At 33.7% G+C, this 144,179-nt stretch overlaps 9 protein-coding genes, 3 long non-coding RNA genes and 2 pseudogenes across 30 annotated transcripts in view; 6 read left to right on the top strand and 8 right to left on the bottom strand.

The window, feature by feature from the left end:
* Positions 1–5,263: 5,263 nt before the first annotated feature.
* LOC107946169 (transcription factor bHLH162) lies at positions 5,264–6,235 on the top strand. The gene is made up of 3 exons (XM_016880388.2): positions 5,264–5,456; positions 5,541–5,870; positions 5,956–6,235. Exons 1-3 carry the CDS (start codon positions 5,295–5,297, stop codon positions 6,100–6,102), a joined length of 639 nt encoding a protein of 212 aa, XP_016735877.1. The 5' UTR covers positions 5,264–5,294; the 3' UTR covers positions 6,103–6,235.
* Positions 6,236–8,675: 2,440 nt separating this feature from the next.
* Positions 8,676–10,231, bottom strand: LOC121224150 (uncharacterized). Its single transcript, XR_005921697.1, has 2 exons — positions 9,221–10,231; positions 8,676–9,095 (listed from the first exon to the last, which is right to left on the bottom strand). It is a non-coding gene; the product is annotated as an uncharacterized lncRNA (long non-coding RNA).
* A 1,643-nt stretch (positions 10,232–11,874) lies between these two features.
* LOC107946170 (switch 2) lies at positions 11,875–17,608 on the top strand. The gene is made up of 8 exons (XM_016880390.2): positions 11,875–12,467; positions 12,598–12,704; positions 13,278–14,205; positions 14,715–14,962; positions 15,670–15,796; positions 15,875–16,150; positions 16,383–16,653; positions 16,948–17,608. Exons 1-8 carry the CDS (start codon positions 12,069–12,071, stop codon positions 17,247–17,249), a joined length of 2,658 nt encoding a protein of 885 aa, XP_016735879.2. The 5' UTR covers positions 11,875–12,068; the 3' UTR covers positions 17,250–17,608.
* A 1,224-nt stretch (positions 17,609–18,832) lies between these two features.
* On the bottom strand, positions 18,833–21,280 carry LOC107946172 (polyadenylate-binding protein-interacting protein 5). 5 transcript variants are annotated; one of them, XM_041106888.1, is made up of 4 exons: positions 21,108–21,261; positions 20,907–20,988; positions 19,928–20,322; positions 18,833–19,163 (listed from the first exon to the last, which is right to left on the bottom strand). In XM_041106888.1, the coding sequence occupies exons 3-4, from the start codon at positions 20,312–20,314 to the stop codon at positions 18,999–19,001; spliced, it is 552 nt and encodes a 183-aa protein (XP_040962822.1). In that variant the 5' UTR covers positions 20,315–20,322; positions 20,907–20,988; positions 21,108–21,261; the 3' UTR covers positions 18,833–18,998. The 5 variants fall into 5 exon arrangements, with proteins under 5 accessions (XP_040962822.1, XP_040962821.1, XP_040962823.1 ...); XM_041106887.1 differs by having other exon boundaries at positions 19,928–20,335; XM_041106889.1 differs by having other exon boundaries at positions 19,928–20,335; positions 20,907–21,011.
* A 1,203-nt stretch (positions 21,281–22,483) lies between these two features.
* LOC107946173 (GDP-Man:Man(3)GlcNAc(2)-PP-Dol alpha-1,2-mannosyltransferase-like) lies at positions 22,484–25,092 on the bottom strand (annotated as a pseudogene).
* A 463-nt stretch (positions 25,093–25,555) lies between these two features.
* On the bottom strand, positions 25,556–28,587 carry LOC107946174 (ADP,ATP carrier protein 3, mitochondrial). Its single transcript, XM_016880399.2, has 4 exons — positions 28,408–28,587; positions 27,344–27,836; positions 26,212–26,583; positions 25,556–26,119 (listed from the first exon to the last, which is right to left on the bottom strand). Exons 2-4 carry the CDS (start codon positions 27,812–27,814, stop codon positions 25,823–25,825), a joined length of 1,140 nt encoding a protein of 379 aa, XP_016735888.1. The 5' UTR covers positions 27,815–27,836; positions 28,408–28,587; the 3' UTR covers positions 25,556–25,822.
* A 9,779-nt stretch (positions 28,588–38,366) lies between these two features.
* On the top strand, positions 38,367–45,618 carry LOC107946176 (putative E3 ubiquitin-protein ligase RING1a). 2 transcript variants are annotated; one of them, XM_016880402.2, is made up of 10 exons: positions 38,367–38,774; positions 38,892–38,934; positions 40,282–40,340; positions 41,910–41,991; positions 42,079–42,199; positions 42,308–42,349; positions 43,615–44,145; positions 44,405–44,512; positions 44,935–45,111; positions 45,239–45,618. In XM_016880402.2, the coding sequence occupies exons 1-10, from the start codon at positions 38,510–38,512 to the stop codon at positions 45,269–45,271; spliced, it is 1,461 nt and encodes a 486-aa protein (XP_016735891.2). In that variant the 5' UTR covers positions 38,367–38,509; the 3' UTR covers positions 45,272–45,618. The 2 variants fall into 2 exon arrangements, with proteins under 2 accessions (XP_016735891.2, XP_016735892.1); XM_016880403.2 differs by lacking the exon at positions 40,282–40,340 and having other exon boundaries at positions 38,377–38,774.
* A 958-nt stretch (positions 45,619–46,576) lies between these two features.
* Positions 46,577–61,296, bottom strand: LOC107946175 (phospholipid-transporting ATPase 2). Its single transcript, XM_016880400.2, is given in 26 exon segments — positions 46,577–47,146; positions 47,325–47,475; positions 47,837–47,964; positions 48,175–48,226; positions 48,379–48,552; positions 48,658–48,775; positions 49,229–49,382; positions 50,645–50,776; positions 51,577–51,683; positions 52,345–52,465; positions 52,600–52,680; positions 52,804–52,958; positions 53,785–53,949; positions 54,033–54,142; positions 54,274–54,370; positions 55,294–55,436; positions 55,813–55,910; positions 56,639–56,743; positions 57,628–57,794; positions 58,683–58,857; positions 59,007–59,099; positions 59,506–59,622; positions 59,819–59,946; positions 59,949–60,031; positions 60,462–60,676; positions 61,106–61,296. Coding segments are annotated over 25 exon segments (3,318 nt in total). The 5' UTR covers positions 60,587–60,676; positions 61,106–61,296; the 3' UTR covers positions 46,577–46,807.
* A 2,663-nt stretch (positions 61,297–63,959) lies between these two features.
* LOC121224151 (uncharacterized) lies at positions 63,960–64,804 on the bottom strand. The gene is made up of 2 exons (XR_005921698.1): positions 64,549–64,804; positions 63,960–64,269 (listed from the first exon to the last, which is right to left on the bottom strand). It is a non-coding gene; the product is annotated as an uncharacterized lncRNA (long non-coding RNA).
* A 12,471-nt stretch (positions 64,805–77,275) lies between these two features.
* LOC107946178 (uncharacterized) lies at positions 77,276–81,223 on the top strand. Of its 13 annotated transcripts, XR_005921705.1 has the most exons (8): positions 77,357–78,123; positions 78,683–78,866; positions 79,075–79,114; positions 79,395–79,445; positions 79,661–79,770; positions 80,163–80,247; positions 80,789–80,912; positions 81,004–81,223. It is a non-coding gene; the product is annotated as an uncharacterized lncRNA (long non-coding RNA). The 13 variants fall into 13 exon arrangements; XR_005921703.1 differs by having other exon boundaries at positions 79,395–80,021; XR_001696861.2 differs by lacking the exon at positions 79,661–79,770.
* A 2,896-nt stretch (positions 81,224–84,119) lies between these two features.
* Positions 84,120–86,869, top strand: LOC107946177 (cytochrome P450 CYP72A219). The gene is made up of 5 exons (XM_016880404.2): positions 84,120–84,497; positions 85,087–85,307; positions 85,422–85,666; positions 85,762–86,143; positions 86,241–86,869. The coding sequence occupies exons 1-5, from the start codon at positions 84,236–84,238 to the stop codon at positions 86,673–86,675; spliced, it is 1,545 nt and encodes a 514-aa protein (XP_016735893.2). The 5' UTR covers positions 84,120–84,235; the 3' UTR covers positions 86,676–86,869.
* Positions 86,870–87,113: 244 nt separating this feature from the next.
* Positions 87,114–114,916, bottom strand: LOC107943511 (26S proteasome non-ATPase regulatory subunit 2 homolog A-like; annotated as a pseudogene).
* Positions 114,917–138,282: 23,366 nt separating this feature from the next.
* On the top strand, positions 138,283–142,962 carry LOC107946180 (transcription activator GLK1). Its single transcript, XM_016880405.2, has 6 exons — positions 138,283–139,045; positions 139,316–139,456; positions 139,640–139,981; positions 140,360–140,422; positions 140,578–140,691; positions 142,731–142,962. Exons 1-6 carry the CDS (start codon positions 138,572–138,574, stop codon positions 142,848–142,850), a joined length of 1,254 nt encoding a protein of 417 aa, XP_016735894.2. The 5' UTR covers positions 138,283–138,571; the 3' UTR covers positions 142,851–142,962.
* Positions 142,963–144,061: 1,099 nt separating this feature from the next.
* LOC107946181 (homeobox-DDT domain protein RLT2) overlaps positions 144,062–144,179 on the bottom strand; it is a 9,966-nt gene continuing 9,848 nt past the window's right edge. For both annotated transcript variants that reach the window (XM_016880406.2, XM_016880408.2), the window contains exon 14: positions 144,062–144,179. This exon is cut by the window's right edge and continues 876 nt beyond it. The gene's annotated coding sequence lies outside the window, so the exon portion shown is untranslated.

The raw sequence follows: 144,179 nt of genomic DNA on the forward strand, positions 1-144,179 counted from the left end.
TTTAATAATAATTTATTCACGTAGATTAGTTACCAAAAAAATATTTTATTCTTCATAGGTTTCAACAAGTAAGAAGTACGGACACCTAAATGGAATAGATAGATTTTGTCGGCAGACGTAAAGAGTGATAGGATTAGAATCGAATCTAACAAATCAAAAAAGCTGTTTTGTGGAAACATAAGTTAAAAGGAGAAAAAAAAAATGTATTATTTATACATATATTTAAATCTTTAATTGCCTTGGTGTTAATTTAATTAGAGTTTCTTCTTTAAATTTCAATAAATAATGTAGATTTTAATCCATTAAATTTGAGTTGATAAAATTTTAATTTTATCACTTATGTCACAGTCAAAGTCTTATTTTAAAATATTTGTACATTTTAATTTTATTATGTATATTTTATTTTTTTCTATCAATTAATATAATGGTAATGTTACTCATTGAGTCAGTGTCATAAGTTAACTTGATATCAACTCAAGATTAACGACAACACAATAATAAACAATTGTAGTGCATTTAATATTCCTAGTATGATGTATATATGTGTTTAAATTTAGTTTTACTCACAATTTTAATCTAATTTTTTAATCTCATACATAGTGCATGTGTTATTATTACTTAGTTCCAAACTATCTATTACTTGTGTTCTAAAAATGTTATTTTTGCATACATACGCGTGTGATATAATTTATTGTATTTATTTATTTTGTTTATTATAATATATCTATTTATTACTTACATTTAAACATTTTGCCGAATTAGTGTCACTCTTAATTATAATTAATATTATTATGATAACATTTTTATCTTTTCAAACATTTTATTATCTTCAAATAAAGTAATTACAAATTCAAGTATCGAACACATGTTCAATAAAATAATTACAAATCCAAGTCCACTATCACTTCACATATATTTATTATTAAATAGTTTTTGAACATCAAACTTTTTTCATTCACAATTTGTATGTAACAAAATCTAACAATTATTTATATGTTGTCACGAGCCTAGATCTTTCTTCTCGTGATCCGTACGGCCTTAGGCGATCCATTCATCCAAACTTGCCTAAGTCAACCTTTACTTAAGTGAGGATTCCTTAAGAACTTCTCCAAAGCACCAATTTGTATAGCAGAAGCAAACAATGCCAAAAGAAGCTACAAAGAACAACAGAAAGAATGCACACAAGGTGTTTGAGCAAATGCTCTCAGAATTTTATTACTTTTAAGAATTCAAATACAATAGAATGATTTACAAGTGAGGGGGAGGCTCTCTATTTATAGTTGAGCTCCCCCAAAACTGGCGGTCAAGGTTAAATTACATCGACGGACAAGATTAGTCTATCCCTTAATTTTGGAGATTAACAAGATTACATCATATCATATCAAATCTACAAGGTATGATTCCCCTACTTACTAAAAATAGCCTAAGTTGCCATATCTTCATTATCGGGCCAACCAGGCTTCAATCTGACAGGTTTCTCTAACAGTTCTTTGAATCGGGCCAGTTCTCATGGGTTAAATGTTCTCCATCTAATTGATAGACCTCCATGGGGCGCATCTTACGCCATGGTCACTGGCTTTGCGTTTTGACCCATGACATTCTCTTCCACCCATTCTCGTAAGGCCCTCATTGCGACTTCCAAATGGCACTGTCTTGATTCATCTTGGAACTCTCTCGTTGCCTTGGTTTTTTTCCGACTTGTCCTGTAATCCGGTTATCCCCTCTTCTGGAACCTTTGTCTTGGCTTCTGTCGCCTCTTAACTTGAACTGTTACATTCGTTGGTACATCTCGTTGGCAAGAAGTCCCAACTTTAACTTGCCCTAATTTTGACTTGTTCCCTTTTAAATCGCCTTGATTCTCACGCATTAGCTTCGTATTGCCCACAGGCCCTCAAGCTCATTGCTTATGAACTTTGAAAGGACCCCTATGACATTGCTAAGCCAACAAGTCAGAATTCAAAGCACTATCAAAGTGTTCGCAATGTACCTTACTCGCAGCATTTACTCGTTTCGACTGTTTCTGCATCACTCCTTTTTCCTCGAAGCCCGATGCAAAACCCATCTTTCCCAAAGGTGTCAGCTCCACAGTCGAATCTACAGGCTTCATATCGATCTCTTGCGCCACTAACACTTCCGAAAGGGCTTTCGTAGCTTTTCATTCTATCGAGTCAATGCTCCTCCCATATGAAACATCGTCGACTAGTTGGATTGACAATAACACCTTTGTCCCAACCTTCATATCTCAATGCACCGGTACAACAATTTTTTATAACAGACCGATGACAATATGAATTCGACCGGCCCATGGATACAGAGATGCCTAAATCTTGTCAAGGAAGTTTAAGCCAATCACATAATCATAATCATCTAATTGGATTACCTCGAATTCTTACTTGCCCTTCCATTCGCCAATTTGTAGCTCCACATTACGAATTACTCCCACAGTTGGAGCCTCCTCGAAATTTACTGTCTTGATCTTCCTATTCGATTTCTTAATCGAGAGACCAAGTTTCCCCACAGCCTTTTCCGATATGAAAAAGTCTGATGCTCTCGTATCGACAAGAGCATCCTCTTTTGACTTGCAATGTTGATGTCTACAAATATCAACCCTTCTCCACCATTTCTTTTCTTAGGAATGAGCACCATCGGATTCACCCTCGATGTCTTTTTCTCAATAGGCCTCGTCTCTTCCGGCTCATCATTCCCCTTGATAGCTGAAACTGAAGATACCTTTCGGCAGTCCCTCTTCATATGCGATCCATTACAAATGTAGCATCTCAACTTTCTCCTATTCTCTTTTGGGCTGTTAGGTCTCCACTTCCTACTTTCGTGGTTTTCCATTACCACCGTCGCTACTACTACAGTTGTCATAATCGCTATGTCCCTCTTCATCTTCCTCATAGTACCCACTATTGCCCCTCCCGTTGGGCTTGAAAGATTCAAACCTGTCTCTTTTTGAAACAAGTTCCATTAAGGACTCTACCCATGGTTTCAACCCATCCGTAAAGGAGAAAAATATTTCCTTCTCGCTTAAATCAGAAATTTGGAGCATGATTTTACTGAATTCCCGCACATACTTTCTAACTGTGCCTCGTTGCGTAAGTCGTCGCAACTTTTCTTGAGCTTCATCCTCGGCATACTCGGGGTAAAATTGTGCTTTGAACTCCTTTTAGAACTCCTCCCAAGTCCCAATCTTGATCCCACCACATCTCACATCAGTGGACCTACGTTGCCACCATAACAAAGCAACGTCAGTAAAATACATAGTAATAGTATTTACCTTTGTGGCATCATCCTCGATGTTCATCGCACGGAAGTATTGCTCTATAGCCTAAAGAAAGTTGTTCACTTCACTTGCGGACCTTACCCCTTTAAACGCTTTCGATTTGGGCACATCCATTGCCTGATGCTTTAGCTTCGAAGCCAACATTTCATTACCCACGGCAGCCTTAAAAATCTTAAGCTCCCCGTTAAGCTCATTGATCTCTTCCTTTGAAGCTATCACCATAGCCTCGAGAGCATCATCCTTCCCAACCAACTTATTTTCCAAGGAATCGATAGTATCCCACACATATTCCCTAAGTTGCTCCTTCATGGACTGCAACCCATCAGTAATTCTATCATCAACTTCGTTGATCCTTTCCTTGACATCCTTCATAGACTCCTCAAGAATGACAACTCGACCTTCCAAAGCTGATAATAAATTCCTTGACCGACTCGCTTTTCTGGCCCTTCCATGGGTCTCCATTAGCTTACTCTGATTGACAACTTCTTTCGACATCCCAATAGAGCCTTCAAACCAATAGCTCTAATACCACTTGTCACGGGGCTAGATCTTTTGTCTCGCGATCCGTGCGGTCTTAGGCGATCCGTTCGTCCAAACTCGCCTAAGTCAGCCTTTACTCAAGTGAGGATTCCTTAAAAACTCCTCCAAGGCACCAATTTGTATTGCAGAAGAAAACAATGCCAAAAGAAGCTATAAATAACATCAGAAAGAACGCACACAAGGTGTTTGAGCAAATGCTCTCAGAATTCTATTACTTTTAAGAATTCAAGTACAATGGAATGATTTACAAGTGGGGGGGAGGCTTTCTATTTATAGTTGAGCTCCCCCAAAACTGACGGTCAAGATTAAATTACATCGATGGACGAGATTAGTTTATCCCTTAATTTTAGAGATTTACAAGATTACATCATATCATATCAAATCTACAAGATATGATTCCCCTACTTACTAAAAATAGTCTAAGTTGTCATATCTTCATTATCGGGCCAACCAGACTTCAATCTAAAAAGTTTCTCCAACAGTTTTTTGAATCAGGTCAGTTCTCTTGGGCTAAATGTTCCCTATCTAATTGATAGACCTCCATGGGGCGCATCTTGTGTCATAGTCACAGGCTTTGCACTTCGACCCGTGACATATGCAACTAAGTTTAATATCAAGCGACACCAATTCAATTAATGAAATAACAATGAAGCTGTAAAGTTTTAAAATTAAAATAGGTAATTAGAGTTAATTATGTATTTCAATTTTTTTTTAATTTTTAAAACATTCAATTACTTTGGTAACTATACATCTAAAGTTCTGCTATCCACCCAAAAGTTCAATATTTTAATTAAAGTAATAAAATAAGCTAACATTTTTCAATTCTTATAAATAATATTTAATTATTTTAAATAAAATTAATTTTCAACTAAAATAGATAAAATATTTATTTTTTCACTAATATTGTTAGTGTAAAAAATTATATTTATATTTATGAAGTTATATATTTGTGTCATATTAAAATTAATTTTTATTTTTGATATAAAGTTTAATAATTACTCATAATTTTTTCTCTAACTTTTAAATAGAAAGATAAATGAACTTTAATGCGCTCAAAATCACGTCCTCACACACTAATAACAATGCAGATATCAATTATGGTAAGACTCAATCGACTATTTATGAAATTACATATTTATGTAAATTTTATTAGTATATTTGAGTCAAATTAAAATCATTATTTTTATATTAAACTTTTAAAATGTAATCATATCTTTAACTAGAGTTAAAAAAGGCACCATGTTAGATAACAATAAACCCGACAAGAAGGCTGTGACGTAACACAAGTGACAGCACCGGCGTGTTCTCATATTTCTTACTCTTTGCTTCCGTCATCTGTCGTAATCGAAGTTTCGGCGCTTTCCACTTCTTGTTCACCCCATTCGGTAATCGCTAGCCACGACTGTTGTGTGTGTATGTATATAAAACAGCATAACACAGCTTAGTGCGTATACCAAGGGAACTTGAAATGGAATACTTGACTCATAATTTGGGTGGGAATAAGGGAATGAAAAGGTCTCGTTGTTCTTCAGCTAAGGTTGAGAGGAAGATCATTGAGAAAAACAGGAGAAATCATATGAAGAATTTGTACTCCATGCTCAATTCTCTACTCCCCCATCAAAATTCCAAGGTATGTTTTTCTTTTTTGGGGCTTAATATGCTAATTGCAGGAGTACTTTCAGTTTTCATTTCAATGGGGATATGCTAATTGCAGGAGCCATTGTCACTACCTGATCAAGTAGATGAAGCTGTGAAATACATAAAGAGGCTGCAAACAAAGTTGAAGGAATCTAGGGAGAGAAAGGAAAGCCTAATGGGAAGAACGAGATCCTACAGATGCACCCACAGTAATGATAGTACTAAACCTGCTGAAATTAGGATTAACGAAAAGGGTTCAGCTATGGAGGTGGCTTTGATGACAGGGCCCAGCAGTCAGTACATGTTTTATGAGATGATCCGCATATTTCATGAAGATGGAGCTCATGTACTGAGCGCCAATTTCTGGGTTGTTGGGAATACAATTTTCCACATTGTTCATGCTGAGGTAATTAACCCACCTCTGCTCTTCAATTCCAATTTCAATTTTTTTTTTTAAATCTTGGAATTAAAATTTTCATTGTTGGACGCAGATTGGAGAATTTGGTGTAGCGAAAATAATAAAGGAGAAATTGAACAAGTTTGTGAATGAAGACAGGTGCAGGGAAGAGGAACTTGAACAAGAGCTATATTGGGACTACGAAATCCCTCCCGAAACGTGGAATCTCCATGTCATGTGATTCACGTTTCTCAATCTAGCTGCTTCTATGCCCCGCTAGGCTGCTTGCTGGTGTAATATTGCCTTTATTTGTTTCCATTATCTGGTGTCAGCCATTCCTTCAGTAATGGAACAATCATAAGTGGACTTCGAAACTTTCCAATTGTTTATTGAGAGTAAGGGACTAAGAGTAAAGCTGGATGAAATTTATTTAATGCTTTTCTTTAATTTCATCTTTTTGGTATATTGACAATTAACGTTAGTCTAATTTCCCTAAGTTTCAAACTTAAAAAGAAAATTAAGTTTTTGCCAACAACATAAACCAATAATTAAGGGGTTTTTTTTAGCATTCCTAAGGTTTAAGTCTCTTCCCAGCTTGACTTTATAAAAAAAATTTATGATCAAATGAGTTGAGATTATAGATGTCCATGGCCAAGTGAGGTTCAGGCTACGCCCTAACAAAATTTTAAGTTTGGGTTCATTCCAGTCCGAAAAATGGGTCTAAATTTTGTCCAAGCTCGGCTCGGATAAATATGTTAGTACCTGAACTGTAACATCCTCAAACCCCTTTGTAGTAAATAATATGAGATAAAATCTTAGCAAAAAAATATAAGATAAAAAAAACGAAAGTTGCAAGATATCAAAAGAAAGTTAAATTAAGAAGCAAGAAATAAGTATAAATATGGAAAAGTTTTGTGGCATAAATTGTAAACATGCGAAAAGTTGTGGCATAAGTAAATATGCAAAAAGTTTTGTGGCATAAGTATAAATATGGAAAAGTTGAAGTGAAAGGTTAATAGTGCAAATATCTTAAAGGTAGAAGGATCTAGAAATTAAGGGAAATGGATGAATAAGGACCAAATTGAATAAGCGAAAAAAGTATAAGGGACTAAATTATAATTTTACCAAATTAAGTGATGATTCAATGATGAAATTTTAAAAGATCATAAAGGGCAAAATAATCAATTAGAAATAGAGAGAAATCTATAAGGCAATGATGATATTGGAGATATTTTGATGACATTTTATAATTATTTAATTAGATAAATATTACTTTATTAATATTTTAATGAGATATTTTATTAATATTTTATTATAAATAGCTAGTATAAAAGGAGAGAAAGATGAAGAAAAAAAAAGTAGGATCCTCCCATCTTTCCAACGCGAGTGAGGGGGAGAGAAGAAGAAAATTTTGCTTTCTCTACAATTTGGTCCTTCCACAAAAAATCCACCATTTTTACCTAGAATTTAAAGGAATTTTCATAACCACCAAGAGAGAAAAGTGATAAGAAGACTATGGAGAACAAGAAAATCACATTGGATTCAATAAAATGGAAGCTGGAGGAGAGAGAAAATCAAGTTAAAGTTTGAAATCAATAGGACAAGGTAAGAACATCAAGATTTCAATACATTTTTAAGCTTGATATTATTGAAAAAGTATGAAAATGATGTTAAAGTAGAGTTTTCTTATATAGGATTTTATGTTCTTAATATGGTAGTGAAAGAAAATAAGAAGAAGTGATGGGAAATATTGTAGAGAAAGGAAAGGAGGGTGTTATAAACTTGGTTATCAACATTTTGCACTAAAACAGTTTTGGACAGTAGCAGTAGTCTGACTTTGAAGAATAGGAAAAAATTTAAAGAATTTATTGTATTAATTGGAATAAGTAAAAATTTTGAAATTTTTACCGTAAAAATTTCATCGAGTCTAGTTTCAAGAATAAAAAGCGGGTCCTAATTTTGAATCCTATAAGCCTAGATATGAATAATTTAGTGACTAACACTCAAATGGACAACCTTGATAAGAGTATTGTGTAATTAGAAGAAAAAAAACCCTTAATTAATGTCACACATAGGCATATAATATGTTAAGAGGAAAAGATTTATGTATATAAAAAAACATATATTAAGGATGTGGAATGGAGAGGAGGAGGAGGCAAAATAATAGAAGAGTGATAATACTAAGGAATTGTTGCAAATAATAGACTTGAAAATACATAAAATAAATTCAAATGCTTTGTTGAGGTACTAAGTGATTTTCATAAAATGATTTAATGAAGTCCTAATTAATATATTGACATTAGTAATGGTATGTAAAAAAATATAAATTGTATTTGTAAGTATGAATCCTCTAATGGACTTATTTGTAAAACTTTAATAATTGTGTCAATTTTATAAGCCTTGCTATTTCTGATTGAATATCATGTTATATCATGTGGATTTGAAACCACAAATACTTAAATCTAAATGATTTGCTATGTGAAATGAGTTGAATTGATTGAATTTTGAGCTTTAAAAAGGGACTTGGATGTTGAAAACTTAAAATACAGTAAAACATGGGAAATAGAATTCTTGACACGATGACGGAGGAACCACACCGTGAAGTCAATTTGTGAAGTCTTAACAAGGAACCCCCGACGTCGCGATGTCACCCCTAAATTTTGAAAGCCTTTCACTCTAGTCCCTATTCCTCTTTAGACTATTTTAAAGGTTGCAATAAACTCATATAAAACTCGAAAATGATACTAAGGCATATCAAAAGCTTAAATTGATCAAGGTGATTAATATAAGTATTCAAAATGAAACAAATTTGACTGTCCTTGCTTTGGCAACAAATGTAGCATTCCGATATATTGACCTAGTGATCAGGTAAGGTATAGGAGTGTTACACGAACCCAGCTTAACACGTCCATATTAAAAAATTGTGCATTATTTTTGTATATATAAAAATTAAAAACATAATACATCAAAAACACTAAAAATATTAAAATAAATGTATCCCAACAAATAGAAAATAAATTTAAAAAGTTTCTATACTTATAACACTAAGATAGGACTTAAAAATATATATGTCAACTTCCGATAACAATGAGGACCGCGATGCTTGTCCGGTCGATGGTCGTAATTCCAAAAAAGTTCGGTTTAAGGGAAAAGAAGGGAATAACGTCGAAATGCTAGTTGGCCCGATGTCGTCACCATCTGTCTCCCGGAAAGATTTGTTATTGAGGAATTTTGCTAAATCAACGGAAAGAGCAGGGGAAAAAAATAAGGAACATTTTAACCTCGAAGAAAAAGATTTCTCTATGACCATAGTTAATGGAATACTCGCGATTGATTTTTCTGACCTGGTTAAGAATTACCTGTTGAAAGACATAGAAACCACCGTTGTGGTTAAACTTCTGGGGCGGAGCATTGGATACATTACTCTTCAGAATAGGGTTTCAAGTTTGTGGCAACCTTCTAAGTCTTTTCCAATTATGGATTGGAAAATGGCTATTTTTACGTAAAATTTCAAAGTAAAGAGGATTATAAGAAAATGCTTATTCAGGGTCCTTGGACCGTCTTCAATCAATATCTCATGTGACCTAGATCTGACTACCAAGACTTCTCGGATATTTGTACAATAAGAAGATTCTTAAGGAGATTGGCGGAATGATAGGGAGGGTAGCGAAGCTTGATTTTAACATCAACAAGGGGTTGAGGGGACAATTTTCGTCAATCTGGATAAGCCTCTAATTTCTCAAATTTTGGTTAACGGAAAAACACAGAGAGTAGAGTATGAGTCTTTACCGATCGTTTTCTTTTCATGCGGGAGACATGGCCATGTTAAGGATTTGTGCTCCTTCTCTGCCGGTACTAAGGGTAACGCCGGAGAAAAAGAGGGATCAATGGAGACCAAGCCTATAACTGAAGATTCGATGAAGGAGGCGACAGAGTTTGGGCCTTGGATGATCGTTGACAGGTGGTCTCACCGTAATCTCAAATATTCGAGCAAATCAGTGGCTAAAATTCCTGGAAGTGAAGCAAATGGTTCAAGATTCAGGTCATTAGTTTTGATGGAAAAAGGAAATGGGGAATAAGAAGATTGTACGGCTGATTTAACGAGGATCAATTTTAAGAAAGGAGATTTTTTCAAGATACTTAAATGTGTTAATAAAAGGAAAGGGGCCAAAGATTTAGATCCGGTTATTGAAGTAGAAGAGTTGGACAATGCGGGTCATGGTTGTAGGTCTGGGCCTGGGGATTAATCTAAGAAGTTGGGTTCAGATTTTATGGGAATTGGGTCGATTGTGGGGACTGAAGTGGACCAAAACTTAGCTGCAGAAGGAGGCGTTAATGCTGGTAAAGGGGCTATTAATACCAGGTCAGTTTCAAGGGGTTTAGGCCAACTCGATGGCAGCCATAAAATAAATAATGCCTCTTCAGGCCCAGTTGAAAAGTCTCTCTTGCCCATTCATAATTTCAATTATTATTTGTCGAGTAATAATTTAAGCCTTTAATAAAATACTTTTTGTAGAATATTAATAGATATTTCAACTCATTGTTTTTTATTACGAAAAAAATGAAACATTACATTAGCTCATAAATCATGAAACGAATTAGATCTCTCTATATTTATGAAAGAAAGAATAAATTTTTTTTTATTCTTTATTGTTTCTTTTGGTTCCTATTCTGCTTTCGAATATGATAAAACCACGAATGGGGGCTTAAACTATAAAATGGTAAAGGATTATTTTGTTCCTGGTAGTCATTACTTTAATTGGTAGATAGGAGGATACTCTAGACCGAAATCATAGGGAGTACTGCCTAGTCATTTCTACGAATTTAAAGCCCCAATTAGTATTATTTTTATGTTATCCAGAAGTCTCTTTTTATATAATTTACATAATCTCCATTACCAATCCTTTATGTATTTTGGTGTTCCTAACCATCCACTTGTTTTTTGTTCAATCCCTCATTTGTTTAGCAATACATGTATGGGAATCCATATAAAGGCCAGTGAAAACTCTATTCGATTTTTTATGTATGATTTGATTTCTTGTGCACTGCCCCTTATAATTAATTGGTTTTCGAATATAAAAAAATATTGTCTTGTATTGGTCCATAACCTGACTTAGGTAAATCCATGAACTCAATTCGTTTATTCTTTTCTATACGTTTTCTTTCACTTAACTCTTGTACATAGGAAATGAAATTCTATTTTTTTATCCAATTTATTGAGAATTTATAAATTACTTTCTTTCACTCATATATAACTATCTAATTTAATTTATCAACCGGTGATTATCTTACAATAAATGATATTTACTACTTTCTTTCACTCATATATAATTATCTAATTTAGTTTTTCAACCAATGGTATTTCCTAGAATTACAGTTGACAAAAAAAACTTTAATAACAAAAAACGCTTATCTACATTTGCCGTCTGCATGAGATATTTCTTTTTTAATGTTGCATAAGACTTTTCTTTAAAATTCTCATAAAACAAAATTCATCAACTTAAACTTCCTCTTCAATTTCTTTTTATGAATTTTAAATTTTATTATTATTTTCACTCAAATAAATAATTTTATTTTAAAAAATTTAAAAGACTTCTTCAAATCATTTATCCAAATTATATTCTGATTTCTTTTTCTTTTTTGATAATAAAAAAGTTATGTCAAGAAACATAAAAAGTAAAAAAAAAAAATAGAGAATCAATATTTGTTTAATGTTTTTTTAAAGAATAAGTACGGGATATTTCTATACATATAATACATAGAGAAATCTTGAAGGGTTTAAAAACAATTTTTTTCTCATTTTCTCTCACTTTATCTATTTTTATTTAATTTTTAAAAAAGAGTTTCAATTTTTATCATTTTATATATAATTAAGAGTAAATTGGTAAAGTATAAAAATTGAGAACTAAAATTATTATCCTAAATAATTTTGAAAACATTAAGGATTAAATTATAATATTATTTTAGTTGAATGAAGAAAATGAAACTTAATGGTTTAGTTTACACCGGTTATTAATCATCGTCATGCATGTTAGCCGGTAGGGAAGTTAGGAAATCCCAATCTGGAGAGGCGGTCGCCGTTAGGGGCGGTTGCCTATATTTCATAAATTTAAATTATTGCCTGTTTCTCCAATTCAATTAAACGTAGTTAAATGTGAGATCTGGGGAAAAAACAACGGTTTTCCCCAAACGCCCGCAAGAGCCCCCATGTCACTACTCCGCTCTTTTAAAGAAACACTAAAACCCTGTTGCAATTCATCCTCATTTTCACAACCTTCCTTATCCCAACAACCACCTCTACCATCTGTAATAAACCAGAGGAAACCCCCCAAATCTTCGCTTTCGCGCCAGCTTCAACGCCTTGAACACGACTATCTCCCTTCTACACATGAGTCCCATTTCGGAAACCCTAAATTCTCCTTGCCCCAACTCAAAAAAAATGCTCATATGCATGGACAACAGGACGACGATGACCACCAAGAAGAGGCTGAGGAGGAAGAAGTAAAAGAATTTGGGAGAGCCGAATTGAGTCGGGTTCAGTTTGAGGATACGGGTCCTTACGAGCCGTTGGTATTGTCTTCCGATGGAGAATTTCCAATTATACAGGTCATTATTTTTATAATTTAATTGCTTTTGTGGGAACGTTTTATTTTCCTTCGAGAGTTGTTGCAGTAAGTTAAAGTTGCTATTTTGTTTTGGTTAATTGGTTGGTTTTTATACTCTTTGGTTGTGACAGGTGCCTGCATATATTAACTGTCGGTTGCTTGCCCATCAAAGAGAGGGAGTCAAGTTTTTATACATGTTATACAAGAGCAACCATGGGGGCATTCTTGGTGATGATATGTGAATACTTTAATCCAATATTTTCACTCTTTATGTTATTACTAAATTGTATATCAATTTGTTTTCAAAGAATACTTGTTGGTTTGTTCATGGTCGGAATGCTTCTCTTTTTTAAGGATTGTAGTGATTTTTATATATTAATATTTATTAGTCGCTTATAGCCTCTGTAATGGAACCCACGTTTTCACCTCATCTTGTTGTTTTTCAGTTTTAAATTCTTACCTGCGCAGTCTTCTAACAAGTATGGCATTCTATGTTAAAAGGACCTGCTTATGCTTATGTCATGAATGTGAGTGGTATCATGAACCAAGAAATAGTCCTTTGCAGAGGAATGTACTAAGTGACAACTTAGAACACTTGTTTGACCACCTTAGGTCCTTCATTTCCATGTCATAGCATCTTTTTTACTTACCCATGCAAGTGTTTTTTGGTGGTTCCTCTTCTTTTCTTTATTTATTCTTTCTGATTTTTTACTGTTTCTGCGGGCCTTATATTGTGTGTATTTGTTTAGGTGCACCATCTTTCAATAGGAACAATGGTTCCCTTTTCACCTTTTTAAAATAATTAATGCAGGGGACTTGGCAAGACAATCCAGACAATCGCATTTCTCGCTGCTGTATATGGAAAAGACGAGGAATATGGTGACTCCAGAGTACTGAAGGAAAACCAGATTGGACAGAAAGGACCTGTATTAATAATCTGTCCCACTTCTGTCATCTGCAATTGGAAGTGTGAATTCTCCAGATGGGCACCCTTTAATGTCTCTCTTTACCATGGGTCAAGCTGTGAACTCATTCTTGAGAAGCTACAAGCTAATGGAGTTGAAGTTCTGGTTACCAGTTTTGACACATTCAGAATTCATGGAAATCTTTTGTCAGAGATCAAGTGGGAGATTGTGGTCGTTGATGAAGCCCACCGCCTGAAAAATGAAAAATCAAAATTCTATTCAGCATGTTTAGAAATTAAGACTCGCAGACGTATTGGTCTTACAGGAACCATCATGCAGAACAAAATTATGGAACTCTTTAATCTCTTTGACTGGGCTGCTCCTGGATCCTTGGGAACAAGGGAACATTTTCGGGAGTTTTATGATGAACCCCTCAAACATGGCCAGAGGGCAACTGCTCCTGAAAGATTTGTTCGGGTTGCTGGTGAGCGTAAACAGCACCTGGTTGCAGTCCTTCATAAATATATGTTAAGAAGGACGAAAGAGGAGACTATTGGACAACTTATGTTGGGAAAGGAAGATAATGTTGTCTTTTGCGCCATGAGTGAATTGCAAAAACGGGTATATCAGAGAATGTTGCAGCTGCCAGACGTTCAATGTCTTATTAACAAGGACCTGCCTTGTAGCTGTGGAAGCCCTCTTGCTCAAGTAGAATGTTGCAAGAGGATTGTGCCTAAAGGAATTATATGGCCTTACCTTCACAGGGGCAGCCCAGAGGGTTGTGATTCATGCCCTTTCTGCCTTGTCCTTCCTTGCCTTGTCAAGCTGCAACAGGTCATTGACTTCCTACTCTTCTTCATCTCTTTATTTTTTTACCCTCATAATTTTTAATGTTGATCCTTAAATAAAAATTCTTAGGTTCATTTAGGCACTCTAGAAACATCTCCAACTCATTGTTTGAGACAAGAACACCTGCCACATCAGTGCAATTCTGGATCCCTTTGACTAAAAAAGCATACCAGTTCTATTTAACTGATGCATTTTCCTGCAAATTCCATTTAGTGTGGTAAAAGACTAGGAAATTTTTGTTTTACGGGTATCTCACAGATTTATTCTCATATAAGCTATCCCTATTATTGCATTGATTTCAGATTAAACACTATGAGCATTGCATTACTCAAAAAATAGTCATTATTAAAGAAAATATTGTGTGACACGTTATATTATCTATATTGAGCATTTGATATTTAATAGTGTGTATTTTTTTGCATAAGCTTTTGAGCAGAAGTCTTGTTGTGTGGTTGGGGATCTGTCTTGTGCTTACTTTTGTACCTTCACTGCAGATTAGCAATCACTTGGAGCTTATTAAGCCTAATCCTAGGGATGAACCAGATAAACAAAGAAAAGATGCAGAATTTGCCTCTGCTGTCTTTGGTTCAGATATTGATATAGTGGGAGGGAATGCCCCAAGTAAAAGCTTTATGGATTTAAGTGACACTAGATATTGTGGAAAGATGAGGGCCTTGGAAAAGTTAATGTCCTCATGGGCGTTGATGGGTGACAAAATCCTTCTTTTTAGCTACTCTGTCAGGTAATATTCTTATTTCATACTTCGGTGCTTTGGTATTTTACATATTTTGAATTATCAGATTACTAGGCCATGAAACCTGGACCTCTATGGCCATATCTTGTGCTTACTTGCTATGCTAGCCAGATTTAAAACGTTGTGAAATACTTTCAGATTGGCCAAATTCCTCGCATCTATGCATGCATTTCCTGAATATGTTTTTTCACTTTTATTTAATAGAAAGTATATAAGAAAACATTTTCCAACATCAATACCAGGAAAAGGATTTATTAATATTTGTTCTGTACTCCCTGCTTCTTCTTTCTCTTTTTTTCAATTGAATTGAGTCCAGATCACCTGTCAAAACTGTTCCATCTACGATGTTGTAAAAAGTTGCAGAGACCGGAAACTCTCATCGGATTTTAGTATTTCATCTCCAAAATTGGGACTGAATCTAAACTTTAGTTAAAAGTAATTTAATAATTCAATGAGGAGGTCAAAGAATAGCTTGTATAATAAGCTAAGCTTGTTATCATTTTAATCAAGTATATGAAATGGACTTTTTTCTTTCAATTTTTGGTGTTACAAGTTTGCTACTTCATAGCAAAACTGTTCTCATATAGGGCAGAGTTAGGTTCTTGAAGATTGAAGTGTGAATGATGTATTGTGTAGCTATTTTGTCACTTGCACCAATCTTCTCCTTTTTGTTTATTGCATTGAACAATTTTCAGGATGCTTGATATATTGGAGAAGTTTCTTATACGGAAAGGCTTTTGCTTTTCGAGACTTGATGGATCTACTCCTACTAATATGCGCCAATCTCTTGTTGACGAGTTTAACTCAAGTCCAAGCAAACAAGTATTTTTCGAATTAATTTGAACCATAGTGGCTTCTAATTTGAATTTCCATATCATTTTGATTCTTGTTTGGTTTCAGGTGTTCCTTATATCAACTCGAGCTGGTGGACTTGGATTGAATCTTGTAAGTGCTAATCGTGTTGTTATATTTGATCCAAATTGGAACCCTGCCCAAGATTTACAGGCCCAGGACAGATCATTTCGTTTTGGACAGAGGCGGCATGTTGTGGTTTTCCGCCTTCTTGCAGCTGGTTCCCTTGAAGAACTTGTATATTCACGTCAGGTGTATAAACAGCAGCTGTCGAACATTGCTGTATCTGGGAAAATGGAAAAAAGATACTTTGAAGGCGTTCAGGTATAGATGTGGGAATTTTTTAGTCATGGCTAAACTACTCTCTTAGTTATCTGAGTATGTTTTAGGTCTACCTGTATGCTGTTGCAAGTTACCTCATCAACAAAATCCATTTGATAGACTAAGTGAAGCATATATTGAACTTGTGGCTGGATTTCAGATGTGAAATGGTCTCAGTCATCCTTTCTGAGTTCGGAGCTCTCTACATTCCATGTAACATCCATCTTGTTTTCAGGACTGCAAGGAATTTCAAGGCGAGCTTTTTGGAATCTGCAATCTGTTTCGCGATCTTTCAGATAAGCTTTTCACAAGTGAAATTCTTGAATTACATGAAAAGCAAGGGCAACAGCACACAGAACACCATAGTGATAAGCAGGAGCTAACCAGTCTAGGCTCCCTTCCAACTCCGGCAGAAGGAAGTGAAACATTTTCTTCAGTGTCCAAGAATTTGCATCCTAGTGATATAGAGATTGCTGCTACTGATAAACCAGTTCTTGAGGACTTAGGTATGTTCATTTTGCTATGAATGTTTTCCTCTCCTTTGTTTGTGTTTACATTTAGTCAATGGCCTAGTGTTCCATTTGTATTTTTTTTATATCATTCTTTTCACGTGGCAAAGAGACAAAAGCTGAACTGGTTATATATATTTTTGAGTTGACATGCAATTTGACTTTCTGTTCTGTATTGTTTTAACAAGCCAACTGAAAAAATGTGCTGTAGCATATGTTTGTTCAAATTGATGGGGAGAGAGAGCTCTTAAATCAACTGACTCTAGAAGATCTCATTCTCTTTATCTTCAGGTATCTTGTATGCCCATCGTAATGAAGATATTGTCAACAGTAGACCTGGGATACAACAGAAAATAATAGTCCTTACTGGCGATAATAACCCGAGAATAGACACAAATGCTTCATGGAAGAGGAAAACAGATGGGGAGGAAAATGTTGTCTCAACCAGAGACAGGAAAAAGATTCAGTATGGTCGGCTGGCGCAGTTCAAGGGCATGGGAGTGGTTGAGTTTAGTAAGTGGGTACTCTCTGCAACTCCTTCAGATAGGGAGAGTTTGCTTCGGAACTACAAAAGAAGAAAAAAGGAGGCATGAAATGATTGAACTGAGTGTTGGTAAGCCCAATCACGAACTTGTAAAGAAACAGATTGTCCAAACTCTGGATTTCTTTTAACCCTTTTTTAAGTGATAGGTCTAACCCGATCTGTGTATAGTACATCCGAAGTTTTTAGAATATGAACCCAGGTTTAATCTAATTAGTTGATATAGCCACCCTTTAAGTGGTGATATCTACTAAGTTTGGGACTCAAATCCCAGTATCTGTTGTCTTCGTTGTGCATTAAAGAATAGGTTTAGAAACGGCAGGGCTAGTTGTACAACTGGCGTGGCCAACAAGAATGTAGATGTATATTATGTTGAATAATGTATTTACTTCACCTGTAATTTTTCCATCACATGCTGCTTTTATTATTATTGTGATAGTTTTTTATTAAATGACTAATATACTTTTTATTAAATGGTTATTATTATTTTAATTATCTTTTTATCTTTTCATATTTTTATATAGTTTTTAAATAAAAAAATTAAAAAATAACATGTCTAAAGATTGAACCCATGTTTAATTACATCAATAGTCATTCTAAGTAAACAAAGAAATATTTTTAACATAAAATGTTTTTTTTTACTAAATTTGTGTTTCTATATTGTTTATTAAGGGTGCGTTTGGTTCGCTGTATTGGATTAGAGGTGTATTGGATTAGAGCTGTATTGGATTAGAGGTGTAATAGCAAATCAACTGTTTGGTTGAATGTAATGGAATAGAGGCGTAATAGTAATCTTGTGTTTGGTTGAATGGAATAGAGATGTAATAACATAATGGAAAAAACTAAAATGACTAGAATACCCTTAGCATAAATTTGTTTTGGTAAATGATTATTGTTATTATTATTTAAATTTTAATAAGATTATTATTATCAATAATAAATAATTTAATCATATTTAAAAATAATTATTTTTAAATATATTTTAATTAAAATATATAATTTAATAAAATTCTTAATAATTAGCAGAAATTTGTTTTGGTAAATTATTATTGTTATTGTTATTTAAATTTTAATAAGATTATTAATATCAATAATAAATATTTTAATCATATTTAAACATAATTATTATTAAATATATTATAATTAATATTCTTATATTAAGAGATCTCCAAACACTATGAAAATATCTCAATCTAAGAATGTTTGATCCTATCCAAAAAGTCGTTGCAAGTCGACTGATTTTCCAAATTTGAAAATTGATAGATTCGGTGAATAAAATTTAATAAATTTCACCTAATTTGTGCATATATCACAAACTATGTAAAAAGATCAATTGTTAACAATAAAAATAATCAGACAATTACATGTAATGTACCACGTGTACCTCATGCCGACATATAAAGACCGGTTTTAATTATAAAAATGGATGAAATTTTTAACAAAAAGATTAGTTTGCTCTTTAATCTTACGTACACGAACTAATTTGCCCATTCTTTTAGTAGAAAGCAAAATACAATTTTACTTCTAATATAAGTTATTATATTATATAGAGAAAATGAACCCCTAGCAAAGGCATAAACAAAACAAATACTCTTCCATCGCCAAACAAATGTAGAAAAAGTTGAGCGACTAAACAAATGTTACAGCATACAACTACACATCCAATGTTAAACCCTTCAAGTGTTAAAAGCAAAGTACTACATTTCTCAACCTTGAAGAAGAACCCTACTTGTGTACACTTCTTATCCACTGAGAGATACAACTAAAACTAGAAACACTGAAACCCCTTTGATTATGTCAGTCAGGAGGTAACAGCTGATTCTGTAGAGCCTGATGAAGACGCGCCGGTTTCACCTGCCACATTCTTCAGTTTAAGAGTACCACAGTTTGCTGAAGAGATAAATTCAGAGATATCACCGATATCCAATGTGTCGGGAAGAGTGTCAGAGGACTCAACAGTGTACATCTAACAAAGAGAACTATCCAATGTACATGAATACTGAAATAAGGGCAAAAAGGTGCATTTTTTAATCCCAACCATAAACTAATTCAAGAATCAAAATCACAAATACTCCAGAAATCACTTCCAATGAAACCAAAGAAAGAACTTGCCGTACAATGAGTAAACAAGAAGCAAGCAGCATGAGGAAAACATCCTATCCCCAATATTCAAATTAGCATACATTATTAATGGCATTATAGAATAGGTAAATTTCCAAACAAATTATATGAACAAGATAACACAAAAAATATATAAATGATAATAAAACATCTAGAAGGTATAATACGATCCATAAGAACAAAATATGTGGGGAAATCATTGACATAAATCAATGTATAAAATCATATGAAAGTTCAAAAGGTGGGAGACAAAAACAGGTGGAAAAATCTCTATCATTTGCACAGGGAGGATTAAAACAAATGAAGAAAAACCATGGTTATGCTGAAATAGGCCTGAATGCAGACTAACATCCTTAACTCTTTGATGTCATACAGTTAAAAACAAGTGAAATATGTTACCCACAACATCAGAAAATTATTCATAAATTCAATTACTTCACTACTAGCACTTTCATAGAGGGACACTTGGAAATCTGCAGGATGGAACAGCAAGAGGAGCTAATAATATAGGAAACATTCGAGATGAAAATAATATAGAAAACGAATCCAGCAAGACCACTCAGACAATCAAGTTATATAAATTATAAAATAAAGATAGGCAAAATTTACCTCAAGTTGGTTCAGCATGTCAATAGTGGCTTCTAAGTCTCCATTATTAGCCATGTAGACATCCAGAACAGAGTCATTGGACAAACCGGGGAACATCATGCGAAGATACTCCAAATCCATGTCGAATTCCTCATCCATAATCTGCTCGCCACTCATTTCACCCTGATTTTGCATCAAAGAACCATGACCAGGGTCGCTTTTCAGTGCAACCAGGTGGTTTCCAATGCCAGGGATTGCAGATTCAAGTGAAGCATTGCTACGTGAGGAAGGATCAAACCAAGCAGACTCATTTCTAGCCTTAATATCTTTAGCTATGGAACCCTCCCTTTTGGCAAGTGGTATGTATGATGCTGCACAGGGAATCAACGAAGAAACCTCTGGCTTCATTCTCTTTGCTGGAGAAGAATACTAATCATTTTAGCCCCCCATAACATAAAACACAAATTAAATTAGATTACTAGGCAAAATCATTCATTTTTTAAAAGAACAATCCAGAAAAATGAAAATCTAATAGCAAAAACAACATACTGAACGAAAATGAATATGAGCAAGTCTAATCCTAACAAGATAAAAACACACATAGAAAAAGAAAAAAATGATTGTAAATTGGAATAAACTGTGACTTTTCTTGCATTGATAGGATCATTCTGGATTTCTGTTTAACATGCAACTAAGCATTGAAAACCTGTAACGCAATTAGAACAAAATAAACTCCATGTACACAAGTTGCTGTTCTTCAAATAATCATAACAATAATCATCTAATAACGAAGTAGATAACTCAATTATTCAAAAAGAATGAAGAAGTGGAAAATTACCAATCACAAGGTGGAAAAAATTATTGGAATGTTCTAAATTGAATTTTATCAAGAAAGTAAGGAAAATTCCCTTTAAACTTTCAGGTCTTTGATTCCATGAGGGCCGTAAAGATCAACCAATGAGAAAACAACCAAAATCAAAGATTAGTAAGAAATTTTTACCGAAAATTAAAGCAAAAACTCCAGCAAAAGAGAAGAAGAAACAAAAGATTCCGTGTTTCGATGAAGTTTATATGATCAGGCCCTGAAAGTGCAATGAAGAAGACACTAACAAGACAGCCATTAAAACTCAGTACAGAGAGAAGAAGAGAGTTAGAACAATTACAGGATAATTGAGAGCAAAAGAGAGTTAGAAACCTTTACCTTTCAGTAGCAGTAACCTGGAAACCCATCAATTGAGAGCAATCGAAGGAGTGACACAGAGAAAAAGAAAAGAAAAAGGTCGACTGGTTGAGAAGGCAAAACGAAAGAGTGACTGGTTGTAAAGAAAAAAAAAAGAAGAGGTTGAGAGACAGAGGAAGAGGCGAAGGAATGGGAAAGCCAATCGGGAGGCAAAGGTAGAACGAAGGTAGAACGAAGGAAGATGCGACGGAATGGGGAAGCCAATTGGGAGGGTAAAACAGGGAGGGATTTGGATGCAGCACCTAATCTGAGCAAAAGGGCTGTATTACAAATCGGTGGTTTTCACCGATTAGATCTGTATTGTATTACACGGGTATTAGAAGCACATTCAACCAAACGAAGGACTAAAGATGTATTAGGTGGGGCCACCGATTAGGGGTGTATGCCAATACACCTAACTAAACATAGTGTAAGGGCACGTTTGGTTCGCTGTATTAGATTAGAGGTGTATTAGATTAGAGGTGTAATAGAATAGATGTGTAATAGCAAATCAACTGTTTGGTTGAATGTAATGGAATAGAGGCGTAATAGTAAAACTGTGTTTAGTTGAATGTAATAGAGGTGTAATAGCATAATGGAGAAAACTAAAATGACCAGAATACCCTTAGCATAAATTTGTTTTGGTAAATGATTATTGTTATTATTATTTAAATTTTAATAAGATTATTTATTATCAAAAATAAATAATTTAATCATATTTAAACATAATTATTATTTAATATATTTTAATTAAAATATATAATTTAATAAAATTCTTAATAATTAGCAGAAATTTGTTTTGGTAAATTATTTTATTTAAATTTTAATAAGATTATTAATATCAATAATAAATAATTTAATCATATTTAAACATAATTATTATTAAATATATTTTAATTAAAATATATAATTTAATAAAATTCTTAATAATTAATATTCTTATATGAATTTACTCAAATCATAATATATGATACTGTAAAATATAAATTAAAATAATAATTATTAAATATATTATAATTAAAATATATAATTTAATAAAATTCTTAATAATTAATAGTCTTATATGAATTTACTCAAATCATAATATATGATACTATAAAAGAAAATTTGAAATAATTAATATTAAATATATTTTAATTAAAATATATGATTTAATAAAATTTAAAATAATTATAACTAATAAATTATATTTTATGAATTTGTATAATTTAAAATAATAATTATTACATATAATTTAATTATTACATATAAAATTAGTTTAATTAAGGTAACCTAAGTTTAAAACAAATAAAATAAAGAATGAGGATTTGGTTTAGTGTATTAAGTATATCTATTTTGTTGACAAATCTAAACTAAGCTTTTTCTAAGAACTAGATCGAAAGGGTGAAGAACCCCAATAAACAAGAACAAGTATAACTATTGTTTTCTATGTCACTGTGATCTTCTAATGCAATCCTATAACTAGGAAGAACCGCATATAATTGGTCGGATTGCGGCTTTGAGATCATCGTAAAATCTTTGCTCCGAAAATCTGCTAGCTCTTCTCCTTGCTGCTGTAGCTATCTTGAGTCTTTCAGACTCGGGCATCTTCACGATTTTCAGGACTGCATCTGCATATTCTTCTACATTTTGAGCAAGAAATCCTGTTTGTGTCCATCTTCATCTAAAACAATGTCCATTTTCGGGCCAGCAGAATTATGAGCTGAGGGGAGTCGAGCAAAATGAATATCATTTTAAAAACATTTTTAAAATGGAAAACAAAAGTAGCTCGAATCAAAAATTATAATATCAGTTGCCATGCTAGCTCACCTATAGGTATGGCTCCTGCAGCCATGTACTCTACAACACTAATGCAAACTGTAAACTGGTAAGAAATCACAGCCATGTACTCCTGCAGCCATGTACTCCTGCAGCTCCTGAGTTAAAAAAAATCAAACTGTAAAGAGTTTCTAGAACTAATCAAGGTTCCAAAACTGAAACACCGGAACCATTAAAAATTTAGCTTGAAGGTCTATGTAAGTATGTGCACCTTCTCGGGACGAAATTGTGCAACAGATATGATTTTTGGAGTTTCCACCGACCTTTCCAAAGGAAGTGCCTGTTTCAGATGTAAACTGGTAAGAAATCACAGATGAATGACACTAAAAAATATAAAATGCACTATGATTGGTGATGAATAACAAGAAACAGAACCTAAAGTCCTGAAGTATCACAAGGTGGATAAACTCGCTTAATGCAGTTAGGAATACCCCAAAGCTTCTCGATGTGAGACTGAGTCCATGAAGAGTTGACCATTACAAGATGTGCACAAGATCCCACCATTACAAAATGTGTTTGGAATGACTTGTTAAATAGACTTGTTGTATATACTTGTTGGCATAAATTGTGAGACAAAAATGTATGAACAAATCCAAGAACAATACTCAGTCTTAATGTTCCCCAAACCCCTAATTCATATATAGATCTAAGCTATTAGGGGGAAATCCTAGTCTTACAATGTTTGTGGCATTTGTTTCAGATACATAACCATCCTTGTCGAGCATGATTGCATCATTGGCATTCGCATTATTCCCTTCTATCTGCATTGGACCACACAAATCATTTTTTTCCCAAGAGATAGTTTAACAAAAATGCATATCTGGCATTAGTCTGAGAAACATAATCTCCACCATAACACAGGAAAATATGCAGGTCATATCATCCATCATGGTTTACACCCTTAACCCAAACAAAACAAAAATATCCAAGCCTAGAGAGAAAGGTCTACTGAAGTTTTCAGGTAAGAAAATCAGAAACTAAATACAGTTGTTATCTTGCGAAATTTGATTAATCAGTTGATGATACTGTCAGAAGCATTTAAAGATAGTAAGCCGTCAAATTGAGAACAATACTTGCTCGAATAGCATGAAAGAATGAAAACAGCATTCAAATCATAGATCAGATATTAGAACATCATCTACTCTCAGCTTTATCGTAAAATCAAATGAAAGTCCTGCATTGGACAACCTTTGCGAGTATGTTATTAGAACATATTTTTTATGCTTCATGATTAAAGATTTTGCGTGATCATTCATACACAACAATCAGTGTTCATTTATCAGTGGGTTTGTAATTTGTTTACTACTCTTTGTTTAACACAACTTGCATGGCAGATAGGTAAGACCAAAGTTTTCCTTAGAGCTGGGGTTTATTGAGAAGGAAAAAGACTGGGGATGGAGAAATGCATTTTTATTGTATTTAACAGTAGAGAAGCACCGCACTGCACAATTTCTTAAGGGTGGGGGTGTCGGATTTTCTTTTAAACAGAAATTATTTCGATAGAACAGATTTCATAACTCACATCCTATTATCAGCCCAATATATACATATTACTGCTCATAATATCTCCAACTTTATCATGATTATTCAATTAAATTTTTTTTTAAAATAAACAATCGATTCAACTATCAGAAATAAACAACCGATGCTTCTCATGCAATGAAGATGATGATTTATAACCCTCTCTAATCATGCTTCAGAAAAGACAAGCAAATCAGCATGCAAAGCACCCACAATCCAAGGCAAAGACAGAAAACTAAAATGAAAAGTTCATCCATACCTCACGCCAAGATCGAGAGAACCTAATGAAGCAGTGGCTTTCAAACGTGCTGCAACAAATGAAAGGGAAAAAACGATCGACAGAGAAAATCGATAAAGGCAGACGAGGAGAAATTATGAGGACAGAAGAGGAGAGGGTCGGGTAGGGAGGGAGGGTAAAACAGAGAGTTGGGAAGGGAAGCCGGACGTAATGTGTAATACGCGATTTGAGAAGGGATTAGAAAAGCAGAGAATTTGGGGATTAGGTCGGGATTGTATTACGCGCGTAATACCTATTACAGTGAACCAAACGCCGGAATAGGAGCGTAATGTAATAGGCGCGTAATCAGGGCGTAATGGATTAGCTAATACACTGAACCAAACACACTGTAGGTGTTTTACTGAGTTGGCATTATGGTTACTAACTCAATTAGAAAAATTACAAAAATACTTTCTATAATTAAGATAAATTATATTATTTGAGAATAATTTAGTCTTTTTATTTAAAAAAACCAATAAAAATATTTATATGATGTAATTTAAACTTAAACCAACTGAAAAGTAAAACTTTTAATTTATGACTCAATTAAAATTTTATTTTAATTTTTATTATGCATACTTTATTATCCGCGTCAATTGTATATTTATCTATACTATTTATTAATTTACTACTCAAACTAAAGCTTTATTTCAATACTTTAATATGCACAATTAAACTTCAAATTTTCTAAGAGAATAGGGACTTCTGAGCATATTCTAACCTTTAATTCATTAGGTCAGAACTTGCGCCTGCAGCAGGTAAAAGTAAAACCATGAAAACAGAGCCGATACCCAACAGTTGAAAGCAAAACAAATCAAAAGAAAACCGATTCATATACTACAGATGAAATCAGTGTTGTAATTATTGTCAACCAAAAACCAAAAGAAAAACCACATGGTCTTGTAACTAAACACATGTAATGTAACACTCAAAAGCTCAAGTAAATTTTTCGTCACCAACTTTTTCATATTAAATTCCTAATTACTGGGAACGGGGACCATCATAAGCACTTTGTCCTTCCAAAATTATTCAAACTTGGGACGCTAGATCATTCTTTAAGGCAGCAGAATCACCTTCCACATTAGCCGCCACCAGATCCATATTTCTTCCCAAGGAAAAGGACTTGCAGCTTGTCATAGCCAGCAAGCACACCAGCCCCTGCAACTGCACGAAGAATGTTTGCACCAGCACCCTTGAACAGCGATTTGGCACCTTCATTCTTGATGATTTGAGAAAATGCTGCCATCGAGCTCTTGTATTTCACTGCTTCTCCAGAAGTCATCATCATTCTTCTACGTACCGTATCAATTGGATAAGATGCCAGTCCAGCACCTATTGTGATACCCCAACCCAGCAAGAAACTTGCCAAGAAACTATCCTGTAAATGCCAAATACACGCACAGATTCAGGTTCTATGTTTCAACAATTAAAACTCCACATGGTTGTGAGGGCAAGTAAACAGATGCTTACCTGCAATCCACCAACCAAAACAACAGGCTTCAAAGAATCATACATTCCAAAGTAAAGTCCACGGTAAACAATAATTCCAACACATGAGATATTGAACCCTCGGTAAAGACCAGCAATGCCATCAGATTGGATGGTCTTCCTGTAGACATCAACTAAACCATTAAACTGCCTCTGACCACCCTTTTTAGCAGCCTTGTTATCATTAGCCAAACGTGTACGAGCATAATCCAGAGAGTAAACAAAAAGAAGTGATGAAGCACCAGCAGCACCACCAGATGCCAAGTTCCCTGCAAACCATTTCCAGTAGCCATCTCTGTCCTTCTTGAAGTTGAACATCCTCTTGAAATAATCCTTGAAGGCAAAGTTCAAAGCCTGGCACAAATACAAGTTAAGCTTTAAGAGGAAAAAATAAAACAAGGGGAAAGAGAACAAAAAGATAAGTCCTTTGACCAAACTGACATAGTAAATACTAAATCACACATATAGCAATGTTGTCAAGAGCACAAAGTGCATCCATGCATTAGAACCCCTAAATTACTTGAACGCATGACATAAGATCAATAACCTGAGTGATATAAGACACGACAGGTATATGTGCGTGTATTTTTATGTATCTAAAAAGTGGTCCAAATTATCTTACAAAACATTGCAAAATTTTTGCTTCCTTTGTTGATCAATATGCATGTTTTCCTTATAACCCCATGCTTGTTGAATCCTCAAAAATTCAAAAGCAGAAAGTTCAATATCATCCCTTTTCTCACTAGTAAAAATACAGCTAAGGATAAACAAAAACTTAAAAGGAAACTTAATTATGCATATGGCCTTAGAAAAAAAGGCATGACCAAGTGCACCTTGCTTAAAAATTATCTAGAACACTTTGTTGTCTGGTGCTAAGATCCAATGCTTAGGCACTAGGTGCACACCTCAACAACAATATAGTTACATGTGCCTCAAAAGCCTCAATTTTTTGGGTTCGTTTCCTGCTCTCCCAACAAGAGGTGCACTGAGATAGCAGATAGCCAAGGGATATAACAGAAAACTCAGTAAAAGCAAAACTAATAAAACACTTTAAAAGGGATTCCAGAAAAGTAAAAGAAAATACTAAACGAAATAAAAACAAGACAAAATCAACCTGTGTGGGGAAGTATCTGAGAACATTGGCAGTGTTGCCTCTCCAAAGAGCAATGACACCTTCATCCTTAATAGTCCTGGCAAAGCAGTCAGTAATTCCCTTGTATGGTTCAGACAACCGCCCAGCTTTGATCATTTCATCCTGATTTTGGATCAAAAGTTTTACCCGCTCAATCGGAGCAGCAGCTGTCTTGGAAACAGCTGCAGACACTCCTCCCATGAGGAAATCCACCATAAAACCAGTAAAACCTTTCTCTGATGGAGCTTGTACAAATATGGGAGAAACAGTGGGCATATATGCCAACCCAGTGGAATGACGTGATGGCTGTAAAGCAACATGAATTCCTCCATTGGTATAGGCACCAGTCATGTTATAATTCTGAGCAGGCAAGCTAGGCGTAAGCCTGGAAATGAAATAGGACTGCCCATGCATTTTATGGAACACTGATGGACGCTTTGATCCATCTGCCATGCTTACAACTTAAAACAGTGACCTGTAAGTTAACAGAATTAGAGAAAAAGAGTTTTAAAACATTGACAAAAATTAAAAATGAGGCCAATATAGGCATTTGTTTTAATATAGACACACACACTGAAGTCTTAAAAGGAATTGCAGGCAAGCAAATTTTGAAACTAATGGACTGAAAAGAAGGGAAAAGCCTAAACTATATCAATAATGAAACATCCTAATTTAGCTTTGGTGAAATAGATAAAGCAGTTCTAAGCAAAAATTTAAAAGAAATCCACATAATTCAAAATCATCCACCATATTTCCACATAGCAAACAGAACTTGGTAAAAGATAACAGATCTACGTGTTACAACAACTATAAAACTAACAATCTAATCACGATTAATTAAAACTATTATCGATTCATAGTAACATTCAGCTGTATGTCAGCTACTGATAAAAAGAATAAGACAACAAGAAGTAATAAACAAACTGATCAAAAACAACAAACAAATCAGATAATAAATCAAGCTCAAGAGTGAATTTGGATTGAGATTTTCAGTGAATTTCTAAGCAACCAAACAACAGAGAAGAAAATTGAGGAGACAGAATAACCTGAGAGGTCGCCTAGGAAGCTGTTTGACTACAACTACTCCTTCCAAACTGCAAGGAGAAATGTAAGAGATGAGCGTATTTATATGTCCGCATTTAGGTTTAGGGTTTTTCTTCTCTATAATGACGGATTTGTCCTCGCTTTGTGCAACTGCTAAGGGTAAAGTTGTTCATGAATTAGGTTATCCACTCATGTCTAAAAATTCATCGAAATTTGAGACGGTTTGAAATGTTAGGTTCGAAAAATAAATTTGGGTAAAACATATTAGGCCCATTTAAAATGTGGGTCGACTCAGGGATAAATATTCAAGGCTCAAATCTATCTCGGCCCCATACGTTTTTCAAGTTTGTAATGCTCTATACTATATTATTTTCATATATTATGTAATTTAACACGCATAAAAATTAAATATTTAATAATATATAATACTACTATAATATAAACATTAACAAAATTTAATATGGTTATATATAAAATTATAAATAAATAATTATTAAATATAAATATATATTTAAAAAATTTAAAATTAATATCAATGGGCCTAAAATGGGCTTAAGTTAGCAATTTGTAAATATGGGCAGGCTTGGGCAAAATTTTAGAATCATATTTCGAGCAAGGCCGAACTTGAGTAAGCATAAAGTGTGTCAATATCATGCTTAAGCCTGACTCGGCCCATGAACACTTCTAAAATCTGACTAAGGCTCCCTTGAGACGTGTACTGAGCTTCGGTTCAAGATAGTCGTTACCATATTGATGGATGTATCATTTTTTTATTAGTACTAGTGCATAATAATATTAATCTATTTCATGTTAATATTTTTAATTTATCGTTATTTTAAAGAAATATTTAATATATGTGCATAAAATATATTTACAAATGAATTAAATAAGCTTTAAATATAAAATATGCTATAAGATTAAATATTTTTTTTGTTATATGGTATTTATTATATTGTCGGATATACTGTTTTTCAATTCAACCAATTATTCTAAAATCTATGGTAACAATTAAAGTGGTATAAGAACTTATATAGAGTGGTATAACAAGTTAAAAGTGAAGGATTCTGTGTCAATTTTGATTTTCATAATTTTATTTTTTATTGGATAAACTATACTAATGTGAATAAATTATTAGTAAATTTATACTTTGATCATTTAATTTAAAAAAAAAGGTTATAAATTAGTTATTGAATTATTCGAAAACTTTTATTTAAGTCACTTGATTATTAATTTTCTTTTAAAAGTCCAGCTAGAGAGTTCTAAGTGGTGATGCGATAATCACCACGGTGGATCAATACCAATTGACGGATAGAAGAGCATACCTTAGGTGCAAGCCGATTTGACTGTCAGTGTCAAAAATCAGAAAAGAAAACTGTTAGAATTATGATTCGTAAATTCATTACGTTCAAATTTGTTTCATGAAAAAATTGAATTGTAAAAGAGAAGAGAAATGAGAGCTTTTGATTGATGCAGACAGTGCGACTGCGAATAGAGAAAATCATACGACAACGATTTTAACAGTTCAATAACTTAAATGAAAAGTTTCGAATAATTCAATACCTATTTAAAATTTAATAATTTTAGTTTTATTCTTAGTGGCTTTTAAAATTTTCTTTCGGAACTTTGATCATTCGTTAATCGAGTTTTTTAATGGTATGCATATGAAGTCAAATACAAAAGCAATGAAGTTACATATACGGGGAGGGATAATTTAGTAGGATATATATACACACAAAAGCAGTGAAGTTATATATATATAGGTTAAGCTTCTACTCTAATATTCAATTCTTGTGCTTAGACTCATTTTCTACTTAATAATTATATTATATTATATCACATAAAAATTAAATTTATATAATATATAATAACATAGTGTAAACATTTTTAAATTGTTTATGTTTGAAATTTTATTTGTGCGTCTAAACATAGTAATTACACCTTCTTGTAATTAAACATATTTGACTAACGGAGTGTAATTGCATTGGAATTCTCTATATTATGTTTAGCAATATGAATTGTAACTACATAACTACATGATTTTAAATTCTAAAAAATATTAATTATTATAAAAATTATTCATAATACTTGAGATAAAAAATCTCTAAACAGGTAACAAAACTTAAAATCAAATTACCGTGTATAATATGGTAGTCCAAAAGGGTATTTGACAATACAATTACTAATAAAACTAACAAGACAAATGATTTTTGAGCTATTCTCACTCTAGCACTAAATATATAATCTTTGTCGCATTGTTTGACCATTTACCAAGTATAAATAATTAATAAGATATCATATAATTTAATTAAAATTAATGTACAATTTATAATAAATACTATATAAATCAATTAAATATCTAATAGGCCAAAATGTATGAAAAATTATTCCTCATTAATAAAATTTTAAAATGGTTTAAGTTAGATTAGTAAAATAATGTAGAATTATATTTTGAAAAATAAAACATGTTTAAAAATTAAAATATTTTTATTATACAAAAATAACTTCTTAAACTTCAATTATTTACAGATGTTTGAAAAGTTATAAGATAATTGGATTTGAACGTGATCACCTGTAATTATTTGCATAATTACTCTAATTCTTACACCCATTAAGAATTGGAGAGGATAATCGAGGCGTTCCAATTACACTCTATTCAAACATATCACATATGTGTAAATTATAAGCAATTATATCTAAATCCAATTATTAAGGGTGTGTTTATCATTGAGGTTAAAAAGCACTTTTCAACCCAAACCATGATTTCAAATAAAAAAATTAATAAATAAACAGTTTTTCAAACTAAATCTTGATATCAAACTAGAATTTAAATCAAGTTAAAAAGCTAAAATTTTTAGCTTTTGGCGGTTGAAAGGTGTTTTCAAAAAAAAAAGTACCTTTTTACCCCTCATTAAATCTTCTACTTTACAAAATTATGTCTAAAATAGATATATCTTTCCAAAAGCGTTTATGACCAGTAATGGTAAATACTATCAAATTTATCAAAAGCGCTTTATCACATCAATTTTCATAAACACTTTTCAACATCAATGATAAACTAACCCTCATAGTCTTTCCAAATATTTTCTAAAAGAACAAAAAATATATATTAAGATGTAAATAGCATATTTTTATAAGAAAAATTTAAAAATATATATGGGTGAACTTAAATTAATTAACTAAAATATGTGTAGATTGAAATAAAACTTGAAGATTATATTTTGAGTAAAATATGAAATATGCTAATATTAGAACTTCTAATGATAAGAACAATCCCTTTCTCTCTCTTTATATATATATAAAAGATATAAATGGTACCTAAGATTAAAGTTGATGTTTGAGGTCCAAAATGTAATGATAGTGTTTTCTTGTTCTAACAGATTAAAAGGATATTCAGAAAAAAGAAAGATTAATAGATTAGATTAATTATATTGAAAATTGATAATCTAATTGTTTCGATACATTCTGAATTACGTGAGGTGAAAGAAAATGAAAATGAAAAATAATATTTATAATTTTATTTTTATAACTATAACATCCTTCCCAATAGTGGTTAATATTTTCTTTTTTTACCTTAAGGTGTAAAGTTAAATTATTAGTATTGTGTTTTTAACTTGTGTTTTTAGGTGTAATGATAAATTTAGTTCATAATATTGATTTATTTTTATTATTTTGATCTCATTTTGTTATCAATTTGACTTTCAAATTTTAAAATTTTGCCAAATTATTTTTTGAGATGAAAAAATTAATTGAACTATTAAAATTTTGTGGTATTAATATGACAGTTTATGTGATACCACATGTACTTTAAATGTTAGGGAAAACTATACCATTAAACACCCAATTATGCTCTTTTTTTTTTAATTTCATGAAGTACACACAAACTATAGTATGGGCTACCATATTTTAGGGTAAACTATATCAATAGTCACTCAATTATTAGCGTGTCACTAACATTTTTAATCATTTATGTTTTAGTCACCCTTTGTTAAATTGTTAACCAAAATAATGGCATGACCTTTTTTAATTGGTATAAATATAATAGAATCACTTGTACATTTTATCAATTTGGTCCTAATTCTAAACAGTCCAATAAATTTAACCTTCCATATTTATAAATTCTATCAATTTGGTCCTCAAATACATCTTCCTCACAAATCAATCAAATTAATTTAATAAATACTAAAAATACATTTTAACTATAAATAAGTAATTTAGTTTAATTCTAAAAATAAATATTAAAATGAGATTATCTCAAATAAATACACACATAAAAAAGTGTATGGCTAGGAAGGAACAAAATAAAAATGAAAAGGAAAGCTTTTGATGATCCCAGAACGGTCAGGTTATACAAAGAAATTAAAATAAAGTTGGGTCAACAGAAAAATTGCTCAACTAAACAGAACATGAATAAATAAAGTTGCTTTTTTGTTCTACAGCAATCCCAAAGGAAGAAAGAAAAAATTGTGTCTGTATTTCTAAATTTTAAATAAGCAATGACAACACCAGGAATGTGAAGAACCTGAGGCTTAGCTTAGTTTAGTTCATGAAGTCACCCGTGAAAGCTAGCATCCAACATATCTAAGTTCAACCTTCAGCACCCGCAATCCCTTCTTTTAACCAAATAAAAACATTGAAAATGTAGTAAAATCAATTCTCGTTTTCCTTCAAAATCCAATCATTGAAACAAGTGTAGAATACACTCAAAATAAATTTTGATTGCATTCGTGGTTTGTTCGGGGCTCTTTCAAATAAAAAATAACAAGGTAGAGGAAAATAGGGCTAATGTCACGACCTTGAGTCCTCTTTTGCAAAATAAGTCAAAACTTATTTATTTTCGTGTTAAGATCAATACCACATATAATAAATGCTTCAATTTCATCATATAATAAATGCTCACTTAATGTCCCAACAATTTCATTTAAACTTCACTTACATATTAGCAATTCCATCACTTATATCAACTTCTTAACATTACAACTCTTCCATTATTTCCCCCTCCTCTTACTCTCCATTCCACATCCTATATATACATGTATGTATATAAGAATATTTGGCTTTTAATATAGCATGCCTATATGTAATATTAATTATTCCTTCACTAATTACACATATACTCTCAACAAGGTTGTCTACTTGAGTAGCAATCACTAAATTATTTATATATTGGCCTATAGAATTCGAAATTAAGATCTGCTTATTGTTTTTGAAATTAGGCTCAATAAATTTTTTACCAAAAAAATTTCAGAATTTTCACATAAACTAATTAATACAGTTTTGTTTCTTCATTTCTTCCCATGTTTTGCTACTAGGCAGCTCTAACCCTTCTCTACTAAAATTTAGTTATCTTTCAGTATAGGATTCATATAATGTTGTTGTTTGTTTATCTTGAAAATAGACTCATTAATAAGCTTTTAGATATATAAATTTTATTTCCTAAATATTGTTTGTACAATTGTTAATGACTTTTCAAAGTCAAAACAGGGAACCCAAAATCAATTTGACACTATCTCACTTAAATTTATTTATCTCATGATATATAATTCCATATCTTAAACCGTTTATTCTATACAAAACTAGATTTAATAGGGTTTAATTTCATATTTGGTTCAACCTCTAACTCAATTTCTACAATTTTTGGTTAATTTTTAAATTTGAGCTACTATTGCTATCCAAAAACTGTTTAGTAAAAATATTTACTTTTCCATGATTCTTTGCATTAACTTTCAATTGGATGTATATAACCATTATACTTTTGATTATTATTCAATTTAGTCATATAAATTCATATGTTAGTAACATTTTCATTTCTTTACCTTAACATTTCTCATGATACAAATGACATCTCTCTTTTTCTCATAAAAACCTAATGTCTTATATATCATTCATTCTAAACATACTTTCTATCTCTGCTATTTTGATTAAATTATCATATCATACATTCCAATTATGATATATCTAACTTAATTATTTGAAATACAAATAAATTTAATATGAAAACTTACCTCTTTTATCAAGAATTTTTTCTCCTTTGCTTCTCTTCCTTTTTCTTCCTCAACCTCATTATTATCCTTCTCTTTTCTTCTAATTTTCTTCACTTCCATCTACTAATTTATTGCTTTTAAATTGATGAGCATACTCTCTAAAGTCTCTACTTCATTTTTACTCATTGACGCCTATGAAACTTAGGGAGAAATAATAAGATTACATGACAAAGGACCAAATTGCAAGAATATGAGAACTTCTTTCTTTTTATAATGGTGGCAACATTATAGCACGGAGAGAATGAAGAAATTTCTTCATACTCCTCTGCAAATATCTCCTTTAATTTAATTAATTAAAATATCTTATAATAAAATAATAAGATAATAAAATATTCCACCAATTATATTTCAACATCTAATATTTATCAATTATTATCATGATAATTCATGATAATTATCTTGATTGAGAAATGACCATTTTTCAAAATCTCTTAATATTCTCTTTTGTGACATTACTCACTTTAGATAAAATTGCAATTTAGTCTCTCTTATTTTCCACTTTTTCAATATGGTCCCCATTTATCAATTTATTTTACCCTTTAGCCCTTTCCTTTCTTGGGATATTTTCACTTTTGGTATTTCAAATTTTCTATATTTATAATTTGACCCCATAAAAATTGAATATTTACACTAAGGCCACAATACTTTTAGATTTTTACAATTTAGTCCATATATATTAAATTAATACGTCATGTCTTACTTATTGATTCAACTTCCTTTGGTATACCATGAAACTTACACCTTATCTCACTATGAATCTATCACATACTTTTTACGACTATGGAGGTTTTTGGGACATTACATTAAATTTGTTGAATTATTTAGAATTAGGACCAAACTGATAGAATGTAGTGTATTGAGGACTAAATATGTTATTATACTAATTTAAAAATACCACATCATCCTTTCTATTATCAATTTAAGAAAAGGTGACCAAACTAGAAACAAATGATAACATTAGTGATGAAATTGAAATTTTTTGTAGTTTGGTGACCAAACCAAAAACACACTAATAGTTGAGTGACTAATTGTATAGTTTACTCTACATGTTAATATTTTGGTCAATTTTTTCGCCCAAAAAAAAACAATTTGGCTAAAATTTGAAGGTTAAGGGTTAAAGTGATAAAAAAGAGAGAACCAAAGTGACAAAAGAGGAAATATTGGGGGGCAAAATTTTTTATTGTGCGTTTTTTAAAGATCTAATATAAATATTAAAAGACATAAATACCATTGCAATAATATTTGTTGTTATTTAAAAAAGGGTCTTTTAGACTTGTTACAACTAGTTGATGTTTGGTTAACCCGTGACACCAACTCAGTTAAAATGTATAAAAATATAAAATAAAACTTTAATTAAGTGGTAAATTAAATGTTTTACTAATGTAGTTGACGTGGGTTCAAACCCCACTATATGTATATTTTTATTGGATTTGTTTTAAAGTGAAAAGACTAAAATACTCTTGAATAACATTACTTATTTTAATTACGAAAGGGCATTCTCGTAACTTCCTAACTGAGTTGGTGACCCGGTTGAGGGTTACATAAACTCGATTAGAGATAATAAGGCGTGCATAATAAAATTAAAATATATAAAAATATCAAAATAAAACTTTAGTTGAATGGTAAATTAAAAATTTTATTAATGCAATTGATGTAGGTTTAAATACCAATATATGCATGTTTTAATCGACTTTTTTTAAAGTGAAAAAACTAAAATATCTTCAAATAATATTACTTATTTTAATTACAGAAGGACATTCTCATAAGTTCCTAACTGAGTTGGTGACCCAGTTGAGGATGACACCAACTCAATTAGGAGTTTTATTAATAGTGTGTATATATATATACAAATACACAACCAATAAAGTTCATGGAGTGTGCATAATAAAATTAAAATGTATAAAAATATTAAAGTAAAACTTTAGATTAGTGGTAAATTAAATGTTTTAAAAATGCAATTGGTGTGGGTTCAAATATCATAATGTGTATATTTTTATTGATTTTTTAAAGTGAAAATGTTAAAATACCCTCGAATAATATTACTTATTTCAATTACAAAAGGACATTCTCGTAACTTCCTAACTAAGTTGGTGACCCGGTTGAGGGTGACGCCAACTTAGTCAAGGGTTTTATTAATAGTATATATATACAACTCATGGAGATAATAAAGTGTGCATAATAAAGTTAAAATGTATAAAAATATTAAAATAAAATTTTAGTTGAGTGAAAAATTAAAAGTTTTATTAATGCAATTGGTGTGGGTTTAAATCTTAATATATGCATATTATTGTTGTTTTTGTTTAAAGTGAAAAAACTAAAATATCTTCGAATAATATTAATTACGAAAGAGTATTCTCGTAATTTTTTAACCGAGTTGGTGACCCGGATGAGGGTGACTTTAACTCAATCAGGAGTTTTATGAGACTCATGATTGGGGTGAAAAAAAAGAGTAAAAGATATTTAGTAAAAAGAATAGCTTTTTAGTCATTTATAAACATAATTTATATAAAAACGCTGTTAAGTTTTGGTTGAAATGGCATTGTCCATGTTTTAGAGATTTTGATGTTTGGATTTATATCTCATCATGTTGAGTTACCCCTAAATTTATTATGGGTTTAAATTGCATTTTTAAAGTTATACAAAAATATATAAAAAAATATAAAAATGGCTTCATAGTAATATTTATTATTATTATATTTTTCAATCGAATTAAATATGGTTCTAAATATTGTACAACCCCCTACATCGGTAAAAATAAGAAAAATAAAATGTTTTATTGTATATTTTAATTGACATAAACAGTTGTATTAACCTTTTTTTAGTCTAATTAACAATTTTGAAGGTTAAAGAGTAAAAAGTAAAAGTGAGTTAATAAAGAAGTTAATTTTTAAATGATTAAAATATTTTTACATCATTTCATAAATTTTTATAATATTAATATTTTAATAATTTAATTCCCATATTTCATACTTATTTTATATAAATAATGCTTATCAAATTTGACATAATATATATTTTTAACTATTTATTTTATGTAAAAAATTTTAATCATTAAATATATATTAATATAAATAATATTTTAGATCGATACGATAGATATATTAGATTGATTCAAAATTTCATATGCATAGTAAGTAGAAATCTATTGATAAATTTAGCGGTTGAATTATTAAAATATCAATCATATAAAAATTATGAAATAATATAATACTAATTTTTCAGTGAAACTGAATCCTTCTCTTATAAATATTATACTTAATTTATAGTTTAGATTTTAAGTAATTGCTTAGTTGAGTTAATATCGCCGAATTAAATGATATCAAACTCAATTAAAAGCATTATATATATAACATATATAGTATAAACAAGTAATAAAAAATATAAATAATTACATACGGAATAAATCTAAATAAATATAAGGAGATGATAAAATTATTGTTTTTATGAAGATATAAAAATTAGAAAGGGATGTCGGTTGAGTCTTAACTTGATTGATGTAGGAAGACGTGGATTCAAGTGCACTGAAACATAATTTTTTTTTATTTATGAGTTGAGAAGTAGTTATGGGTAGTTTTTATAATAAGATTGTTGATTAGGAAGTGATTGCATTAATACAAAGTATTTAATGGTAAATTGAGTTGGTAATCGAAAAAATCTCACCAATTTAACCCTAATTTTGAATAAATTGCATAGTTATTCAAATTTAAATAAGAAAAAGACTAAAATACCCATTTGAGAAGTAAAAAGAAAAATAGATGAGAGACACAGAAGGCCGCCCACCGAGCCAACATGTGCTCATTTAACAGATCTCTTCTTAATTAATTAATAATTAATTAAAATATAAACAGTATTAGAGAAAAAATATAGGAAAAGAGAAAAAGAAAAAAAAAAGAAAAGAAATCTCTTCCCATCTATTTATTTTTGTTTCTTTTTATCGACCCATACAGAACAAAAGGAAAAAAAAAGAAGTGAGCAATCTCAGGGTCGTCGTCCTCCCTCTTCGGCTGGGTGTCTGTGGTACCAATAACAAAGGAGGCAGAGAATCGGCAAAGCAAAGGCATCAATGCCAGCCCAGAAGCGGTCATTGCCGGAGAATCTCGACGATGAAGAGTCCAGCCTTCATCACCAAAGCCACACCAAGCAATCTCGAAAAGAAGATGGCCAACACAAACCTGAAGACGAAACAACCCAACTGGAACAAGAACAGCCCGAGCCGGACCAAGACCAACAACACCTGAAACAAGACCCCGATGACCAAAACCACCAAGCTCAACTCCAAGGCGACGACGAAGATGAAGATGACGATGAAGATGGAGATGATGAAGATGGTGACGTCCCTTTCTCTTTTTTCACACTTATATGTTTCACATATAGTTCGATGCATAGGTGTCGACTCATGTTTGAAGTTGATTTAGATTCTTGGACTCTTTTTTTTTTGGTCTCAGATTCTGATGGAAGCCAATCTTCTACTTCTCAAGAGAAACCCGAGTACTCTTTTCCCTCTCTTTCACTTTCAATCTTTTCTTTTCGTTTATAGTTTTTTTTAATCTATTTTAGCTTCATAATTAGCTTTGGCTCTGCTTTTATAAGTTGGGTTTGCTGCGATTTTCTTTCTTCTTCTTCTTTTTTTTCTTTACAACAGCATTCTTTATTTCTTTTGGATGCTTTAGCTGTTGACGAGAAAGGGATTTGAAATTAGTTGTTGGGTTTTATGCTATTTGCTATATGACATTGTGTTTTGTGATATATTTCCTCATCGTTTAATCGATTTGCATTTTGCATGTCAACGATCTATGTCCTGTATATGCTCGTAACCACATAAAGCTGGAAAATTCTGAAATTTGTTCTTGTTGTATTCTTTATCCGTTCGGGATCCTTGTTTGTCAAGTAAAACACTCGTTACCAACTTGTGAAGTACTAGCTTGAAAACACGTCCTACTATATTCTTCCACTGTTCAAAATGTGCATTATTTGCCTTACATAAATGCATTTCATTTTGATTCAGACTTCTTTTTTCTTCCCCACCTTGCGTTTTTTCGAATCTTATTATGCATCTGTGTTCAGCTTGAGCGAATCTAATAAACCTTGATGACTCAGCATCACTAGGCTAACTTTGCTGAGCAGTCGGTCAAAGAGTCATGTATTGAGACCAGGGAGGTACCTCTGCCTAGACTTTTTAACTTCTCTTTCTTCAAATAGTAAGACGATACAATCAATCATGTCAATTTGGTGTTGCTGGCCTTGTGAGCAAGAATGGAAGTAAGAGGAGACAAGCTAGTGAGGTTTGAAAGGCAGCTTTTCATTGTCTATTCTAGTCATTGGGAGGAATCAATTGTTGGGAGCTAACTATCGTGGAGTCTGTTATAGTGGAAAACAGTGTTGTCTCATTAATAAACTAGAACTTTTGGGTTATTCTTTTAATATAGTAACGTGAGGATTCTCATACTGAGTTGGTTTGGGCTTGATTCTATTTCTTCTTCCTATTTTGTCTAGATTTACTTAAAAATAATTTCTTTTCTTTCCCCATGGTTGTTGTTAGTATATGATAGTAAAGTGTTAGTTGACACTGTGTTGTGATTTCCTGGCCTGTCATGGAATATCTACTTGTATGATTGCTTGAAAATATTTAGATTACCTTTTAAAGTAGGTATAGTCATCTCTTTGAACCCATCCTGTTCCCATGCAAAGTCATATATTTACATTGATGACAGCAATCAAAGTATCTCTTCACTGACATGCTTACTGGGATATTTGTGCATATGGTGTATAATGTAACTTTAATCTATAAATAACGTGATAGAAAGTTCTATTAACATTTTTATGTTCGAATTCCAGATTTGTCTTAGTAGAGCTTCCGGAAATTCGTAAAGATGTTCAATGTCCAATTTGTTTAGGTAATGCTTCAATTTGCTATCATTTTATACTCTCTCCTACAGTTTCTAATGAATGTCCGTGATTAGGAGTTGAGATATATGAACCAGTGGTTGTATTATATTTCTATAAACAAATCCTATTTGGTTACATGCTCTTGAATCCATCACCTTTTATCTCTTTATCTATCTATATAGATAGATAAATAGATAGACAGATAGATATCAAGTTTGAGTCCCATTTGCATAAATCTTTTTTATGACTATATATTGTTGATTAACTTTTGTCTTTGGAAAATCATGTAAACCGTTACAAGAGGAAAATCAAGTGCCGTGTGTTTACTGTTTATTGCACATATTGTACTATTTATTGATAGTGTCTTATTTTTACCTGACATTTAAGTAGAATATTAAGGTTCCTTCCTTAAATGCTTTAAGATACATGTAGAAAATTTTCCAATTGCAGTTTTAGTATATTGTCTGAAGGTGATATCTTCTTTAGTTGGTTTTGTGCAAATCAAATGCTCTTTCCCTCTCTCTAGCTTGCGCGGAAGTTAAGATGAGGTTTGTCTAACAGAAATGGATTGTCAGAACAAAGCAACTATTAATATAAAGTCTAATTTTACATAGTTGACTTTCTAAGCATAATTCTCTTAGTTTGATTTCCAAAATGGTAGATCCTACCTGTCCCATATCTTAAAATTATCTTTGCTGGATCCTATATCGGGCATAATGTTCACGTTGTTTTTTCCTGACATTTGCTGGAGTTGGGAAGTTTTTTTTCACCATTGTGCTTAATGGTGTTAGAAGTTCAGTGTAGATTCATAAATTTAATAGAATGTTTTTTCACCCATGAGTGCATGGGAACCCATAAATAATACGGAAAACCAAGGAGATAGTTGTATATCTGGATGCTCCTTGAAAGATCTAAAGTTGAGAAGATAGGAAAAAAGATGATTTAAGATTGTTGCTTTTGTTGTATCTGAATTTTCAGGTCGTTTTCAATGGATTCGGAGAAAGGGGTTTTGATGTTATGTAAATCTAAAGTTTTTAACTGTTTTTGGTGAATTGGGAGGAAGGTATCATTTAAAAAATACAGATAAGTTGGATCATGTCAGGTGTTAGTAAAACACTTAATCAGAGGACTCTATGCAATATGTAAATTCTAGCTGAGAAGGTTGGGTAGTCGTATTTTAGATGTAACATGTCCATAAAACAGAATTTAGTTAAATTTATATAAATATATATGCATGTTTTCTCTGAAGGAAAAATCACAAAAGAGTAATATTATAGTATTTGTATTTACATGTTTCATTGCTGCTTAGTTTATGGAGACAACCTGGATAACAAAATAACAATTGCTATATCTGATTGCATCAGGGTAATGGTATGCTTGTTAGTCTTGCCTTTAATATTTCTGCCTTCCTGGTCTGTGGTCAGCAGTATTGGGTTATTGCTTGAGTTCTTTTTATGGTGCATTTTGTCATCTAGCAATAGGATTTGATCAGGTTAACTCGCACAATTTGCCTATTATCAGTGGTTGGACATTGATGTGGTAGAAGATTTGTAATTTATTGTTTTCTGTGTGTACAGGAATCATAAAGAAAACAAGAACTGTAATGGAATGCCTACACCGTTTCTGCAGAGAATGCATTGACAAATCAATGCGACTGGGGTATGTTATAAATGGATTGCTACTATCTTGCCTTTGTTTGGGTAATTTTGTGAATATCTAGAAATTCTTATTTGATTCTGATTGTAGGAACAATGAGTGTCCTGCTTGCCGTACGCATTGTGCTAGTCGACGTTCTCTAAGAGACGACCCAAACTATGATGCCTTAATTGCAGCTTTATATCCAGATATCGACAAGTATGAAGAGGAGGTATAAGTCTTATACTTTCTTTTCTTTTTTACTTTCAGGGTGCTATTATAAATTTCTTACACCATGATCTTGCCCATCAATTCTGGTCTTGTGCATCTGGTCTCTCAGGAATTGGCGTTCCATGAAGAGGAAAGGACTCGCAATAAGCAGGTCAGATATATATTTATATTTACATATGTAGGTTTTTTACTACATGCATTTATTTCCCGCTGCTCTTTGCTTATTGTTAAGGTCGGCATCCTATTTTCTAGATTTGCAGATGTTTGTGGTGATTTGTCTTCATTCGTCTACCTTAAAATATGCAACCTGATATTCTTGGTAGTTACTTGTATCAGCTGCATTCATACAATTGTATTAGGTGCTTATTCAAGTGTCATTTTCGCATTTTGGCTTTGGCCTAATGCCGTGAATGGCTCATGTAAGTCCCTGTATTTTGAAAATGTCCAATGTCCAATCTAGTATATGTACTATTTCGTGTGTCAATTTCATACAGGATCTTAACACCTTTCAATGAGTCTGATGTAAGAATTCGACTTGTGGCATTTGTATGCCATATATTTATTTTTAAATTTAGTTTTGTTTTCTGTATAGACTAAAAATTGGAGATTAGATAAAAAAAAGAAAATCTAAGTTTTTTAAATATTAGAATCTAGAATTTTATAAGATATATAAATAGCAAATTTAACTTTAAAAATTAAAATCTGTAATTTTAAAAATTTTTAATTCAAAGAAATTGTTTTATTTATTTTATTAATTAAAATTTGGAAATTTAAAATTTTAAAAACATTAATTATGTATTAAAATCTGGAAATCTTTTAAAAAGGGAAAATAAGAAATTAAAAAAAGAGGAAAAGAAGTAGGAAAAAGAAACATGAAATGGCTCCGTCTCTATGTCCTTGTCCTTTTTTTTTGTTCTTTTAAAAGCTTTTCAAATATCATCTTTTAAAAGTTATCCGAGAAATTTTTTATAATTTTTGAATGAATACCCTCTGTGTATTTTTAATATGATATGGCATGGTGACGTGGTAAAAAACGTGGGTCCTTTGCCATGTTATCACCTCACTGACACAGCTATGATAGTAGTAGTAGTACAAGTACCATTCCGAACAATTTTAAAGTATAAGTACCACAACGAAAAAAAATATATGCTACAGGACCATTTATGACATTATCCCTATCTTTAATGCTTTGTGGTGGGACAAATAACCGAATGGAAGAACTGTATTTCTCATTTCATAGATATGAGATGACAAAACTTGTCCTAGACATTGACCTGGCTATACAGTACATGTTTGCTCTGTACCTTTTTTGACTATCCAATTATGTGTTCAAAGAATACCATTAGACCATGTTGCAAGTTCAAGATTTTGACACATTCTTTATCTTCGCAACGGTTGTTTCAATATCTTGTACAGATTCAAGCATCGATTGCCCAAATTTTTCAGAGACAATCAGAAGCACTAGTTAAACGACGTAGTCTTGGCAAAGAGAGCAGCACCTTTAGCGCTAGATCACAGCGCCATCATCGTAGTGCTCATCCTCGTAGGCGACGGAACTCTCGAGGAGTTGAGCATCAAGGATCTGAAGACAATGAGGATGAAAACGATGATAATGGAGGCAAAGATTCTTCTTCCACAGATGAGCGCTGTACAGAAGTGAGGCAGAGAAGGCGCAAAAGACGGCCTGGAATTCGGTTGTCCCTGCCTTCTTCATCAGTGGTAAACTCAGATGGTGGATATGTTGAAAATGATACTGAAGTGTCTAGAGACAGCAGAGGGATTTCTCCTGGGCTTGTCTGGAATCCAGACATGCTTGCTTGGGGGAGAGGTGGTGCTCGGAGTCACACTCGACATGGAAATTCAAGCAGTGGCAGCAGCAAGAGTTCACGTGCTCGCTTGAACAGATTGGTAGAGTATCTTAGGAGCTTGGAGGAAAACGAAGATGAGGTATGTTGGGATCATACTATTAGACTCTCCATAATATATATGGTTTCGGTATCACTGATATTAAGCTCCCATTGTTAGCATAACTTTCTAGCGGTTCTTATCTTTTTTATGGGTTCTGTTCGAGTAATACCATAGGATTCTTCTCTCCTTGCTCTCTGCACACCCAGCCCCCTTTTTCTTGTCTTTTCCCTTTTATTCCCCATTTTGTATGCAGGTCCTCCTTTTATATAATAACTAAAGCTTAATTCTTTGGATGCAGTTGGATGTTCATCTCAAGCTTATTTCAGTGGATGAACACAGTACATCAAGTTTGCAGCAACCTTACCTTTGTTGTCGGCCCAGTCTGTCAGTTAAGCAGCTATGTGAAGTGAGTTCTTTCCCACCAGCTTAAACATAGAATTTCTCTCTTCCAAAATCTGAAGTTAGACTCTAGAAAAATGACAATTTTGATGAACCTCGACATTTGTTTGAATGGGCATAATGCATTAAATCTGTGATTTCAGTTGACCCAATTCCAGCTGCGAGTCACTTTAATACAGTGTTTGGTTGGTGTGCCCATATGATTAAGTTTTGGGGTTGACCTAAAGGTCTGATGTGTGAAATTGATTTTCTAACTTAAATCCTATGCAGGATGAATCCTTCATGTGGTACTGCTGTTCCAGCATCCCTCCCCCCACTTCATTTCTTACTCTATGAAATTGGATCTCATTTTTCTTTTTTATGTTTTTGCCTTTAAGACAAACCATTCAGGATGATTGTCTAAAATTGTAGTGATTGATTGTTGCACAGTACATCGCTCTCCAGACACCATTACGGGCTGAAGAAGTAGAAATATTAATGGTAAAAGGACAATACCATACTGATGAAAAATGCACCAACCCCTCGGAGGATGCACTGCAAATCTTGGAAGGTCAAGAAACTTTGGCAGGGCTTAAGGGGAAGTGCAGTTCTGGAATAAATCATTTGGTGAGTACATTTGATGTCTCTATTTGAGGTTATATCAATTTGTAGTATTCTTGGATTTAAGGGTTCACAATCGTATTATAAACCTTTTTGTCTATAGAATTAAATCTGAATAGCATTTTGGTTTCAGATTCTGGCATATAGGCAGAGGCAAAGTTGCTAGCAAAATTGCAGCAATGTTGAAAGTGCGGGTTCTACAAGACACACAGGTTGTTGGCAGTTGACTCTGATAATTTACATTTGAGTTTGTATGTAAATACACGGATTCTGGAGGGGTCTGGTCGTTTGATGAAACCATTGTTTGAGTTGCGTTCTAGGTGATGTAAAATTTAGGACATTGAGTCGAGGTTTTCGAGGTTGCTATAACTCAACACTTTGGCATTAGATGGTAAATTAGAAAAAAATGGAAAGATGTATAACATATATATCATCTTTTTTTTTTATTGGTGTGTTTGTTTGGTAATAATCTAAGAAATTTTTTCTTTTTATAACAAATTACTTTCAGTGGAATTTTGATATGTATATATTATAATGAAATTTGATCTCTTGAAAAGGGTATGTATAGGACATACACTCAACTGAACTCAAGGATCTACTTCATCGAAAATCAAATAATTATTTGTTGCTACCAAGGTTCAATCCTAATATTACAGACGAGTAAAAAAGAAACAATATGATCAGTATAAAAGGAAGGATTATGGATCAATGTAATCTTGCCATGCTATAGTACGAATGGTACTGTTTCCTAGATGATGATGATAGTGGATTGAAATGGAGGGAGACGGTCAAAGTGAAAGGTGGATATGCAATGATAGTGGTTACTTTGAGGATATGCAATAAATTACAGTGGTGGGTGAGGCAACAGCATGACACTCGAGGAGTTTGGTTTTGATGGGCACTGGGGCCAGCTCCTAGATTAGATTTAACAATCTACGGGATGCATGCTGAAATATTGGATAAAGCAGCCAGTGACGGGATATGGTTATGGCAACATATTTTGCTTTCCAATTCTTACTTTCCCTATTCAGGGAAATCACTCCTGCTTTGCATTTTGTATGCTTTAGTTTAATGGGAATTCAATGTTTCTTCCTTTATCCTATGAATTGGACACTATCTATAAAAAAAGAAAGGAAAAGAAGATGCTCAATCAGCTGCAAAGCTTTACGATCGAGAGTCGATCGAAGTGCACGGGTTTACAATCAGGATTGTTATTTTCTGTCACTTGGTTTTATTATGTTTGGAATTACAATTATTTATCATAATTGATTACACCTCTACGATTACAATAAGTGCGACACAAATCTTCATTTTTTATTTTGCATATTTTTACTCTTGTTGAAACTATTAAAGATAAGAAATCACAGTACTTAACACAATTTTAAAAAATTCTTTATATACAGCGGACATACTTTAAAAAAAAAAACAAAAACAAAAACCTTTTCGTTCATTCAGGCAATCCATCTTGAAATTCGTATGAAACTTTAGTTTCCATTATTTATTATATTTCATGAAAATTTTGAACAGAAAGAATGTAAAACATTCGTATTAAAGAGCTCTTCCTAATCTCAGTATCAAGCGTCACAAAACTAATAATTTACTTGCTAAGTTTACATGAAATGAGAACGTCAATTTGTTGAAATGAATGCTGCCGTATCTCAGAATGTAAATCATGTATTTAGCTATACAATATTTGTATACCTCAATTGTCCTTGCAGTTCCTTGAATAGCTTGAAGACAATCTAGATTGCGACTGAAAGAAATCAAAAGGAGTTCCTGATCCCAGCGACCTTCTTGAAGAGTTCGGTGAATCCGATAGAAGAGGTTCATAAACTGGGTTTCTGTTCTTTGGTTGACTAATTTGCAAGGGAGAAACTACTTCTTTCTCCATCGGTCTTGGGTGCGGCTCGATATTGCCTAAAGTCAGAATCGGCCCACCCATTCGTTCAGCCTGCTGAAGTGTATTGATTTTACTTGGTCTGTATGTATACCGGAAGTACTTCAAAGCTAGAACCGGTCCCATCCCTGCTACAACTATGAGCTGTTCAAGAGAAACAAAGACAAAACAACAGACCAGTATTCAAACTGAAGCCATAGCACTAATAAGCCGACAAGTGGAGAAATTAAATTCCAGTATTTAACAGGAGAACAATGGCGATGGATTCCTCCCTGTAACATCAAAAGGAAAGCAACTAAAAGACGGAGAGAGTGAAACTTACGGACATAGTTATCCAATAAGAAGGATGCCTACATAACCGGAACATAATAGTGTACATCCCTGATGCAGGAATTGCGCTGAAAATCCAATTAATTACATAGAAAGCAACTAAATTCCCCCATATGGCAAGATGTTGCAATATCGTGAAGGAACTGCAAGCACCAATTAAAGTTCAGCAAGTCAGGATATTTAAATATATTAAAAGTGGTATCATGAAGCCATTTTAAAAATTCTGGTTACGAGCTATTTATCATGGGTCAAGATGCACATTCCAAGCCTGTGGGGGGTGCAAGCCATGGCATTTTGATGAACTACAAAGTATAACTCCCCCTTAACAGCACTTATGGAGCAACACTATTTTACATTGCTTCTCAAGCAAGGACAAACTACATGATATGCCATTTTTCTAACCCTCTATAAGCTGGAGTAAAAGACCTTATGTGAAGGGGAAAAAAGGAAAAGAAAACAGAAATGCAACATATAACTGCAGTCTACATTTAAATGGAAGCATACTTTGTCTCCAAAGCCACTACAAAAGCCTGCAGCCATATACATCCAGAGAGTGCCACCATAGAAAGTTCTTCCATTTCACTTTTCTCGTAGGCATAAGCATGTATGGTGATCACAAACACAACAATTGCCTGCAAATCCCCACAAAATTAATTGATGAGACAATAAAGCAAAATGTTATAAATCAACAAGCAATATCAAGTAAAGATGTTTTCATTATGAGTTTCAATCATCGATTTAAGATTTAACTACAGTCATGGATCACTAAATGTTTTCAGATTTGTTTTAATTACTTTACAACCAGTATCAGTCAAGATGCTTTGATAAAGAATAGCACTCACATGGAACAAAGATCGACCAAACCATCCAGCAAATGTACTCGGATTCAGAAGCCTGTTAGAGAAACAATTATGTATCAGTTAGATGACCATAACCAGCAGTCTACACGGTTGTATGCTAAAAGGATACAACCAATTCTCCAGTCCCATTTCCTAACCCTGTTATATAGGAGGAAAAAGGCCAAAAAAGGCGGAGAAACAGTAAACCTTCCCGCTTGGCAGTAAAATAAAATTTGTGGATGCTGCATAACTGTTCCTTCACTAAGATCTTTGTCAAGGACACTGACTAGAACAGGAATACTAGTGTAGAAAACATTATAGGCCATCAAGCTAACAGAATTGAAAAGACTAGTTCCAGAGACACCTGAAATAAAAGAGAAACTGATGTATTCTGGTGTCAGCAGAAAAGTAATGATAAGCAAGTTCAAGTGAGAATCAAGTACAATAAAAGCAACAAAGAGAGGAACATCATATTTAGGAACTCACAAAATTTGGATGAAACATATAACTAGTGACTTGTAGAAGGAATACTGGGAAAGAAATGCTGTACGATTGTAGGAATAACGGCCATGAACAAGTATTAATCTTTTGAGAAACCTGAACTCTGCAACCAAGAGAGGTATTTAGGAAAAGAAAACAGATAAAAAGTAACCACTCCACAATGAAGATGAAAAAAAAAAAGAACATCTCAAATGCCCATGATTATCCAAACTAGGTAGCATTCTTGGCACAATTCTAAACTCTCCTGTCAATGCCAGTCATAAGCACATTTATCCAAACTAGAACACGTCAAAACCATTAAATAGTATATTATCATCACGAAATAGTTCTAAAAATCCATCTTATGCTCATAAATGTTATATTTTCCTGAGGGGTCATAACAACAAATCTTCCTTTAGGTTCATTATCATAACGACAACTTATTGCCTGAATAGCATATATGTTGAGAACTTTCAAAATTACAACAATTTACGCCATAAGTTCAATAACCGATAAGAAGAAAATAAATAATAGGCAACCAGTCCTGAAGGCTTTCAAAATATTTAAAGATACTTACTTCCAATACTATAATCAGCTGCTCTTGCAGCCTGCAGCCCTTCTCTTCCACTAATGCCAACACCAATATCAGCTTGTTGTATCATTCTCACATCATTTCCACCATCCCCAATAGCCAATGTTCTATAATCACATGATTTCAAGAGTTCAACAAGCTGCCAAAAGTATAGTTCCGTTTAGGTGTAAAAGTCATCATTTCAGTATAAAAGAAGGCTATAACTAATGAATATAATCTTTTATAAATACTGGTAATGAACTACAAATAAAATATTCAGCAATTTAAATTAGAAGGGATAAGATTAACTCCTTAAGAACAAAGCAAAATACAGCCTAATAATGTAAAAAATTCAATGAGATAAAGACAATAAGAGAATTAGAAAACTAGAGCACGCAATATATGTACTTCTAAAAATCCTAAGGTCACAGCATTGACATTAGAAGCTGGTCTAGCTAAAATATATTAGGGCAATAATAATTCACACTTCATAATGAGAGGTGATAGCACTTCCAAAAACACTACCAAAACGATGTCTTAAACTCTCAAATTACTTTATCCTTTTTATTTATTTATTTATTATAAGATTTACATTTATGTTAGTACTTAGAACTCCCAGTATGCATTGGGCCAAGTTATGCCAGTGTTCACTCAACATTTCTTCTTAGAAGCACGAAAATCAAAAGGTATAGTTTCCCCTTGCTGCTTCATAGTAGTACCAATACTCTATAGTCTGCATACAGAGAGATCCAACAGTTCTTTCCTATTCTCCTCTCCATTTTGAGAAGAAAGGTGCTGTCCATACATAAAAGATTGGAAAAAAGGTATATCGATTGTAAAGATTAACATGCATGACATTTATTCTGCCCCCACTAATGCTCTTGGATGTCTTATCAGTAGAACATGCCGCAAATGCCAGCAGTCTGGATGTATCCCCTTTTTTCTTCATTAATTAGCTTGTATATCAGTTTTAAGCCAAGAGTGTTGCCTGATGAGAGAAATCTGTAGATAACGATCATATTCATGACTATTATGGGTGAGAGCTATACATCCTCTTCAAATCTTAATTACATTATGTATTTTGGTTAGAGAATTTTAGGAATTCTATTTCATATATTTCTACTAGGAAAATTCCCTTTACAAAAGTGGCAAGACTTTTGTATTATGGACCACCGATTATTTTAGAAAGTTTAAGATTATCTTTTTACTTCAGAATATCCTTAGCACAGCAGTGGAGGTTACCATGAGCTTTAAGGAAAAATTTATAGAAAATAAATAATAACATTAATAAGTGAGCATGATGAATATGATTATGAGGGAGAAGATACTAAGAAAGTTCTGTAGTTGTAACACAAGCTCAATATAAGTATATAACAATCCAAAATATATTTAATACTTTAAAATTAATAACAAAATCAAAACCTGTGCTTTTTGGGACGGTGTAACACGACAACATATAGCCGTCCTTGACAAAATAGCTAATTCTGTAAAGGCTTTCCTATAATGCTTAAGTGCAATTTCAAGAGCCCATCCATCAACAACAAATGCCACATCCTGCACGGAATTGGAGAAGTAAAAAATAGGGAAATAAATGCAATAGTGAATAAAACCTTGTGAGTTAAAAATTAGACAGATAAAAACTTACCAAGCAATTCTTCCTATGAGTAAAGTAAAAATAAACTAAACCCTATAGAAGCAAAAGAAAGGGAGAAAGGTTCTTTACAAGATTGTTTAGGGTACCATTTCTTACAATTATTCTAAGGTAGCATGAATTTCAATTAAATACTCAACCAAGAATGTGAGGAGATGAAATAAAAATCATTATCATCAGCTTAGAATCACTAGACATAAGCCAACCATTTACTGTTTCTTTTCTTTTTTCATAGAAAGTATATATTTATTTTTGGATTACACGTATGTGAGTGAATAAGCCTTGTGGGCCTCACACACATTGTCCACTTCTAGTGACAATTGCTTATGCACCCACTTCGACAATTTAGAGTGCATAGCTGAAGTGCTGAGCTTCTTACTTTGATAATCTGATTAAGTTAACAAGGACCTTAGGTTTTCTAACGACTGGTATTTTTTTGTTCTTAGTTACATACTGTTAGAAACCTAACAACATTTGTCTGTGCTTGTGAGGTGGCTCTCTAAAATCTTTTTTTCAGAATCACGATTCAGTTTAGAGCCAGAAAATTTGCCCTTAATCAAGTCGATAATTTACTTAAAAAAAAAAAGAATTCTACAATTAACTGCAATTAGGAGATCGCAAACACACAAGAATAGTGGCCAGAAAGAAAAATAACACGAGAACCCCTCACATAAATTTCCAAGGATGAAGCATTGAGGTTTACCTTAGGTTCCGAAGATGTTATCCTCATTGTAAGCAAAACTCTCTCTAAACTTCTACAAACTTCATCTTCAGTTTTTCCATCAATTAGAAGAAGCTGACCTTTTGGCTCTGGTAATTTGGAAGGAAGGGAGGAAACATCATTAACGTGAAACGAACAACTGATGAGAATTCAAACTGTGACATTCTATTCATTGATTAAAGCAACTGAATTTCTTGTGGCACCAATAGTATCAAAACTGACAGCAAAAGGCCAACTCCACCAGACAATCACCTAAAAATGCATAATGACCCTTCTAACAAACCAAAACCTCAATTATTGCCCCCGCGAATTACATTCAGCTTAATCATTAATCTGGCATCAAACACCAAAAATGATAATAAAATATGACAAGACATTTAAGAATCTTTAATAACATAAAAGGAAAGGCATACAGTATAAAATTTCAGGTACTAAAATTTTGAAGATAAAGCTAAACTCTAATTTTTTATGTTTATTTATATTTGACTCTAACACTTTTTTATTATTATCTTTATTAGAAAAAATAAGAATGCATGAAGCATTTTTAGGTAAGTGGAGAGATGCAAGGATGAAAACTTGAAAGAAATGTAGTTGTTCAATCCAAGCAACAAATCATACAAGTAGCTTAGTTCCAAACGTTTAGGAACCATGAAAAGTCCTCATTGACCAAGATATTTGAAACAATAACATAAACAGCAGGACATGTGATTAACACAAAGAGTTGAGATTTATGTAAATGATTTAATCCACCTGGGGAAATAAAATTGCAAGAAAGAGCAATCTGTATGGCAGTATTCTGCTTGTCTCCGGTCAGCATCCAAAAATTAATTCCAGCTTTCCTGAGTGTCTCAATTGTTTCAGGTACACCATCCTAAAATGATTAAAAAGATTAAAAGAGCGACATGTTAACATCCAAAGTATTCCATGGAAATGATGTATATTTGACTTTAAAATAGATGAAAAAAGTTTTAAACATGAAAGTTGGATTTAATAGCTCAATTTCACCTGTAGATGATCCTCTATTGCAGTAACACCTAGAACCTCAAAATCATGTTCTAATCTTTGGCAAACCTCAGCAATCCTCCACTGCAGAATGCGGACACTAGAGGAACTAAGTCACTTATCACCAAACTTGACCAAAAGCTTGCAGAAAAAAATAAAAATAAAGAAACAAATAGAACACAAAAAGATCACTGGATTGTACTTCACCTCCCTATCAACTAATGTGCTACTAGCCTCTTTGAACAACAAAGACCACTCTTGATACTCATCCTCTCTCAATTCACGGCAAGCTAAGCATAAAGTACGAAGCCCCAATTGAGCATACTGTTCTACAGCTTCAATAAATGTTCTTGTTTGTTGCCCTGAAAAAGAAATGATTTTACCATATAGAAAGCCAACTGATGCAGTATCAAGTATCTGTTTCCTTTTAATGAATGATTATATTTTCTAACATGCCATAATCAAGATATTCTATTAGTAAGTCACAAAGGTACATTACAAGCCACAAAAATCTTCCCGCCATTAAAACAAATCAAATATATTAGTAAGCCAGTAAGATGAGGGGGTAAATCACGTTTATGATTATTGATGCATGATCCTGAAGTTATATGCATAACCTACAGTGAAAACAGCCTGTAACAAAAAAGAAGCCACCACATGCAACTTTTTGAATTCTAGTTCCTACAAATTTAGTAAGCCCTTTTCTATGATTACAATGAAGTCCCAACAAGGATGTTAAAGAACTACAAGAAATACTAATATGAGGATGGCAAACTCTGAACATAGATTAAAGATAATAAATTCCAATTTCTTTTATAAAATATATGTTCATGGCAATGAAATGAAAAGGATGAGACTTGAAGTTGAAACAAATATATCAGGCGACATGGACTTATTACAAGATCTAAGCCTCCAACACCCCATCCTCAAACTGATGACATGATCATTGTGCCATGCAGGATAGCGATGATTATTTATACTAGTGAACCAAAGATATTCATCAAAGAGGAAAAGGATGTCCTTGCAGATCGAGGCAACAATCATCAAATAATTAAAAGAAAATCATGCAGCTACACTGCCAATGACCATCAAATAAATTGATTGAATTAGAAAGAATAACCTAGTTGATGCATTTAAAACGTTCTCTGAAAGTCCTAAGATGAGCAAAAGATAGAATAAAAACATTACCAACATAAGCAAAAGGAAGAATTGCTTCATCTGCACCCTTTGACAAAAGTACAATTTTTCCATTCTGGCAATCTTTAACAACCACCGACATTCTTTTCCGATCAGAAGTGAACTCCAAAATCTCCAACACTTCATACTTAATCACAGAACCGTTGAACCTGATCTCTATAGTATTTAATAGGGAAAACCATAAATAATCATACCAGCAATCAACTTCTGTACACCAAAAAGAAAAGGAGTTTTTTTACCAAGAATATTTGCATTTTTATTGGCATAAACCATATGCAATTGAGCAGCAGCATTAACAAGAGCATCTTCATCCTGAGATTGTGCCTTGTATGAGATGGCTCCGGTTTTGCTACAGATGATTAAACAAGGTTGGGATGATATGTATTAGAATTTCAAAACCGAGAACAAGTTATGATACTGTTATGTGGATCTATCTCTAAATTGCAGCTAAAACTCTACAAAGATAGAAGATAGAATCACCTCTTTATAGGAACAACAGTATTACATATAGCCATAACTGTGAGAAACTGAACAACATCAGGAGAGCTACCAGCAACAGCATTAAGCAGTTTCGTATCTGTGCACCAGTGGCAAAATTAGTCATAATCGAAGTTAACAATTCTTACTTGAAAATTGTCCTCAATATTTGAAAACCGAAAGTAACACTAATTGATTTAAAGATCCTCCACATGAATTTCAAACTATTTCAAGCACAATAAGAAGCATAAGATATCAAAAGTATTGACCTCATTTATCCAAAAGCATGCAAATTGCTTCAAGTCAATCATGTTATTTCCAAGTATAAATACCACAACCACAAAGAATAACTTACTAAAGCCACATTTTGAAAGATAAATCAGATTTTTATATTATAAAGAGGGTAAAATAATATTCAGTGAACATATTTTACTGATATAATTAATAAAGTGTCACACACTGCTTAAAATGGTGAAACATTTTTCCTTCCATAACTTATGGGCTGGGCAAAATAGATGTGCAGAATTGCTGAAAGCCAGAAAAAATACATCACATCAGCAGCCAGAAGCATTGTGCCAGAGCACAATGAAGTATCAGAAAATGTACAAAATAACAAGACGCCAAGAGTACACTTACTAGAACAAGCGTGGAAGCTCCATTCCCGTTTTATAAAACTTAAGCAATAGTAAATTTCATTCCCATTTTTGGACCACCTCAATTATAAAAGACAAATTTTCCTGATTATTTCGATGAAGAAGCAAGAAAACATATTTAAAGAAGATACTTTTCATCATTTTCAGCAAGGTTTTCAGGGAGAAGAGAAAAGGTAATTGATTAACTTAGTTTGATAAGTTGCTCTTGGCTACAAATGTAGACAGCTGCCTTATGGTAGAAAGATATACTGATGACATAAAGGAAATATTCATTCAACAGAATTGAAAACTAAAAATGGATTGGAGGAATAAAATAAGTAATGAGAAAAGATGAGGCAACAAGCAAGAAGGAGAAAAGTAGATAGCAAACCTTTCAGTGCATCACCACTCTCATTTCCATAGAAAACACCACTAATGCAACATCTTCTAAAGATCATTCTATTTTCTGTTAGTGTTCCAGTTTTATCAGTCATTATGTACTCAACTTGTCCAAGGTCCTCACTTATTGCTGTGCTGCCGCATGAAAAAAAATGATCTTATTAAATATATATGTTCACTAAAAATCTATGGCAGAATCCAACTACATAGCTAAATAATTGCATAAATTTCTTTTCAAAATGTTTCTTACTGTAAAAATAACTTAATAATATAGTAAGAAGAAAAAGGAAGAGATAAAGAGTTTTAAAAAAAGTAAAACCAAAACAGAGAAAGAGGAACAGAAAGAAAGAACAAAAGAAAGAAAAGTGCGGCCAAGTCATATAAGACTCCAACATCACTTAAACATTTGAATAGATAATATTTAGTTTGAGTGATATCAACTTAGCTAGCAGCCTCATACACTGGAAAGGACACTCCAGCTGATGGATTTCTTGGGGAAAAAAATACTTACTTTGTTGCATGGGAAGGAATACCAGTTTCATAATCTATCATCTCAGCGTCCCAATCAATGAACTTTGCATATAAACTTTTCACAAGATCTAGAGAGACCTGCAAAAGAAAAGGGCCGATGGTTAACAAGGTTAGATATCTGAGAAAAAACTCATATATGGAAATGAATCAAAACTGAAGCAGATAATTCAAGATTAGCAGTAACAACGATAAGGATGTTTAAGATGAAACTTCATTCCTAACTATTTGAAACCTTAAGCTACAAGTAAAGAAACTGTCCATCTCCCGACCACCCAGCCCAATAGTAATAGGAAATAAACCATTAATCCAAGAGCTATTAACTAGGACCATCAGTACAATAACATGTCTATAATAATTTAAACTACAACTGGTTTCTGTCACCCACTTGGATTTCTATTAACAATAACATGATTGAACAAAAACATATCTACAACCGTCCTACTAGATTTTGCATTTATGTGCAATATCCATGAACTAAAACATTTCTACCTTGGTAGGGTTTTAATTCAACCAGCAAGCATAAACTGTATAAATTAAAGTCTACAAGTTAGTTAAGTGATGCACCTCTACTCATATTATAATTATGCCATGGACTATTAATAATTTAAACCCAAAACTCACATCACTGTTGCACCATTATTTTGATCTAGCTTAACAATCTCTTCTATTCTAGAGGACGAGAATTCTAGCTAAGAACCTTCTGTGGCTATTAGCAGCAAGCTGCCCTGTTCAGTAAAATCCAGGTTCACACCACTAAAAAGTTAAGGGCAACAATCCAAAATCATTAGCATTTTTAGATAAATTACCTTAATAGATATGGGTATCATGATGGAACACAGAAGCTCAAAACGAAGAGGAATGACCAATAGCTCATACCATGGACCTTCAATTGGATATTGCACATACCATTGCTGCAACAAGAAAGCGGGCATTTCTACAAAGTTAAAACATTGTGACACATAAAATTTAAGGGGGGGGGCAAAGCTTCATCACAAAATTAAGAGCCAAGAACAAGCAAGAAAATGATATGGAAAATCACAGGCATGCATGGAGTAAAGGCAACTGAGCAGCAAGCAAATGTGAAAAAAATAAAGGTGGAAGAATTTCACCGGTGTCCTAGGGCTAGAAACCTGCCCATTTCCAAAGATCCAGTCAGGTTAAGGTCAGAGGCTTGGTCTTAGGTATTTAGGCCCCAGCCAAGTCCAGCTAATATTTTAATCATAAATTACTATGTAAATGGGCAGGTGGGGAAGCTTGATCTTGGCTTTAAACATCTGGACACCCCTCGAAGTTACACACTCCAAAATAAAGGCTCAGATAAAATCACACTGCAGAGGAAAAAGAGTACAACCTTGCCTGGTGCATATACAAAATTTGTTTGTAGCAAAATCCACAATTTTCACCCCTGAACTATGTGATCTACTGATCTTATGCCATAATACAGATTTTAGGATATTCTCTTAATAAGAACTAAAATTCAACTTCAAGGATAGCATTAAAAAGGGGTCCTCTCAAGATGTCAAAACTTAAGACCGTATTGCAGTAGATAAATACAGATGTAAAACTAAGCCAAATGATGAGTTTTGTACAAAGAAAGGTTCCCTACAACTAAAAGAAAAGGCTAATATAGATTCCTGTTCAGTTGAAAAGTATAGACTCCATGCAAATTTGCATTGAGTTTGGAATTAAAGGAAACAAAATGTGTCATCAACCAAGCCTAAAGATTATATAATATGATAATTGATGATAATAAATAGATGAGAAACTGAAGCTAGCAAGTGCAATTTCTGACAACCTTTCTTGCTTCTGTATCCTTCCACACATTCCCAGCTATACCAAGAACCATAACAACCACTATCTGGAAAACAAATATAGCACCAGTTAACTTGTCAATCATGGCATCCATGGCTGTTAGCTTTGGCTCTGGTATGCCCCTACTCATACCCAACTTAGTTTCGTTTCCTGAAAGATGGAATAAATAATTCAAAAACTGCAATACAGATGTTAATACCATCAGAATGAAAAATGAAACCCTCAAATGGACTAAGGATAAAAAAACAAACAGAGTAGAAAACTCAGGAAGCCAGTCGAGGGAAGAAAAAGAAAAGCATAAATACTCACAAAATAATATACCATACATGTTCAGATAGCATTTAGAGAAAATAAAATAAAAGAAAAGCTATCACATTATCAAAGCATCAATAACTCAACCAGGCCATCTATGTGGCGTTAAAGTCAAGTTAAAATAGACTACTAGGCTGCAAATAATTATTTCTGAAGCAAGATGAGAACATATAACAAAAATACAAACCCATAAAGGGAGAGAACACAAAGTAAGATTGTACTGCATCCCAGGATGTTTATGCTAACAATGTCAAGTTACAAATTCTTCAAGATTGAATACTAGATGAAGCTTATTTATCAGTGCCCTTCAGAGGCTACAGAAAAATGACTAAAATATCATGATATGTTTCAGAACCCAATCTCTTCTGGCAATAGCCAAAAATATTAAAATATTACCACCTTTACTTTAGGTGGTCAAATATGCTAAGCAGTTTCGGACAACTAAAACGACATGAGTCTCGATACAATGTATAACTTTTCCTCAAAATTGATGTTAACATGAACCGCACATTAAACAAACACATTTTGCTTTCTATTTTTTTATGTAACCATGTTCACATTATTTTTATGACATAGTCCTCTATATCTCAGCTCTTTCTCATCATCTTTTAGCTTAGCTCAGTAGCACTTAGATATTAAGGGGAAAAGGGGTAAATAATAGATAACAATGATAAATTAATGATAAGATATATCAGTGGCCTTGAAATTTCATATATATGAGCTTGCCTGTGTAGACAGCAACTCCACAAGCCCATTCTGTGTTCCTCAAGTAGCATGACTGAAGAATTGTGTTTTTTATGGTCAACGGACACACATCATTATCAATAAATGGAGGGAACAAACGCAGATTGGCATCAAATCTTGTAATATCCTTATCTGGATTTGGACACTCAATAACACCCTGAAAAAGAAGATAGAGCATGTAAGGATAAAAAATACACAAATGTGTCTGCGTCTAATATTAATATATATGTGTGTGCGTGTGTGTGTGTGTGTGTGTGTGTGTGTGTGTGTGTGTGTGTGTGTGTGTGTGTGGTACTTAAATCTTGCCTTGATTTTATGCAGCAATTCAAAATCTATTCCCATGCAAGCAGAGGGTATTACCCTGGTCTTCAAATCAGTTTCACCATCAAGGGCAGCAGTCTGCAAGACAATTTGTGCTCGGTCAATTTTAAAGAATTTTGTATGCTATTGCTCTTCTGTTTTTGACATTAAGAGCTTGACCTCCTCCAAGTCTCAATTAGGTGAAAGTTTAAATTACATTTTAATCCAATAATCTTCCCGAATGAATTCATTCCACTCAGGCTTTTAACAAAATCATGTGCTGATTTAAATTCTCTTCTCTCTGAAATGCTAACAATTCAGAGTACAAAAGGTAGCCAAATCTATTCACTCGATAAAATAGAGTTTTCCAACAGAAGCTCTATTTCTCAAGTTCACATAATTCTGTTGTTATCTAAAATTTTGGAGTCCATCTCTGTCCACACTGATAGTTCAACCAAAAACTAACATTTCAGAATTTACAACTTTTAACAAGGTGCATATTCACCTCAACATAGCAAAGGCCTTGCGGATCAGAGGTCCCAATTAAAACAAGATCACATGGCACTTCATCATTCTCACGAAGCCACACTATATTACCAACATGAATATCCTGTGCTTGGATCTGCAAATGATGGCCACAACCACAAATGACATAAAAAGAGAAAGCAAAGAGTTAGTTTTACAAAGTTTAAAAGGTACACGATAGCAAGTAATCCTAAAGCAAGAGGTCATTCAACTTTAAAGGAAAAAGAGAACCAGAGGATATGCAATTAAAATCAAATAACCAAATGACAAAGAATATCAGAAAACTCCCTTACATGTTTCCTGATACCCTGCCTAACAACCCAGACTAGTTTCTCATTTGCTTTCTTGTCTGATAAATATCTATTGTAATCATCCCATGCTTCTTTTGATGCAGAGACAGCAAAAATGAAAATTAGTGGACCCAAGTACTGGCAGGATTTACTGGAGTAATCAGTGACCATAACTGAAGGCAAGCAATCAATAAGAAATACTGGTTCATGAACCGGCTGAAATAAGAAGCAATAACATATTAGAAATAGTGGCTGCATAAGAAATGCAAAATAGACAACTTTCAAGCAGGAAAAGAAGAATGATCTTCAGCCTAAATACATTATCATGCACAATTGATAAATGAATCATCAAATGCATCAAAAGCCATGTAAGAGTCTCTAAACAGGACCTTTCAGTCATCTCATGAGGCAATTCTTCATAAAATAAAATCAAACCTCAATGATTAGTCAGGCAGAAGGTATAAATTAATCACGGTACAAGCAAAATCATATGTATGTATATGCACAAAATAAATGAGCATAGCAACAGTTGATAACATTACAGTGACAAGCTTTGTTTATTTAGCTTGTGAAGCAAAGGAAAGCATAATATTAACCAAACTCGGAAACTAATATCCAATTGAAAAGAAAACTTCTTAAGATATACCTGAACTGCTCCCATAAATTTTTTGGGAGAAAGTTCAATACAGTATATTTTCTGTTAGAAATTCGATTGTCACAGTAAAGTTCATGTGATGATTCATTGTCATTAATGTAAACATATCGCTTCATTTTTGCCTCAAAAGCAATCAATGGCAACTCTACAGTTTCCCCCCAAGCTCATTACAGAGCTCAACAGCGGTAAGGAGCCTGTCACTTAACCTGAAATAGAAAAGTACACAAATTAACATTAGAAGCAATTCACGATTGATTGTCCCTTTCAAAAATTTTACAGGAAATGTAACGGAGAAAACAAACAAAATAAGAGAACCAGCTCAATTAATTACATATCACATCGTAGAATCTCCATTCAATTAGTTCAAACTAAGATTTTTCAAGCTATAATTTATCATTTAAAATAAAAGAAAATATGAGACAAGATCATGATATATAAAATTCTAGATAAAAGCTTCAATTAATCCGATGAATGGAACCGTCAGATAGATTGATTTAAAACGTGATTAAATTGCGACTACACAATTTCAAAGAAATATTGATTGAAATCGTAAGTGTATCACCTTTTTGCAGAAAATAATTGTTTGGCATCCAAGTTTATTTTGAAATTTTAACGGAAAATATGAGAGATCGTACCTCTTTTTCTATTTCTATCGATGTTTTTTCGTTCTTCCGCTCCTCCTTTCTTCATCTCCTTCCCCGGGCTCGGTCTTTGTTCTCATTTTTGCTTGAAAGGTACAAAAAAAAAAGGGCAGTTGTTGCGTGTACGCTGTTCCACTGTTTGACTTCTGTGGATCCACTATTATCCGTTCGATAATTGTAAACTTCCCTTTTGGGTCATTTTGTACTACATGTGTCACCGTCTTACACGAAATCTTGATCCAAGTTGAAATTTAACGTGTTTTAACTGAGATCGCAATCACCGCTTTCAGTTGTTTTTAAAAAGGAAAAGAAGAAATCAACCTTTGATCTACCGCTCTACTGGGCCTAATATTTTGACTTACATATATATAAATCCTTATAGTATTTACCATTTAACTGTATAGTAATTTTATGCTTAATAATATGAATAAACACATAATTGAAAATAATATTTTTTATTTTTATAAAAAATATAATGATGGTAACTTAATTATCTATCAAATTATAATCTATACCTATTATTTACAAAAAAAAATCTATATCTACCTATACTTTTTATTGTGGGTAGTTTTCAAAAAATAGTATATGAAGTTTTATTTCATCCAACCTTAATTTTAGTTCAATTAAATAAATTAATTTTTTACTTTTATCTAGTTTTGAACATTTTAAAAATAAATATATTCATTTAATTTCATGTTAAATAAATATCATGTTAAATAAATATAAGTGTTTTTATATGTAATATATAAAGCTAAAATGGTATTACTCAATAATGATATTATTAGTTTATAACAATTCGATTAAATGAAAATTTCATAATTATAAATTTTCAATATCAGATTTCATATATCATATTTTACCTCAAACCAAAATTCATATGTAATTTTGAGATTTAAATTTTATTAAAATTAAACTTTTAGTTCATAGAAGCTTACAACAAGGCGCTGACTTAAAGTAAATTGAGGTTGAGTCACGTGAGTTCTAAATACAAATTTATTCTGACTTAAGCCCTATTATATGTATGTCATATTTAAATTTATTTTGATTTATATCTAGATATATTTTGATTACCACTCTAATCATACTTATAATATTAATTATAATTATTTAAATGTATTATACATATAACTAAAAAAAAATTTCTTTGGTGCTCCGATGCAAGTGGTTTTGTCTTGAGTACAAATGAGATCACAAAATGAAATTATTGTATGTAGACCACTACAAACCCTCTTTTAGTCTTTGGTTAGGCTCGAAAGTGTTGTATTACTGCCTCATTATCTATTCGAAGTTGAATGCGTTCAACATTCAACATTAGACTTATTATTTTGTCTTATGACTGCGTAGGGCTAGGTGTCACTCCAAAAAAGTAGGCTACATTCTTAGGTTTCCAAAGCTGCCTTAATACCATAAAGCAATTAGTGATCCACTTTTTAATAATATCAGTGACCAAAAGATTATCAATCCGAACTTCACTATTATTTCCAAACTATCACCCTTGCAAAATATCAGGTGTGAAAAGGATGATCAATTGTTTCATTCTCCCTTGAACAAAGCACATAATGAGGGTTTATGTTTATATTGCTCTTACTTTGATCACATGTGTAGGATATTAGAGCACACCTTTTACAAAAAGACTATTATTTTAAAAGAAAGTTGAATCTTTAAAAGTGCACCCCAATTAAATCTATAGTAAGTGTAGCCTCCAATTTTTTCATCTCTTGTAGTAATAACTTTACATGCTTCCCGAATTAAGAATTGACTCCATAACTTGTGCTTCTAGATATACTTTTCCTTCTTTTTTAATATTGAAAAACTCTTAAAATTTAAATCTTACATCCAAGTTGTACTAACTTGATCTCTCATTGTGTCTACCTTCCACCTCTGAGCGTTCAAAACCTAAAAATCCCAAACTAAATTGCTAAACATATTTTGAGATTGATGTTGCTAGTAACAAGAATAAAAAATAGACACACGCTTGCCATCCTATATTTGAATGCCAATCCTTTGTATGCATATGTCACATCCCTTCGGGATGCTTTTCTATATCTATGAGTCCAAATTCCTTACTTGGACAATAAAAAAGTTTTAATTCGTAAAATACTTGGCTAGAAGCATAACTTGTGCCATTGATTGTGGTTCTGTCAGTACACTCAATGCTTGTTTGTGGAGAAGAGCATCATTCATGTATTATGTTACTTTAATTCCAACTCCACCTACTTCTTTAGGCATACATATCGATTCCAACTATACATATGTAGTTTATTATTTTCACTCTCACGTCTAAACTAGGATTGGTGAAGTATTTTATCAATTTGTCATGTTATCAATTTAGGGCTTTTACATAGGAAAAGATAAATATGAAAATAATTGATAGCATAGATTTAATTAGTTTTAACTTACCCCCTCGAGACAACTACTCGATCTGACTAAAGCGCTTAAAAAATATAAGAATAATTAGCAAACAGAAGATGAGTCAATGGAGCACAATTTAAGGTTGTTGCCTAAGTTGCCGCAACTTGATGCGAGCCTCATCCTCAGCATAGTTGAGGTAAAACTACAACTTGAATTTATTTTGGAACTCCACCTAAGTCCCAATGCTAGTGTCTCCATGTTTCTCATCTATGCGCCTACGACACCACCATAAAAGAGCAACATCGATAAAATACATAGCGACAATTTTTATCTTAGCAGTATCATCCTCAATGCCCACAACATAAAAGTATTGCTCCATTCTACGAAAAAGTTGTCTACATCATTGGTAGACTTGGTCTCCTACAACTCTTTCGGCTTAGGGGAATCAATCTTATACTTATATGTCACAGCTAGCACACAATTACCCATGATTGTTTTGCACAAAACAAGCTTTCTTTTGAGCTTGTCCATCTATTTTGTAATACCCCTTGTACAGCCCAATTTTACCGACTACCCAAACATAAAACCCATTACAAACCCACCTAAATCTACCCAAACCCAACCAAAACCAAACCAGCCCAAACCCAACAAGCCCAAACTAACCCAAGCCCAAACACTTAAGATATTTTTAGAAAAAAACCCTAGCCTTTGACCTAGGCGCAGCAGCCCTCTGCCCCCTAGCCTGGTGCCGCCGCATACGTCCCGTCACCACGCCCACTTGCCACCGACGCCCTCACCTACTCCACCTGCAAAAGAAAAGACACAATAGCAGTAGAAAATAGGGATTTTGGTTGTAAAAATGGCTATAAAAGGCCATTCAAAACAAATTGTAAGGGGTTCGGCTTTTGAAAAAAAATTGGAAGAAATAAAAAAAGTTTTTAGAAGGTGATTTACTGTGATTTTTCCGACTTCTTTTTTTCTTATTTTCGTTCTATTTTAGTTTTTCTACATTGTTTCTTTCTCTTTTCATTTTCATTTAATCAATATAACAAGATAATAAAATAAAATAAAGGGGAGAGTCTTACCTGATTTCGGCGGATGTGAGGAGGAAGAACGAAAGGTCTCTTCCGATTTTAGCCCTTGTCGCCGGGTTTTTCTGGTAGTTTTGACCCCAGATCTGGGCTCTATTCGAAAAAAAGAACAAAAGGGAGTATTTTGGTTTTCCGGCCACCGCGGACGGCGGCGCCGTCGCCGACGTCCAACGGCCGGTGCGGTGGCCGATGACCGGAGCCATAGCCGGCTAAGGGGAAGGTTGAGAGAGAACTTAAAGCTTTTTTTTCTTTTTTTTCTGAAACAAAAGGTAAATGATTTTTTTTTCTAAAACTGGGCTTTTATAGGCCCCCAAAACGACGTCGTTTTGGGGCGAGCCTATCGGCCAAAACGGCGCCGTTTAGCGCAACCCGCGGGCGACCCGACCCGTCCAACCAGGGTCCGCGTGTTTTAGCCTTCAAGGGGTTATTTGCGCTTCAGGCCCTTCCGCATTTTCGATCTGTTTTAATTTGGACCATTTGTTTTTTTCTCCTCCTTTAATTTGGACCACGGATTTGTCCCTTTTTTTTAATTTAGTCCTCAATTCGATTGGACACCTGAGGGAGGGACGCGTGGCCTAAAATCGGGTTTATTCTCTATTTGGCCCTCTCCTTTTTGAGCGTGTTGCAATCTAATCCTTTTTATTCTAAATTCGCCCAGTGTTTTCATTTTTATTTCGATTTAGTCCGTATTTTAGCACTTTTATTATTTTAGTTAATTATTTTAATGTTATTATTATTATTAGCGTTGTCATTATTAATATTATTATTACTATTATTATATTAATATAATTGCTTCTATATATACATTCATGTGTACATATTTAATTTACATGCATATATACGCCTTTTATTATTATTTTATAATTTATATACATGAATGTATTTATATTTGCATTTTAAAGTTTTTATGTATATACGTACTTACGTGTATCTTTTTTTTCATAAATATGCACATACGTATTTATATATACTCTTATATTTTAAAAAATCTATATTTTCGTATGTGATTTCTATAGTTTATAATTCATATGTACATACATATATTTTTCATATTCCCATAATTTTATGTATATACACATATATGTATCTTTTATATTTTTATAGTTTTATACATTTACTTTGTTTATTTCTTTATGTACATTTTCATTATTTGTTTTGAAAGAATGTTTTTAATTTTATTGCTTATATGCTTGCAATTGTGTACTATATTAGTTTGTCTTTGTATTTATTTTATTTTGTAGCCCTTGCTTGTATTATTTTACTCACATTATCATCATTGTTGTTACGTTACATCTTTTTACTCAGATTTGTCAAAAAATGAAAATTTCAAAATAAAAGCAATACTCGGTATTTGAGATCTTCGAGAGAATCGAGCCCTAACGTATTGGGTTCCGATTTTCTTTGTTGAATCAAAATAATCGAGATTACTCTTTTATAAAAAATACAAATAAAAAGCTCATTATCGGGAATTCAATATGTCGTGTCCTAACGCATTGGATGTGACACGTTGCTTTTTCGAGATGAGGATTTTCTTAAAAACAACCAAGGCAATGTTCAATGTTCGGAATGTTGAGAAATTGTGCCCTAACGTATTGGGTTGCGATTTCCTCATCTGACTCGAACAATTGAATATCCTTTTTTTTAATTTTTGTTGTAGGAGTTTTTTTTTTTAATATAAGCAACCTATTTTATACAAGTCATTTTAAGACAAAGGATCGTATTTTAAATTTTTAAATTTTCCAATTTTTGACATTAAGACATTGACTAATCAACTAGGTACCAATTTCTGGGCGTTACGAGGGTGCTAATCCTTCCTCGTACGTAATCGACTCCCGAACCCGTTTTTCTAGATTTCGTGGACCAAAATCGTTGTTTTAATAAAATTAAAACCGTTTATTAAAAACAACCACTTTTCGAGGTGATCCAATCACACCTCATTAAAAAGGATTGGTGGCGACTCCCGTTTTCGTTTCATTTTCCAAAACCCAAGTCGACCCCGTTTTTCATCCCAAAAATGGTGTCAACAGCTTGGCAACTCCACTGGGGACTTTAAATAAGAGAGTCAAGCCACGAGTTGATTATGTCTTGTCTTTTTGTCGAAAGTTGAAAATGTGATTTAAATATACGATTCTCCCATTGCATTTCAATTGTTTTGAGTTTTCATTATGTTTTATATTTTAAATTTTTTTGCCTTTCTGCATTGCATTGCATGACCGTTGGTCACACCTTTTTAAGTAGGAGTGAGAAGCTAGTCCTTCGTGAGGTTTTCACCTCCGTGCAGGATAGTGGATCACTTTCAGGATACATCCGTACCTATGTCTTCATGAGATTTTCATCTCCGTGCAGCCATAGAGAAATGTATTCCCCTGAACTGAACTCGGTCCGGATAAGCCTATAATGGGTGAGGATCGAGGAATCTGCTGGTTCGGGTACCCTTACTCTAGAACCAAACCTCATGTAGTGAACCTTAGGAGCCCACCCTAGGTAGAACTACTTCGAACCCCTAGTATTCACCCGAATAGGTGTTCTATTTATTCTTGCTTACTTTTGCTTTGTACTAACCTATTTTCTTTTTTTGATGATTGCATTGCATTTTTATCATAAAGAGGTGTTGATTCAGGTTTGGTCGTTAAATTGAGAGCTTGTCATAAGGAAATGGGTCTTTTGATAAAGTGGAAAATAATACGGTTGCCCGAATATGTTCCGAGAAAACACAACAAGAGAAAGATGATAGAGGACAACACAACTACTGCTCTGATGCTCGAGGATTCAAGATGACGAAGATTATTCAAGAACAGCTGAACTTTCTTAAAGAGGAGCCAACGAGCATCATGAGGATAAGCGAGCAACGAGTTGTGGCTTGGATCAAGCAAAAAGGAGATAAAAGAGATGTCCCTTTTGAAGAGTTCGTGAGATTCATCTTAACGCATGAATGAAGAAAAGGATCGTTGTCTTGGAATATAAGGGCAATGCCGTATATATATCCGCTTTATGTAAAGAGATTTGTTTTCTAGTAAGGTTGTCATAATAAGAATTGAACCAAGAATCAATGTCTCTTTTTGCATTCATTTCATGCATTTGCATTACATTGCATCATATGCATTAGATTTTCATAAAAAGACCCTAATTGAGTAAAAATTATTTCAGCTAATCTGGAAAAACCAACATTCTTGCGGTACCCGAATAGAAACTAAAGGAATGGACCAAAGGTTAGAGAGATTAGAGCGAATGCAGATACAGATGCAGGAGCAATTGACCGAATTTCAACAGGAGATGAGAGATCAGATGCTAGAATTACAGAGAACTATGATAAGCCGATTCAACCGATTGTTAGCTGGAGAGTTAGAAAAAAGGAAGGATCCGATAGACCACTCTGAGGTTGATAATGAGGATTTTGCTCCGACAAGTGTCCAGGTTCAGCCAGATGGGCACCCACAAGGGGCACCCTTTACCATAAGATCTCAACAATATCAGACTGGTACAACAGCACCTGTGAGTGGCTTGACGAGCCCAATATCCAATTTGAGGAACCATTTTCCTGTTGCTCGTGATGATCCAGTAAAAATGAAGCAGGTGAGGGCAGAGTACCTAGATACTATAAAGGCCCCAAGGAAGAAGGGGAATAGGGGGATAATACAAACAGATATAACAAGGGTCACTCAAAACCAATCATTGTGGGCATGCCAAAAACAGAAACCACCAGACATTGGAGTCCTTTAAAGCAAGAATTTGGAGTGAAACCAGGCACCGAGAAGCTACAGTTCACACCAATTTCGATGTCATATAAGGAGCTGTATCAAGGCTTGTTCGATGCATATGTTGTTGCTCCTCATTACTTAAAACCCATACAGTCTCCGTATCCCGAATGGTATGACACGAACGCACAATGCGACTACCATGCGAGAATTACGGGGCATTCTATAGAAAACTGCACGGCCTTTAAAAAGCTAGTCGAAAGGTTTATCAATATGGGCATTGTCAAATTTGAGGATTCACTCAGTACAGAAAACCCGCTACTCAATCATACGGATAATGAAGGGAATGCGATGAATGAAGAAATGTTGGGAAATGTTCACATCAGTGCTGAATACGAAGAAACAACTGGAGAAGAGATCTTGTTAGATGTTCGCCCTTATAAACTTGGAAGTGTTCTAAAGAAACCCCTATAGTATTTAGAGCTTACTCAGAGTAATATTCAAAACACACTTGTTGCTTTTAGCCTAGAGGCAACAAGAAGTCTTTTGTGAAATAGGCTCATGTCTGAACGTCATTATTTCAATGGAATGCATCTTTGCGATCTTTTGAACCAATATTCTTTCATTTCTTGAATGATTATTCTTTTATTCTTTCATCCAAATCATTCTTTCATTCATAATCATACTGTGCAGATAATTATTCTTAAATTCATACATTCTTTGTATATTCTCTTGTACCTACAATAGGTCCTTGAATATCAATGACATGAATGATACTGCTACAGACTCAGAATCTCATTTTGAGCGAGACATGTGTTTAGAGGGATCTCACGACTTTGAAGATGACACAGATTGTAGCCTATCTCCGGACTTGTTGAGGATGGTAGAACAAGAGGATAAACAGATCCTACCTCTCAAGGAATCATTAGAAATTATGAGTTTGATGAAGACTAGAATTGACCTGACCACAGAGACGAAGCAAGACCTTATTGAGTTACCTCTAGAGTTCAAAGATGTATTTGTATGATCATACCGGGGTATGCCTCGATTCTTATAATAAAACCTGCACAACAACACGATATCAGAAATTTACAGTGCGAACGATGCACTTCTTTGTCGGGGCAATGCCTCTCTCGTTGAGTCAGCATAGCTTTGCCCATTTGAAGTCGAGTTTCTATCCATTAGAGATGTTGTTGGATTTTATCCTGATTAAAGAGGAAGATCTAAATTTTTCTGTCGCAGTTGCGTACCAAAAGGGCTCTATGAAAGAAATCTGGTAACAAAGAAGGTTTCTCACATACAAGATGAAAGTGAGAGATCTTATGTGGAATATTTTAGAATAACATTGATTCTGGTCGAAAAGCATGACCAGGACTTGCCTAATCCCATGAGTTCAGACTAAAAAAAATCAAAAAATAAAAAAAAATCAAAGTCAAAATAGAAAAAAAGAGAAAAAGAAAAAAGAAGAAAAAGAAAAAGGAGAGGTCAAGGCGAAAACCCGCAAAGGGCACTTTGACCAAAGGTGGGTCTGAGTTGAAAACCCGAAAAAGGGCGACTCAAATTTTGAGCAAAATGGGGTATGGACAGCACCATTATCGAAGACTTCTAATGGGCGTTACTTCATTTTTAAGAGGCTACTTCATGAATCAAGGTCATCTTATACCGATACAAATTTTCAGAGAGGATGGTATTGGAAAATGCATTGAACTTAAATGATAGCACGATAACTGAGGTCTGAAATCAATTCAGAAGCAGACACCATGTTTTGTCACCAAATTACCTAGAGGTGAACAAGGACTGGCATGAGAAATTACTATTTGCCCTCATCGTTTGTCGAACATCTGTACTGGGGCAACACCTCTCTTTTTGGTTTACAGAATTGAGGTAGTTTTACCTATTAAAATCCCCTCATTGCTTGTTGGAGGGATCAGATCGCGATGTGATCAGTTGGCCCTAGGAAAAGGGATTAAAAGCTATTTATTAGAGTCGGATGTACCATAAATAAATAATATGAGCCCATAATAAATAGGCTCGTCTTAGAGAATTCCACGAGAGGGTTGGATGTTAAAAAAGATTCTTCCTTAACGAAAGGACTCTAGAAGGAAAAGAATGACAAGCCGGGGATGTCATTGTGTTATAAAGAAGACCATTTTCAGATTAGCACTGAACTTGAGTGAGATTGATAACCCTATAAACTCGGATCCAGTCAAGAAACACTTTGTTTAAAGAAGAAGAAGAGACCAAGGTAAAAATTCGCAAAAGGGCACTTAAAAAAAACTCTATTGGGGCAATGCCGTTCTCTTGGGCCTATCGCGATTTTGCCTATTGAAGACGAGATTCTTTATGAGTTTTTGGACCCAATCCCGATTGAGGAGGAATGTTCAAATTTATCCATCACGGTCAAATGAACCAAAAGCAAATGATGTGAGCTTAAAAAAAAGAGGGAGAAGAAGAAGAGAATTCCATGAGAGGACCTAGTATCGAAGAAGATCCTTCCCACACAAAAAGAACTTCATGCCAAGATGGGAAGAACCTTATGTGGAAGGCCTTATCTGGAAAAGCGTCAATCTTGATCAGAAAGGATAACGAGGACATGTCTAATCCAATGAGTTCAAAAAAAAAGAAAAAAAAGGGAGAGGCCAGGGTGAAAACCCGCAAATGACACCTTGAGACCAAAGGGGATTTGAGTTGAAAACCCGAAAAGGGCGGCTCAAACTTTTGATCATAATGGGACATTAAGTGATCAGAGCGACTCAAATTTTGGATCAAATTGGGGGATGAGGCGATCAGAGCAGCTCAAATTTTGATTAGATCGGGGCATATGGTGATCTTGCTATACCTGAATCAGTAGGAAATGGTAGGCGACATCTTGGGGCATCGACAAAGTCCTGTTGATCTCCTAAACACATGTCTTCAGAAAGTTTGTACAGAGAAATTCGAGCTGCGATATCTGGAGCACCCAACCTTCATATTATTTATATATTAAATTTGTTGTTCTTGGAATACTTTTTCTTTTCTAAGATATACATTCCCAATCAAATTTTTTATTATTATCATTCTTTACTATTTTTGATAATTTATTCATTTTGAGCTGTGCTCAGAACCATCTTTATTCTTATCCATTGTTATAACCCTTTTTGCAAGCATGTTGCATTGGAATAATGATTAATGGACAAATATTACTTTCACAAGGGAAGTTTTCATATTACTCTAGAAGTTTCTAAATAATATAGGAACCTGAAACAGGACTACTGTTTAGAAAACACCAAGTTTAAAGGGTGAAATATCTAAGAAAGAAAAGCCTAAATCAGACTATCCTTTCAAACTTTTTTGTCCAAACAAGGATTGAACAAAATGAGAAGATGTCATGTTGGTGACAAGGTTTCATTGATTACCGAATGATAAGAAGAGGTTCTTCGGAAAAGGAAATTTTGCAATTATGCATAAACTTTTGGTACGACGCCCTAGAAATGGTGTAAGTAGCCAAGGAAATTCAGATCCTGTACTCCTAATTTACAGTAGGAGGAGGATGGTTTTCAATTGTCCCAAATTACGATGGGCTTAACCTTAAAAATCACAATGAGTTGAACTTTGAAGAATACAGTGGGGGCAATCCGACCAAGTAAGAGATGAACATTACCAACCAGACAAGATATCATTCAGACGTGTTGGCAATAAGGACTTATTGAACAAGGGGTAATAACAACTCAAACATTGAAAGATCATTTTGCATTCATGCAAACGCATTTAGCCAGGGTATTTTGATTTATTTTTATCATAATCACTAGGCATAAATAGGTTCATATAGGTCATGTTCCCCAAAGAACAGATCAATGAGGATGGCAGGTCTTGCTTTCCTAAGTTGACAGAAGCAGATCGAAGTAACCATAGTTTGCAATTTAAAAGATTGAGGCCACAATGGCGAATCTTACTTTCTCAAGCGGTGCAGCAGAACAGATTGAAGCTACAACGGCGGATCTCACTTCCCTGACATTGCAATCAAAAGATTGAGGCCATAACGGTGAATCTTACTTTCCTAGCATTGCGGTGGAACAGATTGAAGCTACAATAGCGGATCTTACTTCCCTGACATTGCAATTAAGAAGATTGAAGCTACAACAGCGGATCTTACTTTCCTAGCGTTGCAGTGGAGCAGATTGAAGCTATAACAGCAAATCTTACTTCCCTGACATTGCAATTAAGAAGATTGAAGCTACAACAGCGGATCTTACTTTCCTAGCGTTGCAGTGGAATAGATTGAAGCTACAATAGCGGATCTTACTTCCCTGACATTGCAATTAAAAAGATTGAAGCTACAACAGCAGATCTTACTTTCCCAGCGTTGCAGTGGAACAGATTGAAGCTACAACAGCGGATCTTACTTCCCTGACATTGCAATTAAGAAGATTGAAGCTACAACAACGGATCTTACTTTCCTAGCGTTGCAGTGGAACAGATTGAAGCTACAACAGCGGATCTTACTTCCCTGACATTGCAATTAAAAGATTGAAGCTACAACAACGAATATTGTTTCCCCGGCAGTTAAAAAGATTGAAGCTACAACAGCGGATCTTACTTTCCTAGTGTTGCAGTGGAACAGATTGAAGCTACAACAGCGAATCTTGTTTCCCCGGCAGTTAAAAAGATTGAAGCTACAACAGCGGATCTTACTTCCCTGACATTGCAATTAAAAAGATTGAAGCTACAACAGCAGATCTTACCCCCTGACATTGCAGTGGAACAAAATAAAACCATGAATCTCGCCCTCTTGAATTTGCTGCGAAGAAGATTGAAGCTACAGGTCAGATTCCCCCTGAAGTGCAGTGGAGTAGATTGAAGCGACAAGACACAGTGGATTGGAATGAGACTAGTTGAAAAGAAAAGCATCAAATAAGAAAATACTCGGAGACCGGGCAAAATTGGTCTTTCTTAGTCTTTGCTCTGTTCTCGTTACACGACAACGAGTAAAGAGGGGCAGCTGTACAGCCCAATTTTGCCGACTACCCAAATATAAAACCCATTACAAACCCACCTAAATCTACCCAAACCCAACCAAAACCAAACCAGCCCAAACCCAACAAGCCCAAACTAACCCAAGCCCAAACACTTAAGATATTTTTAGAAAAAAACCCTAGCCTTTGACCTAGGCGCAGCAGCCTTCTGCCCCCTAGCCTGGTGCCGCCGCATACGTCCCGTCACCACGCCTACTTGCCACCGACGCCCTCACCTACTCCACCTGCAAAAGAAAAGACACAATAGCAGTAGAAAATAGGGATTTTGGTTGTAAAAATGGCTATAAAAGGCCATTCAAAACAAATTTTAAGGGGTTCGGCTTTTGAAAAAAAATTGGAAGAAATAAAAAAAGTTTTTAGAAGGTGATTTACTGTGATTTTTCCGACTTCTTTTTTTCTTATTTTCGTTCTATTTCAGTTTTTCTACATTGTTTCTTTCTCTTTTCATTTTCATTTAATCAATATAACAAGATAATAAAATAAAATAAAGGGGAGAGTCTTACCTGATTTCGGCGGATGTGAGGAGGAAGAACGAAAGGTCTCTTCCGATTTTAGCCCTTGTCGCCGGGTTTTTCTGGTAGTTTTGACCCCAGATCTGGGCTCTATTCGAAAAAAGGAACAAAAGGAGTATTTTGGTTTTCCGGCCACCGCGGACGGCGGCGCCGTCGCCGACGTCCAACGGGCGGTGCGGTGGCCGATGACCGGAGCCATAGCCGGCTAAGGGGAAGGTTGAGAGAGAACTTAAAGCTTTTTTTTCTTTTTTTTCTGAAACAAAAGGCAAATGTTTTTTTTTCTAAAACTAGGCTTTTATAGGCCCCCAAAACGACGTCGTTTTGGGGCGAGCCTATCGGCCAAAACGGCGCCGTTTAGCGCGACCCGCGGGCGACCCGACCCGTCCAACCAGGGTCCGCGTGTTTTAGCCTTCAAGGGGTTATTTGCGCTTCAGGCCCTTCCGTATTTTTGATCTGTTTCAATTTGGACCATTTGTTTTTTTCTCCTCCTTTAATTTGGACCACGGATTTGTCCCCTTTTTTTTTAATTTAGTCCTCAATTCGATTGGACACCTGAGGGAGGGACGCGTGGCCTAAAATCAGGTTTATTACCTATTTGGCCCTCCCCTTTTTGAGCGTGTTGCAATCTAATCCTTTTTTATTCTAAATTCGCCCAGTGTTTTCATTTTTATTTCGATTTAGTCCGTATTTTAGCACTTTTATTATTTTAGTTAATTATTTTAATGTTATTATTATTATTAGCGTTGTCATTATTAATATTATTACTATTATTATATTAATATAATTGCTTCTATATATACATTCATGTGTACATATTTAATTTACATGCATATATACGCCTTTTATTATTATTTTATAATTTATATACATGAATATATTTATATTTGCATTTTAAAGTTTTTATGTATATACGTACTTACGTGTATCTTTTTTTTTCATAAATATGCACATACGTATTTATATATACTCTTATATTTTAAAAAATCTATATTTTCGTATGTGATTTCTATAGTTTATAATTCATATGTACATACATATATTTTTCATATTCCCATAATTTTATGTATATACACATATATGTATCTTTTATATTTTTATAGTTTTATACATTTACTTTGTTTATTTCTTTATGTACATTTTCATTATTTGTTTTGAAAGAATGTTTTTAATTTTATTGCTTATATGCTTGCAATTGTGTACTATATTAGTTTGTCTTTGTATTTATTTTATTTTGTAGCCCTTGCTTGTATTATTTTACTCACATTATCATCATTGTTGTTACGTTACATCTTTTTACTCAGATTTGTCAAAAAATGAAAATTTCAAAATAAAAGCAATACTCGGTATTTGAGATCTTCGAGAGAATCGAGCCCTAACGTATTGGGTTCCGATTTTCTTTGTTGAATCAAAATAATCAAAATTACTCTTTTATAAAAAAATACAAATAAAAAGCTCATTATCGGGAATTCAATATGTCGTGTCCTAACGCATTGGATGTGACACGTTGCTTTTTCGAGATGAGGATTTTCTTAAAAACAACCAAGGCAATGTTCAATGTTCGGAATGTTGAGAAATTGTGCCCTAACGTATTGGGTTGCGATTTCCTCATCTGACTCGAACAATTGAATATCCTTTTTTTTTTAATTTTTGTTGTAGGAGTTTTTTTTTAATATAAGCAACCTATTTTATACAAGTCATTTTAAGACAAAGGATCGTATTTTAAATTTTTAAATTTTCCAATTTTTGACATTAAGACATTGACTAATCAACTAGGTACCAATTTCTGGGCGTTACGAGGGTGCTAATCCTTCCTCGTACGTAATCGACTCCCGAACCCGTTTTTCTAGATTTCGTGGACCAAAATCGTTGTTTTAATAAAATTAAAACCGTTTATTAAAAACAACCACTTTTCGAGGTGATCCAATCACACCTCATTAAAAAGGATTGGTGGCGACTCCCGTTTTCGTTTCATTTTCCAAAACCCAAGTCGACCCCGTTTTTCATCCCAAAAATGGTGTCAACACCCCACACTCGATCCGAGTAAGAGATGCTACATTTAAACACTAAATTCATCACTTAAACATATTCTTTTTTCATTATAATCGAGGTAATTTATAGTACAAAACATTATCATTTACACATAATTCACAATTTTTTTAAGTACATGCCAAACTAAAATCCAATGTGTGTGTATATATATATATACCAAAGGCTTGAACTTGAAGCTTGAGGAGTGATGTGATCCGAACTGAAGTAACAATCCTCAAGTCTTTTCAAGACTTATCTATCACCTATGCATTTAAAGCAAACACATTAAGCTATGTGAATAGCAAACACAGTAAGTACTCAACTGAATTCAATCTTACCATATATATGTACAATTTAAATAAAATTTTAGTAGCATTTATTCACACAGTTTTTTTTCACTAATATCCTTAAACTTTTAATTCATTTTCCAAAACATAAAATCATTCAATCTTACCATTTATATATGTACAATTTAAATAAAAATTTAATAACATATACTCACACAGTTTTTAATAACATGTCTTGAGACATCTTTCCATGTTTTCTAATTTTAGAGTTGAAATTTGAAGTCTTGAGACAATGAAACTATGTCTGGAGACCTTGATCCTTGTCTCAATACAACGAATCGTGTCTCAAGACCTTGATCCTTGTCTCAATACAACGAATCGTGTCTCAAGACCTTGGATCGAATTTGATTGATTTTAGATTCGATGTTTTATGTCTAGAGAAAATATCATGACGTCTCGAGACTTAGTGGCTCAGATCTTGAAACAGGCATGCTATGTCTTAAGACTTTGACCCATAAATGCATGAATCACTTAAATTTGTTCTTGAAGTCTCGAAACATGTTCTTGATGTCTCGACACACATGCCCAAAAATGGAGAGATTAAGCAATGCAAGTCATGAAAATGCGTTTCTAAAAGGACCTAAATATGTTCAACATGCAACCAAACTAATTCAAACATATTTTATGTACTAAAACAAGTCTTAAATATACAAGGACATAATTTTTAATAACACGATATATCAAAGATTCATTAGTCAAGTATAATGTAAGCCATAAACCGTACATTTAACAAGTAAATTTGCATCCAAAAAATCCAAATTAAAGATAACCAATAGTACCAAAATATATTAGAATATCCCAAATATGCTTAATATACCAAATCCATGCAAAAACATACTCAAGAAGTAAGAGTTCACCTAGAGACCTACGTACATTCGGTACATGCCCAATGCAATGTTCAAAAGAAATGAATTACAAGAGATAGCAAGTGTAGCTATAACTCAAGAGCTCCAATGCAATAAATGATTGAATCACTACTCGAACATGCTTCTAAAATTTGTGCATGGAGCAAACAATCTGCATGTTGAGCTATTAAAGTTCAATCACTATAGCAAAACAAATTTTTAGCGGCGTTTTTAGTGGCATTTGGATTAAAAACACCGCAAAAAGTAAAGTATTAGTGGCATTTTTGCATAATCGCCACAAAAGATACAGCAATAGCGACGTTTTTTCATAACAGCGCAAAAGGGCTAAAAGTAAAGTGCCGTTGCTCCAACAAAAGCCGCAAATTTTTTCTTTACGCGCCGTTTTGATAGCATTCAACTTTGGTTCTTTTTTCTCAGAACCGGTATCAGCAAACCTCCACAAAAACCTAAAAGGTAAAGTGCTCTGTTTCCTTTATCCTCTCTTTCCCATCAGCCGCCGCAAGCTTTCCATCCTCACGGTGGTCCGCTCCTTCATCTGTAAACCTCCTACCGCCTCCCCTTGCTCGTCATTGCAAAACCTCACTCACTTACGTTGGCTCGTCCGTACCCCCGGCCACTATCTACCTCCACTTTAACGTCGTTCTCTGTTCTACATTTTGTTTACTTCTCTCTTTCCCTCTTCCTTCCGTCATCTTCGTTGCTCGTTCTTCCGTCTTTGCTTCTTTTTACTCCCTTCACTGGACTCTCTCTCGTTTTATTTTATATTTGTTTATCTTTTATTCGTTTTCGGTACTAATTTACTTTTTTTTTTCAGAAGTTTGCTTCGAACTTGAGCAAAGTATTTATTCCTATGTTTCCGAAACTAGTTTTCTTAAAAAAAAATTCTAATTGTTTAAATTTTTTATGTTTATATTTTAGCTTTATATTTTAATTATTATTTTTGAGTTTTAGAAAATGAAAATATTAGAAAAATGGCAAAACGCTTTGGCTGGATCTTCTCGTTGCGGTGCCTATACGAAGGGATCAACAACTTCAGACACCAGAAAAAAGTAACAAATGCTCTCACTCTTTTCCTTTTTCATTTCGACGGGACTAACGCTAAATTACAGGTACTTTCTCTCTCTCCATTGATTTGAAGTTAACCGATTTGAACTTTGATGTCTTATTTTTCCTCCAATTTCTGCTTTTTCGTCTCAGAAGATTCTCTTTTCTAGGGTTTTTATTTCCAACTGGATGAAAAATTCAAGTCAGGAGTTATTATTTTATATTTTTTCCTTTCCTAAGTTTCCATATATTTCAATTTTCAACTCTTAGATCTTAGGATGTTCAACTTCACCCTTGATTCTTGATACTGTAAACTTTGAAAAATTATTGTAGCTTTGAAAAATTTAGTTTTAATCTATGTTACACGGACTGGAGGATGAGTTTCACGAGAATACTATAATTTTCCTAAGCCTTTTTATATATTTGGAAGATCATGACCTGCACTTATCTACGAATTATATGGCACACTGGCCAATTATGAGTTTATTTTTCCTACGCTCAATAAATCCTTTTTTTCCGGTACATATTTGAACTAAAAGAGTTCGTGGTTTATTTACTGCTTCATAGCTAGTAATGTATTTATTACCTCCAGGATTTGACACGAATTTTTGTCTCTAAATTCAGGATTTTATTGTTGGAACTGAAGTTTTAAGGTGATGGCGAGGATCAAACCACAAGCTCTGCTACAACAGAGCAAAGGGAAGAAAGGGACAGCTCGAATAAGTCTTACAACAATTATAATGTTGATTTTGATTGTCGTTTTGATTCTGTTTTTTGTGTATGCCACCTACAGACACTGGACTCAAAGGTTTGTTGCAATTCGGCTGTTGGCCATGGGATTTAGTGCTGCAATGCTTTTAAACTTGATTATGTGCATGCTTTGTTTATTCATGTAATTTACTGTATGACTGGCAAATTGCAGAGCAGTGCATTTAAAAATAAAACTGCTTGTGGAGAATAAATTATGGTTTATATTTAGTAGTCAGTGGAATTTGACTCAATTTTCTTGTCTTTAGGTCAAGAATTCATATTGAAAACAGGGAATCATTTATTGAGGTACACTCTTTAAGAACCTTATTTATTCTAAATGGTTTTCTTGATCCTCATGGTCTCATATTTGTTTTAAGTCTTTGTTTCATCAATTACAGTAGAACTCTTTACTCAGTGCCCTGTATCAACGTATCATCCTTTCAGGATTTTTGAAGGCAATTTTTCTCTGTTCTTTTGTGAATGTATCCTAGTTTATGAGGCTTTCTATGATGAGGCATTTTGCCTGTTTGTTATTTTTGTGTCTAACTTTATATCCTCTCTAATGATTGTGGCCTGTATTTGGTAGGGTGACAACTCTTTCATGGATTCAAAGAAATCTGATCTTCCAGGATATGCTGTAGGATCCTTACTTGCTAAGCTCTTTCCTAATTAATATTTGGTGCCTGTGCGAATAATGTCTACTTTCTTGTAAAACTGGCCTGCAACGTGCTGTGCCTAGTTCTGAGAAACAATATTGACCTACGTGATTAACTTACAATGTGTTTTTTTATACAATGCATATATATATATTTATCTATTTAACCAGCTTTCTGCGACTAATATTTTTTTCAGCTTGCACATGTGTCTTGTGAGCAGTTGAATTCATCAAAAGACATTACAGAAGAAATTCTTTTATCATATTCTTGGTTGCATCACCTATTAAGGAAACATATATTTCCTTAGTATGTCTCTCAATAAGGCATTTCTTTTATCTATTTAACCAGCTTTCTGCAAGTAAATTTTTCCTTCATCTTGCAGGCACGTGTCTTGTGAGTACATGAATTCATCTAAAGACATTACAAAAAAAATTCTTTTGTCATGTTCTCGGTAGCATCACCTATTAAGAAAACATTTCATTAGCATGTCTCTCAATAAAGCATCTTTTTTTGGTATTCCTTTGAGGTTTTTCAATTGTATCCTACAATCTTGACAGGTTGGCTTTTTGTGATGAATAAAATTTAGCTGAGTTGTTCATTTATTACTTTGTTTTACTTTTAGGCTTTTATATCGAAATCTTATTCAGAATGAGTTTTATCCACTGAATTAACTCTGTTTTACCCCTTCTTATGACTAGATTTAGATACTGCGAAAGGCTCTATAACAGTGGAGCTCTTCAAGGACAGTTCTCTTGCAGTTGTTGATCAATTCCTTGATTTATGGTAAGTACTGGAATCAGTAAAGTCTATGTGATCAATATTTGAATTGAAAAAAAATGATGTTGGTAGAGCTGAGCGGTTCATACTTGCTTGTGAAACAGTCAGCAATAGTTTTAAATTATTTTTCTAGATCAAATTTCAGTTTTATTTTCTAAATTGTTAGGCTCTAATCTTGTAGCATTGCCGTCTATTTGGGCATCATGGTGTTGTTTTTGTTGTTTGAGCGTTATGCACATGTCTATCTATCAAGAATGCATGGAATTTATCACTATAGTTTTAATTCTTAAGATTCATTCTCAGAGTTTGGTTTAAACTGGCAAATTTGTTTAATGGAATTGATGTAAGCTCCATCTAATTTAGATTTAGTACTAAATCATGTTTACAATTTTAACCCCAAGTGTTTTTAAAGCTAGTGGGACTCAAATAAAATTTGTATATCCATGAATTGCAAGAATATTCGGTAGAAAGGAAGCCTAGGGGGAATTCAGGGAAAGGATTTGTATTCAAATCCCAGTTTTTGATGATTATATTTTTCTTGATATAGGTGGTCAGATGTTGCTTGGAGCATGCAGCATCAGTGGCCAAGACATTCTTGATGTCCGATTGTGTGGTTGTGGAAATAAAGGAACCCGAGCCCGTGCCTGCTGGGAACCCCATGGATAATTCAGGTTTGCACTTCTGAATCTAACATGATTAGTAATGGAACACTTGTTCTTTATATTTTGCATGCTAATATGTCGGGTTGGTTGATTATGTCAGGATACGGCTACTAAAGCAGATGTTGAAGGGAAACCGAATAAGGTATCAAATCTCCATTGTAGCAACGATGAACCTGTTTAGAGTAGAATGCTTATTTTCGTTGTTGATTAATTATTGAAAAATCCTTAAGTTCCCAGTGATATATAAGATTTGTATTTTGCCGTTCAGTGTAAAAATTTTGAGCATCATTTTTCAGTGGAAGGAAGAAAGTTGGTATTTACTGTTTGCTGTTTTTGATTGGTAGAAAAATTTTCAACTGAATTTTATTTAAACTGTCGTAATAAATTGAATTTCAACACATTATTTATAATTCTTATAAATAAAACTAATTTCATGGGGAGCGTTATAGTTGATATTACTATACGAACAAAAGATTAACGTAAACGATGAATAAAAGTCACTGGAACTACAAATTATGAGGAACATCAAATGTGAAACATGAAAGAACAATAAAAGCAAAGAAGCAGCTGGATAGTGGTGGATATCCCACTTCAGACGGCAAAGAAGTTAGCGCCGCAAATTATTTTAGCGGTTGTTAAAAAACTTATTTTGCTGTAGTGAATGGTGCTAACAAAAGCTAAATACATGACATAAAATTAAGCAATAAAGCATGCTAACATATCGATAGTCATCAGTTAAACACGATTCATATAGTCATCACAACATCAACTAGTCTCTTTTACACAATCCCAATAGCATAATTCAAATCACTTAGCATCTTCAAATCATATTTTGCATTATTTCAACATTTCATATCTCATTTTCATATACTATAAATTACAACAATTTCATTTTATTTTCATCATTTCCATATCCATCTTGGTTAAAATATGTCCCTATTAACCAATTATGAATTAATTAAGGATGGATACACGGATTAATCCCCTAAAACTTCACAGAGATGCGCACAAGTGTCAAATGAGCATAAATGCACCAATGCATGTAAGAAAACGACTTTTCCTAACACTCCATGATGCACACAAGTGTCAAATATAAATGCCACAAGCGCCAATAGAATGCACACAAGTGCCAATCTTCCTCTATCACACACAAACCTTATAATATGCTAACTATACTTAAATCATTTCCAACATTGTTTAATAGGGCGTTTATTATTAAAACATACCATAGAAATACCAAGCATTATAGGTTGTTAACATATATATAATTAACTTCAATTATTACGACATTGCCATTGTACCAATACCAATTCAAAACGTTCTCATGCATCCACATAATTTATCTCAAGTACGTACATAACTCATACATTCAATATATCATAATCCAAGCACATTAACCGACAAATTATCAACATATCATCATTAATAAGTTCTAAGCTAGATTACTTAAATGAATCTATATTTATAAAATTGAATTTAAGATAACACAAACTTTGTTACAAATCAATAACAAAAAAAAGTAAGAATAATATAATCAAATCTCAAATTCAGTTTTAGTGAGATGCAATTCAATATAGCAAAATTATTTCACTTTCTTGGCAACTCAAGAGAACTCTAATATAATCCATTAAAAATCAAAATTTAACCTCACAAATAAGTTTAAGAACTCCTAAACACTTAAAAATCACTAGTAATTCAAGCTCTTACACTTTCTCTAGAACTCTTTAAACTCTCAACAATGGCACCTCTCAAGCACAAGCTCCAAACCCCAATCTAACTTGAAATCTAACCTTTCCATATGATTCTAAACTTAAATCTATGAATCTAGCTTGAAAACATCAAGAAATCCTCTATCTTGAAAAACACTCAATAATGAAAGAAAATGCAAGAAAAAAAAATCAGATTTCAAGGTTTAGAAATCATAAATTATGTACCTTGCTAAAAAAAACAAAGAACCATCAAGAAACCCAAAAGAAACCCTCACTTCTTTTCAAAACTAACGTTAGGTAGGAAGATCAAGAGAAAAAATGTTGAGATTCTTGATTAAGAAATCTTGTTTTTATAAAATAAGCTAATGAAAAATTAGATTACCAATATGAAGTCTTGAAAAAGTGCAACCGTGCAAATGCGTGGGAAAAACCCTTCCCAACAAACCAAATTTCAAAATAGATAAATATGGTATTATTGGCTTAAGATATTTACAACCTAAGGATCTCACATCCATCTGATCATAGTTCTTGGTTTTCACACATTAACCCCACTAATTTTACTAATCTTACAATTTATTTCATAGGCCTTAAATTCTAAATTCTAACTAATTATGCTGATTTTACAATTATGGTGCCTATTGTGTGCGAATTGTAACGCATACTAGAACCTAGGTTTTAATGCCAATGAACAAGAATTTTGCGACTCCAATTGTGGCTTCATCGGCAATATAAGCAGGTCAAAGCGAGGAATGTAATTGAGAAGGGGCTGAGATATTAAAAGAAAATTATTATGAAATAGGTCAATTTATTAATTGAGATATTCGTATAACTTCATGAGTTTGATTCAAGCTTTTCGAATATATTTTTATTTAATTTATTTCATATATGAAATCAAATTTGATATTAAAAAAAAAAATCTTAAAGGTTAAACAAGTTTGGATAAATTTTTTTTACTATATGAACTTCACACTTTAATGCATAAACACCTTTAAAAATTTTCCTAACTTTTAAATATTATCATTGTTGTTGCAAATGTAAAGAATTATAGTCTCCACGTCCAAAAAATTCTAATTAAAATAACTAAAATACACCTAAAATTATTTAATGTTACAAAAGAAAACAAAAGATTATGCATGGTTAAGGAAAGTAGATCGTGTTAATATATATGAGTAAAATTTAAGAGGGGCCAAATATAAAATTACCCCATTCTTTAAAAAAATATGGTATTTAAACAGGTTTAAAAAGATTAGACAAACATAAAAATATTCTTTATTTTGGAATAGGATGCTAAAAATTAAGGAAGAAGAACCCTAAGGAAATGATGTTTGAGTAAAACTCCATAACGTGTAATGTAAGAATCTTGAATTAAGTTAAAGAAGAGAATATTGTCATTTCATTTACTTCAAATTTGGAAGTTTAATGCAATGATTGATTAATAAACCGACAAGACGAGAACTTCTTGCTATTGTAAAATGATGAACGTAGCTTTCACGAAGTTGTGGGACACAAAAAATAATTATTTTATTATCCACCTTGCTTCATCAAAAGCTTTTAAAATCCTCCATACTCCTTGCTATTTTCCCCAAACAAAGCTTTGAGAAATCCTCCGTATCGTAGTTGAAGATGGCGGTTTTGATGTCAGTGGTTTATGGTGTGGCAATCGCCTGGACTCTCAAACTATTGTATGCCATTTGGTGGAAACCTAAAGCGATAGAGAAGAAGCTAAGGAAACAGGGCATCCATGGCTACCCCTACAAGTTGATTTACGGGAACACCACGGAGATGATGGAGTTAGCTAAGGAAAAAGGGTCGGAACCTGTGGAGCAGCCGCACGACATCGTACCTCGTATCAATCCTTTGCTTCATGATCTCGCCACTACTCACAGTATGTCATGTCGTTTACTGATATCAGTCGTTTTTTTCTTTTTTATGTTGACAACCACATTGAAAAAAAAAATCATATAGATAATTGCAATCGAATCCAGAAAAACCTAGAAATCTATCATGGTTGTGACTTTTGCCATATATATTATATGGGATATTCAGTCGTATGTGGACAGCCGAAAGTGACAAACAGAGATAATAGCAGTTTCATATCGATATATTCTAGGCTGAATCAGCATAGAAATGAAGTTCTTCTCATACTAAAAGACAAGTTCATTACATCACCCTTTGTTTAATATTCTGGTTTGACGTTTAGGTATCTAACGTTCTGGATTTGTTAAACAAATAAAAATAAAACATGTAGAGTTAACCACCAGGTAAGGGTATTGGGCTCTTGCTTGTACTTTAGGACGAACACAACACAAATTCTATGATCTCAGTTGAGACTGTCCAGTCCACTGTGTGCTTGCATCAGCGTTCAATATTTCTTAGAACATTTTAAATGCATTGCATGCGGGTCTGACGTTGGAATCCCTTAAAAGTAAAAACTTCACATCATATTACTTTAAATGTGTTAACCATGCATGCAGAAAAATCGTTCGTTGTTTGGTATGGAACAACTCCTCGAGTGGCAATCATGGAGCCAAATTTGATAAAAGAGGTTCTGAACAACAAAACTGGTGATTTCCCAAAGCCAGAAATAAATTCATTCACTCAGCTGTTCGTGACTGGTCTTGCCAGCTACAATGGAGATAAATGGGCCAAACACAGGAAAATCGTTAATCCTGCCTTCCATGTAGAGAAGTTGAAGGTTATTATTTGCTTTTATAGCTTTATATTATTTTATACTTGCTTTCTTTGTTTAGCATGTTTTAATTCCAGTAATATATATTGGAGACTTATTTGAGGCTATTTGGGTGGCTAGCATATGTTGCCTGCATTTGTTGTCTGTACGGACGAAATGATTTCCAAATGGAGAAAGTTGGTGAACTTCATGGGGTCAAGCGAAGTGGATATGTCGGTTGAATTTCAAAACTTAACCGGGGATGTTATATCCAGAGCAGCTTTTGGCAGCAATTTTGAAGAAGGGAGGTTGATATTCCTTCTGCAAAAAGAACAAGAGCGGCTGTTTTTACAGTCCCAGATGAACATCAATTTCCCATTGTTAAGGTGCACCTTTTACCCCACATATGCAATTTGCTAACTCATTCATTATTTTTAAACATCGTTAAAATGGGTATCAATTTTCATTGCTTCTCCGTTAGGTTTCTTCCAACCAAAGTAAACAAGAGAATGAAGCACATAAACAGAGAAGTGGGATTCTTATTGACTAGAATAATAGAAAAAAGAGAGAAATTTATAAGAGCAGGAGATCACAAGGACGATTTGCTGGGCTTGCTCCTCAAGTCTAATCTCAATGAAGTGGAAGTAAACAAGAATTCGGATGGAGGGATGAGCATGGCAGATGTGATTGAAGAGTGCAAGTTGTTTTACTTCGCTGGTCAGGAAACTACAACCAATTTGTTGACTTGGACCATGATTGTGTTGAGCATGCATAATGAGTGGCAGGAGAGAGCAAGGGAAGAGGTGCTTCAAGTTTTTGGGAACAATAAACCCGATTATGATGACTTGAATCGCTTGAAGATAGTAAGTTTGATTAATATATATCTATTCTTTGAGCATGTATAGTCTTTCTTGCTTAATTTTGATGATTTAAGATTGATATTTGTTTAAACGTTGCTAGGTAAACATGATACTGCTAGAAGTAATGAGACTATATCCGTCAACGTCCCTGATTCGATGCACGAAGAAAGAGACGAAGCTGGGAGATATGAGTCTTCCAGCAGGGGTGCAACTGTTCATGCCATTGCACATTGTGCATAGAGATAAAGAACAATGGGGAGAAGACGTGATGGAGTTCAAGCCAGAGAGATTTTCAGAAGGGATGTTTAAGGCAACGAAGGATAAAGTATCCTACTTCCCTTTCGGATGGGGCCCTAGAATATGCGTTGGACAAAACTTTGCGATGCTTGAATCCAAATTGGCCATCGCCAAAATCTTGCAGAACTTTTCATTTCAACTATCTCCAACTTATACTCACGCCCCACATGCTGCTGTCACACTTCAACCTCGTTATGGTGCTCAAGTCATATTACATAAACTAGGAGAATGTGCGTGAGGCATGCTTGCTTTTCTATTCTCTCTATCTGAAACTACAGCTGCATGCAACAATCTCATGTGAAAAAGCTCAAGCTTTTATGATTTTATACATATATAATTTTTAGTTTTTCTCTAGCTACTTGTAAAACATTAAAAAAAAAAAAAATCGAGGTTCGCCTTAATTTGGTCAAAACTTAAAACTACTTATCTATCCAATTCTGTACTCTTTGATTGCTCGGATTTAAAAAAAAAAAAACTCGTTTCTAATACTTAAACATGGAATATTTTTTTTTAGTCTTGAATGGAATTAGAAGAACTAATGTTGCAGGTCTATTTTTTTTTTTACTTGTATCATTCTGAAGATAACAACCAAATTAGTATCCTCATTAACTGAAGCCAACCAAAGACAAATAGTATGGGGAATGAAGGAATGAGCGATACATATATCGGTTACCATTCCACTTCAATCAAAATTAGGTTGTTTTAAGAAGTTCAATAATTCCCGTCCACCCCCATTCAACAATTCTACTACAGGGTATAGAAACAAGCTGTTCACTAGAAAGAAATTAAGAAAGCTATAACAATTTGCGATGATAAGCACCGGGGGTAGTTGTAAAGAAAAAATGGGAATTTTACTAAACACAACAAATCATACAGTGACCAAAAACTAGAAGCTAACGTAGCCTGCCATGCCTCTAAAATTCCAGCTATTATCCTAATTATCTTCCATGTACTCGGTATTTTCTATCAAAATAACGTATCCCTCTAGGATGGGCGAGAGGGGGACATACCTGTACAAAATGGAATAGTGTTAGAGAAATCTTAAACCCATGCAACATCTCGCGAGTCACTCAGAAGCTAACTTACTTTTCAGTAGCCAGCTCTGCCTTCTCACCGGCAGCCAGAAGTCCAAAGTCATTAACATCCTTGGCTGTACAAGAAAACAACATTATATGAGACCAAAAAAACCTGCTGCATTAACAAACACATACCAACACTGGAAACTGGAAAGCAAGTGGCATACTGGTATACTGAAACAAACCTTCATTGCCAAAACAAGGTAGTAAAGAACGAAATGGTATTTCCCCAGAATAATAGATTTCAAATCAAGACATGGATGCAGCATTGTAACCAAACCAACAAGTGCAGTCCTGGTGATAACAAAAGACAACAAACTTTTCACAAGGTCCAACTAAAATGAAGCACGCAGTAGCATTTTACGGAAAGAAAGCCTCTCCCCCAAGTCAACAGTGTATATAATTTTATGAATGTTTGTTTATGTGGAAGAACTACTTACGGTGAACAAAAAAGGCGATCAGAATGATAGGGATTAAGTGTCAACAGACCCTTCCGCATATGTACTAAACCTTGAGCAATTCGCACCTGCAAAAGCAATTCAGACTTAGTTTCTATAGCAAATGCACATGTATCGTGCATGAAACTACAAAGATAAATTCAAAAAAGACATACACAGAATAAAAGGCCAAGAACTTTCTAGTAAAAACTTGAAAGATTACGAAGCATGCCAGCTATGCTAGCATTATCAGTTCTAGCACCTATCAAACCCAAGGAGATAACAGTAGCCTGTAGCACCAATATAAACACTTAAGTGGAAGCTGATCGAAAACAATAAAAAATATAAAGTTCAACCATATTACCATTGCAACTTCTAAATCTGTATCATGACTAAGCCTGCTTAAAGTGTCCATCATATTGACCTGCAGAATACATATGCAACAGATAAAATGGTGAGAAAGAGGCGTATCATAACAAAAACGACAACAACAAAAGATCAATAATCTCTCTACAGCTTTCCCAACATTTTGAACTTAAATCTAGGATTTTAGAGTAAGGTACAACAAATAGTGAAATAAGTAGTTCAGCAAGAAGTAATCAAATTACCTTTGGGTTTGATATACACAGAAGACCAAGAGCCAAAGGAACTGCCCGTCGAATTTTCTGCTCACCATATTGCAAAAGAAGCTTCAGTGAACAAATTGACATCTCAAGACCTACCTCTTTAGCCATTGCTACCATGGCAATTCCAAGCACAGCAGAATCTTGGGAGGTTTCAGCGTTTTCGAGATGTGAACAATGACCAAGAAGCTTCTGGACCTGCATATAATATAGTTTAGCCAAAATTATGCTCTAATTTTAGTATTGAACAGCATTTTAATGGATTTCAGAGAATACCGTCAGAACATTCCCAGTTTCGGCATGGGCACAAGAAAGCAGTGTGATATCAACGTAATTTCTCATATTTTCAGAAAAAGATTTTGAGACCTCCGAAGTGGCCTCCACACCTTCCTGTTAAGTAAGGTTTTCTGAACAGTCCAGATATATCGTTTCAAATTAGCATATCACAGTAATCATTCAAGAGAAACAAATATATATCAAGAAGCCTCGAATAAGTTAATCACCTGCTTCCCAAGGTATATGAGACCAAGAGTAAGGACTAGAAGCCAACTAGGGGCTACCCTAATTCTGACACAGTTTTGCCAGTTAAAGCATCTGCAATTGCCTGCGAAACCTCCTCATTGCAGGAACCCACGTAAACCAAACCCAATGAAATTGCAGTAAAGGCAATCACATCGAGTGGGACATTTTCATGTTTATGTATCGCAGTCAGGCTGTTAAGTATCTATCAATAACATTGGTAAGCTTTCTTTAGAATTACTTATGTACAATCCACAATCTCATCCACAAAACAAAAGATGGATAGAATTGTTAAATGATGTACATCTGTTGAAGTTGGCCAGCATGCAGCAAACACTCGACAGTAAGCATGCCATGGAGATCAAGCTATGCTGGAACTGATGCAACAGCTGCTGAAACAAGCTTATTTTGTTCATTTTGTTATTTTTAGTTAATGAAATGTATCTTAGTTCATTTCTAACTAAGTTAGGCCTATGATTGATGTAATTAGCTAGAGTGTGAGCTGTAAACACAGCTTTGTACAAGCTTACAAGTTTAAGTTTCAAGTTTCTATGTAATTAGTGGAGGTAGGTAATGTTTAGGTGATTACTTGCTGTTTTTGACAAGCTTAGTGCTTGGTTTTATGTATTGGCATTATGCCATTATTCACTTATGAATGAAATCAGATTTTCTTCATCAAACTATCTCCATTTTTCCTTAGCTTTTCTTCTTTTCTTCTTGCTCGAATCTGATTGTTTGCTCAGCAAGCATCGAGGCTTGTTGCACAAGACACAAGCTGAGCTTGTTTGTTTTTGTTCTAACACCAACAGTTGGTATCTAGAGCCTGTTTCTTAAGGGGCCTGTTGTTTAAAGAATGGCTTCATCAAACTTTTCACCAGCTGCACCACAAGTCTTCAATGGAGAAGGCTATCACATATGGGTGGTCAAAATGAAAACCTACCTACAGGCTTTCGATCTGTGGGAGGTGGTCAACTCAGATGTTGAACCAGAGCCACTTAGAGCCAATCCAACAGTGGCTTAGATCAGGTAGCATGCTGATGAGAGAACTAAGAGGCATAAGGCTATGTCTTGCATCCAGAACTCAGTGTCAGATGTGATTTTCACAAGGATTATGGCCTGTGAATCACCAAAGCAGGCCTGAGACAAGTTGAAAGAGGAGTTTCAAGGGACAGAGAGGACAATGCAGCAACAGTTGTTGAATTTGAGGAGAGAATTCGAGAATTTGAAGATGAAGGAAGAAGAAATTGTCAAGCAATACTCTGACAGGATTATGGCTGTGGTTAACAACATTAGGCTCCTTGGTGAGCAGTTCAATGAAGCTAGGATAGTGGAGAAGGTTATATCAACTTTGCCTGAAAGGTATGAGGCAAAAATCTCATCCCTCGAAGATTCAAGGGACCTGTCCAGCATCTCTTTGACAGAGCTGATCAATGCTCTATATGCTCAAGAGCAGAGGAGAGCTAGCAGACTGGAGGAGCACCAAGAAGGTGCCTTTCAGGTAAGAACAAATACTGCCTACAAAGGAAAGAAGGCCTGGAGAGACAAGCCAATGCATGATGCTACAAGAAAAGAGGGTCAGACTTGTAGGCATTGCAAAAGGGCTGGTCATCCAGAAGAAAAATACTAGTTTAGACTAGATGCTTTGTGTCAACATTGCAAAAAGAAGGGTCATGTTGAGAGAGTCTGTAAAAGCAAGGGTAAGCCAAGGCAGAACCATTCTCAACAAATGAAGGCTAAGGCTAGAGTAGCCAAGGAATACAGTGACCAAGAGGAACAAGTCTTTGCTGTGTCATGCTCAACTGCTCAACAAAGAATCTTATTTAGTTGGCTCCTAGACAGTGGATGCACCAACCACATGACACCTGATGTTGCTACCTTCGAGTCCTTAGACAGAAGCTGCAGAACCAAAGTCAAGATAGGTAATGGCCATTTTATAAAAGCTGAAGGCAAGGGTGATGTGTTGATATGCACTCCCACAGGTGCCAAAGTGATTTCAAATGTGCTTTTGGTACCTAAAATTGACAGGAATCTGCTCAGCATAGCTCAATTGCTGGAGAAAAGTTATTCTGTTGTGTTCAAAGACAACCAGTGTCAAATCAGTGATCCAAGTGGATCCAAGCTGATGGCAGTTCCTATGGTTGATAAAAGATTTGTGGTTGACTGGACAAAAGAGTCAGACACTGCCTACACAGCTACAACAGATGAATCCAAGCTTTGGCATCAAAGACTTGGTCATGCCAACTTCAAATCGATGGAGCACATGTGCAGGAGTGGTTTGGCTGAAAATTTCATAAGCTCAGTTCAAAACCAGAAAGTATGTGAAGTATGTCAGCTAGGCAAGTAGGCCAGACTTCCATTTCCCTCGAATCAAGCCTGGAGAGCCTCTGAAAGACTGCAACTGGTGCACACTGATGTATGTGGCCCCATGAAGACTGAGTCATTAAGTGGAAACAGGTATTTCATACTGTTCATTGATGATTTCTCGAGATATTGTTGGCTTTACTTCTTAAAACAGAAATCAGAGGTGGCCTCTGTGTTATGGAAATTCAAGACTACTGCTGAGACTGAAACAGGCTGCAAGCTGAAGACCATAAGGTCTGATAATGGGACTGAGTACACCTCAGCTCAGTTCCAAGCCTTCTGTGATAAGGTAGGAATCAAACATCAGCTTACCAACACTTATACACCTCAGCAAAATAGTGTGAGTGAAAGAAAAAATAGGAGCCTGATGGACATGGCCAGGTGCTTGATGATTCAGAAGAATCTGCCTAAAACTCTGTGGGCAGAGGTAGTTAACACTGCAGCCTACATTCAAAACAGGCTTCCAACTAAGGCTTTAGCTCAGAAGACTCCATTTGAGGCATGGTTTGGATTCAGCTATCACTGGCACACCTGAAGGTCTTTGGATGCATTTGCTATGCACATGTACCTGCTGTTAAAAGGGACAAGTTTTCTCAAAGGGCTCGACCTGGTGTTCTGGTGGGCTACAGCACTGTCAAGAAGGGCTATAGGATCTTGGATCCTTCAACAAACAAGGTGTCAGTCAGCAAGGATGTGGTGTTCGATGAAAAATCATGTTGGAACTGGGAAAGAAATGAACCAAAAGAAGTTTCTGAAGATCTTGCAACAAATCAAGCTGAGCCAGATCAGAATGGTCCTGAAATGGACATTGATGATGAACCAGTCAGGGGAACTAGACCATTGGCTGAGATTTGTGAAAGGGTTCATGTAGCTATAGCTGAACCAAGTAACTTTGAAGAAGCTGAAGCTCAGCAAGGGTGGAAGCAAGCTATGGCTGAGGAGATCAGCATGATTGAGAAGAACCAGACTTGGGAATTAGTTGAAAGACCAGTCAAAAGGAAGGTTATTGGAGTGAAATGGGTGTACAAAGCCAAGCAAAATGCTGATGGAAGCTTAAACAAACTGAAAACAAGGTTAGTTGTCAAGGGATTCAGTCAGAAATATGACCTAGACTACTTGGAGACCTTTGCACCAGTGGCCAGGCTCGATACCATTAGACTGCTGATTGCCTTAGCAGCACAGCTTGAATGGAAAATCTATCAACTCGATGTGAAGTCTGCTTTTCTCAATGGATTCCTTGATGAAGACATCTATGTTGAACAACCACAAGGGTTTGAAATAGCTGGAAAAGAGCACACGGTATACAAACTGAAAAAAGCCTTGTATGGCTAAAACATGCTCCAAGGGCCTGGTACAGCAGAATTGATGGCTACCTGGTTGATTTGGGATTCGATAGGAGCAAGAGTGAGCCAAAACTGTATGTTAAGAAGGAAGGGACACAAACACAGCTCATTGTGTCTCTGTATGTTGATGACTTGCTGGTGACAGGAGGAGATCAAGCAATGTTGGTCGATTTCAAGACCAAGATGCAGGAGATGTTTGAAATGTCTGATCTAGGGGAGATGTCCTATTTTCTTGGAATGGAGGTGTCACAAATGCAGAATGGAATATTTCTAAGTCAGAGAAGCTTTGCCTCGAAGATTTTAACGAAGATCTCCATGGAAAACAGCAAGCCAACAAGAACTCCTGTTGCTGGTTGAGAGAAACTATCGAGCCAAGGTGATTTTGAAAAGGTTTGTGAAACAACCTATAGAAGTCTAGTTGGTTGCTTATTATACCTAAGCGCCACTAGGCTAGACATAATGTATGCTGTAAGTTTGCTCTCAAGATTCTTGCATTGTTGCAATAAAAAGCATTTTCAAGCTGCAAAAAGAGTGCTCAGGTATGTCAAAGGCACTTTGAGCTATGGTTTGAGGTACAACAAAGAAGGAAATTTGAGGCTGGTTGGTTATACTGATAGTGACTGGGCAGGCTCGATAGATGATATGAAAAGCACATCAGGGTATGCTTTCAATCTTGGTTCAGCCATATTCTGCTGGAGCTCGAAGAAGCAAAGCCTGGTGGCTCAATCCACTGCTGAAGCAGAGTATGTGGCAGCAGCAAGTTCTGTCAACCAAGCCATTTGGCTAAGGAAAATCTTGGTTGATTTGAATGTGCATCAAAGATAAGCAACAGAGATCTTCTGTGACAACCAATCTACTGTTGCAATCGCAAAAAATCCAGTGTTCCATGGTATAACAAAGCATTTCAGCATTAAACTCCATGTTGTTCGAGAGATGGAGCAAGCATCAGAAGTAAAACTTATTCATTGTAACTCAAATGATCAACTTGCTGACATTCTGACTAAGGCTCTTAATGCTACAAGATTCGAGTGTTTAAGAGGGAAATTAGGTGTTTGCACCATGCTAACCAAGGAGGAGTGTTGAAGTTGGCCAGCATGCAGCAAACACTCGACAGCAAGCATGCCATGGAGATCAAGCTATGCTAGAACTGATGCAACAGCTGCTGAAACAAGCTTATTTTGTTCATTTTGTTATTTTTAGTTAATGAAATGTATGTTAGTTCATTTCTAACTAAGTTAGGCCTATGATTGATGTAATTAGCTAGAGTGTGAGCTGTAAACACAGCTTTGTACAAGCTTACAAGTTTAAGTTTCAAGTTTCTATGTAATTAGTGGAGGTAGGTAATGTTTAGGTGATTACTTGCTGTTTTTGACAAGCTTAGTGCTTGGTTTTATGTATTGACATTATGCCATTATTCACTTATGAATGAAATCAAATTTTCTTCATCAAAATATCTCCATTTTTCCTTAGCTTTTCTTCTTTTCTTCTTGCTCGAATCTGATTGTTTGCTCAGCAATCATCGAGGCTTGTTGCACAAGACACAAGCTGAGCTTGTCTGTTTCTGTTCTAACACCAACAACATCCAATAAAAAATAGCAGGAGAAAGAGAGAGAGAAACCTGCTCATCTTGAGCACCTGCGTATGCAATCCCCAAACCCATAATTGCACCAATTTGGATTGAAGAATCTTCTTTATTTATTTATTCACTCAGAAGTGCCAAAGCCTGAAAACAAAATAGGACACATATAGCAGACATTATACTCTCTGCACAAACTAAGAGATGAAGAGTAGAAAGAAACTCACAGGATCACAATCATTAGTAACACTACAGTTGACGAGCCCAACTCCTAATAATGCTCCAGCAATCACGTAGTTATCATCGCTATGTAAATAATTGTCAATCTGAGCAAGCCTAGAGTCGACATCTCACAATAGAATCATGCCCTGTTATTTGGAAATCTTATTATTTTAACTGAATTCCTAACAGGAAACTGAGTAACAGTTTATGCATGCCCATATGGAGGCAAATTTTGTATTTCAATAAACATATCAAACTTGCTACAACATTGATCTTCGCATGTTCTTTGTTTTTGAGAAGCTAATTTTTAGGTGAACCATCACTTGAAGATTCAGCCGGGTTTGTCATTAACCTATATTGCAGGGGAAACATATTAATTGATAGTAAACAACTAAGCTCCTATGCTTTCATACTTTTAAGTTTTGCAAACCATACCTTGCCAAAACCTGCATTAACAAAAGTATTGACAAATGTAGCAGCCAAATTGTGTATAGTTGAATCAGTATCTGCACCAACAATAGTGCGACCATCAAGCAAGTGAGTCTAACAAAATCGCATATGCCAGTCATCAATTTGATGAAGCCAAAAAATAGCCAATACGGGCAAAATCAATGTAAATAAATCTTTACCGAGTGTTTAAGTCTAGACCTTATAAACGTCTTCTAGACATTTAGGCTCCATAACCTCAAAATCACGAGCAATGGTGAGATAACCTTCACTTAATTTAACATTGTTGATGATATTCTGTGACAGTTCTCTGTCTTTATCATCCTCAACCATATCATTATCAAGTTAAAAATTAATCCCCTATAAAAAGTAAATAAATTAATACCCCTACTCTCCTACATGACTAACAATTCTAAAGAAATTTAAATTAAAAAAACACTCAAATTTAAACATGAGAAAATAATCATCCATAATTAGAAGAAACTATGAACCACCTCACATACTCGGCAAAAAATAATTCAAACCTAGTAAGCACAAAGAATCAAGGCAAATCAAACGTAGAACTTACTTGTTGAGAAAGAATGCAGCAAAATTGCTTTTTCATCAGCAGATCATCACAAGAAGTGAACAACTCGTAAACATGCTGTAAGAGCACATTCTAAATTGTTAGGGAGAATTAATAATTTCACAAATGAAACTCATACTGACATCCTGAGAAAGGTGTTCTCAAGAATGCTACATCGCATGAATCAGAGGAACATAATAGATACAAACCTCCAGGTTGTCAAGGAAAAGCGCAATTTGAAGTGCACTTGCAAATTCATAAAACATAAGATATATTGAGTATGCAATATTCATAAATAAAATGTCATCTGGATCCATAAGATATCTGTAATGTATTGTCAGTATGAAATGTCAACATGAGGAGAGAAAGAGGAACTGCAACATTTATGCATAACACTAAATCAGATATCCAGTTGAAAACTTTTAGTTCAGTACTTAAAACATAATAAATTTTGAAAATGATTGATGGAGTATACTCGATTAGAATTCACCAAAGAAGCATACAGTAGGAGAACAAATAACACTTCCTATAAATTTTCTAATAAACGAGTTGTTCATAAGCTTTAATTTCCAGTTACCTCGCAACACTGGTGAGGTATAGACAAGTTCTCCTAAAATTTGTAATATCAACATGCTCAGTTAAAGGGTCAAGATAGTCAACCTGCAATTGGATTTAAATCATATGTTTCAAGCTCTATAAAAGTAGGAGGGTCTTCAAATAAAAAACTTAAGGAAAAAAAGTTGATGGATACCTCCATCAAGATGTTAACAGCTTCAGATTCAGTATTGTTTTGTACAGAACGTACAAATATATTAGAAACGGGAAAGCATGGCAAATACTGGAAAAAAAATTTCTTCTGCGATACATCAATTGATTGTTGATATGATAAGATAGCTAAACCTTCATGTGAAAAGCAACAATTTGTTTCGCAAGCTCCATTAGATCGTCAACTGGGGCATCTTTACTCTGTATTGGTGGAAAAGTAAGTAAATACAATATCTTACCATTTAGGAAAAACCTAGAGAGATAATTGTTTTGAAGTGCATCACTCATAAGACTACTAGATGTCTATAGATCGTTAGATTTCTAACCTGTCGCATCAGATACTCTTGCGAAATTTCTCCTGACAACAAATAAATTAACAAGCAATGCCAAAAAGGTTCCTGCTTGGTTTTCCAGCAACATGAGAAGGAAAAGATTCATATAGGTCATGAAAAAGATTCAGATAGGTTATCCTTTGGTTATGGATTCTAAGAAATGAAAGTTGGATTAGCAAGATAGATAAACATAAACTATTTGTTGGGGATGAGGAGGAGCAAATGAAGAAAATAAAGAGCACAGAACAATGAAACAAGATGCAAGAAATATTTTTACTTGCTCACAAATGTGCAGCAAGGGAGCTTATGGCTAATAGCTCATTTTGCTCATTCATTCAAGTAGAAAAAATAATACATTTATAGCCAAATACATCACCAAATACTACCTACTACCACTAATCATACTTTGAAACAAGTAAAACTTAACTTGCACACAAGCTGATTATGTCAATCAGCACCTAAAAATATCAAAACAATACCAACCTAGTTCATTTTCAACTAAGTAGCTTAACAAAGTAACTAAACAACCTTGCTGTTACAGCAAGCATACGTGCTGCAGCATGTTTACAAGCTGCATGCACTTAACCAAAAATATAACAGTAGCATGGTTGGCCAATTTTCAACACTCCTCCTTGGACTCCATGCCGCAAATACCAATCATTCATCAAGTTTTTTTGAACTTGGCAGTCCTTAGATGCTTTGTTTCAAGCTGACTCTGCTCAAGAAATTCATTTTCAACCTTGGCTTTATTCTCAACCAAATCTGACTTGCACGCTTGACTATCCCAGTCTTTTGATCCAAAGATTTGTTCATCAAATGGAGTCTTCTCCTCCTTCACGGCCTTGGTTGACAACTTGCCTTCAAAAACATCTTGCCTTGTTTCTTTGTTCATTACAGTCATGTTTCTTCTTGCACATACTCCCTCCTGCTGTAGAGTGTCTTCATGCACACACTCCATCAACTCCTCCTTTAGCTTATCCCAAGCTTGTTTAGGAGTCTCACATGGGTGAGCTGTTGCTATCTTTTTTACAAGTAGTCCTCAAAGATGACAGGCTTTAACAGCTTCTTATCTTTCTTAACAAGCAGCAGAAGCAAAAACAAGCCCTCAAAGAGTTGGGCTCATGATACCATTTGTTGGGGATGAGGAGGAGTAAAGGAAGAAAACAGAGAGTACAGAACAATGAAGCAAGATGCAAGAAATATTTTTACTTACTCACAAATATGCAGCAAGGGAGCTTATGGCTGATAGCTCATTTTGCTCATTCATTCAACTAGAAAAAAATAATACATTTATAGCCAAATACATCACCAAATACTACCTACTACCACTAATCATACTTTGAAACAAGTAAAACTTAACTTGCACACAAGCTGATTATGTCAATCAACACCTAAAAATATTAAAACAATACCAACTTAGTTCATTTTCAACTAAGTAGCTTAACAAAGTAACTAAACAACCTTGCTGTTACAGCAAGCATACGTGCTGCAGCATGTTTACAAGCTGCATGCACTTAACCAAAAATATAACAGCAGCATGGTTGGCCAATTTTCAACACTCCTCCTTGGACTCCATGCCGCAAATACCAATCATTCATCAAGTTTTTTGAACTTGGCAGTCATTAGATGCTTTGTTTCAAGCTGACTCTGCTTAAGCAATTCATTTTCAACCTTGGCTTCATTCTCAACCAAATCTGGCTTACACGCTTGACTATCCCAGTCTTTTGATCCAAAGATTTGTCCATCAAATGGAGTCTTCTCCTTCTTGTTGACAACTTACCTTCAAACACATATTGCCTTGTTTCTTTGTTCATTACAGTCCTGTTTCTTCTTGCACATACTCCCTCCTGCTGTAGAGTGACTTCATGCACACACTCCATCAACTCCTCCTTCAGCTTATCCCAAGCTTGTTTGGGAGTCTCACAAGGGTGAGCTGTTGCTATCTTTTTTACAAGTAGTCCTCAAAGATGACAGGCTTTAATAGCTTCTTGTCTTTCTTAACAAGCAGCAGAAGCAAAACAAGCCTTCAAAGACTTGGGCTCATGATACCATTTGTTGGGGATGAGGAGGAGCAAAGGAAAAAAACAGAGAGCATAGAACAATGAAGCAAGATGCAAGAAATATTTTTACTTGCTCACAAATGTGCAGCAAGGGAGCTTATGGCTGATAGCTCATTTTGCTCATTCATTCAACTAGAAAAAATAATACATTTATAGCCAAATACATCACCAAATACTATCTACTACCACTAGTCATACTTTGAAACAAGTAAAACTTAACTTGCGCACAAGCTGATTATGTCAATCAACACCTAAAAATGTCAAAACAATACCAACTTTGTTCATTTTCAACTAAGTAGCTTAACAATGTAACTAAACAACCTTGCTATTACAACAAGCATACGTGCTGCAGCATGTTTACAAGCTGCATGCACTTAACCAAAAATATAACAGCAACATGGTTGGCCAATTTTCAACACTCTTCCTTGGACTCCATGCCGCAAATACCAATCATTCATCAAGTTTTTTGAACTTGGCAGTCCTTAGATGCTTTGTTTCAAGCTGACTCAGCTCAAGCAATTCATTTTCAACACTATTATCATGATCTAAACAAGTTCGGCTAGCAATAGTGAGCGAAGCACTTGTTATACAAATTTTCCAATAGCAAAGTAGTAGAATATAATAACTTATCAGACAGAATAAATGCACACCTCACATATCCATGGCCCCATGAACCAATGTCGTCTTCTGAACCCAACAATCTGTATTTTAACCTCTCCTGTTTGATTTTCAAATAAAAGAAACGATAGTAAATTTGGAGCAAAAGCAAGATGGGATTGAGAAGATAAAGCAGAACTTATGTAAGTATGAAAAAAACTGAGGCTTACCCGTTTGCCATTTGCAGACATGGTTAATGCCAACATAGACAATATATCAGCTAGGTATTTCTGCAAACAAATGAAAGTAATTTAATAATTTAGGACGTATGAAGAAAAAAGATATTAAATAATTTCCTATATAAAGTAATAATTTATGTATATTACCAACAAAGTCCCAGTATTAAATAATGACTCCATCATAATCATCCTTACCTGCATTGCTTAGCCAAATTACATTTACAAAAGATATAATGAAAGATCATTAAAGCAAAACAAGTAATACCTTTAAATCTGAATCAAGCATAGTCTCATAAAATGATTTTAGGGTTCCATAATGTAACACCCCTAACCCGTCTCCGTCGCCGAATTAGGGTTACGAGGCATTACCGAACAAACATAACCATTTTTAAAACCAAACTAATCACAACATGAAAATTTAATTACTTTCGCATAGCTATTATAATTTACAATCAAAATGTAATTAACATCGTACTCAAACCTATACATGCCATAAGATTAAGTTCAAAAATACATAAATGGAAAAATTACCATTTTGCCCCTAATATTTTGCACTTTTTGCAATTTAGTCCTAATACAAAAATACACCAAATACACAAAATTCATCAAAATCATGCCTTAGCCGAATCTTCCAATGGTCCCTAGTAGCCCATATATTTCATTTATTTCACATTTAAGCCCCAAAATTTTCAAATTCCATAATTAAATCCCTAATTTGGATTTTTTTATAAAAAATCACTTAATTAAACATGATAATCAAACATCAAACATTTATTTTTCATCATCAAACAATAAATTCCTCACATTATCAACAATGGCAAATCTCAAATTCATCATCAAATCCGAAAATTAAAGCATGGGCTAGGTAATATACAAAGCAACGATCTCAAAAACGTAAAAATTATTAAAAATCGAAACAATTTCATACCTTAATCAAGCTAGTAAAGTGCCGAAACCCTAAATGCCATGGATGTTTTCTTTCTTTACAACATTCGGCCAACAAAAGAGATGATAATGGCTTGTTTTATGTTTTGTTTTATTATACTATACATTATTTATTAATTTACTTATTTAACCTTTAATAATTAATAAACAAAATGATACGGGGTTGCGCGCGGACCAAGATCGAGTTGCCAAGTCACGAGAAACTCCTACGAAAACCCTAAACAATTAGATCTGAAACGAAATAGAAAATTAAAAGATTAGATTTTTGAATTTTCAGATCTGAAATAAAATCCCCAAATCAGCAAAGAATCAAATTGAGAATAGAAATAAGTGTTAGGGTTCTTGAAACCCTCAAGGAGATTGTGATTCTGCCCAATTGAACACCAAGATAGTTTTCTCCAAATTTCGACAATCTAATTTCACCCAAAAAGAGTATGGAAAAATCCTAGAAATTGGGGATTTTTGGGCTGATTCCTTAAGATAGAAAAAGGCTGAAAACACAATAAGAACAGAAAATAGATTAGATAATGATTCAGCACAAGTAGAAATAAAGAAAGAATTGACAGTAAGAAATTAAAAGATAAGTCGTAAGAAGCCTTGAAATCTCGAAAGATCTCACAACTCCCTTCAAACGGCTCTAATCTCCCCTCTAAAGAATATCAATGGCAAGAAGAAGGTTGAAGATGGCTCCCACAATCACAAGATTGTTAAAACAACTTCTAAAGAAAACTCAAGAGAGAAATCTTGGAGAAAACTCAAAGAAAATTCTGCTCTCAACAAATCTGAAATTTTAATAATAATGATAAGTGTTTAACAAGGTGGACAGCCATGCCTTTAAATAGGCCTTATAACTAGTCCTAATCTAATTAGAAAACTAAAATAAAAAAAACTCCTAATTATTTTAATATGGAAATTCGGTCAAAGGTCATTTTATCTGGGACTCTTGGACTGAATATTGACATAAAAATTTAAACTAAGTAAATAAATAAATAAATAAATAAAAATAAAACTTTACAACTTGGGCCACTTTGACAATTTGGCCTGATTTTCAACTAAGTATGGATGGATTTCTTGATTGGGCTGGGAATTTGCTTATTGGGCCTCGCCTTCAAGAATTTGGGCTTTTGTGACTCGTATCATTCCCCCCTTCCTCAAAAAGATTCGTCCTCGAATCTAAAAAATCAAATGAACTCGACTTTCCTCTATCGAACGGGACTAATGGCAATTGAGTCCACTGAGAAGAATAGCCATGAGATAGTAAATAGCAACGGAAATAAGCTTGTAGTCCAATCATAAGCATAATAGAACAGGTATAACGCATGTGAATGGACAGATTCAGATTACCATGCAAACAATCTAATTTACTCACCACTGCCTCGTCAAATATTTGAAACAAAGATTGACATGTTTTAAGGCATTCAGTCGTCTCACATTGTTCCCACAAACCATGAATAAATTGCGAGTAATAAATCAAATGGTAAACATAATCGTCACAAGTAGGTATTTGAAAAGATTCACATGGTTCACAGAGTTGCATAATCATACCATGCATTAATCGACGGTCTATAGATTCACTCACACATGCATTATCAAAAACAAGAATCTTTTATCAACCATCAAAACAGATAGATCATCAATAAATAAAATAGGACAGTCAAGCACGTTTCGATCTAAGTGTTCATCAACACGATCTTTATCACTATCCGAGGAGTACAAAAGTGTTTCAAAGGTTTCAAGCATCTTACCTCGATAAGCAGAAGAATAAGGGTCGATTTTACCTTTTTCATTTAAAACAAACCTTCGCTCATCGGGGGCATAATGTAGTCGAATCTCCGTTGTTGAGTTAACCTTTGTCAAATGGAACTCAAACTTCATGTACAACCACATAAACTGTTTAAGGCACGAATATAAATTGAAAACAAATTTGGAAAATTTCGTTACCTTATTCTCCAAAACAGATTTGGACAAATTCGAGGATTTTACACAAGGTAAATCAAGAGAATAACAAATCACGCTTCTTTTCGTAATGACTTTATCAACCTCAATCGAAGAGTAACAATTAATCGGATCAAAATGAGGGGATCTTTTAAGAACTAAGTCACCAAAAGTTTTATCAATAATTTTCAAATCTGCACTGGACTCGGTTTCTAAAATTTCCTTACCTCGCTTACCTTCGGGATCATGTAGTGTGATTTCATCTTTGCCTAAGTTGATCGTATGAAAGCGTCTTTCATTTGAGAGGTATTGAAGTTGAAAGTTATCTTTCGATCTTTCGGGAACCTGAAAAGTAGCAACACAAGAAAATTCATATCTTGGTTACTGGAAACATTCCTCACTACCCTTTCCACGTCTTTTTCTTTTGTTTCTTTTCTAATTCATTTTCTCTTCTTTCTTCAATTTCTTTTCACTCTCAATCTCTTTTTGCTCTTTTTCATTCTCTTTTTCTTTTTCCTCACTTGTTTTAACAGAATTTTTCAGTTTGATTTGATCCTCATGGACTTGTTCCAGAGTGAGCGGCACTAAGGTGAGTTTCTTTCCTTGATGCTTGGAAGAATACCTATTGGTACGACCATCGTGAGTGACTTTTCGATCCAGTTGCCATGGTTCTCCTAGCAACAAATGGCAGGCTTGAATAGGCATTACGTCGCACACAACTTCGTCTTGATACTTACCGATAGAAAAGGCGATGCGCACTTGTTGAGTGACCCTAAATTGGCCTTCGTTGCTAAGCCCTTGTAGTTGATAAGGTTGTGGATGCTTGGTAGTGGTTAAGCAAAGCTTTTCCACCATCGTCGTGCTGGCTATGTTTGAGCAACTTTCACCATCAATAATAACTCTACAAAGCTTACCTTGTACATGGCAGCGAGTATGAAAGAGATGTTCTCGTTGCTGCTCGCTCTTTGGTTTTGCCAAAGATGATTGTCCACGATCATGAAAATCATCATCCATTCTAGGGACACGTTGAGGGCTGCACCTATGGGGCTGGTTATCCCTATCTTCCTTAATTGGATCTCGATATTGATGTTTTTGATTCACTCGTACCTCATTCAAAGTAGTATTCAATGCTTGAAGTGTAGCATTTATTTGTGTGATTGCAGCAGTATGTCTGTCTAACTGTTGTTGGACTTTCATAAGTGCATCATTATTATCACCTTTAGACATCTTCAAAACCTGTAAAAAATAAACACTCAACACTCAAAATAAAAGTTAGCAAACCTCACCATTAATCACTCAAAAAGAAAATCAAATTCTCAATGAGGTCGAATTCAATCTTGTGAGTTCTTTATCAGAGTTTATATCAACCAATTAGAGAGTGTGAACCAAACTACCAAAGAATCCTAATTTGCACTAGGATGCCAAAAACTGACGAGACACCAAGTGATTCGTGTTGCACCGAGGAAGGATTGTGCACACGTTTAAATCCTACTAACACAAGAAACAAGAAGGTGTTAGATATTTTAAAAGGGTAATAAAAAGCAAACAAATGAAAACCTACAGCTAAGAATCAATAAAAATTGTTGAAAACAGAAAACCCAAAAAACTGTGGAGTAACTTGACAACTTCGTTCGAGGTGTTCCCGATCTCCAAAAATCACGAAATTAAATCTGGAGTGTCCTTATATATTGAATTTTCGATCTGGAAATTTTGGGCACCAAATTCAACCCGCTGAATCTTTTTTTAAATTTTTATTGAATTTCATATTTTTTTGATTTTTTTGACTGATTTTTTTGCGGGAATAATTTTTTTATATTCAATCACAATGCCAAAAACATGTATGTAAAATTTTAGATCAATAAGACAACGTTTACCCACTCAAATGAATTTTTTTTTGAACAATTTTTCTGGGTAAAACTGCTGTTTATGCTTTAAAAAATAGAGATCAGTTTAGAAATCAACCAAGAACACCCAAAACGCCCAAAATCTGATACCAAATGATACAGGGTTGCGCGCGGACCAAGATCGAGTTGCCAAGTCACGAGAAACTCCTACGAAAACCCTAAACAATTAGATCTGAAACGAAATAGAAAATTAAAAGATTAGATTTTTGAATTTTCAGATCTGAAATAAAATCCCCAAATCAGCAAAGAATCAAATTGAGAATAGAAATAAGTGTTAGGGTTCTTGAAACCCTCAAGGAGATTGTGATTCTGCCCAATTGAACACCAAGATAGTTTTCCCAAATTTCGACAATCTAATTTCACCCAAAAAGAGTATGGAAAAACCCTAGAAATTGGGGATTTTTGGGCTGATTCCTTAAGATAGAAAAAGGCTGAAAACACAATAAGAACAGAAAATAGATTAGATAATGATTCAGCACAAGTAGAAATAAAGAAAGAATTGACAGTAAGAAATTAAAAGATAAGTCCTAAGAAGCCTTGAAATCTCGAAAGATCTCACAACTCCCTTCAAACGGCTCTAATCTCCCCTCCAAAGAATATCAATGGCAAGAAGAAGGTTGAAGATGGCTCCCACAATCACAAGATTGTTAAAACAACTTCTAAAGAAAGCTCAAGAGAGAAATCTTCGAGAAAACTCAAAGAAAATTCTGCTCTCAACAAATCTGAAATTTTAATAATAATGATAAGTGTTTAACAAGGTGGACAGCCATGCCTTTAAATAGGCCTTATAACTAGTCCTAATCTAATTAGAAAACTAAAATAAAAAAAAACTCCTAATTATTTTAATATGGAAATTCGGTCAAAGGTCATTTTATCTGGGACTCTTGGACTGAATATTGACATAAAAATTTAAACTAAGTAAATAAATAAATAAATAAATAAAAATAAAAATAAAACTTTACAACTTGGGCCACTTTGACAATTGGGCCTGATTTTCAACTAAGTATGGATGGATTTCTTGATTGGGCTGGGAATTTGCTTATTGGGCCTCGCCTTCAAGAATTTGGGCTTTTGTGACTCGTATCACAAAACATATATAATAAGGTTATATTAGTCCTTTGCCACCCACTATCTATGTTTTAGTCTAATTGCATCATTAATCCCCCATTTTAAAAAGACAACAACAATTAGGTACTTTTAGATTTAACCCCTAAATTTTTATTTTAAGCGATTTAATCCTTTTATTTAATCGAACACTCAAATGACAAAATTAAAACACGAAAATTTCACACAATTAAATTCACGCATAATAAACACACAAAATGATATTAAAATATTTTTTTTACTCAAACTTGTGGTCCCGAAACCACTATGTCCGATTAGAGTCAAAACCGGGTTGTTACAACTCTCCCCCCTTAGGGATTTTCGTCCCCGAAAATCTTACCGGTGAATAGGTTTGGATAACGATCTTTCATTGTATCTTCTGACTCCCAAGTTGTTTCTTCAACCCCATGTTTATGCCACAATACTTTAACTAACAGAATTTTCTTATTTCGTAATTCTTTGATCTCACGAGCCAGGATGCTAATCGGTTCTTCCTCATATGTCATATCAGAGTTAATTTCAATCTCCGTCGGACTAATCACATGTGAAGGATCAGATCGGTATCTACGGAGCATCGAAACATGGAATACATTATGAATCTTTTCTAACTCAGGCGGTAACATCAATCTATAAGCAACCGATCCAACTCGCTCTGTAATCTCATACGGTCCAATGAATCTCGGACTCAATTTGCCTTTACGACCGAATCTGAGTATTTTTTTCCACGGTGAGACTTTTAAAAACACTTTATCCCCGATCTGAAATTCTATATCCTTTCTTTTCAAATCCGCATAAGATTTCTGACGATCCGATGCTGATTTCAGACTGTCCCGAATCACTTTCATTTTCTGTTCGGTCTCTTTAATCAAATCAACCCCGTGTATCTTATTTTCACTGAGCTCGGTCCAATACAGTGGTGTACGACATTTACGATCGTACAAAGCCTCATAAGGTGCCATTTTGATACTAGATTGAAAGCTGTTATTATAAGCAAATTCAATCAAAGATAAATATCGTTCCCACGTACCTTCAAACTCGAGAATGCAACATCTCAACATGTCCTCAAGTATCTGAATGATTCGCTCAGATTGACCATCTGTTTGCGGATGAAAAGCTGTACTAAAATGTAGTTTCGTACCTAAAGCATCTTGTAATTTCTTCCAAAATCGTGATGTAAATCTCGGGTCTCTGTCTGAAATAATAGAAATAGGCACTCCGTGCAATCTCACAATCTGAGAAATGTACAATTCAACAAGTTTATCAAGTAAATAATCAATACGAACCGGAACAAAGTGAGCCGATTTTGTCAATCTATCAACAACAACCCAAATTGCATCTTTCTTGCTGGGTGTTAACGGTAAACCGGATACAAAATCCATCGTAACTCTGTCCCATTTCTATTCAGGTATCATGATCAGCTGAAGCAACCCAGATGGTACCTGATGCTCGGCTTTAACTTGCTGACAAATTAAACATTTCGAAACAAAGTCAGAAATGTCTCGTTTCATACCATGCCACCAATAGTGCTGTTTCAGATCGTTATACATTTTTGTACTTCCCGGATGAACAGAAAATCGGCTATTATGAGCTTCATTCAAAATCATCTGTATTAACTTTGAATTTCTCGGAACACATAATCGATTTCTGAATCTCAAACAATCCTCAGCATCAACTAGAAATTCTGAATCAACATTTAAGTCACACTGAGCTCGTTTTGCAAGTAAATCATTATCGACCTTCTGGCCTTCACAAATCTGTTGAACAAATAACGGTTTTGCTTTCAACTCAGCTACTATCGCACCATCATCAGGCATAACCATATGTGCGTTCATTGCACTCAAAGCAAACAGTGATTTTCGACTTAGGGCATCAGCAACAACATTAGCCTTTCCCGGATGATAGTCAATCACAAGCTCGTAATCTTTCAGCAATTCTAACCATCGACGCTGTCTCAAATTCAGATCTTTCTGAGTCATCAAATATTTCAGGCTTTTGTGATCGGAATAAACATGACATCTTTCACGAAACAGATAGTGACACCATATTTTTAACGCAAATACAATAGCGGCCAATTCCAGATCATGCGTCGGATAGTTCTTTTCATGCGGTTTTAACTGTCTCGAGGCATAGGCTACAACTTTACCTTCCTGCATCAAAACACAGCCCAAACCATTTAAAGATGCATCACTATAGATAACAAACTCTTTACCCGATTCAGGTTGAACTAGGACTGGAGCTTCGGTCAAAAGAACTTACAACTGATCAAAGCTTTTCTGACACTTTTCTGACCACTCAAACTTAACGTCTTTTTGTAGTAGCTTTGTCATCGGGGTTGCAATTATAGAGAACCCTTTCACAAAACGTCTATAATAGCCAGCAAGCCCAAGAAAGCTTCGAACTTTCGAAATATTCCTCGAAGGTTTCCAATCAAGTATAGCTGAAATTTTACTCGGATCAACCCGAATACCCGATGCTGATACAACATGGCCCAGAAAACTGATTTCACGTAACCAGAACTCACATTTACTAAACTTTGCATACAACTGCTTATCTCGCAAAGTTTGTAACACAAATCTCAGATGTTCGGCATGCTCATTTTCGTCACGAGAGTAGATCAAAATGTCATCAATAAATACTACCACAAACCGATCCAGATACTTCCTAAAGATCCGATTCATCAAATCCATGAAAATAGCAGGTGCATTAGTAAGTCCGAAAGGCATAACAAGAAACTCATAATGTCCGTACCTCGTTCGGAAAGCAGTCTTTGGCACATCAGAGTCTTTAACTCGCAACTGATAGTAGCCTGATCTCAGATCTATCTTCGAAAACACAGTAGCCCCTTTCAACTGATCGAACAAATCATCAATCCGTGGTAACGGATACTTATTCTTTATAGTCACCTTATTGAGTTGTCGGTAATCAATGCACATTCTCATCGTTCCGTCTTTCTTTCTCACAAATAGAACTGGTGCACCCCAAGGAGAGAAACTCGGTCGTGCAAAACCTTTATCAGTCAACTCTTGCAACTGTACTTTCAATTCTTTTAATTCGGTAGGTGCCATACGGTACGGAGCTATCGAGATTGGAGTCGTCCCTGGTACTAACTTAATACCAAACTCTACCTCTCGAATAGGTGGCAAACCCGATAATTCTTCGGGAAACACGTCTGAATACTCACACATTACTGGTACAGATTCAATCTTCTTTTCGGTCACTTTACTATCAAAAACAAATGCAAGGTAAGCTTCACAACCTTTTCTTACATACTTTTGAGCCAACATCGAGGATATTATAGCTGGTAAACCATTCAGATCATTAGATTCAATCCGAATAATCTCATTATTCTGACACCGTAGATCAATAGTTTTCCGTTTGCAGTTTACTATAGCATCATGCAGAGTTAACCAATCCATACCCAGAATTATATCAAACTCGTCGAATGGTAACAACATCAAATCAGCCAGAAAACATAAATCTCGAATCATCAACGAACAATTCTTACACACTTTGTCAACCAAAACACACCGGCCCAGGGGGTTCGATACTTTAATTACAAACTCAGTAGACTCAACAGGCAAAGTCTTACTGAATACTAAAGTCTCACACACATAAGAATGAGTCGAACCAGGATCAATCAATGCAATGACGTTAGTATCATAAAGAGTAAAAGTACCAGTAATAACATCTGGAGAAGAAGCCTCCTCCCGAGCACGGATGGCATAGGCTCTGGCAGGTGCACGAGCCTCAGATCGAACTGCCGTGTCCTTTGTTCCTCTCTGACTGCCACTTACATTACTCAATTGCCTCAGCGGTCTACCTCGTACTGGCACATTACTCGGTCTGGTATTCTGCACGGTGTTTTGCTCAGTTACCATCGGACACTCTCGAATGAAATGATCCTTTGAACCGCACTTAAAGCAAAACCGATCATGTAATCTGCAATCTCCAGGATGCCATTTCCCACAATGCTTGCACTCTGATCTATTTTGTCGAACACTACCAACGCTAGCAACTGAAATAGCTCGTGAACTCACAGAGGGTCGATCTCAATCATACTTAGGAAACCCTGCAGTAGCTTTAGATCGGCTATGATCCTCTCTGGATTTCCTTGAGGTCGACTGAAATGATTTACTGAATGATCTTTTACGAGAATCTCGAGCTTCATAGTCAACTTTCCTCTTCTCTTTCCCGAGCTCCTCAGCTTTACAAGCTCGTTCAACAAGTACTACGAACTCTTTTATCTTAAGTATACCAACTAACAGTTTAATATCTTCATTCAGCTCATCTTCAAATCTTTTACACATGATAGCTTCAGTCGAAATACATTCTCGAGCATATCTACTAAGTCTCACAAATTTCCGCTCATATTCTGTCACTGTCATACGACCCTGTTTCAATTCAAGAAATTCCTTACGCTTCTGATCAATAAATCTCTGGCTGATGTATTTCTTACGAAACTCAATCTGAAAGAATTCCCAGGTCACTCGCTCTTTCGGAACCACCGATACTAGTGTATTCCACCAGTGATATGCAGTGTCCCGTAGCAAAGATATGGCACATTTCAAGCACTCATCAGAGGTGCAAGATAACTCATCAAACACTCGAATAGTATTATCAAGCCAGAATTCAGCTCGCTCAGCATCATCATCATCAGTAGCTCTGAACTCTTCGGCCCCGTGTTTTCGAATTTTGTCAATCGGAGGCTTAAGTACTCTCATCAGATCACTTACTTGGGGTATAACAGGAATCGAAGGTGGATTAGTCAGGGGTGAAGGTTGTTGTGCAACCGGATTAGTTCGGACATATTGAGTAAACCAGTCATTCATCATTTGGTAGAAAGCTTGTTTAGCCTCTCCTTCCTGGTTACTCGAGGTCGGTCGAGAATCTACCGGCTCTGTCCCTTGTGCGGGAGCAGGCGCTATACTCTCAACATCATCGGCTACGGCTCGATCGGGATCCATTACTATACGAAAATACATTTTTAGACATCAGCAGTCATCACACTATCTCGATATAAAAATATGGCATGTATAGCTAGACTCATACATGCTACGTTAGTCCAAGAATCGACTAAACCGTAGCTCTGATACCAATAAAATGTAACACCCCTAACCCGTCTCCGTCGTCGAATTAGGGTTACGAGGCATTACCGAACAAACACAACCATTTTTAAAACCAAACTAATCACAACATGAAAATTTAATTACTTTCGCATAGCTATTATAATTTACAATCAAAATGTAATTAACATCGTACTCAAACCTATACATGCCATAAGATTAAGTTCAAAATACATAAATGGAAAAATTACCAGTTTGCCCCTAACATTTTGCACTTTTATAATTTAGTCCTAATACAAAAATACACCAAATACACAAAATTCATCAAAATCATGCCTTAGCCGAATCTTCCAATGGTCCCTAGTAGCCCATATATTTCATTTATTTCACATTTAAGCCCCTAAATTTCAAATTCCACAATTAAATCCCTAATTTGGATTTTTTATAAAAAATCACTTAATTAAACATGATAATCAAACATCAAACATTTATTTTTCATCATCAAACAATAAATTCCTCACATTATCAACAATGGAAAATCTCAAATTCATCATCAAATCCAAAAATTAAAGCATGGGCTAGGTAATATACAAAGCAACGATCTCAAAAACGTAAAAATTATTAAAAACCGAAACAATTTCATACCTTAATCAATCTAGTAAAGTGCCGAAACCCTAAATGCCATGGATGTTTTCTTTCTTTACAACATTCGGCCAACAAAAGAGATGATAATGGCTTGTTTTATGTTTTGTTTTATTATACTATACATTATTTATTAATTTACTTATTTAACCTTTAATAATTAATAAACAAAACATATATAATAAGGTTATATTAGTCCTTTGCCACCCACTATCTATGTTTTAGTCTAATTGCATCATTAATCCCCCATTTTAAAAAGACAACAACAATTAGGTACTTTTAGATTTAACCCCTAAATTTTTATTTTAAGCGATTTAATCCTTTTATTTAATCGAACACTCAAATGACAAAATTAAAACACGAAAATTTCACACAATTAAATTCACGTATAATAAACACACAAAATGATATTAAAATATTTTTTTGACTCGGACTTGTGGTCCCGAAACCACTATGTCCGGTTAGAGTCAAAACCGGGTTGTTACACATAATGGGGGCAAAGAAACTTCAACAGCTTTGGAACATAAGTCATGGAGTTGATTGAGGTGCAGACTTCTTGCCTGAAAAGGATATAAAACCAAACTGTAAAAATGATGCTATATTTTGACATTGAAACTACTTCCACAAATAGTAAAACTCATACAAACACCACAATTTGATACATTGATGCATCAACCTGATCAAATGTTAATAAAACATACAAGCATTCAATGAAGACTATTGAACTGTAAAATAAACTCTTATTTCCTCTACATTTTTTAACTTTAAATTTGCAAATAACTGATACCTCATGCTCAAGAGTTGCTTTCTGGACTCCAGGATCAACATCATATATTCTCTCTACGTATAACTCCAACTGTTGCTTCAGAGCCAAGTCTTCTTCCGATTGTGCATGCTAAGAAAACAAAAACCACCAAAGTTATAAAACAACATAAAAACAAATGGATAAAGATAACTAAAGCATAAACTCGAAATGGGGACTCATAAGATCCTCCTCATTGTTAACATCTTTCTTCTTGGTATCTTTGGGCAGAGGCTTTGTCTGGGTGGTTCCTGTGCCATTTTCTAGATTAGCCTTGAAAATTAGGGTACAGGGTTTCTAACTTTCCGGTTGGGAGTGTGTTAGAGTATAGAAAATGACTCTGTTAGTATGTTATTGTTAGTTTGTTGTACAAGCTGTTATGTTGTTAGTGAAATTGTTAGCAACAGTTACTCATACACATTTGTATAAATACTATTGATGTACTGATTGAATTCAAGATATAATACTAGTTCATTCTTTGCATATTCAATTTTCTTTGTTCAACTTTCTACAAATATTAACAGAGTGGGAATTGGGTCGACTTGGATTTTGTGAAAATACTGTTGACACTTTTTTAATCTCGTTTTCTATTTTTTGATTCCAATATGTGTAAAAAAGAAGAAGAAAATTACAAGCCTCTGGTTTTGGCTTTATAGCCGAAATACAAAACTGTTTTCTTTATTTTGTTTGTTTGTGATTTGTTTATTTGCTTGTGATTTGCTTTTGCAGGTGATGGCAGAGAGGTGTCAGGCGCATGGAGGCCGCCTTAGGCGTTGGACGTGCTGCTAAGGCGTGCGGTGCTGGAGGCGTGGCATAGGCCTAGAGGTTAGGGCGCCATTTAGGTTTAGGAGAGTTTAGGGTTTCTGAAACATTTTAAGGGTTGGGACGTTTGGGCCATTGTATTTTTTTGGGCTTGTTTTATTTATTGTCTTGGGTAGGTTGGGTTTGGGTCATATGGGCCCCAGGAAAAAATGGGCCACTACATGTTATATAGGCTGTTATGCTGTTAGTGAAATTGTTAGCAACACTTACTCATACACATTTGTATAAATACTATTGATGTACTGATTGAATTCAAGATATAATACTAGTTCTTTCTCTGCATATTCAATTTTCTTTGTTCAACTTTCTACAAATATTAACAGAGTAGGAATGGGAACGGGAACGAGAGTGGAGCGTTGTGACTTTATACCTTTTGGGCTCGCTTCGAATCAAAAAGTTTTTCTAAAATAATTTCTTTAAAAAATTTTATCTCTACAAATCTTTCTCTTAAATACTAAACTCTTTATATAGGATGAGTTTAAAGAGTTTTTAAACTTAATTACTTTAATATTAAATTTAATCTAATATTTATCTTTTATCTATTTAGCGAGAGTTTAAAGAGTTCAATTATGATTAAATTTAATTACTTTAATCTCTTGAATACCAACATCGTGAGGGGACAAAAAATGACGCCAATGGTAATCTTTGTCCAACCAAAGCACCAATAATTGAAGGCCCATTGAATGGCATTTTGGGTGCAAAGACGGTCAAGAAATTACTGCTAAAAACAACCAAATTTGGCTAAAGAGAGAGGAGACACACTTAGATTTAGCTTTAGGTAGTTTTCTCTTAGGTTTTCCTTTAGTTTTCTCTGCACTTTTCTAGGGTTTCTTATTTTCCATCTTTCTCCATAGTTGTAATATTTATTTTTTTTCATTTTTCTTCTTGTTCTTGTTATCTTTCAAATTAATTAAGTTAGGTAACACTTTAGCTTAGGTTTATTTAGACCTTTAGTCCATTTCTTTGCTTGTAATGACTTTTCAACCTTTTAATTTAATGTATTTTAGTTTCTTTTAATTTAATCTGTTAAAGGCTTCAACTTTTATGTTTCTTGTTCTTTATTTTGTTGTTGGATACCTCTCATTACTTTTCTTTGAGTCCATTTCTTTGCTTGTAATGAATTTTCAACCTTTTAGTTTAATGTATTTTAATTTCTTTTAACTTAATCTGTTAAAGACTTCAAATTTTATGTTTCTTGTTCTTTATTTTGTTGTTGGATACCTCCCATTACTTTTCTTTTATGTTTTCTAGAGTAAAAATCCAAGCTTTCATCTTTTTCTCAAGTTTTATTTTCATGGTTGCTAGGTTTCTTTGTTTTATGTTTATTGACTTAGTATTTAACATGAGTAACTAAACTCTTAAGGGGGTTGGTTGATGGAGATGTGGATAAATTGATTTTTGGATGAGGGACTAAATTGAAATAAATTGGATTAAATTGAATGAACCTAAAAACTAAAAATTGATGACCCTAAGGGAAAATCTAGATAAGTGAGACTGAGAGGTAATCTTGTTGAGCACCAACTTATTAGTCCTGGGTTAGCTAGTACGATCAAAAGATAAACCTGATTAATTTGTTTAATTTGGTAAAATTGAGACCGAGAGGTAAAATGGAACCATTTTAGAGTTTAAGCAATTTAGATCTCTAATTCGAAGATTGGTGAACTATATTGAAATTAATCAACAACCATTTTTTTATTTATCTGTTAGTTTCATAACTTTGCACGTTGTACAATTTAGTCCTCGATAGCTAGCTCGTAAATTAGAATAATTATTCTTGGCTTTATGATTTTCTGTACTATAGTGTTTAGCGATTAGTTGGTTAGACTCCCTATCTTGCATACTCATTAGTAGAAATTGTTCAATCACTGACTCCTTTGGGTTCGATCCTTGGAGTACTCCGTATCCTGTTGTACAATTACATTACAACTGACCTGTCACGTAATTATTTATTTGATTGTTGTCTTTCATTGTTGATTTCCTCCTGTCGTTCACAAGGGCGACGAAAGGGCGGTCAACATCTAGCCATGGACAACCTCTAGGTGCATTTTTTTTTGTTCCTAGGAGCATATAGGGGTGTATGGTCAAATCATACTTGTGCATATTCTTAGAGAGAGTATCTTAGCTTAAATTTTTCAATAAAATTAAAATAAAAATACTTTGCACCTCAATCATATTTATTGAATATCATTAGACTTTTTAAGAAAATGTGAGGCTTAAAGATATGAATTTTTTAATTCTTGAAATTAGGGTCATAGGATAATTTGAACATATTTTCTTTATCTCATAAACTATATTGAAAATGTTCAAGATGATCTAAAATGCTTTTATCTTGTTTCAAACATTTGACGACCATCTTACAAAGTATTCAAGTCTTCAACTATTTTCATGAGCTTTGATTACCCTATTACCTTAAGATAGGTACAAGGTACTTGTCCTTACTTTAAAATTTGTATAGAGTTTTATGGTTAGACTTAGAATTATAATTAACCCATAGGCTTAGAATTAGTCTTAAAATTACCCTTTAGGACTAGTTTTAGAATTAGGCTTACAATTAGTCTCAATATTAAACTTAGGACTACTCCTAAAATTAGGTCTAGGATTATAAGTTAGAACTTAATTTTAGAACTTAGGATTAGACTTAAGCTAAGAGCTTAGGATTAGGACTTAAAACTCCTCACATTGGTATCTTGCATTAACATGCTCTATCTTTAGATACCTTTGCCATGACATATTTTTTGCTTTAATTTGAAATTTGTTTTGTGCTAATTTGTCATGATCACCTCCTTCATTTCACACTCACATTGGTATCCATTGTAAGATTACATTGCCAAGTTGTTGAATGGATACTTTTTCCATGTCTTATGCTTTAAAGAACCTTTATTATATGTTAAGCATGGTGAAATTGTGTGATTCTAAGTATACTTATTAAATGGAATGCTTCTTACTTATTTATATGATTTTTCCATTCAGTAATGTATGCCCTGTATGAATTTCTCCTTATGCTCTTCATAATTGGTATTATTGTAGCTTTGATGAGTTGGTGATTTCCACATTTTTGGTACCATTACGCTTTCCATGTCTTATTTTGTTTAATACAATTTCGTACCTAGAAATGGAAGAAAATCATCAAGATATGCATCTAGTAAAGGGGAGTACTAGAAATAGGAATTGCTTGTGAATTTATTGAATTATCCTTAGCATGCAATTCTTTAAATATTAATCCATGTATTGTTTACAGTTCTTGTTAACAATTGGTATCTTAGTTAAAGTATCAATTAGTATCTTAATTAGTCATGAATTTGGTTGAATTTTCATCAAGATATGCATCTAGTAAAGGGGAGTACTAGAAATATGAATTGCTTGTGAATTTATTGCATATCCTTAGCATGTAATTCTTTAAATATTAATCCATGCATTGTTTACAGTTCTTGTTAACAATTGGTATCTTAGTTTAAGTATCAATTAGTATCTTCATTAGTCATGAATTTGGTTGAATTTTTATGCAATTAGGACTCATTTGTATTATCCTTAGATTTTTGCATAAAGTGTCATTTTCAAATGGATTTCAAGTGAGCTTATTTTTCCTATCATTCTTTCTTGAAGGTCATTGCTTACTTGTGAGAATGCAAATTGAATGTTCTTAACATAAATCTATTTTGAATCCTTGCATTCTTGCATCAATCTTTATTCTTCCTAAACTTTATTTTTCAAAATATCTTTAAAATTGGTATCATTCTTCAAATACTTCAAATGCTTTTTGATATACCAAAAGAGGGGGATGATAAAATTTACATATGTACTTTGTTTTGAATTTATATCTTAGTATGCTTATGCAAATGAATTAATGATCATGATATATGCTTTATTGATACATTGTTTAAATGCATGACATTAATTGGTGCTATATACATATAAGCTTAATCATGTTTTTAAAGTCTTGAATTTTATTGAATTTCCCTATTACTTAATTGTTATATCTCTTATTGAAATTCAATATGTTTATGTATTGTTTAATTGTTTGTGCTTAAAATTTTTCAATGAATATTTTATCAAGGGAGAGTTATATTTTGAAAATGACTAAATAATTTAGAATGTGTTATTCTAAAATGTAAATTTTTTCCTAATTTTTTTATATCAAAAAGAAGGAGATTGTTAGCTTTGATGTCCCAAACTTTTGATATAACAACATTTAAGATAAATCGTATATATATTATATTTCCTAATTCATTTAATGAAAATATGTTTGAAAATTTTACCAAACATTTTCAAAGGCATGCAATATACTTAAAAAAATGTTTTAAATGTATTTTAATTTATCTAAATATTTTTTTAGTTAATACCGTTAATACCGAAATGTTCTAATATATTTAAAATGTTTTGAAGACACTTTGGTAGTTAAGTCTCAAGACATAAGACCATATGTCTCAAGACATGGGACCATATGTCTCAAGACATGAAAGTTCAAATGCAAAATTCTACTCCCAAGGGCTACATGTCTAGAGACATTGGGTTGTCTGTCTCGGGAGATAAGCATGTATGTCTCGAGACATAGCCCTCAAATGACTATTTTTCAACCATGTCTCGAGGCATCTTGACTGTAATAACCCATTTTGCCCGGCCCAATAAATACCAAAAAATAAAATAAATTAAAATATCCACTATTAACAGCCTAGTTTTTTTTATAAATATTAAAATCAAACCAAAAACCCAAAAAATAAATAAATGTCCATTTACAGACTCAAAGCCCAATTCAGTCCTTAACCCAAATACTAAACTTATCAGACTCGCCGAGCCCAATACACCCTAGCCCAATAACCCAAATTATATCAAACCTGAGTCCAAAAATAACCCAATTACAATAACCCAAATTACTAGCCCAAAATCAAACCCAAAATCAATATGGCCCAATACCCTAGCCCAATTAGCCTAAACCAAAATTAGAAAACCCTAGCAGCTTGCAGCAAGCCCTCGCGCTGCAATCAGGCTCTGCCCTTGCATGTGCGCCACCGTCTCAGCACCGCACACCTCCGTACGTGCCACGTCCGCGCCTCTGTACGTGCCACGTCCCCGATCTTGTACGCCGTACCTGCAAATGGAGCAAACAACGCAGCAGAAAACAAAATATTGTATTTTTATTTCATTTCATTTCTATTTTCGTTTTTTATTTTCAGCCTATAAAACAAAAAGGCTAAACCTTTGTAAGGTTACAGTTACACACATCAGAAACAAAAAACATAATAGAAGTCTAAAATGTGGCTGTTCTCTCTTTGTTTTTCTTTTTTTATTCACTTATTTCATTTTTTTTACTAATTCTTTTTACAAAATTGTGCAAAAAAAAAAAGATTAATAAAGAAATATAAAAAGGGAGAGAGACTTACCGGAGAGGCCCCGTGACCGCTTTGTCGGAGGGCCGATCTCCATTGCCGACGCCGAGGGTTAAGGCAAGAGAGCCTTCGCTCTCTCCTTTCCCTTGCGGGAAAGGAGGCGCTCCTCCCCGAAATCTGAAAAGCGGGTTTAAGAGCCCTTCTTCGAGCGACGTCGGTCGGCGTTCTTGGGGTGCCACGGCGGCGTATGGTGGTCTGGTGTTCGGGCCTCCCAAAACCGAGGCAAAACCCTAGCACAGAAAAGAGGGAGGCCTATTTTCTTTTGTTCTTGTTTTCTTGTAAGAAATGAAGCAGCAATTGTTTTTTTTCAACTTTTATGGGATTTACAAAACGGCGTCGTTTGGAGCCTGTTCCAGTGGACTCAAAACGACGCCGTATAGGGCCATTCGTATGCGCGACCCGACCCGCCCGAAGGATCCGCGCATTTTCTTCAAGGGGATATTTGCGCAATAAGGCCTTTCATTTTCTAGGCACGTTCAATGTAGTTTTTTTATTATTTTTTATTTTGGACTTCGAATTTTGCTTATGTTTCGATTTGGCCCTTAGACCACATGCACTCCCTCAGTTGAAACGCTATGTTTCGGGACTGGGGATTATTTCCCTGAAAGTCATTTGTGCTTTGAGCGTGTTTCATTTCAGTCCTTTGGCAACCTCTTTTATTTATTTGCGATTCGAGCCCCATATTTTGCGTCCATTTTCAATTCAGTCCCTAGTCGGTTTAATTGTTTTTATTTATTTATTTATTTATTTGCTCATAAAAAAAATAGTTTACTTAATATTTCATTTAATTTTTATTTATTTACTTAATTTTGATCAAACTTACATTAGGTTTTATTTTATTTATTTATTCATTATTTTAAATATTGATTTTGTTTATTTTAATTCTTGTCATTATTATTGCAATTTCATTCTATTAATCATTTATTTGTTATCTTCAAATGTTTTCAAATCTAAATCTATTAGAATTGTATTTGTTTTGTTATTATATTAATGTTATTGTTATATTGTTTCTTACATTATTATTCATGCATTTCGATTTATTTGTATCAATGTTATGTGTATACTTTATGATGCATATTATGTTATGAATTTTAAGTGCATGTTGTATATTCATTATAGGTCGTGTACGACATTCTTTCCGTTTTGAACAATTTCTTTTCAAATATAATTAAAATTGCACGCATTTGTTTTTTTTTTAAATTTCCATTAATTCGTACTCCAAATTCAAAAGGGTAAAATTTCGAAAATGAAGGCAATATACCGTATTTAGAAAATTCGAGAAATCGTGCCCTAACTTACTGAGCTTCGATTTTTCTCGCGTCGATCCTAAATAATTGAATATCCTTTAAAATTAAAATAAATGAGGTTTAAACAAAAAAAATAAAGGCAAGCTTACTCTCGAAAATACGAGATGTTGTGTCCTAACTTACTGGACGTGACATCTTGTTACTTTGAGATAATGAGGCATTTTCCATTTTGATTTATTCGAGTAATTTTAAAATAACACAATATAAAGAAGGATCGTATTTGTAAATTCTTTTCGAGTTTTTAATTTTTGACACCAAGACATTAATTTATCAACTAGGTACCAATTTTGGGCGTTACGAGGATGCTAATCCTTCCTCGTACGTAACCGACTCCCGAACCCGTTTTTCTAAATTTCGTAGACCAAAATTATTGTTTTAATAAATCAAATCGTTTATTAAAATAACATCTTTTACGAGGTGACCCGATCACACCTCATCAAAAAAAGATTGGTGGCAACTCCCATTTTATTTTCAAAGTCGATTCTCGTTTTTAAATCTAAAAAAAAATGGTTTCGACATTGACAAGTCTCGAGACCTAGATTGTAGGGATAGTTTTTAAGCTCGAAATTAATAATTCCAGCAACTATATTTCATCACCAACGACAATAAATGTCCACAAACTTGTTCTTTGGTATAAATACACTTCAAAACTCAAGAGAGAAATATCCAAGCATCAAACACAAGAGAAAAGTCCTCAAACCTTCATTCTTTCATTTCTCTTGTAAATATTCTATAGGAACTTATTGTTAGATCTTTTATCATTCTCATTTCATTTCTTTGATAGCTTAATTTTTCTAAACACACACCTTGTAGAGATCTCTTTGTTTACTTTTTTTTATATCACCAATTGTAAATTAGGAGAGTTTTAGTTGAGCCATAAAAAATAAGAAGGGTTCTAGTTTAGTCATAAAAGTTAGCGGGAAACGTTCTATCTAAGCCTGAAGAAAAAAATGATGTTGTAAAGGTTACTCCTCTTTGAAATGTATCAAATCTAATAGTGAATTGGGAAATTCTTAGTGGTGAAAGTTAAGGTAGTGGAGGTAGGGAATTGGAGCCGAACCACTATAAATTGAAGTATTTAAACTTTTCTTTCATTTTCTTATCATTTGAAAATGTTTGTAAAGATTTTTAAAATACCAATTCACCCCCTTTTAGTATTTTTAGGCTTAACACTATGTTTGTAACAAAAATATGTAATCATCGTTTAAATAACTAGTTTGTTTATCAAAAAAGAAAAAAAGAAAGAGTGGATCTTATAAGAAAAAGGTAGAAATCTAGGCTCTAGTGGAGTACAATTGATATTTTTATTATATATATTTTAAAAATTTCTACAAAATTTCTGTAGTTTTTCATAATTTATTTTTAAAAAAGTTAATATTTTTTAAATAAATCTTATATTTTGAAATTTTATTTATTTTTTTATAATTTTTCTATTTTTACTTATTTTAAAATTGTTTGTTGATGTGGCATGTGCTAAACAATGTCTTATCAACAATTAAATATACATGGTGGACCACAACAACAAAAGTCATTGACCATTAGTCAATTAACAACCACACCAATATTTCCGTCCAAAAATGATCAATTTGAATAAAAATGCAACAACAAGAGTGCACCTGAAAATGGAAAAGAATTAGGGTGAAACTGAAAAACATGAAAAGTTAAGGAAAAAAGTTGCAATTAAGCCTAGAAATTTTGGTATAGGCTAGAAATTTTAGTATCAGATTAAAATTTTGGTATTGCTTAAAAATTTTAGTACCGCCTTTGAAATGTTAGTATCCGTTAGAAATTTTGATATTAGTCAAAAATATTGATATAGCTTTAGAAATTTTAATATCAATTAAAATTTAAGGATAAACCACTTAGTTGGTCATCAACTTTTAGAGTGCTTTCATTTTAGCCATCCAAGCATTAAGTCTCTAATGATAGTTAACCGTACACATCATAGCATGTTATACTTTCATTTTGGTCACCCAACTTTTAGGTCGCTTTCATTTTAGTCACTCAAAAAGTTTGTTTCTTAAAGTATTGGTCGAGGTAAAAAAAATTAAGGATTAAAGTGAAAGAAATTTAGAAAAAAAATTTGGCTTTGTTTGGCATGAAAGAAATTAATTAATAGCAATGATCTTTTCTTTGTTTTTAGCTCAACATGGAAGATTCAATATCATATAATCAAAATAAATTTGGGTTTCATAGACAATTATTAAATATGAGTTATTTGAGTTAATTTTAATTTGGAAACATAAAATAAAATTTTAAATTCTAGAAAGAGACTAAATTAATTATTTGAATTAATTTTAATATTATAATAACAAATCAATTGACAATATCAATGATTTATTTCATTGATCTTGATGTTTTAAAATTTAAAATTTCAATATTGAAAAAAAAATTAGGACTTTCGACAATGGGTTAAGTAGATACAATTTGACACTTATTTTAATGTATTATTTTAGTTTTTATTGCTTTTTCACTTTAATTGTTAATTTTTTATCTCGACTAATACTTAAATTTTTCTAATTATCTAAATAAAAACGATTTAAAAATTAAGTGATCAAAATAAAAATAAAAATATAATGCAAAATGTATAAACCGCTGGTAGAAATTTAAAAAATGGGAATCACATTCTGAGATTAACCTATAACGGATTCATTTCTTCTTCTTTGTTTCCCAGTTTCCATGCGGTGTACAAACAGATAAACATTTTATACGCACATATCAATCAATTCCACTGTCACATCAATTTCTCTCATAAATATATAATAATTGAATTTAAATTACAGTTCACGAGCAGAGCAGACGACTCAAAACGGCGTCCACATTTTAAAGAAGAAAAAAACAAAGCAGGGAAAATGGAAATAATAAATTAGAAATTGTGTCCAAATAAAAACACCAAAACAAACAAATCCCTTACATCTCAACCTCTGTTGTGATTTTAATTCATTCCTGCTATTCTCATCTACTTAACTCTAAAAGGAAGGTCGCCATTGACACTTGGGTTTATTAAATGGTTAAATTCTAATTTTAGTTCCTTAAATTTAAGATTTAATTTTTAATATAATTTTATCTCTATATTTTTATAATATTATTAACTAGTTCAAATAGTTAATATAGCTAACTTTTCGATTAAAATATTACGTGATTATATATAATCTGAAATAAGATTTTCAAATACAATAAGCAAGAGGGATTAAATTCTTGAAAATAAAAGTAGGAGACTAAATTTTAAATGTACGAAATAGATAGAGACTTAGAGTCATGGTTGTTTGAACTAGATTAGGAGCCGAACAGGGTATTGATTCGAAGAGAGGCATCAGACCGATTGACCCACGAACCGGTGTGGACAAGTTGAACAATTTTTATTTATTTATGATTTTTTATATTTTATTTAATCAAACCATAAAAACCAATAACTTGGCCGATTCAATCACCTGTTCGAATCTAAAAATCTTACTTTAAGTATATTTTAATCTTTAAATTTTACTCTATAATTTAACATAAATAAATAATCCAGTGCAAAGCCTAAATCAAATATATTAATTCTAATTTGGTATAAATTTGTCGAGCCCTGTTGTATATAAAAGATTATAGAAATAAAATAATAATGCAAACATAAGCTAACCTGAAAAAATCGAAAACGAAAAAAGGATATATAAAAATAAAATTTTGAATTTTTGTTTCTCCTTCTCGAGGACATGGTACATAATTCAACCATTTATGCCACCTCGTTTAAGGATTTTTTTTTAAAAAATTAACCCAAAAGAAATAAATAATTACGAAAATAACCTAGGACCAAAATTTTGTACGAGAATGACCCATTTTTTTACAGTTCATGCCAATGCTGCTAGACCCATCAGTGGCATCGCCCCTCATCATTAGCCAATCATCGATTTTTTTAAATAACTTTTTGGGTGCTGCCATTATGTCTGGCGATACTAGTATATATTTTTTTATACATACCCGTTAAAAATACGAGTATTCTGAGAAGAAAAAAAAAGGAAAAAATAATAATATTTTAATGGGTACTGCCGACCTATGGCGGCATAAGAGAAATTAAAAAAAATCATTTTTTAGATGAAAATTTGTGTTAGAAAAAAATTGTGTCTGGCTTTTGTGGCTCTGCCATTCTTAGTGGAGGTACCTGTAAAAAATTGAATTTTTTTTAGGTGTCGTTGGGTTGTATGGCGGCATCAATGTTAGTTTTAAAAAAATTGAATTTTTTATTGACGTCGTCGTATTTGGCGATACCAGTTAAAAAATTGAATTTCTTTTAGGTGTCGTCTGGCTATTTGGCGATACTAGTGTCAGATTTTTTGAGTGCCGCTGACTTGTCTGATAACACCACCCAAAGTATATAGCAACCTGTTTTGGTTTTTGTTGAACTTTGTTTTAATTGTTCAAGAGAGAGAGAAAAAACAAAAGATTTGTGTTTAGTAGAAGAGAAAACAAAACTTGTATTAAAGATGAATAATCAAATGTTGTTGGTATACGTTCATTTCGAGTGAGCAATTCTACAAATTGAAGTTGGTTGCGTATTTGAAGTTTGCCAAAAAGAAGGGATGAGATTCAATAAAAATGTAAAGGTGAAAGAAATGAAACAAAATATCAGTGCAAAAATAACTCTTCATTGTGGAAGGACGATGTCAAGATTATTCTACACATTTTCAATTTCCTTAGATCCGTTGAAATTTATGAAGATGGAACTTGTAGATGATGATGACTTGGGCACTATGATCGCAATTTATATCAACCCCTAACCAGTTGAGTTGTCAACGAGTTAACCGATATAGAGTCTACTCAAAATGTCATTCCAATAAGTCAACATTATGGGTTTCACTTTGATCTTAATGTCAGATGGGTAGAACAGTTAGGCTGTGGAGGGACATCTACATGGCCCAAAAATCCAAACTATGGTGGGACTTCGTATAACAACTCTATCTCGGGTCCTCGTCTAGAGATACATCCGGATGTGATAGACATTGATGCACAAGGTGAAGAAGGATCTAATAACAATAGTCATTCTTATCACGATGGTGAAGATTTTAGTAACCTTGATCTGGATGAGGCCTTGGACGCTATCGAAGATGAATGCGCACAGGAGGGTGAAGATATACACCCTTTTCAGTCGAGAACTTGAGTCGTTACATTGTTATATGAAATGACCCTGGGTCCCACATGTTTAGCTTAGACTTTGATGTAGCGCTTGCATCTAAGTTTCCTAAGTACCCATATATAATACCTTCTCACTGGTCGGCGGAATATTTCAAGTTTGAAGAGTTGTTCGTAGGGCAACAATTCGCGAACAAGGAGGGCTGTGTATTTACCATCAAGCGGTACAACATGAAGGTGTCAGTGGACTATAAATTCGCAAAGTCTACACCGACATTATATGGTTGGGAATGTTCAAGGTCTGAAGAAGGGTGCAACTGGAGGGTTCAAGCTGCATTTATACAGAGGACTCAACTATGGATGATCTGAAACTTTGAAGGGCCCCCATACATGCACTACTACATGTATGACGCAAGTCTATCGCAAACTGGATGCAAAAATAATTTGCAACTACATTATGTCGTTGGTGAAAAACATGTCCACCATTCCTGTATCGGTTTTGGTTACCAACAGACAAGCCTGGTTCTAGTATAAGGTGTCGTACAAGAAAGCATGTTGGGCCAAATAGATAGACATAGAGCAGTTGTACGGAGACTAAGATGCGTCGTACAATGAATATCAGGGGTGGATATTCATGATGCAAGAGTACGTGCCAGGGATTGTTGTCGGCTTACAAACGCTGCCTTCCTAATACTCGAATGACCAACTACAACCGAGAAGAAGAATTTTCCACTGCTTTTTCTGGACATTCGATCCATGTGTTAGGGCCTTCTCCCACTACAAGTCATTGGTGCAGGTTGATGGTACTTGACTTTATGGTAAATATATGCAGATACTTCTGATTGCGGTTGCACAAGATGGAAAACAAAATGTACTACCCATTGCCTTTGTCATCGCAGAGTCGGAGAACTTCGAATTGTGGAAATTTTTCATGACGAACTTGCGGAGGCATGTTGTTATGCGGAGGCATGTTGTTAGGGAAGACAATATTTGCATTATCTTTGAGAGATCGAAGGAACTAGTTGCCACGATTAGGCATTCTGGGGTTCCGTCGAGATTCATCTATTGCATCCACCACATCACTCCTAACTTCCACCGAGAGTACAAGAATAAAGATTGTGTAACACCCCTAACCCATATCCGTCGTCGGAACAAGGTTTTAGAGTATTACTGAAATTTACAAATCAAATACAGACATTTCATAACATTTAACATTCATATCAAAACCAATCAAAATCAATCATATTGTCCATTATATGAGCCCTCAAGGTCCAAAATATACATTAAAAATAAGTTGGGACTAAACCGGGTACTTAGAAATTTTTTTTGAAAACATCAAAGTTTTTCTAACGTGCAGGGGACACACGCCCATATGGCTAGGCCGTGTGGCTCACACAGTCAAGAGACATGCCCGTGTCTTAGGCCGTGTGGGCATTCGAAATAGGGCACACGGTCGTGTCCCAGCCCATGTTCAATCTTGGGTGCTTTCTGACTTGAGTCACATAGCCAAGCCATACGCCCATGTGCTAGGCCATGTGAGCATACTGACTTGTATTATTAAGATGTAGGGGTCACACAGCCAAGTCACACGTCTGTGTGCTAGACCGTGTGAACAATTTAAGTGTTCTGACTTGCAAATTATAAGATGCAGGGGACACATGGCCAAACCACACACCAGTGTGATAGGCAGTGTGAAGAATTTAGAGTATACCGACTTGTGCAAATTTCTAGCTTACATGGGACACACGATCGTGTGTCACACACGATCGAGACACACGCTCGTGTCTTTGCTCGTGTGGACGAAAATAGGCCATTTCAAGGCCACATTTCTCACCTATTTTAGAATCAATCTAAACACAACATTTTAACACATCAATAAACCACAATAAAGCAATCAAAATAAGCTAAAGTCATGTTTTAAACATAACATATCGTCACATATACCCAAATACCCAAACTTACCTATTTAATTCATCTAACAATTCTACTAAAGTTCACCACAAATTAAATACATACAAACATACATCACTTATACCAATATCACAAATGTGCCCCATTTTCAAACCAATATATATAAGTTGATTATATAAACAAAATATATTTCATAACATTTACACAAGCCAACCTTTGATCAAATCCACACAAACCCTATACATGTCATATAAACCATATTGAATGTTTCAACAACTACCGGAATAAGCTAGATAGTGTGACTTGAGTGCTGATCCGATCTCTTAACCTTTCGAAAATCTACAAAGACATTAAACAATACAAGTAAGCTTAATGAAGCTTAGTAAGTTTGACACATTAAACATAAATCTTATCGAACCTACCATAACAAATCAAATAAACAAAATTATTCATGCAATTTCCCTGTCAATCACAACTTCACTCAATGAATACTCTTGTTTCAAATCAATACCAAAAATAATAATATGTCTTTCAATTTCAGTATATAAATCACCTTACCAAATCCTCCCCAAATCGAACAACGACTTACAGATAAGAGTACATCGTTTTCAGAAGCTCGAAAACTGAACAGAAGCTCATGATAGCTAAACAGAAGCTCATAAGAGTTAAATAAAAACACATAAGGGTTGAACAGAAGCTCGTAAGAGCTAAACAAAAACTCATAAAGTTGAACAGAAGCTTGTGAGAGCTGAACAAAAAATTGTATGAGTTAAACGGAAGCTCGTAAGAGCTTAACAGAAAGTAAAACACGAGAGTTTGCAACAAATGCTGAACCCTGATTTACTTGGGTAATTTGCCATCATTTTCCTCCAATGTCGTCATGCGCCACAAAACGAATGTACTCAAATCCCACGTTCTGTTCAATCTGAATAATCAATTCAAAATTACAACTTCAACAATAATTCATTTTCAATAATAGAATAAATATAATACCATTCATCAAATCAACATAATTTTTAAAGTTTAACCGTACGAACTTACTTGGATTGATTTGTAATGTTTACAAAATTAAAGCTCTAAATACATGTTATTCATGAAAAACATCTAATATTCATCAATGGTAACTTCCAAAATTTTCAATAAATCCATAAACTAAGGTAAGATTTAGTTGGACTTAATTGTAAAAATCTCACAAAAAAAAGAGAGTACGAATTGAACTCACATGAAGTAAAAATATAAAAACCAGCTTAAAGAACTCTCCTATGCCGTTTTTGGACAGAAAATTGAAGAAGAATTTCCTAGAAACCTTCTAATTTTCTAATTTGTATGTTTAATTTTAAACAATTTACCATTTTGCCATTAAATCTCATTATTTTATTATTTTTCTTTGTTATGCCACCTCATGCCTTCCATTTAGGCATATTTACTCCTTAAGTCTTCCCTTGTTTAATAATTAAGCCATTTAATGACTTATTTCTTATAATTAGCAAGTTTTGCACATTTTTTAAGTTAGTTATTTTTAATTAATTAACTATTGAAATGTTAAAATTTTTCAACGAAAATTTAATACTACCTTAATGACACTCTGTAAATATTTGTAAAAATATTTATGACTCAGTTTATAGAAACGATGGCTCGATACCTCATTTTCTAAAACCACTTGACCTAAGAATTTACCATTCGAACCTAATAATTCATTATAAAACTTAAATTGTCAATTCAAAAATCTTTTAAAAACCACATTTGACTCGTAAATACTAAATAATAAAATTTACAAGCTTATTCATCGGATTTGGTGGCCTCAAACCACTGTTTCTGACACTATTGAAAAATCGGGCTGTTACAGATTGACACAAATAAGTCGTGAACATGGGTAAATACCGATTTTGCTTTTTATTGTTTAAATATTTTTAAGCATTTTTAGAAACTAAAAAAAATGATAACATGTCATATCTAAATACATACGAAACATACGAGCTAGAACCATATCATTTTAAGCATAGGCAAGTGAGGCTTGAGGTTAATATGGAGGGGCAAACGAATAATTCTTCCCAGCAATGGTTGGGTAGCATAAAGCCATGGCAATGAGCTAGAACAAAATACAGTTAAACATTATTTTATAATATTAATTTGAATATAATATATCAATTATTACAATAAAAAAATAACATACCTTAAATTGATTAAATTTTCTCTCAAAAACACCAACACAACAATCTTAAAACTTCAAATAACACCAACAAGAAAAAACAAAAATTTCAAATTTTTTAATTTTTTTTGCCCCTATTGGTGATGCATAGTGCGATGACCATTTGGGGTTTATATAGGGAGAGGGGAAGAAGAAAAAAAGGGGGGAGAACTCTTGACCATACGGTCACATCGACGACAGGGTGTCAGCCCAGTGCCACCAGTTGAGTGGTGGCACCGGGATGACATCCTGTCGCCAATGTGACCACACGGTAATGGGTCTTCCCCCTATTTGTTCAGTTTTTTCTCAGTTTATTTTATTCATCCCTTTTTTCCCTTTATTTTCAATTTGTTTTGTTCTTCCCAATTTTATATTTTTCTTCCCGCTTTTCTTTTTTAAAACTCTTTAAACAATTTTTTCCTTACTAGACTGTCATGACCAACTAAGCTTTCTTTTTCTCCGTCTATTTAATAAGACCACCATTCGTTTTCTTTTTTCCTTTTCCATTTTTTTATCTTCATTTCATTTTTTTCCCTTTCAGGTTCTATTTTTTGGGCTTTTGAAAAGTTTAACAAAAAAATTTGGGTCAAACCCTGGTGCCAATGTGACCACATGGTTACGACTTCACCCTTTTTTATTTTTTCTATTTCTCCTTATTTTTCCTTTGTTTGTTTTATTCATCCGTTTTTTTTCTCATTCTTTTTCAATTTGTTTTATTATTCCCAGTTATATATCAGTTCAAATATGGATAAATTTTTAGAGCTTAACAACGATTATTCTCTTATAGTGAACTGAAAAACTTTTCTTTTGATTCATCGTACTTCAAGTTATATGAATGATGGCTCGAAAACTTGATTATCTTCACTATCATTTTAACTTGTATTATAATAATACTAATTACAATTGGAATAATTACATTACGCAGTTGCTAATGTAGTTTAATAAGTATTTTCTCTGGTTGCATCATCTTCTGCTTGGATCAAGTCCATCAAGAATCCCATGGTATTCAACTTTGTCTGATTTGGGGATATTAGGAATCCCGTGAGACAAATGTGCTTTTAGTGAGACAAGGCTCGACCGACCTTCATCTAATGTAGCACTTTAATAACTACAATCGCAGCTGCACCAAGCCTCGTTTCAACTTGTGCCAGGCGTAATTGGCAACTCCCCTAAAGCATCCTCTTCTGGTGGCATGAAACTGGGTTCCCTTGACAACATAACCAATTTGAACCCATAATCACATAACCACTGCCAACTGAGAACCTTATTTTTACTTGAACATGTGACTGCATAACTATCAACTGGGAGCTTGAGTAGCAATGCAACATCTTTGAAGGTGATGATGCACTCCCCAAACAATAAATGAAATTTGCCGGTGTCTAATTGCCGTCGGATCATCGTTAAATAAAACATACCTTCAATTTATCACAATTTCTAATTAAAACACACACACACAAAAAAATTCTTCTCTCCTCTTATTCTCAACAACTATATTTTCTTCCCTGTTCTCTCCCCTACTACTAATCACAAAAATTTCTCCCTCTTCATCATTTCTTCAAAAAAAAATTGGAAAAAAATTCAACTCCTTCAACAAATACAAATTTTGCATCGGGAATGAGGCATATATCGGCTTTTGGTGTCACCTAATAACCTTGCGGGACATCAATGCCACAACTGAGAACAGTGGCACCAAAAATATTTAATTTTTCTGACACTAGTGCCACCAATGAGAACAACAGCACTAAAAAGCCTAACACAATATTTTTTTCTGACACAATTTTTTATCTGACAAATATTTTTTAAAATTTCTCCGGTGCCGCCAGAGAGATTGGAAAAGCTTATTAAAATATTAGTTTTCCTTTCTTTTCCTCCCAAAATACTTGTATTTTTTATGGGTATGGAGAAAAAATACACACTGGTATCGTCGAACATAGTGGCGACACCTAATTTTTTTTAAAAAAAAGCTGATGATTAGTTAATGATGAGGGGTGGTTTCGCTGATGGGTCTAGCGAAATCGACGTGCATTGTAAAAAACGAGTCATTCTCTTACAAGATTTTGGTCCTGGGTAATTTTTGTAATTATTTATTTCCTTTCGATTAGTTTCGAAAAACAACCCCATTTAAGTTAATTACTTTGAGAACATGGAAGAGTTTATCTTCCTTATAGTCGAAAGACTACCTTACCAAAGGAATACTTCGTTTCTCATTGCATGATCAGTATATTTAGATTAAGGACGAAATCAATTTTTTTTCTAGAGGGCCAAAATTAAATTGTATATTTGTATGAGAGTTAAAATACAATTTCACAATTTAGTAACTTATAAATTATAAATATTTATAATTTTAAAGGACTAAATCAAAATTAATCATTTTTAGAGCAAAGTGTAATTTTACCTTTTATTCAATTAAAATTTTGTAAAACTTAAAAAATATTGCATCTTTACATTTTAGAGGGTTGGGGCCCTTACTATCCCTTCTGGCTCTGCCCCTGATTCAGACTAATCTATCTCTTACATGCTTAGTGAATAGGGAATACTTCAAGCCACATTGGATTAGAGGTATTCATGTGTTAGGTTGAATTAGATTCGAGCTAATTTAAGCATGATATCAACACATTTTATAATTATCTAAGCCACATCCTGATCCAAAATATGTGCTTAAAATTTTGTCAAAGTCTACACATATTTGTAAATGGCTAACACAAGTTCATTTTAGGCTTGTCGATATTATTTAATGTTTACATTATAGTATGATATATATTATATATTTCTATAAATTTATTTTGTGTTATAAATTGCATAATATATACAAACAACATAATATAATATATTACAAACTTAGAAAGTAGGTCAAGTTAGGCTCGAACTTGAAATGGTTAAGTTCGAGCCCAACCCATATTAATAGGGTTTTTTTTTGCCCAAGCGTATTTTTCAAGTCTAATATTTTTGCTTAAACACTTCCAAATTTCAGGCGAGCCTTAAAACTTGGGCGAGTAGCCCCACCCTTGAACAAGTCCACATCATATCCAAATGAGGGATTTATAACAAGACAACAATCCCCCAAACCGCATAAGTTTACAAACCTATCAAGTTTTAACTTGTTCTTCTTAGCGATACCTATGCTTTGAAGAGCCCATGTCAAGCTATATAAATCCTCTTCACTGAATAGATCCCTGCAAAACATTCCCGAATACCTGAGACTCTTTTGAAGTCACTAAAAAAACATTTATTATTCTCTCAATTTATCAAAACAAGCTTAGGTGACCCTCAACATTTCAGTATGAAACGTCACCAACTTTCATATTTAAATATTATATCAATAAGTGTTGTGTGAATATGGTAAAAAAAGAGTAAATTATTGTACTAGAAAATCGCACTAGGTGTAATTATCAGGAAAGATTAGAGGGTCATAAATGGTCCCACTTGAAACCTAAACTTCTAGACAAAATCCCTCTACAATGAAATTTAATAGCACAATATATAACTACAATTATACCTTACAAAATATTAAAAGATATTAATAAAAATAATAAAAAAACCAAAAAATAAATGAGGTTCGTCAAATCACACCTACGTTCTTAGACACTACCAAATATATTTCACTGCAAAAGATACAAGTGAAAATTTATAAATAAGAAGAGGGAAGTTTTGCCTTAAAGGTGGAGAAACAACCCCTATTTATAATAGTACAAACTCTCCACAACCTTGTAATTTTTAGATGTGGGATTGTGCTATTTCAACAAATCTTCACCTTAGCAAATTTTCACATCTTCAATCTCCTTGCAAAACAACATTTGTTAGTGTCTTCAAATTTCAACCTTCAAGTTTTAACATTGATCAAGTCCAAACATAGTTGGAACTTGACCACAGTCACAACCTTAGCCATCATATCGACAAGATTCTTAATGTTTGAAATTTTCTGGATCTTTATTCCACCTTCTTCTAGAATCTCTCGTACAAAATGATATCGGACATTAATTTGCTTCGTCCTTGCATGATAAACTTGATTCTTTGCTAACTAAATAACATTCTGACTATCGCAATGTACTTTGACATACTTCTGCTTAATTTCCAATTCACCAAGCAACCCTTGAAGCCAAATTGCCTCTTTTATAGCCTCTATGATTGCCATATACTCTGCTTCTATAGAAGATAAAGAAATTGTTAACTGTAAAGTAGACTTCCAACTAATTGGTGTCATTGCAAGGGAAAACACAGAACTAGTAGTTGATCATCGTTTGTCTAAATCACCAGCATAGTCTAAGTCACAATATCCAACCACATCATGATTATATTCCTGCTAAAAAAAACATTCCAATATACATTGTATTATTGATATATTTCAAAATCCATTTCACGACTTGCTAATGCTTCTTTCCTGGATCATGCATATACCTGCTCACGACCTCAGCTGCTTGTGAAATGTCAGGTCTTGTACATGCCATAGCATACATTAAGCTACCAATAACATTTACATATGATATCTTTTACATGTATTCTCGTTCTGCATCATTCTTTGGTGACATAGAGGTATTAAGCTTGAATGATGAGTAAGGGGAGTGCTAACAGGTTTTGAATTTTCATTCATGCCAAAACGTTTTAGCAATTTTCATAGATATTGTTTCTGAGTCAAACAAAGCTTTTTCAAGCTTCTATCTCGAGTTATCTCCATTCCAAGAATCTTCTTTGCTTCTCCTATATCATTCATCTCAAACTCCTTTTTGAATTTGTGTTTTTAGCTTCTCAATCTCTATTTGACTTTTAAAAGCTATCAACATATCATCAACATAAAGAAGAAGATATATGAAAGAACTATCTTGAAGCTTGAGAAAATACACACAATGATCATATTTGTTTCTTGCATAGTTTTGTTTTGTCATAAACTTGTCAAACCGCTTGTACCACTGTCTTGAAAATTACTTTAAATCGTATGACGATTTTTCAAGTTTACACACTAAATTTTATTTTCTCAAAACCTTGAATCCTTTTTGGCCGAGTCATATATATTTCCTCTTCCAAATTTCCATATAAAAAGCAACTTTTATATCCAACTGTCCCACCAAAGCCAATAGAATTTTAACCAAAAAATGCTTCACAACTAGAGAAAACACCTCATTCTAATCAATTCTCTCCTTCTAAGTATAAAACTTTGCCACCAATATTGCTTTGTAGCAAACATCATCTTGGCCAAGAAATCCTTCTTTATTTGCAAACACCCTCTTACATCCAATTGTCTTCTTTTCCTTTGGAGGCTAGCTAGTTTTCAAGTTTGATTTTTATGAAGGGATTTCATTTCTTTATTCATGGCAACCCTCCACTTTTCTTCTTCTGAACTCTAAATTGATTCATTAAAAGTGGTAGGAATGTCATCAATTACACCTGAAAATGCATAAGCCACCAAATCTGTAAAACAAGCAAGCTTTCTAGTTATTCTCCTTGGCTTATTAGTTGCAATTGATTCAAGTTGTCGGGGAAGTTCTTAGGTCTGGACCTTCTCTTCACTGGTGTCTCCTTCTTCCACTGGATCCTCCCTACTAGAGTCTCCTGCCATAGAAGAATCATTAACTTATTTCATAGAAGAGGGAAAAATTATCTTATGAAAAAAATGAGAAATTTTGGGATGATTCAGAGGAAAAACAACCTCTAGTTATAGTAGTACAAACTCTCCAAAACTTTGTATTTTTTTAGATGTAGGATTGTGCTATTTGAACAATAAGAACATATATCATTTAAACAAAACACAAACATAAATCAAATTATGTGATAGATGGTTATAATTTAGGTTTGAGTTTAGAGCTTTTATTGTGAATTAATATTTGATACATAATGCACAATTTTTTACATTGTTAATGAACAAACTAATATTGTTCAATCAAAATAAGTTATATATATTATAAATATTTTTTAATGAAACTAAATCATTAATAAAGCCAAAAGTAGATAAACATAACCAATAAGAAGAGGATGAGCTAAAATCTAAGCCAATAGGCTTACTCTATATACTTATTCTTATGTCTTGTAAACGAATTGGTTACATCCATAAGAGTATCCGAAATTAAAATATCAGAAAGACAACTTAGAGTTTCGATGTCCACAAAACCAATTAAAAATTCGACAAAGGCAAATGCATTTATCAATTAACAATATAGTTATGGTGAACAAAGATATCATTCCCACGAGGACTAAAAGTACTAGGAATTACGGTCTTTCTATTATTTAACCAAAAAATTGGAGAGATTGATTAAAACTAAAATTAAATTAAATTAATTAACTAAAGAACACGACAAAGAACGAATCAGGAAAACAAACGATTAACAACCAAGAAGTGAAACAATACCCAAGAAAGAATCCTCCTAGACTTCATCTGCCATTATCAATTTAAATTACGCAATTTCTTCACCTAGTATCTTGATCCATAAAAATCCCTAAATTATGCTAATATCTCTCTTCAAGACTAAGAGCAACTGACTTTAGTTTGATTAATGGAAATTTCTTTCTAATTAAAACCTCTATTGTCGCATTAACTCGATCTATGGATCCCCCTATTAGATTTGACTCTAATTCGGTAGATTTATGCCGTCCTATTTCTAGGATTACATGCAACTCCACTCAATTATGCTAGATCTACTCTTAAACAGGGTCTATTCCTTCTCTGATTTAAGCACATCAAACATGGATTAATAATCTAAAAATATTAAACCAAGAATTAAGCACACATAATTGAGAACAAGATCCAAGTATTTATTCCGTAAAACATAAATCAAAAGATAGAATTCATCATAGGGTTCATCTCCCCTAGGTATTTAGAAAATTAGTTCATAATCCCAAATAAAAACATCTCAAAGACAGTATAACCACAAGAAACAAAGAAACTCATAATAAATTTCAAAGAAATCAAAAAGAGATCTTCAATCTTCATGGAAATCTACTTTTGAGTCGGCTTCAATGGTGTTTTCCGAGTTGTTTTCTTCAATATTCTCTAACGGCTCTCTTCTTTTCTTATTTTTGTCATATATAGATCTTAGAATGCCCGAAAAACCTTAAAAATTGCATTTTCACACTGTTTAGAGTGTAAAATATGAAATTGGCACGGTCTGGCACATGCCCGTGTGCCCAGCCTGTGTGGGCCTTATACCTTGCTCCAATTTTCCAGTTTTCGGTCGTTTTTCGCTCCTTTTCCTGAGTATAAAAACATGAATTTAAAGGATTAGGAGCATAAAATTCATCATTTTACATCGAATAGTCATCCAAAAATGCATTAAGTAGGCAATGAAAATATGTTACTTTTGACATTTATGAAGTTCTATCTCAAACAAATTAGTCTGCAAAACCCCAAGTTGTGACCTATTGGTCGAGTTTGCACCTTCTCCAAGAATAACCTGGGTTTGAATCATGATTTTATTCAGAAATGTCTATTTATAGATTTAGGGTTGGTAGTCGTCTATTGACCTAATTCGGTTGATGTTTTTTCTTTAAAGTTTGTTGTGCAAACCAAAACACCCTTGGCTCATTAATCCTCCTTGTCAAGACAATGTCGTGACATCCTTTGGTCTATGTCGCGCCACCCTCTGGCTATGTCGCAACACTGAAGGCAATTTGCTCTTTTGGGGTGCTCTCCTCACTATGTTGCAACATCGACACTCCATGTTGCAACATTGCAGCCAGTCTCGTCTTCCTATGTCTCCAAATGATGTTCCGCGCACTCACCGAATACATTAGCCTTCCTTTAGGTCTATTTTGGCTCCTAAGGTCATATGAATAGCTCAAACCACACTTTTTTATTATTTGCGAACTAAAAATGAAAAAAACTAGATAAAAATATAACTAAATTGCTTTTATACAAGCTTCTTAAGTATACAAAATGATTTAATCTGCTATAACGAATTGCGACAGATCAATGCTACATGTTATCAAACAAAGGCCTAGAATAAGTCCAATCCTGTAAGAAAGCATCAAAGATTACATCAAACAAAACACACTATATGAGAAGACATTATTTCTTTATACTCCCAACAAAACAGGTTCCTAAGGAACCAAAGACTCCATAAGATAATAAACACCCTTTCCATTATCTTAACATATTCTATGTTCAACAGATATTCAATGAAAGCAGGGCCCGTAGACTGCCTAACCTAGATTCCAACTATAGACCAAACCTCTCAAGCTTTTTAACACAAAAAAAAAATGCTCTAGGTTCTCTATCTCGTAGAAATGATTACAATTAGGTAGTAAATTGACTTCTTTCTCCGATAGTTGAGCTTTGCATGGGATAAAGTTTCCCAAACATCGTCGAGCAAAATCTTCTATTTTTGGTGGCAGCCAACTGCTCCAAAGATGTTGCCAAGGACCCTTTACACCAAGATCGAGGCTTCTAATATACATGTTTAGTGCGACCTTGTATCCCGATTGTATGGAGTAAACTCCATTATATTAAAGCGCCAAATTTGGTCATTTGGGGGCTTGTGGAGAGTAATCAAAAATTTAAAGATTCTTTGTATACCATAAGGAGTCATTAAGCCGTCAACCAAGTTTTTTTCCTAAGAGTGTCCATGTTCAAAGAATAACTCTCTCACATATCTTCCATTCCTAGTATAGGTATTGAGTTAATGTAGAAATTGTTATCATCTCAAATCCATGGGTCCTTGAAGACATTGATAATGTGACCATCACCTAGGCTCCATCGGGTTCCCTTAACCAGTAATTGTTTAGTTGCAATACACTCTTCCAATTAAAAAAAGGGCTATTACTTCCGTTTGTATCAAGAAATATACAATTAGGAAAATATTTAGCTTTGAACAATCTGTATGGAAGAAAATCAGGATTCGAAATGAACCTCTAACCCTGTTTGCCAAGCATAGTTATATTAGAACAATTAAGGTTTCGAAAAGTCATACTTCCAAATCTTTAGGAACACAAAGATTCTCCCTTGAAGCCCAATTAAATTTCCTTTGCTCGTTATTTCCAGTGCTGTGCAAAAAAGAGTTTTATCATTTTCTAAAGGGCGTCACATGTATTCAAGGGGAATAAGAAGACACTTATGTAGGAAACAATGAGTGCTTGGGAAACAGCTTTTAGGACTAGTTCTTTACCTGGTTTCGGTAAAAAAATGTTCTTTCAGCTAAGAATCCTCCTATTCAATCTTTGTTCGATAAAACAAAACGATAACGTAAGTAATTAACACGTAACATTTCAAATATAAGTGATTAAAATGTAATCTGAGACAAATAAAAGTGATTATTTTTATAGTTTACCCAAATTTAAAACATACTTTAATATTTATAATATACTTTATCAATTGTTTTATTTAATTTTATAAACGAAAATTCTTTAGTACATTCTCGAGTTTTTAGACTCTAGGGGTTAACAAGTGTATTATAAAAGTATAGTAAAATATTTAAAAAATAGAGATATATGTTCATTTTTTAAAACTGATTGTGAAATAAAAAGAGTATAATACCAATATACCAAATACTAAATTTTTTAATGAATACTCTATATGATTTTCGTACTAAATTGAAAACGACACATTTTGTTTTGGTCATCAAAAGACTTACTGTTGAATGACACTCAAAAGTAAATATTGGCTTTCCGCGTAAACAAGAAGCAGCAGGAAGCCTCGGCAACTACTTAAAACATCTCCCCATCTCAGTTCAGGTTCCAGAAAAAAATATTCCCATTTCTACAGATACTTCATCTAATACTTGGCCTTTTAAGCCTGTATCAATTTTCTTAGAAATACAGTGTATATCTGCATAGAAGACATGTAATACATATACGTACGTTTGGAATTTAATAACTATTTCTTTGTAGTTTTGGTGAATATTTGAGGGGGAAAGAGAGTGATTGAATTGAATTAATGCTAGCTGTGTCACCTTTGAGGAACACAACTGAGGATGAGAACAAAGGAGCGATGGAGAGTTTCAGATTCAATATTAGCTCGGAAGAGTTCCCTGACTTCTACCATGGGAATTTACTCGAGAGTATTGATTTTGAGGATCTATTTGTCGACGGTTATGTGTTGCCGGATTTGGAGATGGACCCTGAAATTCTCGCGGAATTACCCGCCCCTGGCGGTGAGGACCCGGAGATGAACGTATCGGTAGAAGAAACGTGTGACGGTTATAATCAAAGGAAAGAGGAAGAAGGTAAGGTTTCGGATCCGGGTTCAAGTTCAGGTTCAGCGTTAGGTTGGAGCAGAAGCAAAGGCGAGGAGATTGTTAGCAAAAGAGAGGAAGGTAGAGCAGTTAAAACAACTTCGAAAGATGCTGATAAGGGAAGAAAATCACCAGCACAAGCAAAGAATAACAACCAAGGGAAACGAAAAGTGAAGGTATAATTGCTGAATTACTTGAACCAGAGATTAGAGTAGTTCGTAGTTTCTAAGGTTTTCTTTGATATCAATGGCAGCAGCCTCCTCTCTCTTAATTATGGACCATTCACAGACTTCCAGGGGCAGTAAGATGGAAGTATGTGAATTATCAACGAGAGAGAGGCAGTTATGTTTTGCGATTTTATTTTTTCCCAGTTTCTAAGTGTTGGATTGTTGGGTGGCTGATTTTAATTGTTGGGAAGTGGTGTTTATGAGTTGAAATTTGTGAAGGTGGATTGGACGCCAGAGCTGCACAGGAGGTTCGTGCAAGCAGTAGAGCAGCTGGGGCTGGATAAGGCGGTGCCTTCAAGAATTTTAGAGCTTATGGGAATCCAATGTCTCACTCGCCATAACATTGCCAGCCATCTTCAAGTACTTTCATTACCCCTTCCCTTACTACCGCTTTTCCCAGCTTCATCCTTTTTTTTATATATATATTTACTTACATTTGCAGCCTGTACAAGCTGCTAATTTGTTTAATGGTAAATGAAGTTTTGATAAAGAGAGGGCTTTGCTTGGTTTGAATTGATGAATAAACTACGTTTTGCTGTGTAGAAATATAGATCTCATCGGAAGCATTTGCTAGCTCGTGAGGCGGCGACTGTAGCAAGCTGGACCCAAAAGACTCAAATCTGTGGTGCTGCCACCACTCCAGCAGGTGGAGGCAAGAGAGACAAGAATCCTTGGCTTGCACCCACTATGGGTTTTCCGCCTATGTCACCGTCGTCACCCTTGCACCACCACTTTAGGCCTTTGCATGTATGGGGTCATCCCACCGTGGACCAATCCCTAATCCACTTATGGCCTAAACATCTAGCCCCCCCACCGCCACCACCACGGCCTACGTGGGAACCTCCGCGAGCAGGCCCCTCGTATTGGCACCACCACCCCAAACGTGTAAGCTCCTTTTTCTCTGCACCTAATTAAAGTATAACGGATGAATATTGATCACCACAAATTAATGCACATTACGAATATTGTATAAAAGTTTAATGAGGCTGTTTATTTATACTAAAAATCTTATATTACGTGTGGAAAGTATAAATTTATAAAATAAATGTGTGTTCTCAAAAATACATATAATAAATATTGAAATTTATGATTTAAAATAAATTAATAATATAATTTATTTTAAATATAAAAATAATTTTTTTAATTTTCTAATTAAATTGGTGTTAACATCAACCAAATTTTATTTAATAATATAGATAATCTAGTGCAGCCAAATGTGTCTTATAAGTAATTATTTTCATCTTTGGTAATCTCTTACCGTAGGTAACAAATGGAATAAGCCCAGGAACACCTTGCTTTCCACAACCACTGCCACTAGCAACAAGGGTAAACAGCCACTCAATCCTTGCTGTTTAATTTGGAGGCTTCTTGGCCTGTTTGTTTCTTAGAATGATGAAAAAGAAAAAGAAAAGGACTTGCTAGCTAGCGTTTTGGATTGGCATCTGGAAATAAATTGATTTGGTGGTTTGCATTGCATGCAGAGATTTGCTGCAGCACCGGTCCCGGGCATTCAACCGCACCATGGCACCATGTACAAGGCAGACCCCGGCATTGGCGTCCGATCAAGTCCCCACCCTCTCATGGACTTCAATCCGGTTAGTAGCTTCCCCCATTACTTTAATATCTTATTACACATAATATTTCACAACACAATCGTAAACAAAATTCACAATTATGCAAACATTATTAAAATCATCGAATATCAAATAATAATAACTAAACATATCAAATAATAATAAAAATCCTACCTTTTTTTGGTGATGGAAACAACCTATTAAATGATACTAAAATATGATTTTTTTTCCTCAATAATTTTTTAGAGGTTTTTTTTTGAATAAAATGTCTTGTTAATGCATATATTTATATATGTAGTGCTAAATATTAATTTCTATTGGTATATAACTATAAAAATAATTAAGTAATAATTAGTCTAAAATATAGATCAAAAGTCTAATTAAGTACTAATAACCATTGATAATAAAAAAATTAACTAAATAATTATGATTAAAGTATAATTATTTTATATTTATAATTTGTTATGAATCTAATTTTATAATCAAGATTTAAAATAATATTATTAATAAAAGATAATTATAATTATATTATTGATTTAAAAATATTAGAAACATAGATAATACAAAATGTTAATTCTTAATTGATCAATTTTTTCTGTCTTAATTTCTTAAATAGATATGAGTCATACTATTTGTCGAGTCAAAATTTGAGTTGAATCAAACCAATTTTCTTAGATGCAATTAGTATTTATAAAAAAATTAATATTTAATTTAATTATAAAATAAATTTATTTTCTTTTTAGTTTTGGCATATAAATTAAGAATAAATAAATAAATTTATAAATTATAAATTAGATTATTAATATGTTTATATTATCTTTTTATATATATAATATAAATTTCACATTTTATTTTTTATTAATTATAAAAAATTAATTTTAAAATTATTAATTATTATCATATTTTAAATGAAATCATATTTATTTAATTAAAAATTTATTTTTTATTTATCCAATTATATTCAATAATTTTATAGATTTATAATTTTATTAATTAATAGAATAATATTTTTTTAAGTATAACTTTTAAAAGATACGATTAAATTAATTAATTTCACATTAATATACCACTCTATTGATTTATATTAATTTTATTATTATCACATAGTAATACTAATAAATTATTATTCTAATATTAATTTAGTGATATAATTAACAATAAAAGGTATTCTCGTCACTTCAAAAATGTATCAAACTCGGACTTTTAAATATATTATAAGATTATAGATAATTGGTATAATGACTTATTTGGTTCTCCAATTTTACAAAAAAAAATTATTTTAGTCTTTCATTTAATTTTTCGTCTTTTTTAGCCCTTAAACTTGAATTGTTTATCAAATTACCCTAAAATGGATGGAAAAGTTAATGTTGGTTAACTTTACTAACGTGACATCCACATGATACACGTGTTTGTCACGTTAGCAAATAACTAAAATTTTTATAATTTTAAATAATTTTTAATTTTTAGAAATACTAAAAAAATAATTGTTGATGTGGTACCGCGTGCATGACACGTCAACAAAGTTAACAAATGTTAACTTTTGCATCTATTTTGGGTCAAATAGCACAAGTTTAAGAATTAAAAGAGGTGGAAAATTAAATTGAAGACTAAAATAACCTCTCTTTTTAAGTGGAAGGACCAAATAAATGAGTATGCTTATATAATTCAAATGTTTTGGAAGCTAATACTATATGCTTACTATATGGCTATAAAAAATATAAAGTTATAAATAGAAAAGATGGAGAAACAGTATTGATTTTTACTCAAATAATATGGCGAATAAAAGATTTATTAAAAATAAAAAAATGTTATTAATTTCCAAAGCTGGGTTTTGTTCTCATTCAAAGAAAGCTTTATTGAAGGGATAAAAGGACATAATAGAGTCTAAAATACAGTAGATTAAGATAGAAAAAGAAGAAAAAAGAGAAGGCAGGCAACAAAGAACTCATCAGCAGTTTGCAAAATTAAAAAACTCTATGGACCTACATTAAATACAAGTAATAGCATGATAATGGTTTGTAATATTATGAAATAATTAAGCAATGTGGGTTGTGCAACAGTCGAAAGAGAGCATAGATGCAGCTATAGGAGATGTTCTATCGAAACCATGGCAACCACTTCCTCTGGGACTGAAGCCGCCAGCTAGTGATACTGTTTTGGGAGAGTTGCAACGTCCATGACTCCCCAACATACCACCCTTTTCCGCTTGATATATGTATCCCTTGCATTGCATGCAACGTCATTTTCAACACCTTAATTCGACGACATTAACCATATGTTAGGTTTCAAGTACAAGTCTTTCCTTTCTATTCCTATATATATATATATATAATATTCCTTTTTCCGTGCTTAGAATATAGCCATTACTTGAAAGGTTTTCCCCCTACTATCTCTTTTATTTATTTTTACTTAAATTAAGTGGAAACAAACACTTTGTTACATGCACCATTTATGTATATATTTATTAGTGAAACATATGAAATAATATTTATTATGTGTCGATAATAAATCTACTATAAACCTTTAAACAAATAGTTCCAAATGTAAATTATACTAGGGAAATATTTAATAAACCAATGTTAAAGAGGTCTCGGTGTAGTTGGCAAGCTTAATATTTAATTCTTTTGATCCATTCTGGATAAGTACAAAATTATCAAAAAAAAATTATAAAAATTAAATATGAAAAATCTTAAAAGAATTATAAAATTATAAAAATAATATATATATATGCACATTTAGAATGTACTTAGACAAAGGTTGTCTAGGTTCATTTGAATTTGGACAACTTTTGGTTCAAATTCATTTTAGATTAGTTGAAAACTATAAAAAAATTATTATTATAAAAATTATTAATCAAAATGGTAAAAAATTATAAAAAAAATTATTTGAATTTTTATAATTATAATACCATTCTTTCATATTTGATGTATTGTTGAATCCTATTTTTTTTTATAATTGTATGATTTTATCTGAGCCGGGCTTAGACAAATCCAAGCTTAATAAATAGGCTTAAAATTTTAGTTGAGCCCAATCTAAATCCGGCTCATGAACGCCTCTAAGTTTACGAGGCTAGAAGTGAATCATGTTTTTTGAACCTTTGTTCTTTTGATTTGAAAATTTTACCTATTTTTTCAATTATATTGCTAATATTTTTTGAATTTTTAAAAAACACTTTATGAAATTAATTAATTATTGAATTAATTATTGATGTTACATATGAATTATCATGTGAATACCATTATCAACATCAATCATCCCGTCATTCTCTTTTCTATCTAATGACAAATTAGAAGTTGGAGGGCTAATGATGCCGAAACAGAAAAAAAAACTATATATATTTTTTTTGTATAATTTGAGGGCAAAAACTCAGTACTAAAATAAAGATAAAGCATTTAAGTTGCAACTACAGTATTTTTTTTCCCAAATTTACGATAACAGTGTCATTAACCACGCAAAGTTCCGATTCTCATAAGAAACAGAGGCTGGTAATTGTATTGTATTATAGCAAG

This window comes from Gossypium hirsutum, chromosome D12, assembly GCF_007990345.1.
Source record: "Gossypium hirsutum isolate 1008001.06 chromosome D12, Gossypium_hirsutum_v2.1, whole genome shotgun sequence".
Classification (NCBI taxonomy): Eukaryota; Viridiplantae; Streptophyta; class Magnoliopsida; order Malvales; family Malvaceae; genus Gossypium; species Gossypium hirsutum.

Coding starts and splice junctions, on each gene's coding strand:
- LOC107946169 (XM_016880388.2), top strand. CDS start 5,295: ATGGAATACTTGACTCATAATTTGGGTGGGAATAAGGGAATGAAAAGG. Junction 5,457..5,540: donor TCCCCCATCAAAATTCCAAG/GTATGTTTTTCT, acceptor TGCTAATTGCAG/GAGCCATTGTCACTACCTGA. Junction 5,871..5,955: donor TCCACATTGTTCATGCTGAG/GTAATTAACCCA, acceptor TGTTGGACGCAG/ATTGGAGAATTTGGTGTAGC.
- LOC107946170 (XM_016880390.2), top strand. CDS start 12,069: ATGTCACTACTCCGCTCTTTTAAAGAAACACTAAAACCCTGTTGCAAT. Junction 12,468..12,597: donor GAGAATTTCCAATTATACAG/GTCATTATTTTT, acceptor TGGTTGTGACAG/GTGCCTGCATATATTAACTG. Junction 12,705..13,277: donor GGCATTCTTGGTGATGATAT/GTGAATACTTTA, acceptor TAATTAATGCAG/GGGACTTGGCAAGACAATCC.
- LOC107946172 (XM_041106886.1), bottom strand. CDS start 20,314: ATGAAGCCAGAGGTTTCTTCGTTGATTCCCTGTGCAGCATCATACATA. Junction 19,164..19,927: donor ACATGCTGAACCAACTTGAG/GTAAATTTTGCC, acceptor TCTCTTTGTTAG/ATGTACACTGTTGAGTCCTC.
- LOC107946174 (XM_016880399.2), bottom strand. CDS start 27,814: ATGGCAGATGGATCAAAGCGTCCATCAGTGTTCCATAAAATGCATGGG. Junction 26,584..27,343: donor TCAGATACTTCCCCACACAG/GTTGATTTTGTC, acceptor TATTTGTGCCAG/GCTTTGAACTTTGCCTTCAA. Junction 26,120..26,211: donor TTTTGGTTGGTGGATTGCAG/GTAAGCATCTGT, acceptor TGGCATTTACAG/GATAGTTTCTTGGCAAGTTT.
- LOC107946176 (XM_016880402.2), top strand. CDS start 38,510: ATGCCAGCCCAGAAGCGGTCATTGCCGGAGAATCTCGACGATGAAGAG. Junction 41,992..42,078: donor GACAAATCAATGCGACTGGG/GTATGTTATAAA, acceptor TTCTGATTGTAG/GAACAATGAGTGTCCTGCTT. Junction 42,200..42,307: donor TCGACAAGTATGAAGAGGAG/GTATAAGTCTTA, acceptor CTGGTCTCTCAG/GAATTGGCGTTCCATGAAGA.
- LOC107946177 (XM_016880404.2), top strand. CDS start 84,236: ATGGCGGTTTTGATGTCAGTGGTTTATGGTGTGGCAATCGCCTGGACT. Junction 85,667..85,761: donor ATCAATTTCCCATTGTTAAG/GTGCACCTTTTA, acceptor CTTCTCCGTTAG/GTTTCTTCCAACCAAAGTAA. Junction 86,144..86,240: donor ACTTGAATCGCTTGAAGATA/GTAAGTTTGATT, acceptor AAACGTTGCTAG/GTAAACATGATACTGCTAGA.
- LOC107946180 (XM_016880405.2), top strand. CDS start 138,572: ATGCTAGCTGTGTCACCTTTGAGGAACACAACTGAGGATGAGAACAAA. Junction 139,982..140,359: donor GGCACCACCACCCCAAACGT/GTAAGCTCCTTT, acceptor CTCTTACCGTAG/GTAACAAATGGAATAAGCCC. Junction 140,423..140,577: donor CACTGCCACTAGCAACAAGG/GTAAACAGCCAC, acceptor CATTGCATGCAG/AGATTTGCTGCAGCACCGGT.